Genomic DNA, 144,081 nt, shown 5'->3' with positions numbered 1-144,081 from the left:
ACATCCAAAATCAACAACGAAATAAAATAAGTCAATAACATCTTGGATAATAGATTTAGGGTATTTCAACAACAACAAAAATCTAAAAATTAAAATACTCACTTTATTTAAAAAATACAAAGTCAAAATAATCTAATTTGAACTGTAAATCTAGATTTAAAGTAAGTGTAAAGGTCAACAACCCAATGGAAGTACCGAAGTACTGAATCTCAAAAAAGGAGTTAAAGTAATATGTGTTTATTGGTTGGTACACAGTTCTTGTGAAACAACTCAAACAAGTAATAAATATGTTTATGTGACACGTGCTTATTAATATTCTAACACTTTATGTATACAAGAATGACATTTCATTTCTATACGAAAATCCAATAGTTAAGTTGCTTATGAAACTAATTTAATTTAAATATAAATAGTTATGATTTTTATACCCAGGCCAAAAGAGCTCTTCTATAGTGTCTAGAAGATGAAAGTGAGAGTATTAAATGTTACAGCTAATTAGGTTCCAAGAATTTTGTTTTAATTTAGACTTAGTTTGGTAAAATTTTTTAAAAAAATATTTAAATTTTTTATTTTATATTTGATAAATAAAAAAATTATGTATTTATATTTACAGTTTTTAAAAAATCGGGATATTTTTAAGTTAAGGTAAAATTTTTTAAAATTGACTTGTATTTTTCAAAATTTAAAAGTCTAATATAATCTCATATATTAACTAATAAATTTTAAATTTAACGCTTAAATTTATATCTTTTATAGTATTTTAAAATTTTAAAAGCTATTTTACCAAACATTATTATTATTTGTGTTTATTATAAATTATTTTTAATTTAATTTACTAAACATAAATACTACACTTCTTAAAAGATTATCTTTTAAAAATGATCTTTTATAAACTATTTTTAAAAAATAAAAATTTTACCAAACTAAACCTTAATTTTTTAATCACTTAATTAGATATCATATTTATACAACTATATTAGATACACGTATAGAAAAAATTAACTATTAAATTAATTATTTATATAAAATATATATTAAAAATATATATATATATATTTTAATTTTTATTATTGTTTTATAGCCGACATTTCAGATTTATTCTTGATTGGATTTTTTTAGAGAGTGGCATAGGCATATAGCTTCACAAAGGAAGAAGCTAAGACTCATCACAAAGTCTATTCTCTTAAAAGTAGGAATGACCCAACATTTAAAAAAAAAAAAAACCGCAGACTCTTGTCTCACTCCACAGTCCCACTTAAATTTACAAATGTTTTACATGCAATATTTAAAAAATATATATATTAAATAAAATAGAATTTAAATATTTTTATTCTCTTCATTTTTTTTTGTTAATCAATGAATTCTTTTTTACTTAATTAATATTTAGAAGGAATATTAAATATTAAGAGTATATTGCCATAATCATATTATTGATCACTTAAAAATAGTAGTACAAAAATTTTATTTTGTAAATTAATTTGAAATGCTTACAATATTTTTTTATTTTTTTATAGAGACTAATATAAATTAAGATAATTTACGTAACTAAATAATTTAAAATTTAGTATTACATAAATACACAAATAAAAAATAGTTACATTCGAATCCTCTTTTAAATTTATAGAAACCACTGCGACCTTTAGAGTTTTCAAAAAGAAAAAGTACAGGGAGTCAATGGTCTAAACGTACAATATGTACAATGGAGGTTTAAGAAGTATTAGAAATATGATCATTAATGTTAAATTGTCCTATCAGGTTATGCTTTTGGAATGAGTGGGTTCATGACATGGTATTAGAGTTCTAGATCCGAAAGGTCAAGGGTTCGATCTTTGGTGAACTCCAAAATTAACTTATGTTACATACAAGTTTTGAAAACTCAAAGCTAATGAATAATAGCTCAAATGTCATAATTTTTCTATACTCAATTAAAAAGTTATGAGTTCGAATCTTCTATTTTTGATAAAAAAAAAAGAGTTTTAAAAACTCAAAATTATAGCGGTTTTTACTTTTTATAGATTAAAAAAAAGCCTCAAATTTAACTATTTTTTATATGTTGAATTTGTGTAATATTAAATTTTTAGTTGTGTAAATTATCCTATAAATTGAGAGGAATAAATCATTTCTCATTTATCTTTCTCTGTAGCTCTGTTCTTTGAATGAAAAGGACAAACGTAAAGCCACTTTGTATTCCAAATCATACACTTGGCAGCCAAGTGAAGGAGGATGAAGATCACACCACATTGCATTAGGATAAGGTTTCCAATTTGCATTATAGAATAGAAAAACTAGTAATTAAGCACAACAAATATAAAATATTAATTGAATAAAGTCACTAGAAATAGATTAATGTAAGAAAGTTTACTAGTACGTATACATTTAAAAGGTTTCTCTGAAGTCAATTGTTAAATTTTGAAAAATAAAAACATCAAAGTGAAAAAGAAAATGAGAGCATTAAAACTTAAAAAGTTTAAATCATTCTCATTAAATTATAAAAAAAAGAAAAATCTTCAACAGTCTTTACGCATGTATTAACTCATTCATGTGATATATCAAACGTTAAGGGCCTCTTTTTTTTTCTATTTTTATTTTTAGTAACATTATTTTTTATTTTTTTCGTAAAATCTTGAACACAAAAATATTTTTAAAAAATATAAATAAAAATATAAATCAATCAAAACTTAAATTTTCCTTTTAATATGATATGGACAAAGAACTTCATTCAAGTAATAAAGGTGAAAGTTGACATTGTTAGAAAGAAAACACAATGTAATGCTAATATGATCATCCCATCAAATTAATTGGGAATTTATTGAGCACTTGAGAGATTCATAATATAGGGCCTTCTCATTTTGGTTGTGCCGTTTTAGCTTTGGTTTGATAAAAATTTTATTTTTTAAAAGTAATTTATAAAATATATCTTTAAAAAATTAGCTTTTCAAAAGCTAAAGTACCTATATTTAGTAAAATCAAATAAAAACTGACTTTCGATAAACACAAGCATTATAATTATGTTTCATAAAATAGTTTTTAAAAATAAAAAAGATTATAATATATATATATATATATATAATAAAAAATAATTATTTTTTTGGTATTAATAATTAATAAAAATAATTTTAGATATTTATTGTTATATAGAATTATATTAGACTTATTAATTTTGATAAACACAAATCAATTTTACCAAATACATAAATTTTTAATTTACCAAATACAAAACAAAATATTTATATTTTTAAAAAGTACAAATTTTTCGCCAAATTTTTTTTTAAACCAAATATTAATCCTGTGACTTATGAGCTGTTTACCTTGTATGCTTGCCAGATAAAACCATGATTCAATATTTTATTGGTGGGACAATGCAAAAATTAGAACATTTGATGAATAGTACTACTACGTGTGCTTGCAAAGATATATACATAAAAGAAAAGGCAAAGAAAAAGTATATTATTATAAGTTAAGTTCTATATATAGTTTTGTAGATTTATGATCACTAAATTCATAAAATTGTAAGTAGATATATTGGCCATATTCAATACCAAACTTTTGGTCATAAAGAAGGAATACATACAGTTGTGTGTAGCCAAGATACGTGTTCAATGATGAGAGGAATTGAAGTGATTAATTTTCAAAAAAGAGAAAGTTGGTATTGTTATAAATTTATAATATACGTACGTAATTAAATTACTAACCTACTTAGTTTGTTAAGGGGCATGGATAATGGATTAATCTGCTGCCACATGTTTAGTTTAATTCAATACCTAAAACTAGTGCTTTTACCACACGTCAAATATTAGTAGTTGGTTCTTAAATAAGAGTTTAGTAGAATTCAGTTATATCATCAATAACACTTGCATATATAGCCACATGAATCTTTGTACAAATTAAAATTAAATAGGGATTTGAATGTTTTATTAAATTGTAAAGATTTCTATATTTGGTTAAATTTTATTTTAGTAGGTTGTCAAACGGATTAGTCCGACCCATTTAGACTTGATTCAGTTAAATCCGTGAATTAAATGGACTGGATTATTTAAACCTGCTTTATTCGTGAGCCATAATTTTTTAACCCAGACCATTTATGGTCAATCCAATAGACTAAACAAATAAGCCCGTTTATTATTTTATTTTATTTTTTAAAAAAATATTTTGACAAAAAATATCATTTTTAGGTAAAAAAATTTTAAAAAATATTTTTTGTTGATGGATTAGATTTTTGGGTCGGATCGAAAAAAATTCAACTAAAAATGCAAAAAAAACAAAATAAACAGACCACCCATTTAACTCGTAATTTTTTTCAGGTTAATCAGGTTCAGCCCGTTTAGCCCGAAATTTAAATGGGTTTAATTTTAAAAACAAAACCCGTCTATTTAAATGAGTAAACAGACCGACTTAATGGATTTAGCCTATTTTAATAACGTTATATTTTAGGATTTGGTAGTGCAGTAAATAATTTTATGTTATTCTTATTTAGGTAAAAGAGTTTGAAATTTTATCACTATTAATAAAATACACAACTAAAAGCTAAAAAAGTTACATTTAACATGTTAAAAAAAAAGAAGAAGAAAAGAGAAAATCAATTTCTGTATAATTAAGTTAGCTATATCCTCATTAAAGCATGCATGTTGCTACTTTTTGACACCTGCAACTAGAAAGCTAATAACGTAGGGAAAGAAAACTTCAATGCTACGAAAAAGGGAAGTGTTATAAAAATTTAGAACAAGATAAATATGTAAAAATGACATTGCTACTTTTGTCTCTGAATACTGAAAAAAGAAATCCATAGAATGCTTGAGAGATTTCCATGTGTTTGAATCACACATTTTATTGTTTTTGGCTTCAATTTAGTTAGGTGATTATTAAATTAACTGAGATATCTAGTTAGCTAATAAAAGAATAATTAACATGCTTTGCAAGAAATGTATGTGAAGGATGAAAAGTAATTAAAATGTAAAGAAAGGCAAATAAAAGTTGGAATGCATGCAATTGAAAGAGAGAAAAGTAATGAGTAGAAAATGTAAAATATACTTATATCATTGATGTGTTCAATAATGCAAAGATAAATAGTTAATACAATTAAATTAAGTGACCAATAGCATTTCTTTTTCTTGGTAACAAATTAAGCACTACTTTATAGCTAGCTCATGCAGTTCACAATCATTTTCATTAACTCATTTTCTAAACTAATAATATTAGAAAGATAAAAAGAATTTAAATAGTTTAAATTTATTTTATTTGATATTTATTTATTATAAAATATTTTAAATAAAGTAAAAACATAGTAAATTTATTTATTATAATATATATTAAATGAAAGTTGAAGAAGATCAAAAAGCAAAATATCTTCCTATATCTTTAGTCTTTACCCATCAACAAAGGAAAAATCTTCCCCTTACAATCTGTGTCTTAAAAGCACCTAAAAAGTTCATAAAACTCGCTCTTCTTATTCCTCAGGGAATCAAATATGAATTTCCATCACTTTCTTGATTACTCTAAAGAAGCAATAAGTGTCTCTCAAGCACCTCTCCTCGATCATTATTTAAAAAAAAAAAAAAACATGTGCACTCCATTAGCCACGTATACACTTAATGTTTATCTCAATTCTTATCCAAACTTTTTAGCTAATGGAAGGGAAACTTAATTAGAAAAATAAAATAGTGACGGATGTCAAATAAACAAAACTAAAACAATATTAATTGTTAGACAATCAAATCCAATAATATTGACTTGTGGAAAGTATTGTGGGCCTCAGCACCTACTCTCCACCAAGTGTGCCGACAAGACAAATTTAGTAAAGAGACTCACTTAGGTGGGCCCATAATGGGCTAGGCCCATCATTTAGTGATTACTTTGTCGTATATGGCCAGCCCTTTTAGATTTGCTGCTCGATATTTATTATTTAAAGTGTGTTTTTAGTTATCAAATTTCATATTTAGAATGAGATAGTAGTAAAATTTAAAAATAATAAAATGGGTATCAGTATGAAATACAAAAACTTGAGTGTTAAAATATAATTTCTTTTTAGCATATGTCTCTATCATTTCATATTAACTTTGCAAATGAAAATTTGTAAGAGGTTCACATGCACAATCAATATGATAACTTGAAATTTCTCTGTTATGTTAAGCAACTAGGGATACAAATAAAACAATTAAGATGGTCACTAACTGATTTAGATTCCACATAACTAAAAACGTAAAGGTATTTAATCAGGTACATGTATGTCTCAAAAACTTTGGTCATGTAAGAGCAATCACATGTGACATGCCATAGAGAAGAGACGAAGAGTGTGTGTGGTTGGGAGAATGTCATTTTTTTATATTTGGTTTAAAGTTTGAAAAATTATTCTCAAACAAGTTTGATTTCAGGAAATCAAAATATGGTAATTTCAATTTTCACCTCTTCCTAAATATATTTGATTTCCATAAAAAAATAGAATTTGAATAACAAAATAATAGTTAGACCACAGACACCCTAAAAAGTTTTACATTCCTTTGAAATGTGTATACTTTTTTCCGGGGCATGGGACAACGTAGGTAAAAGAGGATTTTGAGTGACTAGGTAAGTAGCTACACGCCAATGAAGCCCTCTCATCAAAAAGAAATATAATTCGAGTTTTAGAATCATATTGACTTGTACCCTAACCCTAACCCTTTTGACAAAACACTATAGGTAGTGTTGTTGGATCAAGTTTATCAATGGGAATAGTACAAGGGTCATGCAGGATACTTTTTAACAAGCAGTGTAGATTGTATTTTATAATAGAAAAAATATTTTAAGAAGTTAAAATACCATATACAATCGTATTCTTTTATAAATTTAATTACAACATCCACTTTTTACTAATGTTATTCTATATTAAAAGAAATTCTCATAACATAATGCTTAATAATTATGTTTACCATTAATCAGTAATTACAAACGGGTATATTTGTCTCGTTGGAGAAGGTCAAATTATATTGCCTAAAAAAAATATTAAAAATGTCAAATCATCCATTTTTGTCAATGTCACCAAATTTTTTTTTCAAAAAAGTAATAATTCAAACTTTTAATTACTCATTATCTATTTTTTTAACTTTATATAAATAAAAGTAAAAAATTCTAACAAAAAATATCAAAAGAGGTAGATTTACATATTTATCGGAAAAAACATAAGAATGAAGAGATGATAGCTTGATAAAATGACTTTGAAAAGAGAAAATCAGGGTTAAGATTAATGGTGGTAACGTATGAGATTGAATAATGAACAAATAAAATAAAATTGTGCCTTAATAAGTAATAGAAAGAAGAAATTTGACTTTTACACATTATCAAACTCCTATTCCCGCCAATAAACCTTAACTCATGTAGCATATATTTTTCTTTTGTACTAAGAGGTCTCGAGTTTCATCTAGTGCAAACTTAAAAAAAAATCGAACCTCATGTGTAGTGTGCGTGTGTAACCTATAATTGTGAGTTTTACAATTCATGGACCAAAAAAAAACCATGGTCAACTAATCGCTCATCACTATTGACTATTGAGTATTGACTACCAATCCACTTACACTCAGTGGTGCCAAGAATTATGAAATCCCAACAAGGATAACCCGAAAGAGAGCCAAGTCCAAAAAAAAAAAACCCGACAGAGAGCAACATGTATTAATTTTTTTCTTGGGTCTGCAACATGTTTTTTGTTTTTGGTAAAAAGGTCTGCAACATGTTTTACAATGTAGGACGTATAGCTATCCATTTGTTTGGACCGGCTGTCTTCCAAGCTCCTCGACCAAATGTTGGGCCATAGATAAGGAACTATCATTAAACAAAAATTGATGATATGATCCACATACTATGAAAACCCTCTCCCCCCAAGTCCTAACCCAAAAGAAAAAACAAATAGTTCGAGGCTAAGCCCAACGCAATTCCTGGTGTTCTACTTCAAAGGTGGCTTGAACCTGCTTCCACCATGTCAGAAAAAAGAAAAAAACTCTGCTAAACACAAGATTAAATTCAAGTGATATATTTTTACTCTTAAACCATTTAACACTTGAATGACCAACAATAGATAATTGTATTACAAAAGGGTTTCAACTTTTGTGCAATTTATGTTATCATATAAGGGAAATCATACTAATTTGATAACCACAAAATTTCCAATAACCAACAACTATGTATATTTTTTAGCAATTGTGCAAATTCACATATTGTTAATATAAATACAAGAACCGTCTCCAAAAGATCAGTTTGGAGATGTTGAGAATATTTAATTATTGAACATTCAATGGAACCGACTACTGAGCAAGCCTCAGGGCGCTAACAAATTAACCATGACTTGGAAATCCAATGTTATGGGAGATGAATGAACGTAAAAAGCAAAGACAATTACCAAAATGCTATTCCAACGTTATGCACTAAAGTTATTTTCACATTAATTATTACCTAAACTACGAGAATCATTTACATTATACCGTTGGGATTCGATCAATTGTCTCCTCTGAACTATACAACAAGATAGGAATGTGCTAAAACGCTACCAATAGACAAAGGCTTTACCCAATAATGAAGCACATTTCAAGAATCCAATTCAGAGAAAAGGTCATGCATATGAATAGCAAAATATTACAGAAACATAATCCAATGTGCCAGATATAAAGAAGAAACAACTCCAATATAGAACAAACAGATAAGTGCCGCATCATTACTACAAAACATGTACCCAAACTCCCACTACCACTTAACCTCTATATCCCAAGACCAGAGCAAGAAAATAAGCCTTTTCATCACCAGCTTCCCTCAAAAGATACTACTAATTACAATCTTCAATGTAGGAGAACACACTTATGCACCATATAGCATAATGCAATAAGTAGGGAGATATCAGCTTAGTATTTCATATAAACCCTTCACATCTGATTATCAAGATCCTCTTCCTCATCTTCATACTCCCCTTCTTCATCGGCAGTTGCATCCTGATACTGCTGGTATTCAGAGACAAGATCATTCATGTTGCTCTCTGCTTCTGTGAATTCCATTTCATCCATGCCTTCACCAGTGTACCAGTGCAAGAAAGCTTTCCTCCTAAACATGGCAGTGAATTGTTCACTCACCCTCCTGAACATCTCCTGAATGGAGGTTGAGTTACCAATGAAAGTTGAAGCCATAGAAAGTCCCCTCGGTGCAATGTCACAGACACTTGACTTCACATTGTTCGGGATCCATTCAACAAAGTAGGAAGAATTCTTATTCTGAACATTAATCATTTGTTCGTCCACTTCTTTAGTGCTCATCTTACCCCTGAACATTGCAGAAGCAGTCAGGTAACGACCATGCCTTGGATCAGCGGCACACATCATGTTTTTGGCATCCCACATTTGCTGAGTGAGTTCCGGGACTGTCAATGCACGGTACTGCTGGGAGCCACGGGAGGTGAGGGGTGCAAAGCCAACCATGAAGAAGTGCAGTCGGGGGAATGGAATGAGATTTACAGCCAATTTTCGGAGGTCAGAGTTGAGTTGACCGGGGAATCGAAGGCAGCAAGTGACTCCACTCATGGTTGCTGAGATCAGGTGGTTCAAGTCACCAACTGCAACAAACAATTATACATTTTTAGTAATCACCACTAAGTACCAATGCTGACAAAAGGACAAAGTCAATAAACAATAGAGCAAATAAAATTCATTAATTATGTAGCAACACATGTTAAAATTTTACAACTCAAGCTATCTTACTTAGATCAATCATAAAATAAACCATCAAGGGGTACTGGATTAAAACCAACGTAATAATTCTCATTATTCATGTAACAACGGTTATTATTCATCTAAAATCTGACACACACATACAAAACAAATTACCACTTATGAAAGGCTTAGCACTCGGTACTTACAACTAGGAGTGGTCAACTTAAGGGTCCTGAAGCAAATATCATAGAGGGCTTCATTATCCAGAACCATACATTCATCAGCGTTCTCAACCAACTGATGAACAGAGAGAGTGGCGTTGTAAGGCTCCACCACAGTATCTGACACTTTGGGCGAAGGGAACACCGAGAAGGTCAACATCATTCTATCAGGGTACTCCTCCCTGATCTTAGAGATCAACAGGGTTCCCATACCAGACCCTGTTCCACCACCGAGCGAGTGGCACACCTGAAACCCTGCAAAAACAAGGAACGATACAACACGTCAACCCTAAGACAATCTACACAATCCAACAAAAACCAAAGATCCGACTCAAGGTTGCCTTTACCTTGAAGGCAATCACAATTCTCAGCCTCCTTCCTAACAACATCAAGAACAGAGTCAATGAGCTCAGCGCCCTCAGTGTAGTGTCCCTTCGCCCAGTTGTTTCCGGCGCCAGACTGTCCGAAAACAAAGTTATCAGGGCGAAAAATCTGACCATAAGGACCGGTCCGGACACTGTCCATGGTGCCGGGCTCAAGGTCCATGAGGACGGCGCGGGGAACGAACCTTCCACAAGAGGCCTCGTTGTAGTACACATTGACGCGCTCCAGCTGCAGATCGGTGTTTCCAACGTACCTACCAGTTGGATCTATGCCGTGCTCCTCGCACACGACCTCCCAGAACTTGGAACCAATCTGGTTCCCGCATTGCCCTCCCTGAACGTGAAGGATCTCTCTCATTCTTCTTCTTCTTCCCTGCGCAAAGATCAGAAACCACGGAATTCAACTTCACCAACAACGAACTGCTTTTGAAATTGAATCAACTTGTTTTCAGTTCAAAACAGTCAACAATCGACTACTCCAAACGCAATTACGTTTAATCTATAATCTATAATAAGGATATAGAATAAGCACGCGGGAAACTGTTGAACTAAATCAAATTGAGCAAACAAAGAATAATCTCACAAAATTGAGAATATATTTTCTTCATTTTCTCGACAAAGAACTGAATTAGAAAACATGAAAATGTAACTGCATCAAATTGAAGTGAATCTACAACAAATGTTACTAATCAGATGTTATATACAGAAGAATTTCACAACACAGAGCAGTAAATTTCATTTCCTCAGCAAAATGAAATTGTGATACCTGTAATGGAGACGGAGTAGAGAGAAAGTGACGAGAGAGAAGCGCTTCGGAGGTTTATAAGGAGTGAGATGGTTCGAACGAAGGAGTGACCTATCGGTGTTTATATATTTGCTGAGTGTGTGAAGGAGAGAGGGAATGACGACGATGATGATGGTGGTGTGTTCCCTCGCTTTGTGCTGAGAAGCGGCGTGAGCCGTTCGATGAAGGCTTTCAACGATGGAGATTGGAGATCTTTGTAATTTAAATTTTCTATTTGAATTCTTTTTCACTCTGTTGTTTTTCCGACAAAAATGCCCTTTGCGTTGAATGACGGATTGGTCCTTTCTAATATTTTGAAACTGCAGGGGAGAAAAAAGAATGTTTGAAGTTTTTTGTGTGCAGCGTCAGCAAATCACTGACATAACTTGACAGATAGAAAGTACTAAAAAATGGTAAATGGTATCATAATATTTTTATTTATATTTATAAAAATTATTTATAAAAAAATATATAATTTATATATATAATTTATTTTATATTTTTTAAAATTTATATATATAAATTATTAAAATTTATTTATTAAAAATAATTTAATATTTATACTAATTAAATAATAACTAAAAAAATACTAAAACTTAGTGTCCACCAAATTTTTTCTTCATAAAATAGCATTTTTACCGAGATTTAGATAATACATTGTTGAGGTCTGTTAAGATTATTATTAATCAAAATTTTTAATTTTTATTTTAATAAATATCTTAAAATTTTAAATTATATCATTTTTGTAAAAAAATTAATAATCTTAATATATATTTTAAGACATATATTAATTTTATTTTTTTCCTAATTTGTGATGAAATATAGTAATAAATTAATGAAAGAGTGAACTGTGGAGTATTATTTTTTAATTGAATAAATTTAGAATCAAAATAATAATTCTTATTCGCTAAACTATAACATATTTTATTAAAAAAAAGGATTATTTTGCTTTATATGTTAATTACTCATTCTAGCAGGAATTATTTTATTATACATATGAATTTTGTCAAATAAATTCAATTTTTATATTCTTAAATTAATTTATATCTTTTATTATTACATTATCAATTTTTTTATGAAAAATAATACATATTTAATTAATTATAACCGAATCATAGAATTCTACCACTAAGGTGACCACTCAGATAAAGACGCCTATTTCATCTTTTGATAAAGATGTTTCATGTTGTGTTTTAATTGGTTTCTGTATAATTTATTCGGTGTTCCTCATCACATATTATTAAATTTTTCAAAATATTTTCTTTCCAAAAATAATAAAAAATATTTAATTTAGACTAAAACAAAAAAGGTAATAGATTAACTATTAAAATTTTTTTAATTATCTATATAAAAAAATATATCACATTCATCAAAATATATATATATATATATATATATATATATATATATATATATAAAACAAGCTCAAGTCTCTTAAAATTTTCATAAATAAAAAAATAATTAATTTATATTCGTACAATATATAAAATAATTACTATATTATTATTATATTATAGATTAAAATTCACTAATTTAATTTTTTTTCATTTTTAATATAAGCATTAGAAATAAATAAAATTTTTATAACTAAATATAGTGTAACAAAATATATATAATATTAATTAGTTTTTAAAAAGTTCTAAAAAATAGTTTCTTTCAATTTAGTAAATAACTATTTATTAAAGTAGACAAATTAATTATTTTCTTCTCATATACAGTTTTTTTAAGACATAAAAAGTAATTAATTAGGACATTGGTTAAGATAATTAAAGTTACTATTTTATTAAATTTTTAATTTAAAGAGAAATCCTAGTTAATTTTGGTATAGAAATTTCGAATTTGAAAACATTGATAAAAATTATGTTGAATTTTAATTTATTTGATTCTCATTTAAAAATTCTGTTTTAAAATTATATTCGAGTTTTAATCTGATTTTTAAAGTTTCAATTTATTTAGTTTGATTTTTAACTTAGGTATCCGTGATTCATATTAAGGTTTTAAGTGTTGAGTTGAAAAAAAAATTAAGGTAAAAAAATTTTAATTGTCACATCAAATAATAGTTGGAACGTATAATGTAGCAGTCGTTAGTCCATCTCAACATGTCATTAACGATTTTGTGAGACAGTTACAAAAATAAGATCAGGAACCAATGTGAGTCATAACTATTAAGTTGGGAGACTAAATTGAGTAAATCAAAATTTTTTAAATTAGTTTGAAATACGAACATAATTTCATAGACCGATAAGTATTATCTCTTTGTTGACAATTAAGTTGTTTTAATGGTAATTAAGATCTAATAATGGTTTATAATAAAAAAATATTCTTTTGCAACAATGAATCTATAGTAGTAGTTAGGGTGTTCATAAATTAGATCATATTCATAAATCTACGGTATTTATCTGTATCTGATCTGTAATTTATGGATATGATCTGATCTATAAGATGATCGGATTGGATCGAATCAGATCTACACTCTAATCAGATAGAAGTAAATATATTTAAAAAAGTAAATAAAAAAATATTGACTTTTTTTATAAAAATAATTTTTTTAATATTTTTTATTTTATGGATATATTTGATATCTGATCCAAACATAAAAAGTGAATATCGAATTTGATCTAATGAGTTTAGTGTGGATTTGATCAAAATTTCAGCTATATCCGATCTCTGAACACCTGTGACAATAATAACTAAAAAATTATAATGATTATATTTTTAACTGAAGTACTAAATACAAAAATATTTAATTAAATATTAAAAAAATTTTACTTTAAAACAGTTGGACTTTTTTTGCTCATATATATATATATATATATATATATATATATATATATATATATATATATATATATATATATATATATATATATATATAATGTAATAATAATAATATAATAATTGTTTATATATCACACAAATATAAACGTTTTTTCTGTGAGTCTAAGAAAGGTTATGTAAGTCCCTAACTTTGTTATCGATTTTTGTAGTGTTAGCCCTTGTATTATCAGTTTGATTCATATATAATTCGGATGATAAATTATTTAGTGACGTGTTTCCTTTTTTACTGTGACATATTTGTTTTTATTATTATTATGATGATTATTATTATTATTTTGTACATTAAAAAATAAAAGGCCAAATTATTGCCATAACATAATAGAAGTATGGAAGTTTATCATTCTTCTCTAACGGAGGAAACAAAATTCTTTCCAATAGTTTATTTAACGTTTAGTGAATAAAAATAAATTTTATTAGAATAAATTTTAGTACGAGTTTAATATTTTTGTTCATCTTAAAATATTTATAGAATTACTCGTAGATAAATTTTAGAAAAAAAGCATGATTTTTAATTTTATTTTCAAATAAACTTTATTTTTAATTTTAAAATAAATTTTATTTTTATTTTTTAATAATATAAATTTTTTACCGTATATAATTATTCAATTATTTTTTAATCATATATAAATAAATTACTCTTAATAAGATTTTTCTGTATTATTCAATTATCTTTTTTTAAAAATAATTAATTATTAAAATAATTAAACATTTCACAACAAAAATAATAAAAAAATTATGAACGAAAAAAATTAACCATCATGATAATTTTTTGTATTTTATTCATATTTTAATTATAAACATAAATATAATTTGATTATATTATTAATGAAATGTGACTATAGATGTAAATAAAATTTAGTTATATTATTTATATATAGTTTTATTGTATTGTATTGCTTATAAAGTTAGATTATAATTATGATAATAGAATTGTTCTGGTATTTTTATATGTGTGACTAATTGGTAGTGTTAAAACATTACTCTTAATTATAAATAATGTTTATAATTTAAAAAATCAAAGACTTAATTAAAAAGATAGGAAAAAGATAATGTTAAAATATTCTAACTCTTTAAAATAAAAATATTTAAAATTCAATTAAAAATTATCTAAATTTAAACTCAATAAACATTTATATTCAATGTGTTTTGTATTAAATATATTTAATAACCTATTATATCATATTGGTTGAAATTAACTTTTATAATATTAATTTTTTAATAACACTTTATTAGAAAAAAAACCATATTTTTAGAATTTTTTAAAAATTAATTAATATTATATATATTTTGTTACATTATATCTTGTTATAAAAAAATTATTTATTTCTAATGCTTTTATTAAAAATGAAAACAAAATTTAAATTAGTAAATTTTAACTTATAATATAATAATAATATAATAATTATTTTATATATTGTACAAATATAAATTAATTATTTTTTACTTGTAAAAATTTTAAGAGTTTGTTATATATATATTATTAATGTAATATATTTTTTTTATATAAATAATTTTTTAAAAAAATTTAATAATTTATTTATTATCTTTTTTGTTTTAGTCTAAATTAAATATTTTTTATTATTTTTAAAAAACTTTTTTAAAAAATTTAATAATATGTGATAAAAAAATATCAAATAAATTATATAAAAACTAATTAAAATACAACATAAAAATATTTTTAACAAAAAATAAAATTAACGTCTTTATCTAAATGGTCACCCTTCTACTAAAAACCTATAAGTTGAATTAGTAATCCAATATCCTAGTTGAGTTGATTGGCAGGCGAAGTTTAATAATTATGGCTATAATATTATTATATTGCACCCTGCTTTCTTGCAGTTGCTGGACCAATTCACATAATAATAATAATAATAATAATAATAATAATAATAATAATAATAATAATAATAATAATAATATATTTTTTATTTTGGATATTTTTATTTGATAGTTCACATGTTACTTTTGTACAATGGCAAAACTTAACTAAGACAATCGAGCTATAGTTAAAGTATAGATAAAAAATAAAAATATTAAACAATATAAATAATAAATATATTGAATATTTATTTTATTAGGTATATGAATAGTTATTTTAATATTAAAATTTAGGTAAATAATTTGAAGATGTAGTATATTTTTATTTTATTGGTGGTTGTTCATGTTATTCAAAAAGTTATTAGTTCTCAACTTTTTTATAAAAAAATTAATAGTAATTTTTTAAAAAATAAAAAATAATTCAGTTGACTAAAATACTTTACTATAATTTAAAATGTCTTCTTCAAAAAAAAAACATTGCTTTACTTTTTTATTCGAAACTCTCTGTTCAATAAATAACATTCTCTGTTCAAGTCACTAAAAATTCAAAAAAATACTATTTTAAATTATTTTATATTTTTTATTTGTAAAATTATTTATTTATTATCTTATTAGTAACAAATTTAAAAAATAATTGTATTTTTTAATTTTATTTTAATATAAATATTATTATTAAATTTTCATGTAAAATATAACTCCAAAATTTTATTTTAAACTCTGCCACTGCTTTAGAGTTAGTGCCCTTTTTCCTTTTGAAAAATATATATCAACAACGAGATAAAATTCATTAAAAAAAATTAAAAAATAGGATCAATAATCTAGTGGTCAATGGCCTTTAGCCTGAAAGAATGTACTTAGTTTTACTTTAAATTTATTTATTTAATGTGACCTTTATAGTTGGTACAATTAGAAATTTAGAACTTCCCATTAAGTTTGAAGTTTAAACTTTAAATTATTAAATAAAGAAAATATTTAGGAGCCAATAATTTTTGTATTTTATAGTTAATACTTAATCATTAAAAAAAATGAGTAATCTTTTACTATTGAATACAATCTTATACTATTAAAAATATTATTAATAATTAATAATTGATAATTATAATATACAAAAATTATTGATCCTTAACACTCCTCTTAAATAAATTTTCCAATCCACATAGAATCTTTAGAGAGTAGTTTGCAACAACCTATCTTTTTGGTATCGTAATCGTGATCGTGAAGCAACACATAAGGAAACATTTACAATGTATTTGATCATGTTTGCTTAATTTTCGATTGGGATAATGATTAAAAATATAATACTAAAAAATTAATACATTGTTTGAATTGGAAGAATTTAAAGAGAAAGAAAATAAAAAAAAATAAATAGAAAAATGAATTTTTGTTGTTGTTTGGACAAGAAAAAATAATATAATGAAAAGAAAAAAAGAGTGTAGAATCTCACTAAAATATTCACTTTAAAGATGAGATGAAAATGAAAAAAAAATAATAATAAACATTAATAAAATTATACATTTATCTTTTATTGTTAATAAATTATAATTTATATATAATATAGATATAAGAGTATTAATATAATTTTATATTATTATAATTTTTTTATTCTTTTTTTATAAAATAAAATTTCTCTTTATTTTTTTTTATTTATTTTTCTCTCTTCATCTAAACAACACACAAATAATTCTATTTTATTTTTATTTTTTCTTCTTTTATTTTTTTTCTTATATCCAAACAAAGTCTAAATGTAAAAAAACATTACTAGATACATGTAAAGTATCTAGCCTTTTTTCCTCTAAAAAGTAGAAATAATATTGGAATTGAACAAACCATCACCATCAGTTATTATATATATATATTTATATACATATATATGGTGACAGTTGAAGCGTAGCTTTTAGAAAACAGTGTGATGTATCCCTCAAATTTTCTTTTCAGGTGTGGTACGTACCTAACGAAGGTTAGCCAGCAATTCAAATTCAGTGCTTCTAATCAAGTTCATTATGGATTACAAGGGGGTGAAGCAAGCATCTTAATTTCCATTGTTATTGTAAAACCTTTTTTCTATAATTATTAGGTCTCATGTGCAATCATATTATTATGGAGGGTAAACTTTGATAAGATGATATGTAACTATAACTATATAGCTCAAATGAAGTCTCTGTCGGGATTTGAGAACAGCAATGATTAATATATATAGATGCGGATTTGACATTAACACATGAATCGTGTTAAATAATTAAGTTAAAATATTATTTGTGATTAATTTGCGGCAATTATATGGTTTAATAACGTATGTTGAAAGGTGCTGGTAAAACTGAAGTTAGCTGGCTTGGTTTTAATAACATGTACATGTGAATATCCTTCCTTTTTTTGACTGTAATATACGTAGAAACAATAATTATTGTTGTGTATGTGGAATAATTGATATTCTATCTCTAGTAATTGTACCAAAACTTGTTAGCATAGTTATCAGAACCGTTGAAAATCGGCCGGTTCGCACCTCAGATCACATTAGAACCGCCGTGGATCTACGGTGCACCCGCGGGTTGGCGGACCATGGTAGGATCTCCCTTCACTCCAACAATGATTAATATATATAGATGCGGATTTGACATTAATAAATGAATCGTGTCAAATAATTAAGTTAAAATGTTATTCGTGATTAATTTACGGCAATTATATGGTTTAATAATGTATGTTAGAAGGTACGGGTAGAACTGAAGCCAGCTGGCTTGGTTTTAATAACATGTACATGTGAATATCCTTCTTTCTTTTTGACTGGTGATATACGTAGAAACAATAATTTATTGTTGTGTATGTGGAATAATTGATATTCTATATCTAATAATTGTACCAAAACTTGTTAGCATAGTTATCAGAACCGTTAAAAACCGATCGGTTCGCACCTCATATCACATTAGAACCGTCGTAGGTCCAGAGTGCACCCGCAGGTTGGCGGACCATGGTAGGATCTCCCTTCACTCCCAACAATGATTAATATATATATATATAGATGTGGATTTGACATTAATACATGAATCGTGTCAAATAATTAAGTTAAAATGTTATTCGTGATTAATTTACGGCAATTATATGGTTTAATAATGTATGTTGGAAGGTGCGGGTAGAACCGAAGCCAGCTGGCTTGGTTTTAATAACATGTACATGTGAATATCTTTTGACTGGTGATATACGTAGAAACAATAATTATTGTTGTGTATGTGGAATAATTGATATTCTATCTCTAATAATTGTACCAAAACTTGTTAGCATAGTTATCAGAACCGTTGAAAACCGACTGGTTCGCACCTCATATCACATTAGAACCGCCGTGGGTCCACAGTGCACCCGCGACTTGGCGGACCATAGTAGGATCTCCCTTCACTCCCAACAATGATTAATATATATATATATATATATATATATATATATATATATATATATATATATATATATATATATATATATATATATATATATATATATGCGATTTGACATTAACACATGAATCGTGTCAAATAATTAAGTTAGTTATTCGTGATTAATTTACGGCAATTATATGATTTAATAATGTATTTAAAAGGTGCGGATAGAATAATTTACGGCAATTAATTTACGGCTTGGTTTTAATATCAGAATCAGATCGAACCGACCAATTTAACCGAAAAACTAATAAACCGATAATCTAACCGACCGATTCGTACCTCAGATCACATTAGAACTGTCGTGGATCTACGGTGCATCCGCGGGTCGACAGACCATGGTAGAACACGGGATTTGAACTGGAGACCACGTGAGCATAAGGCCTCCCCTCTCCCTCTATGCCAAACTTGTTCCTCAGTAACATGTATGACAAAAATTATATATATAACAAACATCAATAATAACAATACATAGTATATAAATATATTGATATTAATTGTTTATTTTTTGTTTTTTTATTTATTTAAATTGAAAAAATACTTTGTATTAGTAACTAATTTATTATCTCTTTTTGCAGTATAAATTATATTCAAGAATTGATATTTAATTGTTAGCATAGTTATCAGAACCGTTGAAAATCGGCCGGTTCGCACCTCAGATCACATTAGAACCGCCGTGGATCTACGGTGCACCCGCGGGTTGGCGGACCATGGTAGGATCTCCCTTCACTCCATCAATGATTAATATATATAGATGTGGATTTGACATTAATAAATGAATCGTGTCAAATAATTAAGTTAAAATGTTATTCGTGATTAATTTACGGCAATTATATGGTTTAATAATGTATGTTAGAAGGTACGGGTAGAACTGAAGCCAGCTGGCTTGGTTTTAATAACATGTACATGTGAATATCCTTCTTTCTTTTTGACTGGTGATATACGTAGAAACAATAATTTATTGTTGTGTACGTGGAATAATTGATATTCTATCTCTAATAATTGTACCAAAACTTGTTAGCATAGTTATCAGAACCGTTAAAAACCGATCGGTTCGCACCTCATATCACATTAGAACCGTCGTAGGTCCAGAGTGCACCCGCAGGTTGGCGGACCATGGTAGAATCTCCCTTCACTCCCAACAATGATTAATATATATATATAGATGTGGATTTGACATTAATACATGAATCGTGTCAAATAATTAAGTTAAAATGTTATTCGTGATTAATTTACAGCAATTATATGGTTTAATAATGTATGTTGGAAGGTGCGGGTAGAACCGAAGCCAGCTGGCTTGGTTTTAATAACATGTACATGTGAATATCTTTTGACTGGTGATATACGTAGAAACAATAATTATTGTTGTGTATGTGGAATAATTGATATTCTATCTCTAATAATTGTACCAAAACTTGTTAGCATAGTTATCAGAACCGTTGAAAACCGACTGGTTCGCACCTCATATCACATTAGAACCGCCGTGGGTCCACAGTGCACCCGCGACTTGGCGGACCATAGTAGGATCTCCCTTCACTCCCAACAATGATTAATATATATATATATATATATATATATATATATATATGCGATTTGACATTAACACATGAATCGTGTCAAATAATTAAGTTAGTTATTCGTGATTAATTTACGGCAATTATATGATTTAATAATGTATGTTAGAAGGTGCGGATAGAATAATTTACGGCAATTAATTTACGGCTTGGTTTTAATATCAGAATCAGATCGAACCGACCAATTCAACCGAAAAACTAATAAACGATAATCTAACCGACCGATTTGTACCTCATATCACATTAGAACTGTCGTGGATCTACGGTGCATCCGCGGGTCGATAGACCATGGTAGAACACGGGATTTGAACTGGAGACCACGTGAGCATAAGGCCTCCCCTCTCCCTCTATGCCAAACTTGTTCCTCAGTAACATGTATGACAAAAATTATATATATAACAAACATCAATAATAACAATACATAGTATATAAATATATTGATATTAATTGTTTATTTTTTATTTTTTTATTTATTTAAATTGAAAAAATACTTTGTATTAGTAACTAATTTATTATCTCTTTTTGCAGTATAAATTATATTCAAGAATTGATATTTAATTGTTATTAATATATTTTAAAAGATATGTATTTAATTTTTAATTTTAAATTTATTTTTATAATTTTATATTTTTATTTAATTATGACCGAATTAATCAGATTAATCAGTGACTCATCGGTTGAACCAATGATTCAGTAACCCAATCGTATGACCGGATCAATTACTAATTCAATTCTAATAACTATGCTAGTTAGTTTGTTACTTGCATCAGTTGCATGAAAGGACCATCACCAGACTCATCATATCATATGTAGAATCCTATAATGGTTTAGTGTAAATACTAAATGGTATTTAAGATGAACTTAAACTACTTGTTACTTTTTTAATTCAGAAACACTACTAAATGTCTTACTCTAATTTTTTTAGTAGAGTTTATTGATCATGTTAAATGAACCACACAAATACCATCCATTCACACTATTTACGTGGAAATGGAATTGTATAAGGGTAGATCTTCTTTAAGCAAAAAGTAAACCATAAATTTAACCGATAAACATCTATGGCGTTTGAGTTATGCTTAGTAGTGTTCACAGATTTAGATAATATGATCACCCATTCGAATACGAACTAAATCAATTAAATTAATTTGGAATCAATGAATAATTGAGTATAATTAAAATCGATTTGATAATATTCGATCATAATTAGTTTGGGTATTGATTTTAGAAAAGCAAAATCTAAATCAATCTGAGAATCTGATTATCTTTTTATTAAATAAAAAATATAAATTCTAATAATATATATATATATATATATATATGTAATTCAACACTAATTAATCTAACTCTATTATAATTGTAAATTTATGGTTTTTTTATTGTTAAAATATTATTATTATTAGTTGATATTATATGTTTACTATATTTATATTTTTTTTAGAAGAATTCTCATTTTTTTATTTTTTAATTCATCGGGTACTTAATTTATCCAAATCAAACTAATTCATTATTAATTGATTTAGTTTAATTTGATTCGAATACACACAGAAAAAAATATAAAATCAAATTAATCTAAACCAATTATAATTTAATTAATTCAATTCTCATTTTATCTTAAATCCAAGCCAATCTTGACCTATAAACACCCTTCATCAGTGGCAGAACTTCTTTAGTATAATAGGGGCATGACCTCAATTGGTTGACATTATATTCTTCTAACCACAATGACCTATGTTCAACTCTCATATTTACCATTCATTCAACATATTTTTATTTTAAACTTAACATGCATGTTAGACTAATAATAGACAATTGTTAGAATGGGCTTGATAACTTAACAAACTCATATTTGATACTAACACAATTTTATTATTATCCACTATTTTCATACAACTACAGATTTATTTATTTAGATAAATATTAGTTTAATTGTATTTGTATAAATTAATAAAAAATTTGCAAATCTTTAATAAATTGGATAATTTTTTATATATTAAATTTAATATTTATTTTATATTTTATTAAATTTTTAATTAATTTTTTTTTAAATATATTCAAATATTTAATAAATATTATAATTTTTAATATTTATTGTTTTAAGTTCTAACTATAATTTTTTAATATATGTCTATGCCGGCAAATAACAAATGATTATAATTGATCTTTCTTATAAAATAAAGACCACATCAATTGCTTAGCGTTTGAAGGATCCCACAAAGTAATACTAAGGGCTAGAAATGTCATTTCGTCAAGAATACACTCATCAAGCAACGGACATGCACGAGGGCAAAACGGGAAATAAAGCAGCCGGACGAAAATATATTATTTTATATTTTTATTGGCTGCAATATTTTACGGACATGCATGGGGGTAAAACGGGAAATAAAGCGGGCGGACGATATCGCCATTTCACAAGAGATTAATATTTTCCAGATTTATATATAGATGAACCTGAAACAACCATTCGATCCAGTTGCGCGTGATACACACAGTCTTCAGGAAATGTAGTGTGTAAAGAGGGAGTGAAGCGTAAAGGCGCGTGGGGATTGGTGTTTAGGAGGGGAAGGGGACAAAAATGGAGGAAGAAACAGAAGCAAGGCACATGAGATAAGGTGCGTTAACATGTGACCTCACTGAACCTGCCACCCTGCCAGCCATACCCAGCAGATAGATATTTCTAAATTTAACAACAAATTAAAAAATAAACTCTCTTTGATGACTGATGTGTGTTAATAATTAACCATGGTTAAGATTTGATGAGCACAGAGCACAGCATGTGGATGGTTAATAGTTATTCACTTATTCCGGGCTTTTTAGCAGCTAGCATGTCCCTTATGCTGGGATGGTTGCTTGGGTTGGGGTTTAAGCACCAAAGTGTGTCCAAGTCTCAACCACTATGCTACACTGACGTGTCTTTATTTTTTGTCCATTTTTGGTGCAACACGCATGCATTTGGGGCAATTGGTAGATAAGATACAATTCACGTATCAAAATTAGTTTCAAGATCTAAAGCTCTTATTTCACCTATTTATACTAGAGTAAGGCTAATTCTTAAAATTATTTTAAGGGTAATTTACCAATATACAATTATTTCTCAAATTAATTGTTAAAATGTACTTTTTAATTGTTAATTGTAAAAAATATAGAATAGTATAACCATTTATAAAACAAATAACATATTTAAAAAGATAATATATAAATGAATAGTTTAAAAACGATAATATTTTAATAATAATTAAAAGAAACAATGACATTGATAAATTAGCCATTATTTTAATGTTCATGCTTAGAGAAAAACAAAGCTCTCTCTTTTTTTTTTGGTCAATGACCTGGACTAATAAAAGCCCAACAAAGCTCTATCTTCATAGCACCTAGAAGAGCAAAGCTCAATTTCCTTTCAGGTAAAGCGGCCCATAAAAATGGGCTGGCCTGTCAAACGTCCGGTTCCTTTGCGAACGAAGTTCAGAATCAACAAGGGTTCATATAATGGAGTTCTTCATGAAGTTTGAGACAACGTATTAAAAATGTATCACGTAATAATATATAATATTAAAGTAAATAATTATTTTTCATCATGAAAAATTTGAATATTGACAAAACTATTTAAACTAATTTTATAATTATTAAAGTTTATATTCGTTTAATAATTCTAACTAACCGTTAATTTTGGAATAACACCATTAATTCTAATACAAAAATAATTTCTTTAATTAACACAATTTTTTGAAATGAAATAAGTATTAGTTTAACAAATTCATCCTTATCTTACCAAATCACACAAAAAACTAAGAACTTAATTTCAAGTGAAATTTAGATTCTCTAAATTTTAAATTTTTATTTTAGAGGATAAAATATGATCTCTTATTGTTGAATGGTTTTTCTCTCATATTTTTTCTTGGTCTCACCTACAAAATAAATAATAAGAGATCCAATTTACCTTCTAAAATAAAATTCAAAATTTAAAAAATCCAAATCTTTTGAGGTGTATTGAGACATTTTTACAAACAATTGATGTGCATGTTAATATTAGCACGAACTACTATTATTAAACCTATAAATAATATGTCCCTTGGAAGAATCATAGCGACTGATCTCAATTTTGACGTGATTTTTGGATAATATTCTGAAAAAAATTCTTTCAAATTTTTCCAAAAACATATCCGAAAATGAGATTCTTACTGTCGAGGCAAACGCAGAACATGCTGCTGGGGAGGGACTCAGTGATGAGGCCCTCGTAGACCCACTTCTACTTGTTAAACTTATCAGCCATGGGAGGCTTAGCGTGCGGCATGAGGAGGGTTGCCGGCGACAGAAGCGGAGGGAGGGGCAGAGGAAGGAGGGAATTATGTGGTGGTGGAGGGTGACCGAGTGAGAATGAGAAGGAGTTATTTATTTTATTTCACAAAATTTTTTAAATTAAATGAATTATTTTCGTATTGGAATATATGACACTTAACTAACGGCGTTACTTTAAAATTAACGTTTGGTTAGAATTGTCAAATGAAACTAAACTTTGATGGTTACTAAGTTAGTTTAAATTTTTTATAGTCAGTTTTGTTAGTCTTTAAATGTTTCATGATCTGAAATAGTTATTTACTCTATAATATTATGATATCTTTCCATAATTTTATAGTAATATAATTAGTTAGCGTGATTTCTGATATTGGCCGTCTGCTCTAAAAAGATTATCAAAATTTCAATTACACCATAAATATTTTTAAAATTAAAAAATTATATCATAGTTCTCCCACTTCTTCTCGATTGAGTTACTCCTCACACCATGTGTGACTTAAATTGAACTAGATAAAATCACGTTGCTTTAGTTTTGACACTACATACTCGATGAAACCACATCAATGATAATACATTTTTTGTGGAATATAAGACATTTTATGATTCATTAAGATTAAATAATGTCACTTCATCAAATATTTAGTAACAAAACTAAAAAATGTCATATTGTCTAGTCCAACAAAAAAAAAATATGTACCAAATTTCTCAAACTTGACAACCAATTCCACAAAAAAAAGTGAAAACTAACATGGCATAACCATTATAATACAATATGTAATTAAAATCTTAGAAATCTTCTCAATACAAACAACTAATTAATTTCATATACCACTTTAGGGTTTAAACTGTATCTACTTAATTAGATTTTTTGCTGTCTTTCTATCAATCCGTCTATATTTTCTTCATCGTCCTCTTTTTCTGCCTGTTTTTGTTTTTTTTTTTTTTTTTTTTTTGACAGAATCTACAATTTCTTAGTAACATAAGGAAAACTAAACAGGAAAAAACAATTTCAACACTTTTTTGTTCAGAACCCGATGCTTCTTCCATATTTTTTTCTTTTTCTTCCTGGCTCCTTTGTTCATCTCCACTCAGTGGTTCACCCTTTTTGTCAATCTCGTCTCCAATTATGTCTTTTTTTATTCAAATTGCAAGGAGCGGATCAAACAAAACATTGTTGGGGTACATGGGACAGATTTGCTTCTGTTTTTCTTTCCATCAGATATGAGTATGAAGTGGTTTGAGATCCAAACTATAAGGTACACAACATTTTTTATGTTATTATTTTTGGGGTTGTGACCCAAAACCACTATCAACGATAACTCTCCATACCCGAAACAAACTAGTTCAAGAAAATAAAAAAAAAATTGCATACATCCTACAATTTATTTGGTTAAATATTTAATTTGATCAACGCAAATATTGTACTATATTTATATTTTTATTATATCATGTACTTTCTTTAATTAAATATATCAACCACAATAAAAAGAGTGAAAACATAATGTACTAAAATAAACTAAAAAAGAAAAGTGAAAAAAAGTTATGTAAATTGTTTCCTGAAGACGCACTATGAAAGCAAATAAGCAATGTTGTCAAATATATATATGAATGAATAAAATTGTCTTCAGACCAAAAGAAATAAAGAAAGAAAGAAGTATTCGTAGTAATAATAGGCTGTCTGTCCTTATGTCTAACCATATGCGACATCCTAATTATTAAGAATTTATTTTATAGAATATTATTTTAGTTTTTAGTATTTAGATTAAATTTTAATTTTTAAATATTTTATTTTTTTCAAAAATTTTAAAACAAAATTAATATTATTTTACTATTAAATTTGTATAATTAGTTAAAAGAATAAATAACATAGACATTAATAATATTATTATTAAATCTATTAAAAAAACATAACCAAAATTTTTTAAAATACTTTTTTTTTCTCAATATCTTTTGTAAAAAATTTTTAAATCTTATCCATTAATCATCAATTTTTTAAATTCAAAAAAACTTTTAAGTTAATAATTATTAGTATGTCAATTTTATTTAGATATTAAAATTAAATATTATTAACTCTTAAATATACTAATTATTCATGTCAATTTTAATATTGAAACATTATTAAATTTATTTAAAATTTTTAAAAATAAAATAAAACATTTGAAATTTTTTAATACTAAAATAAAACATTTAAAATATTATAGACTGAATTAATATTTGACTCAAATATTGAGAATTAAAATAAATTTTTTTATTTAAATAAAATAAAAAGAGATATAATTTACCAGATTTTCCTAAATGAAATTTCAAAACGTGAATCCCCTAAACCTTATAATATATAAATCGTTTCAAGGTGATGAATGTTAGATAACACATTAAACACTCCACTCTAAAACGATATATGCATGGAACTCCTTCAATAAATGTACATAAATCGTCCTAGAGCAATGTGCTTCTGAAGTTGTATATAATTCATCCTAGGGTAGCATGAGTTGCGTGTTTTTGACTTAAAGTACTAGGGGGTAGCATGATTTACGTGCTATGATGCACGGACATTGACACGGACACGGGATGTGACACGACACGGAATACACCGACACGCAAATTTTAAAATTTGATAAGACACGGGGACACACATGCATATAAAATATAAAGTATTTTTTAGATAAATTGTAATGATACTTTGATATTTTATTGATATTAAAAGATAAATTATTTTTTTTAATTATTTTCAATGTCTTATTTTAATTATATCAAGTATTTAAAATATTTTTTATTTTAATAAATAATATATACTATATCTAAATTTATTTCAAGAATATATGTTAAGAATAAGACTGAACACGTTGACGTGTGAGGGTATTTAGGTGTGTCCAAGCGTGTTCGGAGAAAATTTTTTTATTTTTTATTAAGATAGGGTTGGACACAGCAGACACGCATATCAGACGAGTGTCGGTGAGTGTCGTGTCCAAAATATGTCCGACACGCAGATACGGCAATTTAGCAAAGTGTCTGTACTTCATAGTTTACGTGCAAATGCATAACATAACTTTAGCACTATTTACGTGCAAATACCCTAAGACACATTAGGCTGTGACGATTTAGGTTGAGAAATATAAAGCTCAAGGCCATGGAACGATTTATGTGCTTAAAGATACTATAAATAAACGAGTATGATGTATAACGATTCATGGATGAATTGAGAGGTTTGGAAGATGGTTGAGAGTATGTTTTTGTTAGTTTATCACTGAGAAAAAATAGATGAAAATACAAGTAAGGGTGTAATGTTCACTAGTTAAAAGCGGGTTGAAGTGTTCGTAAATTCTTCAACGAGTTTATTGGATTTACAAAATAGTATATTACATAAGTTAGGAAAATGCGGTAAAAAACGTGTGAAGCAATTATTTTTTTGGATTCCTATCTCACTTAGGCAAGGTTATGTTAAGTTTGAAAAGTATGAGGGGCGATGACAACATGCTTGTTACATTTCACAGTCAATCTAGATTTCCATATTTTGGGGCTATGGAGTTGTTTGTGAGAATGGTTGATGTGGAAAGTAGCTCAGGTGAATCTGTTCCGAATCCGTCGACCGACATGCTAGAAAGGGGTTCTAGCGCCATTCCAATCGGTCACGATGCCTGTTTAGGCTGATAATACAGATGGTTTGGGTAATGCGCGTACCTTCAAGGAGCTTGCAGCTGCAATGAGAGTAACACCTATATTGGATAGTGCACCGACATTCATGGAGGCCAGAGATAGGGATTCACTTGTTGAGGCTATAGGTGATGATGGGTCAGATTTGGAACCACCCTTTATTGGCGATTATACCGACATCGAAGAAGTCACAACACAAATTGGGAGATCATAAGGATAGCTAAACCCTCATACACAACAGTACTCTCCACACTTCTCTAATTTGAATCTTGAGACGATGAATCAACCAATATTTTCATATCAATAGTTGCCTAGTATTTACGGAGACGAGCCTAATATGCTTGGCATGGAAAAGTTTCAAATAGGCCAGCGGTTCCAAAGTAAAGAGGAAGTTGTATTGACAGTGAAGAGTTATAATATTCGTCGAGGTGTTAAGTATAAAGTGTTTGAATCCGATCAATTGAAGTATCACAGAAAGTGTGTGCAGTTTGAGAATGACTGTAATTGGCTGATACGTGTGACTATGCAGCAGAGGAAAGGCTACTGGTGTTAGGATTTGGTTGAATTAGTCCCGCATTGCTTAGGATAGCAAATGGAGTGGGTAGTCTAGGCTATAAATATGAGGCTAAGTTCTCCATTTGTTTTTGCACCAGTCAGAAACACTTTAAGCTTGTATCTGATTTTTTTCTTTTTCTCTGTACTCTTTGATTAGAGAGTGTTGTGAGGTGTAGTTATATATTTGCTTTGAGAGAGTGTGGGTGTACTGGGGTGTCGGTGTTAGAGAGAAAGAAGTCTATGTGTTGTAACAATTTTCACATGGTGATATTCTCTGGTTGTCATTTGACAACGGCCGTGATTTTTTCTCCGGTAATTGGAGTTTCCACGTTAAATTCTTGTGTTGTAATTGTGTCTATTTTATTTCTCTGTCAAAGGTGTTTTCTCAAGGGGGAATGGTGTATTATTCCCAACAAGTGGTATCAGAGTTTCGGTTCGGTAGGATTTATTCTTAGTATGCTCTGTGGTTGCAGCCTAGTCTGACCTTCCACATCAGAAAAGAATTTTGTCCTGTAGCTTGAGGTTAATCTTTGGTTGCTGTTGTTGTTGCTGGAAGGCAGTGTGACACTGTGAGAGTGCAGTTTGGAAATGTTCTGACTAAGAAAAGACCTGGTATTTAAGTGTGTCCATTGTGACCCACCTCTCTTTCCTGGGGACCCTTCCTAGTGCACGGTATACAGTTGAGTTATATTATTCCAGTATACGGTTGCAACAATGTCAGGATATTCAAGTGCTGTGAAGCTTGAGATAGAGAAATTTGATGGAAGAATCAATTTTGGCTTGTGGCAAATACAAGTCAAGGATGTGTTGATACAATCAGGTTTGCACAAGGCATTGAAGGAGAAGATCTCTGGTTGCTCTCTCTATGAGAGAAGATGATGTTTTCTAGAAGACAAGAAGTATCCTCATGGTATTACCGCACTGCCATGGATAAGGATAAGTTGTGGCAATCAGGTCCACAATTGCACACGGGCATTGGTTGGCGTTGAGATGCAAGGTGTGTGACGGAGTTAGGTCGATGGCTGAAGAACTTCCAGGAAAAGTCAATTTGGAAGTTGCACCATGAATTTTCAGCAAGGTTTCGATCTGTACCAAGGCAAAATGCTTGGAGTGGTCTAATTCCAAGTGAGTATACTTTCATGGTGGAGTATGATAGTTCTCTGAACTATGATTGTCGGTATAGACAATGGCAGCAAAGAATTGTCGGTGTTGACAATGGAAGCTGAAGATGTGTGACTATTTCAATCAAGGTGGAGATTGTTAGGATTTGGTTGAATTAGTCCCACATTGCTTAAGATAGCAAATGGAGTGGGTGGCCTAGGCTATAAATATGAGGCTAAGTTCTCCATTTGTTTTTGCACCAGTCAGAAACACTTTAAGCTTGTATCTGATTTTTTTCTTTTCCTCTGTACTCTTTGATTAGAGAGTGTTGTGAGGTGTAGTTAGATATTTGATTTGAGAGAGTGTGGGTGTACTGGGGTGCTGGTGTTAGAGAGAAAGAAGTCTATGTGTTGTAACAATTTTCACATAGTGATATTCTCTGGTTGTCATTTAACAACGGCCGTGGTTTTTTCTCCGGTAATTGGAGTTTTCACGTTAAATTCTTGTATTGTGATTGTGCCTATTTTATTTCTCTGTCAAAGGTGTTTTCTCAAGAGAGAATGGTGTATTATTCCCAACAACTGGAAAGTCCAAAAGTACAACAGGCGCATACATGTCTTGCAACCAGTTTGACAACTAAATTATTCGTCGATAAATCCCGCAACGTGCACAATACCATTCAATTGTACATGTCTCCTTCGTTATTTGCAATCTTTCACCAAAATTGCTTAGCCCCACCATGCACTACCCCCTCTGCCGCCCACTATTAGCAGCTGCCATCACCGCCCTCCATAGCCCTTTGTGCTGCGCACAATTCCCACTTGGCCATGGCTCCGCCATTGACTAAGATGAATCTTCTTCTTCATCCGCTATTGACCGTCTTCTTCCTTAACTCTCCTAATCTCTAAGAGCTTTCTCGCCGTCAATGGAAACTCCCTTTGTGGATATTACTTATGGGAAGCTATTGAGGGTATCACTCTATACATAACTCGTACTAGGCTATTGTACCTTCATTTTATGCACGTGAATTGTGCTAGGGTGTTGAGGAGTAGGTCTTTGCACGTAAATTGTATAAGAATGTTGGAGGTTAAGATATTTGCATGTAAATTGTGCTAGGATTATGTGTTTTATACATTTGCAGATAAATTGTGCTACTCCTAGTGCTTTAGGTCAAAAACATGTAACTCATGCTACTTTAGAACGAATTATATACAACTTTAAAAATATATTATCTTGGGATGATTTATGTGTATTTTTCAAAGAAATTTTATGTATAAATTATCCTAAAATATAATGTATAATATATTATCTAACACACATCACTCTCAGACGATTTATATATTATAAAATTTAGAGAATTCAGGTTTTAAAATTTTATTTAAAAAAATCTGATAATTTTTTTTATTTAAATAAAAATATCTCAAAATAATATTTTATCCTATTTTATATGGATACATTACTACTAGTAGTTACTAATACTAGTTCTAGAACATATGAGAGAATGAAGCTTATTAGCTTGTTTATATAATAAATATAAAACTGTTAACAGCTCAGATAGTTTATTTAGACTTGTTATATGAATTTTTTATTTTTAATATTGGAGTGATAATGGTGTTTTTTTTAAATGTGAATTGTTGGGGTGTTATACTCAAATGTGGAATCGTTTAACTAGAGAAATAAAAATCGGATTGTCCGATTTATTAGAGGTACAAAAATCGGATCGTCCGATTTTTAGAAGTACACAAATCGGACCATCCGATTTATGTTAAAAAAATTAAAAAATTTGAAGTACAGAAATTAGACCTTTCGATTTATGTACTTTTCATAATTTTAAAAATATTAAAAATTACAATGTTAAGGTATATCAACACTTATATTTCCATAAAATAAAAATTAGCCTTGTTATATTTGTGCTCTTATAAAGAAATAAAAAAAGTTAAACGAGTATTTTTCTAGTATTTTATCACCGGATATCATATAATATTTTTCTTATTATAAACTTGCCGATATTTAATTAGTGAATGTATTGTAAATATCACGAAAATTATAATAGATATAAGAAAATCAAATAGAAAACTAGAACAGAGTTGTTAAGAAAAAGTTGAAGGGATTAGTATTTTTATTAAAATTTGGCTAGTATTTAATAAGTGAAAAAAAAGTGAGTAATTTTATATTATTGGATAAAATTTTATACTATTAAAAATACGAATAATATTAAAGAGACAGAAAAACAGTCAGAACTTGTCTTATTTAATATTTATTAATCGTTACAATAATTAATAAATGCTAAATAAGACAAGTTATCATTGTTTTTAATTGATTTTCTTTGATTATTAAACATGTCTTAAAAATATCATTAATAATTAATTAATAGTTACAAATCACAAAATTTAATGATGTCTCTCATTCTTCGAATTGTTAACAAGACATGATCTAGGTTATCGTTATTTATTTTTTTTTTCGGATGATTTAAATTATACTTTATTTACAACTATCATCTTATATGTTTATTTTTCTTTTTGAGAAAAATAAAATAATTTGTTTAGTTGACATTCTTAAAGATGTATGTCCATGGTGAATATATAAATGTACAAAATTAACTTCTTTTACCTCACTATATGTCTATATCTAAAGTCGAAATTTTGGTAGGAAATATTTAAAAAAAAATTGAAAATTATTCTTATAAAATAATTATTCATTTTATTATTTAAAAAAATAATTCTTTATTTAATGAATTAAAACTTACTATAAGATAACTAATTTTATTTAAAAAAATGAATAAAAGTTTAACGAAAAATAAAAATATCCTATTCAAAATTTTATAAATATATGTAGTATCTATTATTATCGTGATGTGAATGTGATGATGATTGTTGGACCCTACCATGTGGTTGTCATGAAGAATGCTATGAGACTATGACCCGAGGGAGGGTTCCCTCCATGCATATCTGTAGCTTTCCCACAATATTAAAGGCACCTATGTCATTATCGCATGCATTTAATAATATAGTCCTACAACTCAAAAGCAGGGAAAAAAAAAAGAAGGGAAAGAAACAAGATCAGATTAAGGAATTTTATATATTTGCCTGCTAGTTTTTGGGTATTTTTTATAAATTCATGTTACTCCATATATACATGCCTATTATTTTATTGTTATTAGGTTCTTTATAATTAACGCACGTAATGTTATGATATAAACACAATTCGGCGCAAGTTAACTTGAAGTTAGAATCTTATATTCACATCATTGTTAGGATAATTTACCTTAATAAAATAATAGAATTTAAATTTATACAGATATATTTATATATAGTTTAATTTTTATATAGTGATAGTATAAAATATTTTATACAGTTATACAATTATAACTATTTTTTTAGATAATTATTTATGTAATTAAAATAAAATATAATTATTTTTATAATATAATATTATGTTATTAGATATATATAAAATAATTTTATATTAATAATATATTAAAATTAAATTTATTTATATTATATAAATTGAATTAGTGTAACTTAATTTATATATTTATACGTGAATCGAATTATATTAATTTGATTTAGCATGAAACCTAATAAATCAAAATAGAATAATTTAATTTAGTAAAGAAAAACCATGGCAAAATTGAATCCATGGTAAATTAAACTGAATTTAGATTTTCTAAATTTTAAATTTGTATTTTAAAAGATAAAGTGTGATCTTTTATCTTTGAATGATTTTTTTCTCATATTTATTCTTGATCCCACCTATAAAATAAATGATGAAAAATCACACTTTACTCAATAAAATTCAAATTTTAGAGAATCCAAATCCAATCAACCCATTCGCTTTCGATTTATAAGAGAATATGGTTTTAATGCTACATTAATTTACTAAATGGATGATTATTTGTAAAGGACAAAATTAACTAAGCCGCATATTTAAGAGGAAAATTATATTGCTCAATCATAGAAGTGATGAAAGTGCTTAGCTCATTAAATTGTTCACAGATTGTTTTATGACTTTTATCACATAACTTAAGTCAACATTAAAATTTAAGGTCCACGTCCAGTTTAAAGTGCTTTTTGTATAAAATTCATAGTAATGCTCCACAAGTAGACACATAAAATAATAAACACAATTCATACAATTTGTTTGTATAATGTATATTATTAATACAAAATTACAAACTAAAATAAAATAAAAGAAGTGTCATGTCAACTATGAGGATGTTACATATGGCTATATTAAATAATATTAAATATCTTACTATTTTTAAAAAAAATAACACATCTAGAAATTTTGGTATTTAATGTTTATATTTATCAAAATTTAAGGATGGTGAGGATAAAAAAGGTAAAAATATGCAACATCTACAATTAAATTAATCATTATAGATTGAGTACATATGAATTAAAAAACCTAATTAATATCTAAATAAAAAAAATTTTCTCATATTTTTAATTTAAATTATTTATCAAACTGATCGGCTATTTACATAGACGTTAAATAAAAAAATCATGTAATAGAGTAGTGTGTGGTATGTGGTATCTCTAGAAGGCTAATAAGAAATAAAGTATATGGTTAATGTGTTATTAGTGCCATTTGTTGCGGGTTGCAAAAGGCTCTAATAATCATTAGTGCCAATAAGTAAATTGATTGTATCTTACCTAATCCTCCCCCACCACAACTAATAGAAGTTGAAAGAGGGTGAGTTAAAAAATTAAGTTTTAATTATTCTATAGGTTTTTTTAATTTTATCAAACTTTTAATAAGATTTTTATAATTTAAAAATTTATAATTGGGTTTTTGCATTAGACAAACATTTTTAATCAGGTTCTTTTTAATTATTTTTTAAACAATAAATTTTTTTAAAATATTCTAAAATAAATATTTTAAAATTATTATATTTTTCTGAAAAATAATAATTAGTAAGAATTTAATTAAAATTTTGATAAAATTATAAAAACTAACAAAATAATTAAATAAAAAAGATAATATATTAAGAAGGTTCCTTTTTTTAATTTTGGTAAAAGCATAAGTCCAAAATGGCTGTTATAATAGCATGTGAATTATATTATATGACTGTCATCATTTCAATGATTCCTTCGGCTATATAAAATATGCTTATATAGTGATGGATATAGTTAGAAGTTGAAGTGAAAATGTGTATATAAATTGGCAACACTTGGAGGCATGTATTGAGACATTGATGGAACGATATTATACCAATCATCATCACTTTTGATGTTGTGTGAGATTTTGACGCCAAAATGGCATGTGGGGTATGTATGACATGTATTTAGAGATGAGAGTATTGGATCCTAAGCTATTATTATTAGGTGCATTCTATGGTGTAGAAATGAAATTGTTTCTACATGTATAGAAGGATATGTGTTAATACATTAGTAGTTTATGTTGATAGTTCTTGAATAGAAAAAAATTAATTAGAATACACTATTATTGATTCATTAGACCCACAAAAAAAAAGAGAATGTGTGACATTGTATTTGTGTCATAGAGACAACTTATTAGATTTTTTTATTTTAATAAATTGAATAAATATTTTATTTATTAAAATAAATAATTTAAAAATTATTACTATGTAGATGAGATATATGTATTTATAAATATAAAAATATATTTTATAAAAATAATAAAAAATATTAATAATTTAAATTAGACCAAACTCTTAAAAATAGAATATTTTAATTAATATTTTATTAGAATTTACACTAAATCAATTCAAATAATAACAAGGCAGGATTCGAACCCCAATACTTGTTTAAGCAAACTAGTGAGTTAACCACTAGACCAAGTTCATTAATTAGTTAGTTAAAACTGCCTATTTTTTCTGTTATTTTGAAACTGCTCATCTTTTCTATTATTTGAAACTGCTTATCTTTTTTATTATTTGAAATATTCTATTTTTAAGAATTTAATTTAATTTAAATTATTAATATTTTTTATTATTTTCAAAAATTATATTTTTATATTTACAAATACACATATCTCGTTTACAGTAAGGAGATATATGAAAATTGAAAAAATACACATATCTCGATACGAGTAAAATTATCTCGTTTACAGTATAAACAAGATAAGAGATGCTGATTATTTTCCTAATAATTTTTAAAATTATTTATTTCAGAAAATAAAACATTTATTTAATTTATTAAAATAAAAAACTCCCACATATTATTTGATTTATTGTTAATAAATATATGTATCACTAATCAAATTAGAATTAAGTTCATTAGATGAAAAAAATTTTGAAAAAAAATATTTTTTTAATATTAACCAAAATATTTTTCATAGAATTTAAAAAAGAAAAAGATCTGGATACTAACTTACTTTCACTCTTAAAATTATTACTATTAAAAACGAAAGAATGTATAATTTAAATAATAGGTAATTACTATTTATTTACCGTGGTTAACAAATTTAATTTGTTTTCATAATTATATGTCCTAAATATATTACTAATTATTTTTATATTTTAAATATTTTACATGTTTTAATTTATAAATTGAATTGATAATTTATTATTATTAAAGGTATCCCATTTTTTTAGAAGAAAATATTTAACTTTGAACAAAAGACTAAATTAGAATGATATAAAATGTTTTAGACAAAAATAAAATATTTTTTCAATTGTAATTGAATGAATCGAAAACATTAAAGGTATTAAGGACAAAAGTATATTTTACCCTATTATTAAATATTTAAAAATAAATAACAATTTACAATTGAAAAAATATTGTTTTGGTCCATAATATTTGAACTAAGTTCTAATTTTATCCTTAATGAACTTAATTCTAATTTGATTAGTGATACACATATTTATTAACAATAAATCAAATAATATGTGGGAATTTTTTATTTTAATAAATTAAATAAATGTTTTATTTTCTAAAATAAATAATTTTAAAAATTATTAGAAAAATAATCAGCATCTCTTATATTGTTTATACTGTAAACGAGATAATTTTACTCGTATCGAGATATGTGTATTTTTTCAATTTTCATATATCTCCTTACTGTAAACGAGATATGCGTATTTGTAAATATAAAAATATAATTTTTGAAAATAATAAAAAATATTAATAATTTAAATTAAATTAAATTCTTAAAAATAGAATATTTCAAATAATAAAAAAGATAAGCAGTTTCAAATAATAGAAAAGATGAGCAGTTTCAAAATAACAGAAGAAATAGGTGGTTTTAACTAACTAATTAATGAACTTGGTCTAGTGGTAAGCTCACTAGTTTGTTTAAGAAAGTGTTGGGGTTCGAATCCCACCTTGTTATTATTTGAATTGATTTAGTGTAAATTCTAATAAAATATTAATTGAAATGTTCTATTTTTAAGAGTTTGGTCTAATTTAAATTATTAATATTTTTTATTATTTTTATAAAATATATTTTTATATTTATAAATACATATATCTCGTCTACATGGTAATAATTTTTTAAATTATTTATTTTAATAAATAAAATATTTATTCAATTTATTAAAATAAAAAAACCTAATAAGTTGTCTTTATGATACAAATACAATGTCACACACTCTCTTTTTTTTAGTGGATCTAATGAATCAATAATTGTGTACTCTAATTAATTCTTCCCTATCCAAGAACCATCAACATGAATTACTAATGTATTGTCACCTATTCTGCTACACATGTAGAAATAATTTTATTTCTACACCATAAAATACACCTTATTTATTATTATTAAGATTTTACTTAGCATGCTAAAGGTATTAAATAGAAAAAATATATCAAAAAATAAAAAATTGCTAATAATATTTTTTATTTTTTATTAAATATACAATAGGTACATTGAAAATTCTTAATATTTAATTTTCAATACAAATTTATTGTATTAATATGTTAATAAGTATTCCACACTTTTTATCTGTTTTTAAAATTAGTTAACTGAAATTTTATATATACTTATACTATTAAGAGAAAAAAATAAAAAAAAAATAATTCTACTTGTGATAAGCTTGACCAGTGCACTAAATACATTTATTAATAAAAAAGAAAAAACTACGTATCATAATTAATTAAATCAGTAGTAGTTTTGTCTGCCAATGGAATTGCTGCCGAAAATGATTTTTCCTCCTTAGCTTCTTGCGCATCTAATTAGAGCTTTTTAATTAGTTAAGAAACTTCCAATCCATTTCACAGTACTTCAGTTTTGTTAGAAAATAATTAGAATTAATTTAGATTAATTAGTATCATTTATATTTATATATAATATCCATATATTAATTATAAAATTGTATGTTTTATTATTTTGATTTTTTTAACATCTATATATACTTTTATGTATTATATCTTTTTACAAATTAAATAATACACTCTTTAGATAACTCTCTTGTTTTCAGGGACGGAGCTAGATAAAATATTAGAGGGGACAAAAAATATTTACACAATAAAATAAGACTAAAATAAAATTTTAAAGGAGGCTAAACTGAAATTTACATATAATTTATATGTAAAAAATTAAAATTAGGGGAGGCTGTTGCCCTCCTTTTCTTATACCTGGCTCCGCCCTGCTTGTTTCTAATACAGTATCGAGAGTGTAGGTTTTTTTTTTCATAAAAATTCATTCATAGCTTCTTTATTTTTCTCTTCCAGTAGTATCTTTTGTCTCCATTTTTCGGTCATTTCCTGATGTTTTGGTTTGTCACCGCTGCTACCAGTGTGTTCGTCTCATCGTCAGGATTCCGACGCCTCCAAACTTGCCACCAAGGCGCCAACCGCCTCCAGATGCGCCTTCATGCGCCGCCTCCAGTACCGTAGGATCTATGCCCAAAATCAACAGCACCAAGAGCGTCACGTGTTAATGCCAACACGCACGTGGACCCAATTCAGCCCGCGCCAATCCGACCCGTGTGCCACCTCCCTTTCCCCGCCAGCGCTGACGCATCTTCCTTCTCATATCATGTGTTGCCACGTGGCCTACTGTGTTGACGTAGAAACTGACGTGGCAGACAGTGAGACCCTCCCTAAGATTTTTTTGATGAGTTCTTTCCAATTCTGTCATTTGTTTTCTTGTTTTCAGCCTCGAATTTGCAGTTTTCTCTCCTCTCTTTGATCTTTATATCTACTTGTGAAAAAATCAGATGTTTTTACTGCCATAGACGGAAAGGGTAAATTCTATCGAAACTGTAACCATTCTGGGCATCTTTTCTAAGACTGTCCTTTTGTTGAATATCGTAAATGCCAACAGAAACGCCACATTAGCTACAATTGTTCTGCCATTACTGTAAGCTCTCGGGACATTTTATTACTACATGTCTTAATCGTCCACCACATCCTGATCACATCAAGTATCATTCTCATCCAAACTTTTTCAAGAATGTGTCTGCTTTTGTTGTTGTCGCTACTATTGAATCTACCACCTCTTATCCTCTTAACCCGTCTTTTATCTCTCTATCTGATATTGCATTTCTTTTTAAGCATCTTCTCTCCCTTTTTGATAATGCTTCTACTGCTTTTTTGACACCTCCAAGTAATTCTAAATGGTATTTTGACTTCGGTTGCTTTAATCATATGTCTCTTTTACATCATTTTTTCTCGTCTTTGTCTATCACTACAAATGTACCTTCTGTCAATACTGCTAATGGTTCCCTCTTACACGCGACACACAAGGATTCTATTTTCTAGTCAACTCTTAATCTCCCTGATACTTATTATATTCTGAATTTGAACTTTAATCTTATTTTTGTTTGTCAACTTGTTGATCTCGGTTTTAATGTCAATTTTTTCATTTCTGGATGTCGTGTACAGGATCATCGGATGGGACAAATCATCGGGACTGGACGTAAGGTTGGAAGGTTGTTTGAACTCGAGAATCTTCATATTCCTCCTGTGTCAAATCTCTGTGCTACTTCTTTTCCATCTAGCCTTCACTTGTGGCATCATCATCTTGCCCACAGCTCCTTAGAAAAATTGCATCCTCTTGTGTCTCAGGTGTTTTGGGTCAGGTTAATAATGAGTCTTTTTATTACATTTCTTGTCAAACTACCAAACAACCTGCTTTATATTTTCACAATAATTCATCTCTTACTTGATTTTCTTTTGATCTTATCTACTCTGATGTTTGGGGCTCGCTCCCACCTTTTCTATGGGAGGAGTTCGATACTTTGTCGTTTTCATTGATGATTATTCACGCCTTACTTGGGTTTATTTTATGACTAATTACCATGAGCTACCTCAAATTTATATTAACTTTGTCACTATGATTAGAACTCAGTTTTCCAAGATCATTAAGGTTTTTCGATGTGATAATACTATGGAATACCATGATTTTAAATTTTTAATCTTTCTTACAAAACATGATACTTTATCTGAGTTTTCTTGTCCTGATACGTCTCAACAAAATGGACGAGTTGAAGGCAAACACTATCACATTTTTGACTCTGTTCGTGCAATGTTTCTTTCTTCTTCGTGTCCTGAGCCAACTTGGGGTGAAGCTGTTCTTACTGCTATTCATGTGATCAATAGACTTCCTTCTTCTATCCTTGGTAACGTTACTCCCTTTGAGTGTCTTTATCATACCTTTCCAGATTACAGTTCTCATCGAGTTTTCGGTTGTGTTTGTTTTGTTTTTCTTCAGCCTCATGAACATAGTAAACTTGAACCTCAGGTTCGCATGTGCTATTTCCTTGGTTATGACACTGAACACAAGGGTTATCATTATTGGGATCTTCTCTCTACACATATTCGTATATCTCGTCATGTTATCTTCTGGGAGCATCACATGTTTTCTCAATTCTCCTCCTTTGAGTCTATTCCTCCTATTCAGTCATCCTTTTTCACTAACCCCAATGTTAATCTTTTTCCTAGTGATGATTCTACGGGTTGTATCTCGAGTTAACCTCTATAGCCTCCTACTCTTCCGCCATCTCTATCTCCTAATGATTCCAGACCAGACGATGATCCTGTTCCTGCCGTCATGCCTCCTCCTTCCACTCGTTCTTCTAGGGTAAGAAATCCACCTCCTTATCTTGTTGATTATCATTATTTTTATACTATTCTTCATCAACATGAACCTAATTCATTCAGAGAAGCCTCCACAAATCCAAATTGGCAGCAAGCAATGCAGGAAGAAATACAAGCACTTGAAAAAGCACACACTTGGGATTCAGTTGATCCTCCTTCTAATCAAGAAGTTATGGGTAGTAAATGGGTATACAAGATCAAGACTCGCTCTGATGGTTCTATTGACCGTTATAAGGCACGATTGGTTGCTCAAGGTTGTATGCAAGAGTATGGTATTGACTATGAAGAGACTTTTGCTCCTGTTGCTCGTCTCACATCTGTTCGAGCTCTTCTTGCCATTGTTACGGTAAAAAAATGGTCTCTCAGTCAGATGGACGTGAATAATGCATTTCTTAATGGAAATTTGAAGAAGAAGGTCTATAAGAAACCACCTCCGGGTTATCCTTGTCCTTCTAACAAAGTCTATCTCCTTCGCAAGGCACTTTATGGTCTTAAGCAAGTTCCTCGTGAATAGTTTAACAAGTTCAGCACCACTATATGCAATCTCGGTTTCACTTGCAGTCCTCATGAGAATGCTCTCTTTATTCATAAAATTGAATGTGAAGTTGTTCTTCTGCTTTTGTATGTTGATGACATGATCATTACTGGAGATGATGTTGATGGTATCTCTGATCTCAAAGCATCCCTTCACCATACTTTTGAGATAAAAGATCTTGGTTCTCTCAGTTATTTTCTTGGTCTCGAGGTCATATCCATAGATGATGGTATCTATCTCTCTCAAGCTAAGTATGCTTCAAATCTTTTTGCTTGTGTCGGGATTATAGATAGTCGCACTCAGTCTACTCCCCTTGAGCCTAATGTTCGATTTACCCCTATGGATGACACTATTTTGGATAATCCTACTCTTTATCGACAGTTAGTTGGAGGTCTCGTCTACTTGACTGTCACCCGACCAGACATCGCCTATCCAGTTTATGTTCTTAGTCAGTTTTTGTCAGCTCCTCGTACTACTCACTATGCGACAGTTTTTCGCATTCTTTGCTACATCAAAGGCACCCTATTTCATGATCTTTATTTTTCTTCCCATTCATCTTTATCCTTTCAGGCGTACTCAGATGTTGATTGGGATGGTGATCCCACTGATCATCGTTCTACTACTGGTTATTGTTTATTTCTTGGCGACACTCTCATTTCTTGGCGAGCTAAGAAGCAAATATTCACTGATCAAGCACAGAAGCTGAATACTATGCTCTCGCTAACACCACTGCTGAGGTTGTCTCGATTCATTGGCTTCTTGTAGATTTGGGTGCTCCTCAGTCATCCCCAACTGATGTTTTTTGTGACAATCGCAGTGCTATTCAGATTGCACATAATGATGTGTTTCATAAACGCACCAAACACATTGACATTGATTGTCACTTTGTCCAGCAACGTCTCCTTATTAATGTTGTTCGTCTCGTCGCTGTTGAGACTCCGGATCAGACTGCTGATATCTTCACGAAAGCTCATCATCTTACTCGTTTTTGGACTCTAGTATCCAAACTCAAGATGGTATCTTTAGCTCTTATTGAGTTTGAGAGTGGATGTTAGAAAATAATTAGAATTAATTTAGATCAATTAGTATCATTTATATTTATATAGAATATATTTATATTAATTATAGAATTATATACTTTTATTACTTTGATTCTTCTAGCACCTACATATGCTCTTATATATTATATTTTTTTATATATTAAATAATACACTTTTCAAATAACTCTCTTATTTCTAATAAGTTTCATAATCTTTAGGATAATTTTTACTTGATTATGACTAGATATGTGAATTTGATTATTATTACTATTATTAATTAAATATTGATCTTAATTAACATTTTTTTAAAGTAACAATTTATTTTGTTTCTTATTAATTCTTATCTATAGACGTTTTAAACCTTTTAACAAATTTATAAAATAATTTCTGTGCGAGTACAAATTGTGTACAAATATATTGATTTTATAAATGTAATTGATTTTTTATTATTAGATTGTCCTAAACCATTTTTTTTTCAAAAATTTTGTAGGCAAATTAATTATTGCGGTATTTTTCAATTTGAACGTAAATTAATACTCTCTACCACAATTTAATAAGTATTTTTTTTGTAAATTGTGATAAAATATATCGATTTAATAGTGTCCAAAATTCTTACTAAATTGTGATAGAAGATAGTGATTTATTACACAAATGTCTACTAAATTGTGGTTATGTCTAAATTGTAAAATCATGTATGTACCTTATGTATAATAATTTACTTAAAAAGAGACAAATTTATTTTTTATAATAATAATTAGGTTAGGATAGTTTGATAGTAAAAAATTTATTTATTTTATTTGGTATATAAGTTAGTTTTTTTGTTGATCTGATAATAATATACGCAGAAGTTAATTTATATTCATATTTATTGTTTTGGATTTTTATAAAATATACGTGTTTACTACTACATTATTTTTGTGTCTTCTTGATAAATTATGTTTAGTGCATAAATGATTGCTTCCACTTTACTACAAAATTTCTAAATCATATAATATTCTAATTCGGCAACGGACCTTCTTATGCTATATATATATATATATATATATATATATATATATATATATATATATATATATATATATATATATATATATATATATATATTAATTCTATCCAATCCCCTCTAAAATAATATATAAATTATTTTTTATGATATGTCACACTTTAATTGATCATTATCTTAATTATAGTTGAGTTATTTTGTAATTTATTATTTGAGATGGGTAATTATATAATTTTTTAAAATATTAAAATTCTATCCCATTAATTAAAGCACGTTCTCATGCAATCTCTTTCTATAGTGCATCATTCCTTAACGGGTTGTTGAATTTCCATGGCTCGTAACTTCCCCGTTCTTCCCATTATAGGCAACGCCTACTTCATTTCTATCCATTGTCCTCTCACTCAATTTTTTTTTGCCATGAATCACTCTTTACTAACATCAATATCATTAATGGTTAGTTCGGTTATTAAATTTTTTTCGTTAAAAATAATATATGGAATATATATTCAATATAATATAATAAAATAAATCTATTCAAAATACTTAAAAGTATAATTAAAATTATAAACATATAAATATAATAATAAAATTTATACTCTAACTAAGTAAACATATTTTTTATCATACATAAATTATTTAAAAAATAAATATATTATTAAAATTAATAATACAAATTTAAAATAATAAAATTCAACTTTTTTACTGTATTTTTTATAATATTTTTATTCTTTTAATTTACAATTTATTAGTACTTTATTATTTAATTAATAATTAAATAAATTTTTTTATAAAAAATAATTTTTTGTATTATCTTAGAGAAGAGACCAATATAATAGTTTAAAAAATAATGTAAAAATAAAATTTTAAATAAAAAATATTTAATATTAAAATTTTTAAATACAAAAATAATTTGTATAAATATTTAAAAGATAAATATAAATATATATATAAAATAAATAAAACAAATAAAATAGGAGTACTAATGAGAAATAAATAATTATTTTTGTCTTATTTATTTATTTTAAACATGTATTTCATATTTATATCCTGAATATCTATATAATTTGCTTTTGTATTTAAAAATTTTAATATTAACTATTTTTTATTTAAAATATCATTTTTATATTAATTTTTAAATTGTTATATTGGTCTCTTCTTTAAGATTAACAAAAAAATATTTTTTCATAAAAATAATTTGTTTAATCATTAATTCAATAATAAAATATTAATAAATTAAAAATTAAAAGAATAAAAATACTATAAAAAATACTTGTAAAAAAAATTGAATTTTATCATTTTAAATTTGTGTTATTAATTTTAACAATTTATAGTTTTTTAAATAATTTATGTATGATAAAAGATATGTTTACTTGTTTAGAGTACACATTTTATTATTATATTTGTATATTCCTGATTTTAATTATACTTTTAAGTACTCTGAATAGATTTATTTTATTATATTATATTTTACATATGAATATATATTCCATATATTATTTTTAATGAAAAAAATTTAATAACCGTATTAACCATTAATTATGTTGGTAAGGAGTAATCCACGACAAAAAAAGGATTGAGTGAGAGGACAGGAGAATGAAGAACGGGGAAGTTACAAGTCATGGGAATTCAATGATTCGTTAAGGAATGATGCACTGTAGAAAGAGATTGCGTGAGAGACAGTAATCAACGCTGCTTACGGGATAGAATTTTAATATTTTAAGAAATTATACAATTACCCATCTCAAATAATAAATTACAAAATAACTCAACTATAGTTAAGATAATAACCAATTAAAGTGTGACACATCATAAAGAGTAATTTACATGTTATTTTAAAGGGGGTTGGGTAGAATTCACCATATATATATATATATTCTGGGATAATTATATTATTAATAATACGCATGATCCCTTGTTGTCATAAGTATAATTAGTTAGGTTATTGCATTTATCTTTACATCCATGCCTACAACTACAGTTGGTGCTCTTTCACTATCAAAATTAGTCACAGATAAAGGAAACTTTCCACTTATGATATCATATCATATATTATATATTTAAAGAAGCGATTCTAACTTCTAAACCTAAAATTTAAGGGAATATAGTGATGAATTGACTGATCAACTAAAAGTGTTATAGGCTCAAACTTGATAGTGATCTTACCAATAAAACAGCTAGTTCATTCATGTCACATGGTTGCTTTTAATTATTTGATTTATTTCTATGAATATGAATGCCAATAGTAGAGTTTCACCCCACACTAGGATATTATGTAATCCATTTCTATTTCATTTGGTAAAACTTTTATTTTTTTAAAAGTAATTTATTAAAATTAGTTTTTCAAAGATGAGTTTTCAAAAATTATACCAGTAAATAAAATTAAAAGTGATTTTCAAAAAATTATTTTTAACATTTAAAATAATTTTGATAGATGTACGTATAATAAATAGTAAGAATATATAATATTGTATTAGTCTTTTTAACTTTAAAATATGAAATGGCTTTAAAAAAAAAAATCTTCATATATATTTTCAAAATATTCTTAAGTAGGGTTTGGCAATACATATCTTATCCGTGGTATTCAATCCAATCCAATTCGTTCGAGTAGGATAGACTACCCGATCCGCTGCGGGTAGGGTAGAATCGATTCGGGTAGGGTAGAATCGATTTGGGTATACCTGCCGATAAGGTAGGATATGGATTTAAAATGTATCCTATCTTATTCTACCTGCATCCCATATATAACACATTTTATAAAAATTAGGTATATAAAGTGAATGAGGTGAAAGTTAAATCCACAACCTTTAAGAATGGATTCTCTCAATTTTTTTAAACAATTGAGGGAGTAAAATGTGATCTCTTACTATTAATTTTATAAGTGAGACTAAAAAAAATATGAGAAAGAGAGCAATGAAGGGTTAGAGATTATACTTTATTCTCTCAATTTTTTTAACAATTGAGAGGATCAATTCCCACAACCTTCCTCGTATAATAATTTATAATAAGCGAGCAAACACATGAATTTTCTTTAAGATTTTATTGTTTTTAATTTTAATTTAATTTTTTATTTTATTAATATGTATAAAATTTAGAATGATTGAATTTTATATTTGTTTTAAAAAAATTTGATATTTCTGTGAATATGATAGGATTTAAAATTTTAAAATGCAAGTAGAATTAGAGTTGAGAGATTCTCAATCTGCATATAAAACAGGGTAAAGTTTTAATAAAATTTTCAACTCGCAAATAAAATTAGGATAAGGTCCTACCCATTGCCATATCCTTAACTTTTCAAAATTAAAAATACAATCACATAAATTTACCAAAATATCTCTCGAATTTTTTACTAAATCCGACCTTTACCATTTTCTTCTTCTTTTATTTAAAGTGAATTAAATATATACTTCTTTTATACCACGTGAGATACAATCAATGACACATGACGAAATTCTGTATAAATTTAATCATATTTTATTCTTTTAGAATAAATTGTGCATCCTTTTCAAGTAATATTGTTATGCAAAAAATTGGAAAAAAAAAATCATTACAAACATAGTTGTGTCATATGGAAATTGAAATAATTATTTTAATTCATTCTCCTAATTGTCTCTTAATATTTAAATTTGTAAAATTTAATAAAAATATTTTTTTGGAAACATTAAAAAGATAAAAAACTTTAAACCATTTTTCTTTAAAAGTTAAAAGAATAATTAAAAAGATGAATCAGGACTTTCAATTATTTTTTTTTATTATAAAAAACAGTTGTTAATTTTTTTATTAAATTAGAAAATAATAGAAGTGGCTTAAATATTACCATAAAGGCACATGAAAACTCCTTTTTCACATTTATTTATTAAACCATATCCGAGTTTCAATTATAACAATCATATATATGCATGAAAAGTTTTATTTTCTCCTATCTAAGGATGATAAAGTCTTAATCTACCTTATTAGTTTTATGCTTAGCTAACCTTTTTTGTTTTTATATTATAATTTTTGTTTGTGCCCATCCATTATTATGTTTGGCCTAACTAGAAAAACCAACATTTTGTCCCTGTCCCTATCATATTGTTTCTGTCCTAAAATCCAAGCTACTGTACTGATTGGACATACGTATAGACATGCATGATATAAATACGAGATTATTTGTTTGTAGTATACTATAGTATAGTATCAACATTAAACAATGGATGCTGTTCCATTTGGTGGCATTTAGGTAAATATTGGAAAAGCGTTGGGGTATGGTGGGAAAAACGAGAGTCAAAAGAACGACAACCCGCCAAACACACCAGTCTCTGCAGTAAAATGAACCAAATAAATAATAAATAATAAATAAATAAAGAAAACAGCTGGGTAACTGGGATGATTGCCTACCCGCACGCGCGCGTGTGCACGCTCCTTCGCTCAATTAGAAATTGAGTTACCTGAGTAGGCTGATTCTTATTGGATGAAATTTTTTTAAAAGTGAAAAACATAGTAAAATATAATAAATAAATATTTTAATTTTTAAATTGATGTAACAAAATTTATGTATAATAAAAATTATAAATTTAATAATCATAATTAATCTATTATTTTATTTTAACAGATTTTTTTGTTCTTATTAATAAACACTTTTAGTTTTTATTTTAATTTTTAAGATGTTTTATCACTCACACTACTATTTTTTATTGAGTTTCGATATAACCATTTGGTTTATTTTATTGTTTGTTCCTACTATATAAGTTTTATTAGTAATTATTTAATTATGTATACATAAAATAATGTTAGTTATTAAATTAAATATTCGTATAAAATATATATTTAAATATAAAATATAAAAAAAAATATATAGTATATATAACGATACAAATATGTGAGAGATAATATATTTTTTATATAATTTCTTTAATAAAAGAATAGTTTAATTACACTATAATGATAAATTTTTTTTTGGCATTCATTTTTAAGGTATGTTTTGAAAAGTTTTAAAAATATTTTTTGAGTTTTTGACTTATAAAAAATAGTAGTATTAATATCTGGTGTAATTTTTAAAATCAAATTGTAGTTTTTTAAAAAATTATTTAGGAGATTACAGAAAAATTAAAAAAATAACTTCTCTTATAATACTACTACTTTTTATTATATTTTTATAAAATAAATATTTTTAAAACTAAAAATTTAAATATAAAATAATTATAAATTATTTTTAATATAATTATTTATTATTTAAATTATTCTTTTAAAAAATTTAATTAAACTATTTATCTAAACTGATAAATACCAGTCAAATACTCCTTATTATGCTCTTAAAATTGCATAAGAATCTTTCTTATACAAGTGTGCCTCCCACTCGCGGAGGAGGTGGGGACGGCGCGTGGGAGCAATTCACGGTAGCGCCCACTAAAAAGGGCGGTAACAGGTAAAAGGTTAAGAATGATGGAGCGAATGAAAAAAAAAAAAAGAGATTGATTTTGAAGTCGTTGAGAGGGGAGACAAATGAGTCAGGTGCATAAGCACAAGCACAAGCACAAGCTTTTCTCCTTTTTCTCTTCTCTTCATTTTTTTTTCTTCTTTTCACCTTTTCCAAAAGCAACGCAATGCACATCCTTTAGATTCTTCTTCTTCTTCTTCAATCCTCATTCTTCAATCCTGTCTTTCTCTTTTTGCCCGAGCCAGCTCCTTCACCTGTTTCTGACTCTATGTTTTTGTAACTTAATCCATTTTCGACTTTGCTGCTGCCTCCTAGATTCTTATGTGAGTTCTCTTCTCACTTTCATTACCATATTCTTTTGCATCTTGGAGGTTTTTTTTTCCTACTTTTTATTTGCATTAGCTGCATGCAATGGAATTTGCAGCTGCTTTATCTCTCTGAAGTACTACTACTACTGCTTCTAAGTAAGAATTCTTTTGGTTTCTTTGAATTAGTAATTTATTTTTTCTTTTAGGCATGGGATACAATTAGGAATGTAGGTTAATATAATGATATTCAGGAATGTGGTTCTGAATTTTGAAGTTGGTAATTAATGGTTTTCAGTACCATGGTCAATAGATGATCCTCTTCTTGCTGGATCTCAAATTATCTTTTTTTTTTCATATATAAATAATTTTTTTTATAAAACAGAATTTATTTAATACTATTAGCTGTGAGCATCTGTCGTTGTCTTCAAAATGTTTTCTCTTCTTTTTGTGTGTAGATCTTTGTGGTTTCATGAGTTCGTTTGTGTGTTTGTTTGGCAGGAGAAACCATTCCCTCAGTTACTTCATCTGATTTACATTTTTTTTTCTTTCATTTATTGCAAATAGCTGAATTAACTTCACAATTGATTTGATAATGTGGTTTGGTACTGTGTATGTTAGTTGAAAATGGTGACTAAGCTTGTGATCCCTAAAAGTAGGAAAGAAATGAATTTAGAAATCAACCACATTGCAATTGGTCTGTGTTGTTCCAACTTTCCCTTTGAGTGTTTTTCAATATTACTACTACTCCTACCCACCATCACATTATTTTCTTCTAACAAGATTCCAACTCTAATCTTTGGTTGATAAAAAGACTTCAAGCTTTTATCCACCTTCTGCTACTGCTAGTGCTATTGCTTAAAGGTTGATAATATAAAGATCTTGGATGGTTGCATTTACAATGGTAATCCTACTTGATGGCCGAAACGCCAACAAAAGTTGATGAACTCCTGTTGCTTAGGCTTTGATTGTGGTTCAATCAAAGCTAGTTGCGTGGAGGTGAATTTGAAGTGTTTTTCCAAGTTGTTAAGTACACTTGGCGCCAGGTCAAATGTGTTTGATGCATCTTTAATTGAATAACTATGCATAAGGTCATAGGAAGAAATGGAGTCTTACTTGAACTTAGTGTTGCTTTTGACTAATTACAGAGATACTCTGAACAGAAGTTCTCATACTATTTCAGAACTATTCTCTTACCAGATCAGGCATTTTAACCATGACCAAGATTAGTCCTGAAGTTGAAATCAAGATGCCGATGGAAGCAGTACCACCGGTTTCTGCCGATGTGAGCTTTATTTCTAACAGTTTTCCAAAGTATAAACTGGGAGCTGATAATCAAGTTGTGGAAGAACCAGTTCAGGGTAACCAGGGACCTTCCTTGAAAGATGTCATTGATGAAGAAGCTTCCAATTTGTATGACCAACACAAGCGTATCTCAGTTCGTGACCTTGCGAGTAAATTTGACAAGAACTTGGCTGCAGCTGCTAAGTTGTCTAATGAGGTTCATCTTTTTCACTTGCTTGTGGCCTATACTATATATCTCATTTACTTTCCTTAACATAAAAAGCTTTTATTCCCAACATGCATCTATTTGATCAAATACAGATAAACCGGACAAAAAAAGGAATGCACCAGTTTTAGGACTTGAGGATTGCATTTGTTGATATGAACATAGCTACCAACTTCAATTCAAATTTGAGTAGTTCATTCATCTTATGCACTTTCGTCCATATTTTGTCAACTTGATCATGGCTTTTTCATGGAATTTAGGCAAAGCTAAGAGAAGTGGCATCTCTGGAAGGACATGTTCTTTTGAAGAAGCTAAGAGATGCATTAGAATCTTTAAGAGGCCGTTTTGCAGGAATAAATAAAGAGGATGTGGAGAAAGCTATCGCAATGGTTCGTTTTTTTATAACATACTATTCTATGGTTTAGGTGTGCAATCTTCAAACATTGACATGACATTTCATCATCTGCTGATGGATCCATGAACTTGAGCCTTCCAGATTCTTAAAATTTTTTGGGTTATTATTGTGGACCATACCTCCATTCTTCCCTCCCATTTTGTAACATATTCTTTGGAACTATTTCAGCGTGTATGAGAAAACCCCTTATTTCTTCTTGTTCAATGAATGCTACTAATACTTAGTACTCCTACTTAACAATCTACAGGTGGAAGCTTTGGCTGTTAAATTAACTCAAAATGAAGGAGAATTGATTCAAGAAAAGTTTGAAGTGAAGAAGCTTGCAAACTTTCTCAAACAGGTCGGCTTTTGGCATCTAACCACTTCTCTTATATGGTTATAGATCTATAGAATCTCCATCCAAGCTTATGGTTATGATTTACTGGAACTCTTTCTTCCTGAAGGATTTTGAAAGTGAAAACTTTCTGGTTCTTCCATTAAAATATGTTGACTCTTTTTCAAAGTCTGAATCCATCTTTGTTCTACAGGCTTCTGAAGATGCTAAAAAGTTGGTTAATCAAGAGAAGTCTTTTGCTTGCGCTGAAATTGAGAGTGCTAGGGCAGTGGTGCTGAGAATTGGGGAGGCCCTTGAGGAACAAGAAAAAGTTTCCCAAGCTTCTAAACCAAAGGTTAGACATTCTTTGTTTCCCCCATTAGGAGAGAAAAAGATGCTATTTGAGCATACAATTATACATGTTAATATTCTTTGTAATGGACACTTCTGCCTAAGTACTATTATCCTTAGAAGATCTTAGATTCAATTATACATGTTAATATTGTTTCCTCGTTGATATTTGAGCATGGAAAATATACACTATCTTTTCTTCTTCACTCCCAGGATGTGGATGGACTAGTAGAAGAAGTTCAAGAGGCTAGAAGAATCAAGTTGTTGCATCAGCCATTCAAGGTTAATTTGCTTTTGCTTCCTCAACTGTTTGGGTGGATAGTTTTTTATTGTATATTTTATTTTGCTTAATTTCATTATACTCCATTCTATGGCAATAACAATTAATTATATATCTTGACAAATAATTTTCTCTCTGCATTATATCATTGACCTGGGTATTAATTCGCATACATATGTCCTGTTTGGCAACCACCTATTCCCCCCCCCCTTTCCCCTTTCTTGCTGCAAACTGTACACAATGGAAAATTTTGTAATTGATTTTTGAAACATTTGATATCACGCGAAGTTGCCAACATGTCTTGAAATGCATAGAAATGTTTTTAAATGCTGAAGTTTTGTTTGCTTTGTGTAAAATAGACCAAGACATATCTGATTATTTATTACATTTTAAAGTTATATCTTGTGTGTAGTGATATATTACTATGGTGTCAGACGTGTATCTTATGTCTAACATAATTTCCAAATCTACAAGTCATTTTGGATAAAGTGCAACTAATTGTATCAGACATCAAATTTAAGACTAATAGGCTATGAATCTTCTTACAATCTTATGCTATGGCTTTAAACTCCAATAAACTACAGTGTATCACTATTTGAATATTGTTTGAAGTGGAGAGAATGAAACTCACTTTTTACACTAACTTTGTGATGATTTCAGGTAATGGCCATGGAATATGAACTCCGTGCTCTAAGGGATCAAATTCGAGAAAAATCTATATTTTCAATTAAGCTTCAGAAGGAGGTTCGTAAATATATATTTTTTACTTGCTTAATTAACTGTTTCCATTAACTTAAGTCTCACTTCCCTTTCTTGCAATAACTTAATTTCTTCCACTCCAGCTAACAATGACCAAGATGAGTGAGGAGAACAAATATCAGTTATATAAGTTAGGTGGTTCTGAAGTTCTGGGCTCATACTTGCGAGTTCAGCCTTGCTCAGATGAAGTACCACAAATTTCAAAATGTTCATTTCAATGGTATCGCTTGTCATCCGAAGGTAGCTGGAGGGAGGTTATTTCAGGTATCTCACATCCTTAATTGATTTTCAAGCATGTCTCAAGATTCAGAGGTTGTAATATTTGTACAGATGAAGTAAAATATGCAATGATGCTTTCATGATATTAGTGCCAAACTCCCATTATGGTGGTGAATTACTATTTATATTTGTAACATTCATGTTTAATATTGTATATCTATCTTATTTGAATTTCGAATCTTCCTCTTTATTTTTCAGGTGCAAACAGATCAATATATGCTCCAGACCCCTCTGATGTTGGGAGAATCTTACAAGTTGATGTTGTCTCAAATGGCAAAAAACTCACACTATCAACTAATCCCATTCAAACAGGTTGGTTTGTTATTGCCTTATCTTTCGTTCTTGGTTTCAGGATACATCTAAATCTGAAAAAAAAAAGGGTAACATCGACATATGTTGTGTGTACCAGTTTCAGGACTTGGAAGCCATGTGGATACACTTCTACGGAAATCTAATACCGATTTTAATGTATGTTATCTTTGCTCTTTTCACATTCAGTAATTTTAACTCTTCCTAGCAGAAAAGATTACTAGAGCTATAAACTGAAAACTGTTTTCTGCTCAAACTTGTCTTTATCAACATAACATCTTTCTTTGTATTATCCAGGTAGTTATTTCTCAGATGAACGGAAAAGATCATTCATCACATTCTACTCATTCATTCGGTGTGGGAAGAATGCGGATAAAGCTATGTAGAGGTTGGATTACAAAAGCTAGAGAGATTTACTCTCCATCAATGCAGGTACTATTCTAGCATTGGCCATTTTTCTTGTATCACATATTGTTCCATCTTTTTACTCTCTATAGTTTTAGATTCATCATCTTCTAAGCTCCTTATGTGGTTTATATGTTAAACTAACATATTATTTACCTAAAGCTATGCGGAGTTAGAGGTGATGCCAGTAATGCAGCAAAGACACTTTTTTGGCAAGCAAGAAAGGGGCTCTCATTCGTATTAACCTTCGAGTCGGAGAGAGACAGAAATGCAGCCATTATGGTTGCTAGGAAACATGCTCTTGATTGCAATGTATGCATCTTTTCTCTTACCGGTTATCTATTGATTCATATGTTTGCATTATTGTCATCTTTTGTGGACTTGCATACAAATTGAATGAAATTTCTTTTAACAGGTTGTGCTTGCTGGCCCAGATGATCTAGTGTAGGAGTAAATTTAACTGACTTGATGAGTTTTCAGCAAAGTGAGTATTATCATATTCTTGGTGTGAGTATACATGTGTGCTTTGTTTTGTTGGTGAAAGATATGATTTCAGCTTTGTAATGGGGTTTTCTTTTTTTCTTTTTTTCTTTTTTCCACTAATTGGGGTTGCATTGTTTTAGGCATGTTTTTTTTGTTTGCCTAATCATGTTGTAACAAACTCAACTCTTTCTATTAGTTCATTTGTTCATTGTGGCTAATTGCTTATTCCTTCTAGTTCAGTTGTAATGTTCAGCGCACCTCAATCATGTATGTGCCAACGTTTCTTCATGTACCAGTTTATTTTTTTATTATTTTTTTTATTTTTTTTTAACCATATTCAAATAATGGACGTGGAATTGAGACTAACATTGGTAAGGGGGAAAAAAACACCACATGACTATGCGAATAATAGAATATGGGATTGATAACTATAACGAATCTTGTCCAAAGATCGATATATAAAATTTCATGAGTGATGAGACACCACATCAAGCATTGTGTGGAACAAAATAACAGAAATCAAAAGCACATTGGCATCGTTTACATTTTAACCCTATCGAAATGAGAGCTTTGAAGAATAAAGCATGGGATCCTCTGCAGGCCAATATGACCAATAATTTGAGTTAAGCAATTGAAATGACATAGCAAATTTTTTAAGAGAAAGTATAGGGAGCTAATGGTCTAAGCGTGCAATGTGTACAATGAAGGTTTAGGAAGTATTAGAGATATGACCATTAGGTTAGTCTTTTGGGATGAGTGGGTTCATGACATGGTATTAGAGTTTTAGATCCGAAAAGTCAAGGGTTCGATGTTTATTATCCCTGGTATTCGGATGGTTAGTATGAGTGATGTTCATTTTATTCATGGACCAAAGATTTAGCCCATTATACACATTGTACGCTTAGGTCATTAGCTCCCTAGCACTACCTTTTTTTAATTATATTTTTTAGGTAAAGGCCATTTTTATTTTTTTTATGGTTTCCAAAAATACTCTAATCGTAAGACCAAATGATAACGAATTTAAATCACGTTATAATGTCTAAATAAAAAGAAAAACTATAGGAATCAATATTAGTTTAGCAAAATAATTTAAAAATCTGAAAAGTTGAAAAGAAATGAATGAGATAGTAGAAACATTTGAAACTAAAAATATCAAGAACATTTAAAACTTGAGTAAATAATTCTTTTAATTGTGAATTTACTTTTTTAACTTTTATTCTTTGGATTGGCTAAAAATTTAGAATTTATAATTTATAATTTAAGGTGGAAAGCGGCAACAGCAAAGAGGAGTAAAGTTGTGATATTAGATGGAAGAAAGATAAAAAAAAAAGAAAATAGGTAGAAAAGTAATTAAAAAAAGAAGAGAAGGATAATAATTTTTTATTCAAAAATACTATTTGTATCTAAAATTAAATATCTAATCTATATTAGTAATTAATTTTGATGGCTGATATATATATATAACATAGTCTTTTTTTTTTTAATTTTTTCTATGTGTATGTGTATTATTTTCTTCTGATATTTTTTTTGGTCATGGGCTTCTAATTTCTAAAGGCCGAAAGAGACAGAATAAATACATGGCTGCTGTTTAGGGTTTTGCATTGTCCGATTTATTAGGCAAGTCACAAGTGAGACAGCGTATCTCCAATAGTCCAATGTAATAAGGCAAGCAAAAGAAATAGTTATCAAAATTAAATTTCTTAACAAAACTTTTAATTCAGGAGATACACCAGTGCAAAAATCGTTCTCCTTTTTGGAGTCACGTGTATTTTTTTTTAAAGATAAATAAAAAATATGGATTTAATGATATATATATATCCTTCTTAATACTTTTCTTTTTCCTTCCTAATTTTCATTGAAAAAGTATATACTTTTTTCCCTAATACTGCTACCAGTATTATTTTAGCGTATATCCAAGCCTTTGTTTTTGAAAACCCAACGGCTACAATTCTCCAAAGCAACGCTCCTACCGTCCGATCAATCTTAAGAGATCCAACGGTAAAGAGCCACGAAAAAAAATCGACCGTTGTAGCGGGGAATCGGCGCTTCGTGCAGCTTCATAAGAGAAGGGTTTTTTCACTGCCTTACTCGTCTCATCCATTTTTCACAGAGAGAGAGAGAGAGAGAGAGAGAGCGCACTGGTTTTCTAAGCAAAACACAGAAAGTAGGAACAACGGTGTATGCGTTCTCTTCTTCGATTTTGATTCTTCTCAGAAACATTCATTTTCAGTTCCAAGACAAAAGAAAAGTGTATTCCAAATGGCTTCAAGACCCATCGTTCCTCAACAAGCAAGAGGTATGCGTATCTGTGTGATCTTTCATTCCTTCTTTGAAATCACGTACCTTTAAGTTATGTGTGGAAGATTCTATTCGTCGATTGTTCCTCCGCGTGTTTCTTTCTTTAAGTTCCTTCGTTTTTTCAAATCTTGTTCTGCTTTTATTGAATCCGAAATTTTTGGGATCTGCAAATGTTATTTATTTTTTAAAGGATGCACAAACAAAAGGACCTTTTTTTTGTCTTTTTCCCGTTTTACTCCTTTGGTTAGATTGAAACTTTGGTTGATAAGGTGGATGAATTTGGTAGGTGATGCAATCGTAAGAGGAGGGAAGCAGCAACAGGAGCAGAAGAAGAATGGTGCCGGAAACCGTAAAGCCCTCGGAGAGATCGGAAATTTGGTCACTGTTAAAGGTGTAGAGGTCAAGCCCAATCGCCCCATCACAAGGTAGGTGCACAGAGAATTTGAAAAAAAAAAAAATCAAGACTTGTTTTGTTCTTCTCTTAATTATAAAGCATGATTATCTTTTTTTGTTTTCTATGCTTATTTGTGATTTTTTTTTGTGATTCTTTTAGGAGTTTCTGTGCACAACTTCTTGCCAATGCGCAAAAAGAAGCAGCTGCTGAAAACAACAAGGTAAAAGCAACTTTCTCTTTTACACACTATGTGTTGCATGTTGTTTAGTTCCCAATGGTTGATAGAATGATTGATTTAATGTTTTTTGTGTTCTGCAGAAACAGGTATGTGCTAATGTGGGTGGACCTGCTCCTCACGGAGTTGCAGTTGCTACAAAGAGGGTTGCACCAAAGCCTGCTGCAAACAAGAATGTGACTACAAAACCAAAGCCTGCAGTGGTGGAAGTCATTGATATAAGCTCTGAAAAGGAGACACCAAAGGACAAGCCTGTGAACAAGAATAAAAAGGAGGCAGATGGCAACTCCAAGAAGAAATCACACACTCTCACTTCAGTCCTCACAGCCAGAAGCAAGGTATATTGTGGGAAAGAAAAAAAAAAACGAATCTGAATTTCTGAATCAAGTTTTTGTTTATTTAAAAGTTCTGTTTATTATTATTACAGGCAGCATGTGATCTTAGTAAGAAACCAAAGGAGCAGATTGTTGACATTGATGCATCTGATGTCAATGATGAGCTTGCTGCTGTTGAATACATTGAAGACATCTACAAGTTCTATAAGCTAGTTGAGGTACCAACATGATTGGATTACTATATTCACTTGATTTTTATATTATAGGATTTATAGGATTCTAATATTGTTTAATAATGCATGTTTGGTGATTGATGATGAAGAATGAGAGCCGTCCACATGATTACATGAACTCACAGCCAGAGATCAATGAAAAGATGAGAGCCATACTGGTTGATTGGCTCACAGATGTGCACACCAAGTTTGACCTCTCTACTGAGACACTTTATCTGACCATCAACATCATTGATAGATTCTTAGCAGTGAAGACTGTGCCAAGAAAGGAACTCCAATTGGTTGGGATCAGTGCCATGCTCATGGCATCCAAGTATGAAGAAATCTGGCCCCCGGAGGTGAATGACTTTGTGTGCCTCTCAGATAGAGCTTACACAAATGAACAGATTCTTGTCATGGAGAAAGTCATATTGGACAAGCTGGAATGGACTTTGACTGTGCCTACTCCATTTGTTTTCCTTGTTCGTTTCATCAAGGCTTCAGTTCCGGATGAACAGGTGTGTGTGTGAAACAATATGCCTTCCACCTAATTCTTTTTTTCCTTCTTTTTTTTATAGTAATAATAATAATGTCTAATAATTGTTCTTCTACCACAGCTGGAGAGCATGGCACACTTTCTATCTGAGTTGGGAATGATGCATTATGCAACCTTAATGTACTGTCCATCAATGGTTGCAGCCTCAGCAGTTTTTGCAGCTAGATGCACACTTAACAAGACACCTCTTTGGAGTGACACACTTAAGCTACACACCGGTTACACACAAGAACAACTTATGTAAGTACATAAAATATTATTTGTCTTTAGGAGTTTATGATTGTTGTTACTTTAATTAACTGTGTTTTGTTTGTTGTTGTTACACAGGGATTGTGCTAAGCTACTAGTGAGTTTTCACTCGAATGTTGGGAATGGGAAGTTGAAGGTTTTGTACAGAAAATACTCAGATCCACAGAAAGGTGCTGTAGCTGTGCTTCCACCAGCTAAATATCTTCTCCGGGAAGCTTCTTCTGTCTCTTCTGGCTCTACACATTGACCATTGAATGAAGCAGCAGAAAAAGAAGAGAAGAGTAGTAAGAGTTTCTTTGATGTGTTAGGGGGGGATTTGGCAATAACCATTTGTTATTGTTGTTAATGGGCAATAACCATCTGTTATATTTTTTTTTTCTTCTTTTTGAATATTTGTTTTAGAAGCCATATGAGTTTGGATTCAAGAAAACAATAGTTGATTAGTATATGAGTAATTGAGTTGCAAATTTCTCTCATTCTCTCCTTCCTTCATTTCTCGGTTCTCAAATGCAACCACCTTTCTCTTTTTTTGTTTTGGCTGAAAGAGGGCCGAGGCCCAAATGAGAAAAGGAAACTAACGAAGCCCCCAAACCCAAGGCAAAAAGCAAAACCCACCCCCCCAAAAAACACAAATTTTATTAATTAAATAATAAATAAACTAAACTAAAATTAATTTGAATAAAACAACACTAGACAGGGGAAAAAAGAGGCAAACATGTTAAAACTTAAAACCCTGAAAGAATAAAGAGGGTTAAGGGAATTAGCTATTTCTGACTTCAATTCCAAGACAGAAAATGCCTTCTTCGAATTCGAATAAGAAGAAGCATTCCAAGTCAAAGCACGAAGCTGCTTCTTCTGCACCACCGGTTACTCCTCCTCGAACGCCGTCACGCCCCGACGACGAGGCCGACCTCGCCGCTTCTCTCTGCCTTCCAGAAGCTTCTCGAAGGTACCCTTCCTTCATCGGAGCATCTGCCGTTGTCGCCCAAGTCTCCGCCGTTGATAATGCGCCTAATTCCACGGACTCAAGAATCTGGCTCTCCGAACTTGCCATGGTTTCCTCTTCTCTTGCCCCTGGTACTCTTGTCTCGGTAATCATTTCTCTTCTTCTTTCTTCTCCTTCCTTCTGTGATCATGTGTTGTTGTTGTTATGCTATGGTTTGAGAAAAGTTTTATCATACATGATGCAACGATTATCGTAGGTGTCAATTGCTTCATCAATGAACAGAAGTGTGCAATTGAATCCTCTCAAGTCATTAGTTGATGAATGTGTTAGATGCTACGGCTTGGAAACTGGGAAGACGTTGAAAGATGATGTCACAGGGAATTACTTTGTGCTTGCAACTGTTTTCCCTTCTACGAAGGTTTGTCTTCCTAGTATCTAATTGCAACCATTTTATTTGTAGATTGTTTCATGCAAAGGAATACATACAATAAAGAAGCTAAAATTGATAATTTTTTTTTTTTTGTAGTAATTCTCTTAGCTACATATTATGCTCAATGTACTCAACTTGCTTAAGAAATATCTGATTTTACAATTTTATCAAGAGACTGAAGTTAGAAAAACCATAGTAGAATAAACTTGCTGAATTGCGAACACCATAAAAGAAAATTACTTCATATATCAACAACACAGAATGCTCTATCAAACAATTATTAAAATTATTAATTAGTAATTTGCCTAATGTGGTTTATCTGTTTGTATATTATATCTTAACAAATCTTGGAAAACATAAATAGGATGCTAAAGATGATGTTTTGCTCCTTTGAGTTATGGCAGATAGTGGCTTATATGCGAATGGCTTCACCATAATGATAGGGTTCATATAATGTATAAACAGTATATCTATCTTTGCCAAATGATTTACTTTGTGACCCTTACAATTCTACATAGGTTTTGAAGAATGGAGTACGTCTGTCCTCAAATATTTCTTGTACAATGGGATGTCCTCCTTTGGGTACAATAGTGTTTGTTTACCCAGTACAGAAACAGTACTTATCTGGTCTTGCAAATGGGAGCACTGAACTGCATTATACAGAAAGTAATTGTCTCTCGATATATAATTGCAAGGAATTGTATCTACAGCTTGCTCCTCATAAGGATGGATTTCAATTGGACATTAATAACTCAGCCTCTGTGACGAAATCCCAAGTCCAATCAGACAGTGATATTTTTGCATCTCCTAGCACACCTTCTAATGGATCAAAGTTTTCTAATGCTAGTGTGTTGTCTTCTCCAAGATTTGAAGATTCAGCATCAACTATACCCATTCAGAATAATCAATCTATGGCTTCATTCAATATTATGGATGCATTAGGAGATGAAAGTTCGAAAAAATTACTACAGGCATGTGCAACTTCATGGTTATATTCTCGTTATTTACTGCTAGGTAATTTTGTCTCTGTACCAATGTTTTCAGAGGTGTGCATTTTCCAAGTGATAGGAGCCAAAAAGGCACCAGTTGATAGAGCTGATAATTATTCATCAAATGGGATCAATAATTTGTGTCTTGAGGATTCTGATGTAGCAGAAAATGTGAATGAGGCAATAGTTGTCAATTGTGAAACAAAGGTATTTTTATCTTTGCAATCAAATGCAGCATCTAAAGAGTCAATTCAAAGGGATTTGCCCAGTGAAAAACGTAAAGCAGAGGTTGCTAATCCTAGCATATATGATAATATTTCTAAACTGGGTGGTCTATCTAAAGAATATACAGTTTTAAAGGATATAATTTCTTCATCAGTAAAGGATGCTTTATCAAGGTACGTATTATATATATGGTGCATTCTTTCATTGTTGAGTATACAATGCATTATTGATAATCTTCTTCTTTTCTCCCTCCCTCCTTGCACTACATTTTGTATGGTTCTGTGCATCACATTTGTCGTTCAATGTATTCAAGTTATGTTGACTTTTTACAAGGTTCCGGCAGCATATTGCTTGATATATTTGGAAATTGCTAACCAGATAAAAATGTTTAGCAAATTGCCAAGATTCATTTTCGCCTCTGAAAATAAGCAACAGTATCTACAATGCAAAAGAATGAAATCTGTAAATCAATAGTAGCAAAACAATGTAAGGAAATATGTGGACTGATGCCCAGCTTGCATCCCACGTGAGACATATGGGAGCAAAGATTGCCTTATTTGGTCTACACACCTTTAGCATGTTATTATTATTTAATTCCATTAAGCATAAAATTTTTTATCTTTTTCCTTTGAACCTTTTATCATTTAGTAAATTTCTTGTCTAATGGTAGGAATGGGTAGTTACTAAAATTGTATTTTTGGTATTCAAGTCAATGATTCTATTAAAGTTCAAACTTCAAAGTACTTTTCTCTATTCTCTTAGCTATGTGCTTCATATCTTATATGCATTTGTAAATGCAATTCAGCAAACTTATTATTCTTCACATTTTTGAAAATGTAGTTTTGGTTTACGTATCACAAGAGGAGTCCTTCTACATGGTCCACCTGGTACAGGGAAGACTTCCCTTGCTCAATTATGTGCTCATGATGTTGGGGTAAATTTTTTCCAAATAAATGGACCTGAAATTGTTACCCAGTATTTTGGGGAAAGTGAGCAAGCATTGCATGAAGTTTTTGATTCAGCAATTCAAGCTGCACCTGCTGTGGTTAGATTTCTTTTGCCCAAATAAAGAGTTTCTTAATTTTGGAGATTGTGTTTTATGAAATAATTTTAGATATTGTTTTGAGCTTCACATATCTTTGAGCTACATATCACATGAAAAATGGTTTTTGAAGTTATTCATTCAAGTCTTAATATTAATCTTATAGCGCTAATTTCTCTTAAGTTTCGGGGCTATGTTAAATGTGCTAAGTACATATAAGATGTAATGTTGTTATTTGATCTATGTAATGGATCCCATTTAGTGGGATGAAGCTCTCTGTTGTTGTTCTTGTTAAATTGTTGGCTGGTGGTCATAAGGAATTCATGTAGGAACTTTCGGTTCCATAAGGATTTTCTGTGCTGTGAACAATTCAGTAGAGAAAAAAGAGAGGTGAGATTAAGCATATTTGAATTATCGAGTGACAATTTTGGAATAATCTGAAAATTGCTGAAAGGGAGGATCCCTTTCCATTCTTAGCATGTATGAATATGGCGTAGTTCAATGTAATGGATAGAACTCCACTATTTGTTGATTATTTTCAAGGTTTTGATCTTTATAAACTCATATCTTTGTTTATTTCACCTGATATCATTATGTTCATGATTCTCATAAATAGAATAATGGGATCTATGTTACAGGTATTCATTGATGAATTAGATGCAATTGCCCCTGCAAGAAAAGATGGAGGTGAAGAGCTATCTCAAAGAATGGTCGCAACATTATTGAATTTGATGGATGGAATTAGTAGAACCGAAGGGTTGCTTGTAATTGCTGCCACCAACAGGCCTGATCATATTGAGCCAGCTCTCCGACGACCTGGAAGATTTGACAAAGAAATCGAAATTGGTAAGAGATTAAGATAATGTTTCCAAGTAGCATCTAATGTGTTTCTTTCGTAAAATAAATACAGTGCCTAATTTCTCCTTAATGTAACTGGGTACATGTCAATGAGCTGTTTATTGAGATTAGAGCTTGCATTATGTGTAACCTACTGACACTGTGTATATATATATATATATGAACATTGATGGGAGCCTAACTGTTGAATTGGTGCTTCCTCACAAATTTTCTTTCCCACTATCATAACTTTAACATGGTTGGGGCCTTCTCAAAATCACAGCGTTAAATGAACAACGCTACTTTTAACCACATCCAAGTCTGATATATAACTACTATTCTCTTGGAATGTTGGACACATTATCACTATCTTTCTCGGAATACTGAGAATCTTTTTTACCCAAAGGTACTAAGTTAAGCAATATCTGCCTTCAACTGTGTAGCTGTGATATTTTGTATGTAGTGACTGATTATGAAGCTGCAGCATAGCATATTGTTCTCTTCATATTTGATAAAAGTGATAAATGCAGCATATGCTATAGAAATCTATCGGTCCTTTTATTTACTTTAATGAATCCATTAAAGAACTCATTCATTATCAAGTTTCTCCGCAAAAATCTATATGCAGGTGTGCCGTCCCCAAAACAACGCTTGGATATTTTGTTCACTCTTCTTTGTGGAGTGGATCATTCTCTCTCAGATTTACAAGTTGAACACCTTGCCACTGTCACTCATGGTTTTGTGGGCGCTGATCTGGCCGCCCTTTGCAATGAGGCGGCGCTGATTTGTCTAAGACGTTATGCTAATTTAAAGAAGAGTTGTGGTGATTTTTCCAATGATATAACAGAGCAACCCACATTGATGAATGGCGAAACAAACTCCAGAAATCAATCAGGTAGTGCAACTTCATCTGTTTCAGAATCTGATACATCAGTGGCCTCCAATGCTGTATTACAGCTCTGCATGATGGACACAACTTCGGAATCTATGGAAATAATTTCTGATAGTGATAAAGACCACAATTTGAAAGTCAGTTTTGAAGATTTTCAGAAGGCTAGAATGAAAATAAGACCCAGTGCCATGCGAGAGGTATGATTCATAACTTAATGCCATGGTTTGTATTTCAGGATTCAGCTTCTAATAAAATATATATATATCTCTGGTAGTTATCCCTGATCATCCTTTTTTATTTGCTAAAATGTAATCCTTAATTTTCATATATAATGAAATTTGGGTTTTCAAACATAGAAATGTAAATGTTTGGATCATTGAAGTCTACTCTCTAATGAGAAATGCACTTTCTGCCCCTCTGAATTTCTGTGTACAAGAGCTGTCAGCTTGTCATCTCTAATCAGTGCATCCATTTGACTATGAATTCTTATTGGGTGTCACTGGAATAGTTTATAATTTATATAGGTCCTGTATGTTGAAATTTTGACAAAAATAAAATGAATTCTCTTCATATTTTTCATTGATCACAAATTTACCATCCATTCTGCCTCAAAATAGACCATGATTTTATTCTATTGATCTTTATTTTATTCTTTATAATTGATGGTTAACCGCATGTTGGGATAGATACAGACCACGATTTGCTACATTGTAGGATTACCAATCCCCACCTTCTAATAAATCATTTATAAAATTGTAAGGCAAGGCATAAAATTGGTTTCAAATTTTGTGCTTAGGTAATCCTTGAGGTTCCAAAGGTCAATTGGGAAGATGTAGGTGGTCAAAATGAAGTCAAAGCTCAGTTAATGGAAGCTGTAGAGTGGCCCCAGAAGCACCGTGATGCGTTCAACCGTATTGGGACTCGCCCTCCTACAGGTGTATTGATGTTTGGGCCTCCAGGTTGTAGCAAAACCCTCATGGCACGAGCAGTTGCATCTGAAGCTGGGCTGAACTTCCTAGCTGTCAAGGGTCCTGAACTCTTCAGCAAATGGGTTGGTGAATCAGAGAAGGCTGTCAGATCATTGTTTGCAAAAGCAAGGACCAATGCCCCATCCATTGTATTTTTTGATGAAATTGATAGTCTTGCTGTAACCCGTGGGAAGGAAAGTGATGGTGTTTCAGTGTCAGATAGGGTCATGAGTCAACTTCTTGTTGAATTGGATGGTTAGTGATGAATCTTGAACACTGGATAAACTAGTAAATTACTTTTGGGCTCATATTCAACCTTTGAAATAGCAGGAAATGACATTCTAAGGAATATTTAGATTTTGTGCGGGGTTCATAGTTTTGTTTTGACAAAATCATTTATGCCAGGTCTGCATCAAAGAGTTAATGTCACTGTCATAGCTGCTACAAATAGGCCAGATAAGATTGATCCTGCCCTTTTAAGACCAGGTACGCACTACTTTTCTTACTCTGTATCTTATACGTGCACAAGCATCCACGAAGGAGGGCGAGTTTCTTGAATGGTTCTAGTCAGGTTCAAATAACTGAAGGAAGATTTTTCAGGACGCTTTGATCGCCTGCTTTATGTTGGACCTCCAAATGAGACAGACAGAGAAGATATATTTCGCATTCATTTGCGTAAAATTCCATGTGATTCTGATGTAAGCATTAAAGAACTTGCTCACCTCACAGATGGTTGTACTGGGGCTGACATATCACTAATATGTCGAGAGGCAGCCGTTGCAGCGATTGAGGTTTGTACTCCACATGATTTCCGATGGATTTGTCTTCATATAACATTATAACTTATTTATGTGTTAAATTTACTGTGATGTTATCAGGAGAACCTTGGTGCTTCAGTTATATCAATGAAGCATTTAAAGAAGGCAATCAATCAGGTCCAGCCATCTGAAGTACAGTCCTACCAGAAGCTGTCAGCAAAGTTTCAAAGGGCTGTTCGCAGCTGTGATACAAATGAACTTGATCATATGCCGCACAAAAGTGGATATACTTCGTTCAACGTTCGGTAAACCTCGTATTCTGACAATGTTTATATCATCATACTTAGTTTCTTTTGGGTTTTGCCTGTGTTCAGCCAAAAGAATGTCATTACTAATTATCTTCTGCCCCTCCCCTCCCTCTACAAACTCTGATAAGCAGGAATGTCTTAAAATCTTGCGCATTGCTCCTTCCTATTCCAGCAGTCATTCTTTATTTTTGGACAGCCCGAAGTGGTTAACCATAGTGCAATCTTAATCATGGGAATCCTCTTTTGCAAACTGACTAGATGAAGCCTGTGTTCATATGGCTGCTGCTGGGTTCATTTGTTGAGGCATATGTGCACCACCAAGGCGTCAGGTATTGTAAAAAAAAAAAAAAAAAAGACAAGTATAAGAGCAACTCCAATGCTTGATATAATGCATCCCAGTTTTGCCCTTTTTGTCAAAGGAATAGGGATGTCATACATTTGTGCTCAAAACCCCATGACTGAATCATTGGTCAGGCTTTCTGCATGAATATGAAAATATTTTGAGAATAATTACTGATTATGGTCTCATTTGGAATTTGTGCTTCATCAATGTTTGTTACTTTATAAATGTGAGAGGTGGTGCTATTATCTGAGGAAATTGCCACCTAAATGTTTGTAACTAACTACTCAGTTGACAGATGAGTGTACATATTGCTCTTTTTGGCTATCCAGTCCCAATGCCGCTGTGCTGGAGAATTTTGTATCCGCTACAGGTATCGTCACATCATGTAGATGAAACTTGACAATTTTTTCTCTTTTTTGTTTAAAATTATATTTTTGGGTCTGTGATGATGACATTTTTCTAGTTCAATCATTCTTTTAGCTAAAGATTCACAATTTATGCATTGAAGTTTATTGTATGCTAAACATTGTTGGCAACATGACATAGCATCAGATCATCCGAATATGTGTATTGTAGATTTTTTTTTTTTTTTGTTAATCATATGGTAATGGGTTTAGTCAATGTTGTTGAATATTGACCATTCTCACCCAGAATTGAATGGTCGCCATAGTCCAATATACAATTCGAATACCTATTTATCAGACTATCAGTAAAGAAAAGTAGTTAAACTTCTGTTGTTATTATCTTTGATAATTTTATCCTCGACATTAATAAGTGGGAGGAAAGACTAATCATTGGGATAACGGTGTTTGAGTGTTTCAATATTGTTATTAAATGATTTTGTTAATTAGTGTCCTACCATAAATAAGGAATGTTTAATAGAAAATATAAATTTTTAAGTTTTTAATACATTGAGAGCGTTTTGATTGGATCAATTAAAGGAGAGAATTTTTTTTTTGAGAATTTAAAATTTTTAATGGCAAAATGATGTTTTATTTAGAAAAAATTGCAAATTCAAGGATTTTTAAAGAGAAAGTTTGATTATTAAAAATAATAAATTTTAATTCCCAAGAGCACCTTCTTCACTTCCCTTCTTCAGAAATATAATTGACATAATTATTTATACAAACAATATTTTGAAACAGAAGTTCATCTATAATATTTAAAAGAGTAAAGTGTCATTTTTGTCTCCCAATGTTTGGGGTAAGTCCTATTTGTGTTCCTAATATTTAAATTATCCTATTTGTATCCCTAACGTGTATAAAAGTAATTCAATGTTATCCTACTATCAATTATACTAACAAATCAGATTATATTTTTCAATTATTCTTACTTAGAATTATTCATTCTCAATTAGGTCTTACTTGGATGTATTCGATTTTAATATTATACCCATTATTTGTGTTTAGATTCAATTATATCCCTAGAAAAGTAAATTATGTAAATGTTGTAAGAATTAGTTTCAACTTTTGATGAGCTATTTTTCGGAGTGAATTATCGATTCTATCACAGACATGCGTTCATGATGTGTAATTGACTGCAGGATAACATTGAATCACTTTTATAAACGGTAGGGATACAAATAGGACAATTTAAACATTAGAGACGCAAATAGAATTTACCCCAACCGTTAGGGATAAAAACAATACTTTATTCTATTTAAAATTAAAAAATGTCCATCCAAATAGACTCTGAGCATATTGATAATATTTTAAAAGAATCAAAACTTTTTATTTTAGTTCATTTATAATATCTTGAAGACATTTTTTAACAATTTTTTTATTTGTTAATTGGAAAAAACAAAAAAAGATTCCGGACTCCGATAAAAGTAATAGTAGTGAAAAGCTGGAGCTTTCCCTATCCATAGACAGTTGTATTTGTTTCGTAACTATTTGTTGATACTGTTTGTCGCATCGTGGTTAAAACTTGAAAGTACATGGACGGACCACGTTCTTAACTAAAACTAATAAACTATACACTATACACTTATCTCCTTCTCTCCCTCTAGTCTAGTCACATGAACCTTTATCAAACATAATCTTAGCCACGTTTTTTTATTATTAAATAGTACTACTAGTACTACTTATTGATTGACAATTGGCATAGTTTTTTAGTTTTCCTCACATGATGATTTTGCATCATGAATTACTAATGGGTATTGATTTTTTTCCTTTATAAGGATACTATGGAAATTTCCTTCTTTAAAAAATAAATGATCTGTGCATGCCAAAATATCCATATTTTTATTTATTTGACGTGATTTGATCTTCAAAGTCAAAGCCTCAAATGTGACAATTCCACCAATAGAATTAGGCTCAATGCTTGAGTACCTAAAAACACATTTCTATTATTCATTTGTATAGTTGAAGTGTCCAAATTTTTCTATTGAGGAAAGGGCAACATGAACATGATGGCAGGGTGCTCCATAAATGTCTAACTTTAAGAGTTTATACATATTTTGATTCCAAATGAAAGGGGATTTTTCATGAATGGTGAGGGGAAGGAAAAGAAGAGGGGTGGGTAGGAGAAAAAGGCTAGTGGCTAGTACTTAGTTAGCACTAGACAAAGGGTATTTATGTCATAAAAGCACAATGCATTAATAATAGAAGAGATACACCTGTCATGATATTGGGTATATTGAAGGGTTCAAACATGGGTATCACATGGGGGGATACCCTTCTTATCATATTACTTTGATTCAATTGGTCCATCACTACTGTTGCCAATGCTGCACGAGGAAACATGCCCTTTCTAGGGATAATAATTCTGCCTCTACTTAAAGTCTTTCTAACTAATCATTATTCTATCTATTATATTCACAATTAGTAATAAAAACTTTATTTAAGATAAGACTTCAAGTTTAAATAAAAAATTTAAATATTTTTATAGACATATTTTTTTAAATAATAACAAAAATTAATCTGTGTAACCTTTTTTAAAATTTGACATAAGAATTGATTTATTTAATAAAAAAAGTTAGAAATTAGTTTAATAATTAAAATTTATTGCTAAAAAATCTTAAAAACTGATTTAAAATATTACTTTTAGAATTTAAAAATACAAGTCATGCTTATATTAATTCTAAGATTAATTTTTTTGGATATTGAATAAGAATTGATGTAATTCTTTAATATGGAAGTTATGATGTTTTATAAAATTCTAGAGGCTATAGAATTCGCAAAGTGCAAATTGCCAGATCAATTTTTTTTAATTTATAAAGACAATACACAAATTACGTATTATATTATTTTAATATTAAATTACAATACACAAATTATATATTATATTATTTTAATATTAAATTATAATATACCGTCTGTATATTGTAAATACATATTGTGCTTGCATAGACTATCAACCCACAATACTGTAAAATTTTATTTTTATAACATTAACGTAAAATTCTATTTATTCTTCCATAGTAAAATAAAAAATTCCATTAAATTAACGTAATATTTGATAACACACCTAATAATTAATCAAATAATATTCATCAACTTTTTTATAGTGTTTGGAACTCTAGTGTTGTTTAGTGCAGTGTGTGATTGAGGGTACAAAATCGATATCTGCGTCCAACAGGTATCCCACTTTCAACAGTTCAGTTCCTTTCTGGGCATTTCCTGCTTTTGTGTTCCACTTCCAAAATAATATTATTACTTCCCATCACATTTTCTCATCCATCCTTTTGTTTATTAATTTTTCCTCATTATTCTTCCCTCAACTATTTAGATTATGTAAAATTAATGCTTACCGCACATGTTGATATCTCATACTTAAACTAATATTTTTATTTAATATGCCAAGAGGTCACATCAAAGTTTATAAATACTTTTTTTTTTTACTTTATATTGATAAGTTCTTTTAATACGTTCATAAATGAATATATTTTGTCCTATCACATTATCAACATGAACTAAATCAAGTATCTGAGTATTATATATTTATATATATATAATCTAAATGTCATTAGACAGTTAGTATATATTCTAACAAATAAAAATTAGATCTATGATGTGACAATACATAAATAGAACGAAAAATTTTATGAATGCTATTGTATTCAAATTAAATCAATCATATATAATAATCAATCTAAAGAAGAAGAAAATTTCGGCTAATTTTTTTAGATATTATCAAAGCAGAAGTGTAATGCGGGAATATTATGTTAATTTAGTGTAATATATTGATATGGAGATTGAAAAAATACAATAAAAAAATTGTTATTAACGATTTTAGAATGGACAAAATGTTATGAAAATAATACTAACAATTTTTGAATAGGATAAAAAATATAGAAAATAGGACTTAGGATTTCAAGTAGGACAAAAATAAAGTCTGAATCTATGAGAATATGAAATTGTTAGTGCCCCATGAAATCTGTACCTTCATTTTATTTATTGATCCTAGCCGTTCTCACCTATCCAACGCCTCCAGATTCTTTTTATACACTCTCACTCCTAATAGAACACGCTATTCACAATTTGTTTAAAATTAATATTAACAATTTCTGAATATGCCAATTATCAAATCCATATCTGTGCATAACACACTCGGAACCTCATTTCTGAATATTACCCACCATCCATCCTAATATTAAAAATAAAAAACTGGAAAATTTCAGTTTCACTTATCCATATTTATTTCCTCTTTGCTTTGGTAGTAAACTTTTGTCATTAAATATTAGTTACCCTAATTGCCAATTGGTCCTTTTTGTGCAATTTTTTCAACTTAGACCCCTCTTGCATGTGATTCTTAATCCTACTACTAATAATAATAATTAATTATCAGGTTTATTGGTGCATAGAATTAGAAACATACATGATACATAACCTAATTCACATTATTGAGTGAAATCCAAAATTTGTCTTTGGAACTGTTGATATCCTCAACCTCAAACAGAGGCAATGAACAGCTCAAATTATTCCCTATATAGACACCAAAACAAGAAATCCCACAAAGTGAAGAATCTTTGCATCTCTCTCTCTCTCTCTCCTCATTCATTCCTGATCTGATCTGATCTCAACTCTATCCCAGGCCCGTACAATTTCATCCTTATTGTACTCAAAACAATAAACTTTGCACAACCTCGTTCATGTGGCTTTGTAATTCACGCGCTACAGTACATGCCGGCCCAATCACTCTCACACACTCATTTCCTTATTATGCCTCTTCTTTTAAACAAATAATTAAAAATGTTAAATTTTGTCTTTGAATATGATTTCATTTCATTTTTAGTTTTCCAAAATGCTTACTTTAATTCTTTAAGATTATATTTCATAATTCAATTCAATATTTGACAAGTTAAATTGAATAACAAAATGTAATTTGAAAACTTTATGATTAAAAATGTTTAAACTAAATTAAATTAATTTTTACATTGGGAAATATGAATGACTAATCTACTATTTGTTATAACTTGTTTAATTAATTTAAAATAATTGGTAAAAAATATCTTTCATAACTAAAATAAGTTCCTGATTTCTTAATTAAAAAAATTGGTGATAAATTATCAAATTACATTTAAATAGTCAAATATTTAAATATCTCATCTAACAAACAGATAATAATTTTTCTTTCCTTTTTTTTTACACTTCCTTAATTTCTTTGTTTGACAATTTATCCTATTTTTTACATTTATATTTTTTTTAAATTAATATAGCATTTATAACATTTCTTTTCATAGACTAGCATATAAATTGACCATGACATATAATTAGGCATCATATATTTATTTCGTTTAATTAATGGCTTTGAACTTCTTATTATCAATTTTTTTCAATTATTCTAAGTATATACAAAAGATTAACTATTAAATTAATTATTCATATAAATATATATTAAAAATAAATTAATAATATATAATAATTAATTTAATAACTAATTTATATATATATATAAAATATTTTTTTCAACATTAATCTAAGACTATTATTACAGTGAAATATTAAATATATTAGAAAATCAACATTTTCTTTTTAAAATTAAATGATATAATAAATGATATCTCATTAACTTTTTACCACTGAATTTAAGGCATGAGATTTCTTCCATAAATCATTCTAAAGATTGAGATGGGTTACTTGACCTTTTACACACTTAAAACATTCAATGGAGAATCTGTAATAAGCAATATACAACAAAAAATCTATTCTCCGTCAAAGTCGATGTGATCACTACCTCACGGCAGTGCACGGAGGAGCGTATGATAAACGCGCCACCACAACTTGCTGAAAAACAAAAAAATAGAAGATCTCGCAACACTCACTCTCAAGTTGATGAAGACCCCCCAAATCCCGGAAACAAAAAATTAAAAATTAAAAATTAAAAAACTACCATCATAAAATTCATTCTTAGAGAAAAGCATCACAGCAACAACAGTACCTATAAAACACAAATAAAAAGCTGATAAAGAAGAATGTGAAAAAAAAAAAACAAGATCCACCTCGAAAACCCCTCTCTCTCTCTCTCTCTCTCTAACAAGAACGTCACTCACACCACCACTACCATCCCTCCACTTCTGTCTCCCATCTCCCCCATTCTTTCTCTCTCTTTCTGTGTCAAATTGTAGAGAGAGAAAAAGAATCAAATCCCTGTATCCACCTTCACCACCACCACAACTCCCTTTTTCTTCTTCATTACACAAAAACAAAAATAAAATTCCCTTTTTTTTTGTTCTTTCTAATTCCCTTAATCTAATCTTAAAACAACAAAGACCCATGAGCTAAACTCATAATCCGCATCCAAAAATCTCGCCTTTCCTCAAAATCAGTGAACCCCATAACGGAAACACACTCAAAAACCAAACGAAGAAAAAGAAAATGAGGGAAGAAGATTCAAACTGGTTTGCCAGATGGGAAGACGAACTACCTCCGCCGGAGGAACTCATGCCCTTATCGCAAACCCTAATCACACCCGATCTTGCCATCGCCTTCGACATCCCCAGTCCTCACACCCCAACCGCCGCCGCCACCGCCACCCCAACCACCCCGAACCACCACCTCCACCACCACCAACAACCACAGCAACCGCAACCACCTTCAAACCCTTCCCCTCGCATCAGCAACAACCCTCCTCCGGCGGCGACTTCGCCGACTCCGGCGATCTTGGCTCCGGCGCCGCCGGTGAGGAGCCAGCCAGAACCCTCAAGAGGCCCCGCCTCGTTTGGACCCCACAGCTCCACAAGCGCTTCGTCGACGCCGTCGCACACCTCGGAATCAAGAACGCGGTTCCGAAGACCATAATGCAGCTCATGAGCGTTGACGGCTTAACCCGCGAGAACGTCGCCAGCCACCTCCAGAAGTACCGCCTCTACCTCAAGCGCATGCAGGGACTCTCCGCCGCCGGACCCGGCGGCGGCGGAGCGGGTGGCGGTGGATCCGATGCCGCCACTGATCACCTCTTCGCCAGCTCCCCTGTGCCGGCGCATTTCCTCCACCCGGCTGCCGCGGCCGCGGGCGGGAGGCCTAATTCAGAGCATTTCCTGCCGTTCGTGTCGGTACCGGCAATGCACCACCAGCAACACCACCACCAGATGGCTGCTGCAGCTGCCGGTGCTGCAGCGATGCAGCACGTCCAGCTGCAGCAGCAGTTCCATAGGCAGGCATCCGGGCATTTTGGGTCGCCGCCGAACGGGCACTTTGAGCATGCTTTCATGTCAAGGCAGCAGCCGCCGCCGCAGAATCAGCAGCAGCAGTTCAATAGAATGGGTGGAGGTGTGGCTGGATATGCAGAGGATATGGAATCTGCTAATGCATCTGGTGCAAGGAAGGTTCTTACTCTTTTTCCAACTGGAGATGATTGAATTTACCATTTGAAATTTGGTTGTTATGTTCTCTATATAACAAAATTATTATATATAGTACTCAACTTAGTTATCTCTGTTTGGAGACAACGTTTGGTGGTGTAGTTTCTCGTTTGGTATGTTTGAGGTGTTAAGCAAGGAGGTGTTAGTTGTTATTTAGTATTAAGGTGGGGTTAATTTGTGTCTTGGAGTTACTAATTGGTATTGGAGTCTAGGCATTTTCTTCGGATCTAGAAGCATGAGTAGTCATTGTGGGATAATTGGGATAGGTTTGTTCCAATATGGTGTTCTTCCTGTGACAGTTCTGTAATTAGTACCTTGCTTGTTGGTAGCATTCCATATGTTCTGTGTCGGCTCCTGGTGACTGAAGTTCATCGTGATGTCACTTTTGGGGCTGCGACAATGTCTATATAGCTCCGAGTTTGAATCAGTGGTCGGTGAGACTTAGTCCTCTGTTGATTCATCCCATCATTAGTTTTATGGGAATTGGCTGCAGCTCTGTATAAACCACATTGTTACTTCTTGGGAAGTTTTCTATTGGCATTCATGGCAGGAGTGAGCGAATTGCGGCGAGTTCAGTAATTATGGCCTGCAGTTGGCAATAAACTTGGGAGTTGGAAGCGTATCTATTGGTGCATTTGGTTGTGAATTCTTCAACTGAATCTGGGAGCCTCTAATGCGGAAGACTTTGTCTTCTTGCGTGTCAAGTTATGTGTCCTTTAGAGGTGAGTTGTACATTGTTTGATTCTATATAGAAGACTTTAATGCCTGATGCAAGGCGATCTTTTAAAATTCTAATCTTACTCTGTGGCGTTAAATTCTATATGCCAGATGAACTCAAGTAAAACTAGTTTCTTTGAGTTTGTAGGTTTACCCTGCTTAAATGAAAACAATAAGTTCATGTTTTTACTTAGTTCTGTATTTCTTTTACCAAGTCTTATTATTTGATCACTATAATGATCTTAGCTATACATTGGCCTTCTTTTCTGGTTTTGAATGACAACATAAATGTCGACATCGATATGCATACATCTTCATTACTACAGAATTTTGATAAGTAGCCTACACTACACTAAGAATTTTGATGATTGCCATACATTTTGCTCTGCAATGTTTAAGCTTTCAACTAGCATTACTATTACTGTTTAAGACCATGTCACTTTTCACTCATGTCTATGAACTTAGAACTAGTTCTTACGCATGGTGTTTCACTTTTGAATTGAAATGGTAAGCTGAACCTTCAGGGTTAGAATGATTTTGCCACTCAAGTAGTGTAGTCATAGTACCCTGAAGTTCACCTTTAGACTTATGAACAAAGTATTATTGTATTTTCATGCCAATCTTGAACTTCAATTTGATGGACAATGAGCAGTAAACTTTTTTTTCCCCAATCATCCCCTTTCAATGATGAATCCATTTCTATTGTCACCATTTTGGATCCTTGAAAGATTAGTTCTATGGTTGAATGGTCTCCCAAAAGTTTGATAATATAATATTTCATTGTAGTTTCATTGTAGTTTAAGTCCTTCTGTATAGACCATACTTTTACTAATCATTCATACAAGATTAACAAACATTTCTGATTTATACAAGATTAACAGCTTAGTAATTACTAGTTAGTATTAGTTTAATTTTTCTCCGAAGTGAATAAAAAATGCCATGAGAATTGGAATGGTAACCTTAACCGAGTAATTATCCCATAATTACATTTTATATTAATTTTAGTCCCATGTTAAAGTGTAAAGTCCCTTTCGGTAGAAACCTAAACAGCCTAATAATATCAGTTGGTGACCATTCGGATTGGAATTTGTCCACTTGCGGATAATCAAGAATCTATATGCTACACTAATCACCAATCAAATTGCTAATCCTGAGCCAAGACCCAAAGATTTTACACATTTTTTTATTAAAAAAAAAAGATAAATAAAGATGTTTCTATGATAAATCAACTAATTGTGTTAGTTCCTTATCTTGTAAAAGATCTGAATAGAATATAGGAAATTAGGAACACCAAGTTCAAAAGCAAAGATAGGTCTATCTCATAAGAAAAGTAGGGAATCAACCAACGCAAATAGTGTATAATTTAACATTCTAATGTAGCTTATACTTTATTGTTTTCTACTTCTTTTTTATTCATGTTATTTAAAATATAGTAAAACAAAAATGAAATTTTAGTTCATTGTAAGTATAGATATTTTATATTACTGTAAAAAATCATATTAGTGAATCTAATTAAATTATAAAATATGCAAACATGCGCCAGTAAAACTCTTATGAGCACCTGTAAATTTAAAACAAAAAATGATAATACTGAATGTTAAACTTGTTAGTGAGATTTGAATGCTATCATTTTTATCAATCTTTTTTTGGAACAATGAATTTTATTAATCTAAAATAAATATTTTTTTGGTGAAACTAAAAATAAATACCTCACTTGCACAACAAGCAAAGTCATCGGAACATAAGACCAATACGACCGAGTAATATTATTTAAATATTTAAAATAAACATTAATTGAAGCCTAACATAGTTTAAAAGAAAAAAGAAGATAAATATTGAAATGGACGGTTAGACCAAAATTGAAATGAAAAATAAAATGGATAATGACAATATAACATGAAGTACAATAATATATATATATCTTATATGGTTAATGGACCAAGCGTTATTCTTAGATTTAGAAGAGGACCACCAGATATCCTGTTAAATATACGTTGCTTCTTCAACTGGATACAAATACATATTTGGAACAGTTCACATGAGGTGGACCAACCAAATATTGCCACTTTTGACTTGTCATTGAAATAAAAATTTATTACAAAGCCTAGGCCTTAGACTTGGGCTTTCTAGTTTTCTGACACCATGATCTGCAACCCAAGATTCCAGCACAACTGCTTCAAAAACAAGGTTGCATTGATACACTGCTAAAAATACTAGTGTTATAGAATAGAGTCATGTTCCATTAAATTTTACTAGTAAGTTTTTTAATTTTTATATAATAGCTTTTTCCAAGCTCTTCTATTATTGAAAGATTAATCTAAAAGAAATGGGGAAAAGGTTTAAACCTTAAGGGATAAATTACTATAATATTTAAATTGAATATTCTCATCCCTCTAATATTTTTGTGAATAAAAAGCATAAAATAATGAAATTTTGTTTTAGCTAAATTTTAGTTTATTCTATTAGCCTCCACAACTTTAACAAGGTATTTAGAAACAGCACCGAAACCTTATCACAAATTTAAAGTCTAGAAATAAATCCACTATTTTATATAGACTGTCAAACTAGAAGTACCAGATATGATATCATATATGCTAGTATAACCCATCAAAACTGAAAGTCAAAGACATACTACAACAGCAACAAATGTCTATGATAGAATACTCAAGAACAAACCTAACATGAAACAACTAAACATACTAAGGTAACAACTTCTGCATCCAATTCCATTACTTTTCCCCCTAAAATGTCATCTAGTAGTTTTGTGAATAGTCAAAGCTCAACGGCTGTTGACCAAACGGAGCCTGCAATACAGATACAAATCCTTATGAGATGAATCATAATACAAAATTAATAGAAGTATATATTGTGAAAATATAAAAGAGAAAACAATATTCCTTAATACTTGGCAAGGAAGCAGGATTCAATCAAAGTGTAGTGCTGCATTATCATGAAAACCACAGATTTTGAAGATAAACACAACTGTTTGGGATGGAAAGATGTCAATACACCACACAATTTGAATAAACGACACAAGAAGTTGGATAATCATAATGGCCTGAAGTCCAAATCCTTGAGTGGTATGTTATACATAAAATTGCAAATTGCAAAAGCCGGATACCATGCATGAGAACATTGCAAATTGCAAACCCAACAAGTCTATCCAACAAGCTAATTTAAACAACCAAGAGCCAATTAAACCTATGATCTTTACTTTTTCCCTCCTTTTTTAAAAGAAGATTCAATTTATTTCTAACATGTATCGGTATTTTAAAGCTAGTACAGAAACATTTGTGTAAACCAAGTAATTGAATTGAGTAAATTAAACTGTGGCTTACCTGGAAAACAGCATGCCTAAATTGGTCATATGAATGTGCATACATCATTGCAGCACTTGGCCATTGTACATAAGCAACATCCCTAGCTGTTTGATTTAATCCGTTGGCAGCAAAAGGATTCATCATTGGGCTTGACGGAGGACCGTAGCCAAGTGAAGCCTGAGTTTGTGGCATCTGGCCCAACGGATTAAAAGTAGCATCATATTGAGCAAATGAAGGTTGAGCTTTTGGCAAATTGAAAGGCACCATGTTAACAGCAGATGTCGGCATATTCCTAGCATACCTGCATCAATAACACATTTCAATCCGACAAAAGGCAAATTATGACATAACCAAAAGAAAAGGCAAACTATTACAGTCAAAGTTGACACCGCACAGAAAGTGTAAACATCACAATACAAGCTATCTAAATTCTTGAATCAAGAGTGCCATCAAATAAACCAGCCAAATTAACAGAAATACGACCCATCAAGGGCAGGTAGTTTCTAATTAAGAGCAATTGAGCAAACATGCATTTGCAATTGCAGCCATTGCATTCAATTTTGGGAAAGCTCTCAACTGAATTCCAAAAGAAGTGATAGAACTGACCTTCCGTAGCTACGATCATAATCTGGATCGCTACGATCCTTTTCCCTATCTCGCAAAATGGCAACTCGGGTAGAACTAATGTCCCTGACACTGTTGCATCTTTCTGGATCAGCCATTGGGATCTTGCTAGCTTCATTCTCATCCTTAATGATGAGAGAATTTTTTACATCTGTGGGGACTGGGGATGATGTATCCCCTGAGTCGAAGCTTCTAGAGCTACTGAAAATACGTGCTCGAGCCCGATCATATTCCTCCTTTCTCTCTTCCACACTTCTCAGTGTGTTTCCTTTTGTCCCAGCTTCACTGGCTTCATTTAAACTAGTTTTAGAAGGCCTAGGTCTAATGACAATTTTTTTGTGCTCCGATTTATCATTTTCCAACTGCTTAGCAGGTATTTCAGATAAGCGAACCACAGGATACTTGCTTTCTGCTAATTTTCTCACCAGAATTTTACTTCCCTGGCCATCTAAGCCAGTGTCTTGAACCATTGTCTGCATACCATAGTGTTGAGCAACTCTGTGTGCAGCCAATCTGAGATAGGACGAAGGGAAATGTGGGAACTCAAAATGCTGCTGATCAGCATTGTTTAGAAACCTCTGGATATCCAGCTCCATTCGCAAAACTGAAGATGTAAACAGAGTAAAAAATTCGAAGATAAATAAATATCATCATTTATAAAACATTTGGGTATAATTGAAAAGGGGGAAAATATCCAAACTCAGGAAAAGATGTGTGGAAAAATTACAGGCACAAAAAAAATCCATCAAATAATAGCTCATTCATTTACTAGAAAACACAAAATCCAGCAGCAAACCACCCAACGCCTATTACTTTTAAGTCATCTGCTTACAAGATGATAAAGTTTTGATCCAAGAAAACATCATTTCAGCTACTCAATCTAAAATTCAAAGAAAACCAGTAACAGCAAAAAGTACCCCATGTACCTTAGCCAGAAGGCAAAGAATCGGTTAACATTGTTGCACATATATACACACACACTAGAAAGCAAATCAAAATCAAGTTCCATTTATTTTGACAGATCATCAGGGATATGATCTTCACATATATCAACCAAGATACCTTGTTATATGATTAATTATTCCCAACTATCAGAATCCTATTTAAGAATTTGGCGTTTCAGAATTCAGCACCTACCTCAAATTAGAACAAAAACTTGAAAGTCTGTATAAAAATAAAATAAAAAATAAAAAATTGAAAGACTGAAAAACGAGAAACACATGGCTTAAGTCAAGTCCCTTGAACCATAATTTTATCTTCAACAAACTTAGGATAATAAGATCATACAGAAATTACATGACAAACACAATTGTGGTTTAATTGGAACCTCAACACCCCAAAAAATTTCATACCATCACATCAACCGCAAATTACCACAATACAACAGGCAATTACCAGAACAAATCCAGATCTGACAGAATCCAACATAAACATAACACAGAAACAAAACACGAAGAAAAATTGGGATTCTCCTCTAAAACCCAACAGCAAAATCTACAAAAAGGGGGAAAAAGATGTACTCAAAATCATTAAACGAAACTGGTCAAAAGCTAAATCCAGCTCAAGCAAAACTAAGCCATTCAATTAATAACAACAATAATAATGAGGAATCGGAGTGGGAGATTAGGGATTAAGAAGAAGATTAACTGGTGAGACGGTGGCGAGGGTTCTGCAGAGCCTCCACCAAGAAGGGGTCAACCATTGACTCCTTCGAAACGACGTCGTTGCTGGAAATAGACGATGAATCCATAGGTTCGTTCGATTCAGAAAAGGAGAAAAAAATCTATAGAATTTAATGTAGGGGGAAAATTCGAAACTTTTATTATTTAAAAAAAAATTGGGTTAAGATTCTTCTTCTTGTTTTTCCTCCTTCTCCCTACGAGGGAAAAGAATCAAAAGTAAGGGTCAGGAGGAAGAAGAAGAAGATGAAGAAGAGGATGAGGAGAAGGATTTGTGCCTTCTAAGCATAGAAAAAAAATAAAAAAGAAAAAAAAGAAAAATTAGAACGACGATAGAAAACCCCGACAGCCTCCCTCTTCTTATCTTTCTCTCTCTATCCTTGATAGCATATATATTTATATATATTTATTATTTATCATTATTATTGATTATCGATGATATTTTTATCTTTTTTATAATCCTACTTTTTTATCTTTTATATTATTTTTTCTTTTCACGCATTTATTTCCTGGAATATGAAGAGACAAAAAAAAGGGGTTAGCAAACCATTTCTCACTTTTTAATTTGAATATGGAAGAAAAAGTGGTGTTAGACTCAGATGTGGGGAATACAGGTACTTTACAGTCATGTGGTGTCAGTGAATAGAACTCGGACCATGCGAGTTCTTCCTTTCATAAAAAAATTGATAACAACAAACAACTCGGAGGGTCCGTTTTCTAGCTTCCGAAATTCATATTTGTCTAACCACAAGTCGGACCATGCGATTTATTAATCAAATTTTTAAAATCAAACAACTCGCATGGTCCGATTTGTGTACTCTGAATTTTTTTAAATTTTTTAACACAAATCGGACCCTCCGATTTGTGTACTCTGAATTTTTTTAACTTTTTAAACACAAATCGGAGGGTCCAATTTGTGTACTCCCATAATTTTAAAAAATACCAAAAATTACCATGTTAAAGTATATCACTCATTTTATTTCTATATCAAAATTTTTTAACCAGCCATTTCTCCTCTTCGTGGTTCGCTTTCTATAATTCAAAACCACGAGTTTTTTCTTCTTTTATTTATGGTCTTGTTAATACGGATCCATTTTGAGATTTTAGGAATCCATTCAATATATTAAAAATTTAAAATCTTTTTGTTATTATATTGTTTTTATTTATCTTTTAAGAACCAATTTTTAACGTTATCTTTTTTTATTTCTTGACCGGATTTTCAAAATTATAACTTCCATTGTAGGATAGTATACAGAATAAAAAAACGGTTTTCGGATTTGGTTTTACCAAACAAGGTAAGTCGACGAATGAGATTGGAGATTTGGAGTTAGATGTGGGATTTTAGATTTAAATGACATGTGCATAAAAGAGTAAAATACAATTGGATTGTAGGTTCAATTCAAATAATATTCTTTTAATATTTTAAGTCATTATACATGATTCTTTTTTTATTTTATCTTTTACATGGTTAAAAACTTAAAATTGTGAGCCAGTAGATTGGTTATAAAACGGAACTATCGGGGTTTATTAAGGGTGCATTTGTTTTTAGTTTTAAAAGAAAAGTAATTTTACAATTTAGTTTTTTTCTATAGTTGAAAATTTTAAAACTTATTTCAATTGGAAGCCAATTTGTGTTATTTTATAAAATTTTATGAAAATATATGAAAAAGTTGTTGATTTTAATATATAAAGAAAACTAAGTTAAGAATTTGTTTGGACGCTATTTTTAGAAAATATCTTTTTTTTATGATTTTTTTTTAAAAGATCTTTTATAAAAGTTAAAGTGATTTTATATTTGGATATCTTATATAAAAAAAATTGTTTATTTATCAATTATGTTTGGATAAAATAAGATCAAAGTATTTTTTTGTTTATTTATTATGTGAAAAAAAAAAATTTTAAGATAAAAATATTTTTTATAATATAAATTATATCTTCTAAAAAAATATAAATGATATCTTTTTAAAAAATATGTAAATTATATTTTTTTTAAAAGATTTTTTTTAATATTTTTACTTTTTACTATTAGAAATTTATCAAATATACTAAAAAATAAAAAAATATCTTTTTTTATTGATTTAATGATGCTCAAACAAATACTAGAATAAAAATAAATAATTGATTTCATGTTTCGTACAAGCAAATGAATTTGAACTTTGTTTCATAAACTAATTCATTTATAATTTTTTTTCAATAAAGCTACGCACCTAAATAATTTTATTACGTAAGTTTAACTAAATGAGATACGTGCATTTCAGTTTTTAAATGTGGTCGGTGTTGTTTTCTTAATTTTTTTTTTCAATAATATAATTGTCATCGTTGTCTTCATCGTCTTTTTTTTTATTCGGTGTTGTTTTCTTAGTTTTTTTTTCTTAATAATATAATCATCATCGTTGTCTTTATCATTTTTTTTTTATTGTCTTCTTCTCTTGTTTGATTTTTTGTTTGCTTCTTTTTTTTTTTCATTCTCCTTTATTATCATCGATTTCTTCATGTTTTCTTTTATATATATTCAAAAAATTAGAACACTGAAATTTTGATATAAGCATACAAATTTTAGTATACAATATAAATTTTTAAAGGATCACATATTTAAAATATTGACACTCAACCAATAAAATATATATAACACATAAATTTTAGTACACAGTATATAACACAAAAAATTTTATGCACAACATATAAATTTTTTAATAATCATACTTGACTTACTCAACTAACAAAATATATTTGCAGCAAAAATTTATGTACTATGTGTAAATTTGTATGCTATATCGATAAAATTTTACTATGTACAAAAATTTGGGTTAATACTCAAATTCGTCCCCGAAAGATTACGCGATTTTCATTTTCGTCCCCGAATGATTTTCTTAATCAAATTAGTCCCTGAAAGTTAAAAAATAAGTCAAATTAGTCCTTCTGTCAGATGGGCGATGACGTGGCATGATGACATGGCACGCCACGTGGCAGGCCAACGCTACGGTCAACGCCACGTGGCAAGTCAGCGATACGTGGCACGCCACGTGGCAGGTCAGTGACACGTGGCAGGTCAGTGACACGTGGCATACTCGTGACATGCCACGTGTCACTTGACATGTACAAAAGATTTTTATAGTCAAAATAGTCCTTGAAAGTCTAGGATTAAGTCATTTTCATCCTTCAAATTTTAAAAATTAGTCAAACTAGTCCTTATATAATTTTTTTTATTTTTTTCATAATATTAAATTTGAAATATTTTTTGATACTACTAATTTTAATAGAAATATAATTGACAAACAAAACATTAGTAATTGTATCTTTTCTTCTTAAAATTTTTTTCAATAAAAGTATCTCTCTCTTTTAATTCTTCTCAAAATCTCTCTTATTTTTTTCTATTCTAAAACATTTTTCTTACAGATATTTTGCTGCAGTATATATATATACTCAAAATTGAAATGTATGTATTTATTAACCTAAACAAAGTTATATGCTCAAAATCAAAATTTATGTATGTTAAGCTAAACAAAACCTTGAAAACCCTACCCGGTTCCCCTGACCCGGTACACACTAGTGCACCCAACCCTCCAGCAGTAGTAGCTGCAAACCTAATGAAGAAAAGAAAGAAAGGGGAAGCAGGGGAGGGGTTCCATGGAAGTAGAGTGAGGGAGAAGGAGGAAAGGCAGCGCGATGGGTGTCACTGCCACCGTCGCCGCCATTGCCGTCCGTCCATGGAGCCTTGTGTCGGGGCGGAGGAGAGGAGGAGGGAGCTTGCCGTCGCGTCACCACGTCGCCATCGAGCTCGCTGCCGGCGAGCACGAAGAGAGAGATCGGATAGAGAAAGAGAGAGAGAGAGAAGACTTACGAGGGAGTCACCGCAGGAAGGAGTTCGCCGCCGCGTCCCGTTGCCTGCGCCGCCGTCATTCATCCTCCCTGCTGTCCGACGCCGTCGCCGTTCGCGAAGAAGAGAGGGAGCTCGCGTTGCCATTAGATCCGCCGTTCCTCACTGTTTCTGTCGCCGCCGTCAGTGCCTTGCTGCTGCCGCCGCTGCCGCGGGGAGCTACGCCTCTATGTTTCTGGCCACCGGAAAACCTCGTCGCCGTCGCCGAAAAAACTCTGCCGGTAAGGGTTTATGTTGGTCTTCGTTTCATTTGGGTTTCCGGAAGCTTCATTGTCGCTGTATGTTAGTTTCAGCTATCGTCGCCGGAGATCTAGTCGCCGCCGCCACTAAAGGTGGTTACCGGGGCTGCTGCTAAGCCGGTTCAATGAACGCTGCTGGTTCGTTTTCATAGTTCGGTATTTGAATGATTTTACAATCTGAAAGTTGAGTTTTTGTTTATTGGAAACTAATTTGGTCTTGAACTTATTGAAAAAAATTATATAAGGACTAGTTTGACTAATTTTTAAAATTTGAATGATGAAAATGATTTACATTTGGATTTTCAAGGACTATTTTGACTATAAAAATCTTTTGTACATGTCAAGTGACACGTGGCATGTCACGTGTATGCCACGTGTCACTGACATGCCACGTGGCACTGACCTGCCACGTGGCGTGCCACGTATTGCTAACCTGCCACGTGGCGTTGACCGTAGCGTTGACCTGCCACGTGGCGTGCCACATCATCATGCCACGTGGCACTTAACGTGCCACGTCATCGCCCATCTGACAGAATGACTAATTTGACTTATTTTTTAACTTTCAGGGACTAATTTGATTAAAAAAATCATTCGGGGACGAAAATGAAGATCGCGTAATCTTTCGGGGACGAATTTGAGTATTTATATGCTACGTGTACATATTTAGACAAATTTTGTGGTGCCTATAATTTTGGTGTCGAAATTACCGAATTTACCTTTTATGGTAAGTTTTAAATATTAAAAAATTATTTATTTTTATATTTTTAAATTTAAATATTTATTTTTATATTTTTTAATTTAAATTTTAATGTTATATTAATAATTTTTTGTGTTATCTAACAAATATTTATGTACTAAAAAAAATATAGAGAAGAGACACATGATAGCATTATTATTTTTTTTATACATAAGAACAAACATTTTATTCATAAAATAATCATTCGACAGTACGACACTTATAAATAAGTAAAAGGCATTAAATTTAAGTCTAAAATAGACAATCATATATTTTTAAAAATAGATTTTTTCAATTTTTTAATTGTTTTGTCAAATATAATATTTTACCAGTTAATATTGTCTCGTATATTTTTTTTTGTCCTATTTAAAAAAAATAATAAAAAGTTACACTTTACAATATAAATTGAAGAAGAAGATCAATTCCCTATATTCTTTATGGTCAATATAGTGAACTAAATCCCGAAAATGAGCCTAACATTCAATTTATAGAATATTAACACATAAAAATGAAGATAAATTCTTGTTTGTTTCTAAAACTACATAAAAAATATTGCAATATTGTGTTTTTAAATAATCTGAATCCTTCTCTAATTTCAAAATATTTAATGAATAAAATATTATTCTCGATATATCTGTTTATAAATAAATTATAACTACACCACCTATAAAATTGGACGAGGGAACAAAACACTAAAAAAAAAATACACTACAAGAAATTATAAAATTAATCAAACAACTTCTAATTCTAGACATTATATCATAAACTTACTCATATTACACACTCCCACACCCACCACTTAAGAGTTTTTATCCATTATTTGATTTTCATGAAATTTTGAATCTAAGTAAAGCATATTTATTAAAAAGCATATAATTTGTCACTCCATTTTTTTTTATTCAAACGGTATCCTCCAACCCGACATGTTAAAGGCTAATCTGTCGCTGGCCAATGGGTTGCTGCATGCACGAGACAAAATTCAAACTTCCGACACTTACTTAAATGAACGAGTGAGCTGACCATTCGACCAACTCAAATTAGTTATTTGTCACTCGAATTTGCCACATCCAAAGTTGTTGAGTTGTTCAACTAATTTTGGAGTCAACTACCAGCGAACCCGTGTGTTGGCCCAGTCAACAATGTCTGTGGGCTTATAAAATTCAATTATTATTGGGCTCAGCATTCTACGTAGTCCAATCTTCCCAAAACCCAAAAGTAGTGGCTGAGGCATGTGATGTAGTTGGCTAGTGGCAAAGGTATTTGACTCAAATTTATCCATATCAGGTTCGAACCTTAGCTGTAGTGGGTAGGTTAGTGTGTGTGTTTTTAATACCAAAAAATAAAAAAAGTGTGTGTGTTTTTGTACAAACCAAAATAATAAATCCCAAAAGTACATTCATATTCATTAGACCGAAAATATAAATAAAAGAAAAACAAGACATTCACGTGACACAACAGGACGTAGCGGAAACGCAACTCGTGCATTTGGAAATTTGGAATAGACTATTGCTCTTTCAGACTCTGTATATTGCGCATATTCCTATTCGTAATTCCTATCGATGAAGTTTCCAGACACACACTTCCAACAGATAAATAAACTTTTAAAAATAAACCAATAAAAATACCTTGTCTTAAGTCACAAGTCGCAAGGAAAGCGTGTCAAGAAGAGTCAAGACCTCAAGCGCACCTGCTTCGAACAAACTCCACGCTCTCATCATTTTGTTTACAACGCACGAATCAACCACTCCCGCCCGCATTTTTTACAAGTTTGCTTAAATGTATTTTAAAAAATATATTTGGAATAGGTTATAAGGAAAAAAATAAATTAAATTCTATGATTTTCTGTTTGACTTGAATGACTGAATTTTATTTAGACCACATTGAATTTCAAAACTCTAGCATTTAAAACTATCATCAATACCACTAAATAATAATAATGATAATTACGCACCGGAAAACAAATTTACATAAACGAATGCCTCTTATCACCTAAAGTAGGAATTTTTTTATTTAAATTAAAAAAATAATATTTATCGATTTAAATAAATGTATATAAGTATTTATTAAATTACATTTAGAGTTATATCTCAGATACAGTGGGAGAAACAAAAAAACAAACGTATCTCGGATGCACTGATTCCGTTCTGTGATACAGAACGAGTTGATCATATCTCGAGTGCACCTAAGATATGCTTATATTCTAACATGTAGCAGTGCATTCGAGATACGTAAAAGGAAGCAAAATAGGAGCACTACATCCGAGATATAGTTAAGATCCGAATTTATGAAAATATTATAATGTTGTAGATGAAAAATGGTCCCATAACAATCGAAGATAACTAATTATATAGAAATTATGCTTCATTACACATTAAACACGTTTAATAACAATCAGTACATCAAAGTGACAACATTAGAACAAAAAGACCTAAACTCTAAACTGCATGCGTCGTCATGGATCCGAGTGGGGCGCATTGAGACACCCACGTCTGGTGTGGCCCTCTCCATGGCAGAGCCCACATCTCTTCTCCGCACGCTCAATGGCATCCATCTCATTTCGAATCCGAGTGGATACCGGCCTATCCGATGCCTTCCTCCTCATGGCTGAGTTGGGTTTCAGGCGTGCACCGTACCATGGAGGCCACATCTTTTTGTCTGATATCGGTGGAAACTCCCTCTCGTATACCTTGAATACAGAGGCCATCGTGTACACGGGTCTACAAAATGACCCCACTCAATACTCGCAGCTACACATGCCGTCAGGCGTGTCGATATAGGTAATGCAATGACTGGAACAAGCCACAATCGCATGTACACTCGGTCAGACGAACCCGATATGAAGTTTGTGACCAACCATCTACTGGCTTCACCTCTTCCCACGCTAAAAACGGATGCCCAACAATCACAATGGGTGACTCGCAACATCGACAAGCTCTCTCTGTTCTTATCTATAGCTGCCAATAGCCGCTGCGAGTGGATCTGTCCACCCTGTAACTCAGCATGTACTTCGCGTCCTCTGCGCACAAACAACTGTTGCAACCGCTCATATGTTGCCCGAACAATCGCTGCCACCAGAAGATTCCTTGTTCCCTTCAACACGACATTTATACACTCCGATAGGTTTGTAGTTATGTGACCATACCGACGACCTTCGTCGCAATGCTACTACCAAAATTCCTTCCTGAAACGAAGAGCCCAATCCACCATCTCACGGGACAGTGTACCTAAAGCATCCAAGTAACAATCGTATCCTTCCTTACTCGGACTGTACGCCGCATTTATCAGGTACCTCTTACCCTCGGTCGACTTAACCTGGAATTGAAGTTTGAATCCATGTGTCATATGTAGTAAGCATGATATGCTGACAAGAGATGCCATCCACTGTGAGGTGCATTGAGAGTGGCGCGAATGGCCTTTGATCTATCTGATATGATCAGGATTCCTGCCTGTGGAGTAACATGCTGTCTCAAATTTGAGAGGAAAACGACCATTACTCTGTTGTCTCAAACTCCACTAATGAGAAAGTTATAGGAAGAATATTGTTGTTACCATCTTGAGTCACAGCAATCAAAAGCACGCCCCCGTACTTGCCGTATAGATTTGTTCCATCCACCGATACAAGCGGCTTGCAATGCTTAAACGCTTCAATACATAGAGAAAATGCCCAAAAAATCTTATCAAATTGATTCCACTCTCCGTCAACCATATCCCCGTTGTAATAAGGGACAGCATTGTATTCGTGGATCGTACCTGGGAGGCACTCCTGCAAGGTATGTAAGAGTGCCGAAATCCTATTGTATGACTCTTTCCAGCCGCCATAGATATTTGCAATTGTCTTTTACTTTGCCATTCACACCTTCCGATACGAGGGCTTAAAATGGTAATTTTGATGGACAGTACTTTGCAACACTGGGATATACATCGAAAGATCAGTCTTTATCATAGATAACACAACTTTGCAAATCAACCCACTATTTAGTTGTGCATGGTCTTGAGACATGGTTAGTGCCAGACATGTATTCGATACACCGAACCAACGTACCTTCCTGCGAATATTGATCCAATGTCAACAACATGCTAAACAAAAACAAAAAACAAACGTATAGAGTCTAATGCATCCATAATATAATACAAAATATACCAATAATTCAAGTTCTGTCGTAATGCCACACGAAGACTCCACGGACAATCATTGGAGAATTTTTTGTATTGGCAGTGGTATTTTAGCCTATCTAAATCTAGCACTTTGTACTCCGCATTCCGTCGAATACTGTAGTTCTTCACCCCTAGTAGGACTGCTTCTCGGTTGTTGAACCTATGCCCAATTCGAAATTCTACCCCACCATCCGTGTTGTAATCCTCCCCGTCCCCAGCATTGAAAAGATCGTCCGAGTGCATTGCATCCAAGTTCAACGTCTGGTAATAGCTAGGAACATCTGACAGTCGAGGAATGGCCAGAGGCAGAGGTAGCAGAAACCTACCAACGGTGCCTCTAGGAGTCTCCAGCACAAACTCATCCTCTGACATTGTATTACTTGATGACTCGAACCCAGCAATATAGATGGAATCGCCTTCACTGTCGGAATCGTCGACACTATCATGAGGCTGGGCATAGTGGATTGGTGTCGCCTCGAGTGGCACGACTTCAGGACCCGGAGGAGACAGCCCATCCCGAACAACTACATCACGGACCACAGCATACAACTCCATCACATGTTGGGGGCATCAGTTGCGCATGTACGTCAAACATTACCCTCACATGCTGATTCCATTTATCCAGAATAACCGGTTCATAAATTTCCCGTTCGGAAGCTCATACAAAAATCTATATGCAATCCTCCCTACCTCCTTTGTTTCTACTCCTCCCATATTGCTCAGCATGATTGTCTTTAGCACATCTAGGGTATCAAACCGGTAAGTGCGCAACATCACAGTATTGTCAAACTAAAAAATCACTCTTTCATCACCGTGTCTGACTATCCCATTCGGATAAACCACCACAAAAAAGTATTGATTGTTCTCCATCAGATCAAAATCGAAAGAAGAGAAAAAAATGAATGGTTTGTGAATTGTGAGAGGAGAGATATTGGGATGGTTTATATAAATAGACTTATTGTACAATATATCTTGGGTGTTGAGACCCTAATTATAATCTTGACTATATTTCGGATGCAGTGCCCTTGTTTTGCTTTCTTACACGTATCTCGGATGCACTGCTACATGTCAGAATATGAGCATATTTCAGATACAATATATTCGAGATGCTCTCTTGTTCATATCTCGGGTGCACCCGGAATATGACCAGCACGTTCTGTATCACAGAACGGGGTCAGTGCATCCGAGATATGACTCTAAATGTAATTTAGTAAATATTTATCCGTTTATTTAAATCGGTAAATATTTTTTTTAATTTAAATAAAAAATCCTTAAAGTAGAGTTCTTTCACTTTTCAATTTATACATGGAAGAGAGAATGGTATAGGACGCAGTTAATAAGTGTATAAGTGCTTTATGAAAATGTGGTGTCAGAAATTAAAATCAGACCGTCCGATTTATAAAAGGTATAAAAATTAGACTGTCCGATTTTTTGGTACACAAATCGGACCATCTGATTTGTATTTAAAAAATTAAAAAAATTTGGGATACATCCAATTTGTGTATTCCGAATTTTTAAAATTTTTTAAACACAAATTGGCGGATCCGATTTATGTACTTCAAATTTTAAAAATTTTTTAAACACAAATCAAATGATTCGATTTGTATACATCCTACAATTTTAAAAAACACCCAAAATTATAATATTAAGATATATCATACATCTTATTTTTATATCTAAATTTTTTAGTCGAATTCTTTTGTGATCTTTTTAAAAGAGAAAAAATAAAAAATAAAAAATTCAAAACCGGATCTACACTATTCAGTTAAGCGGTGAAACCACGCGCGCGTATCTAAACGAGATCTCAGTTATTATCCTGATCCTGTAATTGGTTTTATGGCACGTGATCCCACGCGCAGGACACTTCAAAACAACGAGAAAAACCCTCATTCTCCCATCTTCCCAAAACCCAAAGTCTTGGTCGTCGTTCATCACACTTTTCTGCTGAATTACTGAAAATTCCTCAATTCTCCCAAATCCTTCATCCGTCCATGCCCGGCCCCGGCATTATCGCCGCCGAGTGCGCACCGCAGGCGGCCGAGGCGCCGTCTGACCTCGCATTCGATGATTTCTCCTCCCAATTCGACGGATTACCCATCCCCTCCATGGACGCGCTTTTCGTCGAAAATGGTGTTGGCACACTGAATACTCACGCCTTCGCTTCCGATCTCGAATTTCCCATGGATTTTGGCGACGGCGGTGACTATGAAATCACCTTCGACGACCTCGATAACCTTTACATCCCCTCCGATGCCGACGATTTTCTCCTCCCCGACGCATGCAACCCTAATGGCGACCTGATTTTGCCGACGAACGATGATCTAGGCGATTGTTCTGGTAAGAATTCCGATTGCGACGCCGCTAATTCAGACTCGCCGGAATCAGGATCCTGTGCTGTTTATGGCGATCGGAGCTCCGGTGTTTCTAGGTTTTTGAATTCTCAGTCCTCCTCGGAGTCAGGCAGCTGCAAGCGCGAGCTTTCACCGAATCCTCGTGACTCTGCTGTTGTGAAAGACTCGAGCTTTCCGTCGCATGATTCTGATTCGTTCGGTGAAAGAGAAGAGTCGTCGAATGGTGCGATTTCTTCGCGGGGTTCCGGGAACGGTAGCGGGTCGGGTGTATACGAAACCATGAACTCTCCCTCACCTGATTGTTGCCGTTACGAGAGGGAAATTTCATCGACACACGCACATACAATTTTGGATCGGAACGTGAAATTGGAGGATAATGGAAAAGGTTGTGATCTGAAGAGAAAGCAAGATCAGAGTGAAGGGAGTGCTGAGACTAGAACAACCAAATTCAGAAGATCATCAGCGCCTGTGGAGAACAAGACCCAACAGAATGTGGTGGTTGATGACGACGACGAGAAGAGGAAGGCCAGATTGATGAGAAACAGGGAAAGTGCACAGCTTTCGAGGCAGAGGAAGAAGCACTATGTGGAAGAGCTTGAGGAGAAGGTGCGGTCAATGCATTCAACAATTGCTGATTTGAGTAGCAAGATTTCGTTTGTGATGGCTGAGAATGCCACTTTAAGGCAGCAATTGGGTGTTGGTGGGATGTGCCCTCCTCCTCCACCTGTTCCTGGTATGTATACTCATGCTCCTCCCATGGCCCACATGCCTTATACATGGATGCCATGTGCTCCATATGTTGTTAAGCCTCAAGGATCTCAGGTTCCCTTGGTCCCCATTCCAAAGTTGAAGCCTCAGCAACCTGCTTCTTCATCAAAGAGTAAGAAGTCTGAGGGTAAGAAAAGTGAGGTGAAAACTAAGAAGGTTGCTAGCATTAGTTTGTTGGGTCTGTTTTTCTTTATACTGCTTTTTGGTGGGCTTGTTCCTATCGTGGATGTCAAGTTTGGTGGCTTAGTGGGGTATGTTCCTGGTAGGTCTAGCTATGTTACTGATAGGTTGTATAATCATCAAGGTGGAGGGAAGGTGTGGCCTGTGAATGGTCCTAGGAATGGATCTGAAAGAGACGAGGATATAGGGTATTCCAATGGGAGGTTTAGTATTTCCGACCACAGGGATTATGAGAGGGGTCGGAAACTAGGAGAGGAATCTCATGAACGGCAAGACCCACGATGCGATGAATTCGGCCATCGTGGCAATGCCAGTGAGCCCCTCCTTGCTTCGCTGTATGTCCCTAGGAATGATAAGCTGGTGAAGATTGATGGAAACTTGATAATCCATTCTATACTGGCTGGTGAGAAAGCTATGGCTTCTCAGACTCATGAGGCAAAGAAGGAGAGTAAAGAAACTGGTTTGGTCATTACTAAGGATTGGGATTCTGCTTTGGCAATTCCTGAGGTTGGAAGAAATAGAGGTCAGCATCCTCATGTGTATACAGTTCCACCTGAGCAGAGGAAGGCTCTTGGTTCTGGTTCAACCAAAACTTTAAAGGACCACATGAAATCCTCTGCAAGTGATGGTAAAATGCAACAGTGGTTCCGTGAAGGCCTTGCAGGTGATCATCTGTTTGACTTGTGTCTGTTACTGGTTTTTACTTTTCACTCTCAAATTGCTGAATATGAAGATACATTGTCTCCTGCTGACTTGTGATATGTCTTGGTGGTTGTTGTTTAAGGCTGAATTTGGAATCACATTTTATTGATTGCCACCTAACATCAATTTTGGCTATGATCGTGTGTTGGAGATTCTAACTAAGCTAAAATTTAGTAGCTTGTTGTACTGGTCTTTACTGTTCCTTGGTTGTCCTGGATGAAAAATCATCATGCTGTTTGGTAATTACAAGATTGTGTCTTCTGCCACCAATATGGGTTGTTGTAGAAGACTTTAGAACTTGGTTAGATGCAGTAATTGAGTTTGGTTAGTGGGAAGTCTCAAAATAGTTTGATAGCTTGGTTTTAACACTGCTTAATTTGACAATGTCATGGCATCCACCAATTGTTGCATTTTCAGTTCTTTTTGCATATGTGAGGCTTCAAGGTGTGCCTGTTGAATATAACTATATAAGAGCTGAATCAATGTCTTCATTTTGCTTACCACTTGGTCATACTTAATTACTTGAGCGCATCTATATTGTTGGTTGTCTCTTGCTGCCTTGCAAGTTGCAATTTCTGTCTAATCTATTATGTGCTTGGTTGCCTATTTTGGTGCCTGCGAAGCATTTATGTATACTGACTGTTCTGATTCCCTGATGCAGGACCAATGTTAAGTTCAGGCATGTGCACAGAAGTCTTCCAGTTTGATGCCTCTCCAAAACCTGGCGCTATAGTTCCGGCAACATCAGTTGCCAATGTTTCTCGGGAGAGCCGCCAGAATGGTACAACACTTAACAAGACCAGGAACAGAAGAATCCTCCATGGGCTCCCAGGTCACCTTGATGGAACCAGTCTGAACCTAACTGAAGACCATGTAAGGAATTCAGAGAGTGATCACTTCCATGGTAATAAATCTTCCATGGTGGTTTCAGTGCTTGTTGATCCCAAAGAGGCCGCAGATAGTGACGTCGACGGTGTGATGTCTCCAAAATCGATCTCTCGGATATTTGTGGTTGTGCTCATGGACAGTGTCAAGTATGTCACATACTCGTGTGGTCTTCCTCGTTTGTCTCCGCATCTAGTGACTGCTTGAGAAAACGTTTTGACAGCACAGAACCTACCATCTAATACAAGTTATAGTTTCAGTTTTGTACATAACCAACGCAAGTTAATTTAGCAATGCCTTAAGTGGGATTAACAAACTGTACTGAGTTGAGATTTTTATAACTTCTATAATATGATGCGAATATAGTTGATTTTGTGTCGTTCTTTATTTATTGAGATCATATTCGAGCGTTGTTTTATTTTCTAACTTGGCTAAGGATTCGGTAACCCTACCCCATCATGAGAGGATGCTTAAAATAATTATGGAAGGTACCTCGCATTATTTTATTTGTTGAAATTTATAAAAAAATCTCATTTTTCAGCGTCTATAATGTTTTATTATTGAACACCAAAAACAACTCCTCAATCTCTCTTCTCCTATAGTCCTATGCTTCTTTAGCAGCACAAAATTAAATATTGCATAATTCATATTGTGAAAAATAAAATGCCAACTTGATGTGACACAGACATGGATTAAATTACCACATTCTCAAAGGAATTCATGAAAGAAATTTTAAGTGAGAAAACTTTTAATGATATAACTTTGACTACCCAATTCAAAGTCTTGGACTTTTGGCACAGAAGATCTAACGTTGATTATGCTAACCATCTCCACAACTTCCTTCACACTGTTAATAATTCATGTAGCTTGTAACTTACCTGTTATAAAATGGAAGAAGAAATAATCTATAATGATTAGACGTTAGATTAGGTGTTGGAAAAAAATTTAATAACTTCCGTTTTGGTCAAGAACAAGCAGCCGATTCCATTACTCCTAAGCTAAGAAATAATAATCTCGAAGGTACCAGGACTGAGATATGGCAGTGGATTATCTAATCAAGTATTACACCTTTCAGCACATCACTTGCTGTTCAAAGAACCCTACTCTCTCTTATTATATTTTATAAGATAAGATGTATGATTTGGAGGCCTTGTATAATAATGATTATATCAACTTTATAGTTACAAGAATAGCATAAACTAACACTATCAGAACACAGAGATTTGAACCTTGGAAAATAAAATTCCAAATGGTAGCCAACACAACTCTTACTCAGTGATTATTATAGAAGGAAAACCTGAGAGAGAAAAAAAAAAAAAAACTAGAGGAGGAAGGAATCAAGCATGGCCTTCAAAGTCTTCTGAGAAGCTTGCCACTGCTTGTCATTGGCACTAGCCACAAAGAGAACAAGAGTGTTTCCCTTGGCCGTTGCTTTGGCGAGGTTGTGCGTACCCGTTAGAGCATATGGAGTTTCAAGCAAGTATTTATAGTACTGCAGATGGCACAATGTTAGCAACAACAACAACACACAGCAGAAGCAGAAGAGAAGAAAGAGAAGTTGATTCATGTATGTACCGTTTGATCGCCAAGCTTTTCAACCTCAGTCTCTAGGAGCTCATCAGGATCATAGGTGTTTCCAGTGACAAATGGACCAAGAGAAGCAATCACTTTCTCAGGGCTTCCAATGTCTTCAATTGTGGCATTTGGTTTGTTGGTTAGGCGTATTAACGGCGACGCCACAACCTGCACTTTACCCTGTTTTTCATCTTCAAATTTGACCTCAACCCAAGGCTCTGCGCATTTTGGCTGACAGTAATTTCCAGATAATATGTTTGCCACACGTGCCTGTTTCCAGGTGGGTGGGAGGATGAATTGGTATGGCTGCACATTTCCTGCTCGAAGGGCAGGGGTGTCCTTGGGAGAAGCTTTGAAGAGAACAAAAGAGGGGTCGGAAGGGGAAGGAGGAAGGAAAGAGCCAACTTCAACCTCTCTGGCGAGTGAGGGTCTGAGAAGAAGCAGTGGAAGAGCCTGCAATGCAACGCCCTTGAACAAATCTCTTCTTGATGAGGCTCTGATGAAGGAGAGTTTAGAATAAGAAGAAGGAGAAGAAGCGCGGAGTGTGAGTAAGGAGGTAGTGAATGGAGAGGTCGCCATTTCCAACAATGTCTTATCCATTGTCACGCTGTGAGGACGAGACTCGTTACACTTAACTCCTCTATGTATCTCCCATCTGTCCCACTCAATCCTCCATTTTTTCTTTCTTTCTCTATTTTCAAAACTCAACTTAGAATCTTTAGTTAAACCATCATAATAATTGTAAGAATAAATCTTCTCCATTTTTTTTAGTTATTTTATTAAGTATAATTTTTTGTTATATTTTATTTTTAATTTTACTTAAAAAAATATATGGTGAGAAATTAAATTTTATTTTACAATAATAATTGAAATAAAAAATTTAAAAAATTTATTTTCAATTCTTATCATATTTATCATTTTTTCTATTTGGTTACTTAATCCGTGTGCTAATTATACTTTGAACCAAATTACTTCTTTATATATGTATTATTAATTTAAAAAAGATTAAAATTAGGAAGTTAAGTTAATTTTTATAAAATTACTTTAAATTATAAATTATAAAATTAAATTCTCTACAAAATAAAAATTAATTAATATTAATTAATTAACTAAAAAGTACTTTCTTATACATTTTTAGAAAATACTACAAATCTAAAATATCAAATTATACTTTTATATTATTGCCGTAAATATGTATTTATTTGATTTGACTAAAAAATTAATTTAATTTTGATGTATTAATATTATAAAAAATTTTATACAGTTATTAATTAAATTTATATTTATGTACTTATTAGAGTATTTTTAAATAATGAATTTAAAAATTAATCGTGTTCATATCTTTGTCCCAGAAATAAAGTTAGATCCAATAAAGATAAAAAATCAATCCAAAAATATGGTCTCTTCTAATTTACCCAATTTCTTAAGAGGTCGGACACGATAAAAGAGGTTTAGCTTTATTTATCCAAATAAGTAATTGTCTCTCTAAATCTCTCCTATTATCCCTATTTTTACTAAAAGATAGATTCTAACAAATTCCCAAGATAAAGGGAACAGTTATCCACAACAAAAGTGGAACTATTTCAAAAGATTGTTATACACTCCACTATAAATACACTAATATCTCTCAGGTATATTCACGTTCTAATCTAGGGGTGTCCGCGGATTGGATCGGATCGGATATCACCGAAAATTCGATCCGATCCGCACAATTTTCATTGGCTCGGATCGGATATGATATCCGCATTTTTTAGTGCAGGATCCGATCCGATCCGATCCGATCCGCAAATGTGTTGATTGGATCGGATCGGATATCGGATATATCCGCATAATTAAACCTTCATTTTTTAATCATATTTCTATGTAAAAAAATTCAATAAAAATATTTCTTTCATACTTTTAAACTTATTTATTTCTAAAATATTTTTAATCAAACTCTTTTCAAATAACAAAAATAAAATAACACAATATATGAATAATAATTACTAACTAAAACATACAAACAAGTAAATATAGTACCAAATATATATATATATATATATATATATATATATATATATAATTATTGTGTGGATCTGTGGATCCGCGGATCGGATGCGGATATTTATCGCGGATCTGCGGATACGATCCGATCCATGGACACCCCTATTCTAATCTACTAAAAACCTGCCTAAAGTCCTTGCTAACTCAAGCATGGGAGTCTCTTGTAGGTATCACCCCCACCTCCTCACGAGGAACTCGGAGGACGGCACCTCGGCACCAGAATAAGTTGAATGCAGCCTCCTACAGAGTCTGGACCTCACGTTCATGCCTAAATCATCGTTTCAGATAACTCTCGGAAGATTGGGGCTGTTGTTGGGGACCTGGAGCTCAACCCTTGATAATACCGGACAATCAATACGAAGACGGTCGCACGGCATTTGAGTCAGAATCAGAGCCACACCACGATGACCTCATGCTAGCGCTACCTCCACTTTGAGAGAGAACGCATGCTCCCCACGAAGAATGAACATCGGAAAACCCTCAACCAAGGAGGATTTAATCAGAGATCCATCCACTCGAAAATGAGGAACCTCCCTATCCAACAGAAATACTAGGGTTAGTCCATGGCCACCGTAGACGATTAAAGCAACTCGAACTGGAAGTCGAACGATAACGTGAAGCAGAACGGGAATTGCGAAGGGAGGTATGATGCCGAAAAGAGCTGGAAGAAAAGATCTTAAAATTGGAGGTTGACCTCCGAAGACGAAGCAATCGCGTAGATCGGGAAGAAAACCCTCTAGGAGGTGAAGATCCGTTCATTGAAGAGATCGTGCGAGCCAAGGTTCCAAGAAATTTTAAAACCCCTGACATGGCCAACGCCTCTGATGCTACTCGTTGCAAAGCCTTCCTGACGACTTTGACCAAAGTCGCGATGAAGTGGTTCGATATCTTACCACTCAAGTCGGTAACTTGTTTTGATGACTAGCTGAGGAAGTTTCTCACTAGATTCTCAATTCAGAAGGACAAGGTGAGCATGTTCCGAGCATGCTAGGAGTTAAAAAAGAAATCAGTGAGACACTGCAAGATTACATGGAAAGATTCAACAAAGCATGCTTGAAAATACAAAATTTACCTACTGAAGCAGTGACAATGAGATTAGTTTATGGCCTTAGAGAATGGTCATTCTCCTAATCTATATCCAAGTGACACCCGACTTCCTTGTACGAAGTACAAGAACGGACAGAAAAATACATCAACATTAAGGAGAATTCACGATTAAGGAAACCTCTCCCAAGATCCAACCTGTCCTATCTACTCCAGGAAAAAGAGAAAGAATTTGGTTAGTGAAGTACACTTAGGGCTGTGAGGAAGATATCTTGATGATGAAGAAAGAGGTAAAGCAGATGATGATGAATAAGGAATGGCTATGATATTGTATATATGATGTGATTGATGGCTAAATTCATGATACTTAATGATATGATGATTGATGATTAAACTGAGAATGAATGAATGAATGAATGTAAGTTAAAATGAATAAAGCAGTAATACTAAAATATGATTGTAATTAAATGATTATGATTAATCGAGAAAGCGTGAAAATGTGGCGAGTATGCCGGAGATGCATATATGAGTAATGACTGAATATAGTAAATGAATCATGAATGAAAAATGTTGAATGTGAGTATGCTTGTATTTTCTCATTGGTTGTAAGGGTGACAGGGCACCGATACCCTCTAATGGTGACAGGGCACAGATACCCTCTAATGATGACAGGGCACGTATTCCCTCTAATGATATTAATGCACAACAGAGAGACTGTGTTGGGTTAGCTACCGGACATATCGGGTTGGCTTGATAATCGACAGATGAGACTCATCAATCATAGGACAGGCATGCATCATATGCATCTATGTGTTTATTTGGTATGCCTTGTTTGGATTGTCTAACTGATTGCTTAAACTACTTACTACCTATTTATCTGCTGTATATGCTTTCTACATGTGATTTTCTTGCATGTAATAATTGTGTTTGTAACAATTGATTCCGATGGCAGCTGGGAGATTCGGAGGAGTCAGACAGGGGAGTATTAGATAGTCTGAAGATCCTTAGTTAGTTGCCTAATTTATTTACGGTTTAGTTATGTTATAAGATTAAATCATTTGTTGGAAGTTCTAGGATTGCCTTTGGCTTTTCTGGGATATTATATGTTAGATATGTGGGCACAGTTACCATGCTGAGAACCTCTAGTTCTCATCCCGTACATATTTTGTGATTTTCAGATGTAGGACGTAAGGTATCTCGCTGAGGCATGCTGGAAGCTTCTGATAGCGAAGATCTTTGAGCTTTTGGGCTTTATTTTGGCTATATGTATATATGTAGATATTTATTATCTCTACTACTTATATATATGATGTATTAACTTCTTCTTAGAGGTTATTTTGGAGAAACAGGTCCTGTAAACTTTGTATTTTGGGTTCTTTGGGTTCTGTTATATATATATATATATATATATATATATATATATATATATATATACACTTATGCACTCTGGCCGGTTTATCTTCGCGAGCCGAGTCTTGAGCTTTGCTATTTGTATCTTGTAAGTTAGCTTACTCTTATTTTGTTTCGTTTACCGCTATCGTTGTCGTGAGTGTTATGCTTTTCTGTTTTAACGATTTTGTTTTAACTTCCTTCAAAACCCCCTAGATATATATATTTTTCAACTATAATATGTATATAATTTTATTTTTAGAGGTCGTAATACCTCACCACCTCTATCTTATGACTTAAGCATAAGATTCTGTGTAGTAGGGTGTTACACCTTCAGCCTCTCCACTTCAGCTCAAGCAACCACCAAATAGCTGTGAGTGGTGCCGATAGGAGTTTTCTCTAACTCCCTGGCCAAGGCAGCACACACACCTGCCGTCCGAATTCCACTTCAGGCCAGGAGTTGAAGGTGGTTCTGGATAACCACGTCGTTTATGCTAATATGGCTATAAGGGAGAATATTTTTCTCACTCCAAGCCAGCTCGTCAAATCTCTTATTGTAAATTCTACCCTCTTGGCAATCTTTTGTCTTTTCGGAGGTGGTTCAGAGAAAGAAGGAAAAGGACGGGTCCTAACACTTCTTGAAAGAGAGTCAGGAGTAATTAGTCGAGTTGCTGGGATAGGTATAATCTTATTTGAAGCTGATATACCCAAATTCGATTTCTTGGGAGTAGATCAGGCAGAAGTATCCTCGATTTTCTTTTGTTGAATATCACATGCCACAACATTTTTTCTGGTGGCTCAAAGTGTCTTTATGGTAGCCGACTTAGCAACAACAACACTATTTGGGGACAATACGATTATAGTCCACAACAACAACCAACAACAATTTTTCAAGAAATTTCAAGACACAACTAATGTCCATAACAATAATCCGAGACAATAAACAGTTTTAAAAGTATTTTTAGCAATAAACGAGCAATAATGGTTAAAAGAAAACCAAAAGTCTCTATCCAAACTTTCCAAAAACACTAATTCAAAGTATCGTCTAGAACAACCAAATACAAATACTCAAAGCAATGAAAGACAAAAAAGGCAGATAAAAATAAAAAAAATGATAAATTCTAACTAACTCTCAAGATAAAATGAACAGTTATCGACAACAAAAAGTATAACTACTATACTTTACTATAATACACTGATACTACTTAGGTATATTCACGTTTTAATCTACTAATATAAAAATTTGTCTAAAATCTTTGCTAATTTAAGTATCGGAGTCTCTTGCAACTACCATCTCTCATCTCCTTACAAAAAATTTGGATGGTGGCACCTCAGCACCGGAATAAGTTTGACGCAGCCTCCTACAAAATTTTGAACTCAGAGGCCCAAATCATCGTAATCCTCAAAACAAACAAATTATTTTGTAGACGTAAAAATAATAAATTTAAAAAATATTTTTACTTTCATCATCATGAAAATTAAATTCAATTTACAATGCAATAACTAGGAAAACAAATGGGACCAATACATTAAAATTATTACGTATATTATAACAAAAATATTATTTAATTTGTACATTAAAATCAGTTATTAAAATCAGTCACTAATATATTTATATATAAATATATATATAATTTAATTTATTTTAATATATATTTATATTTTAATATATTTTTATACTGGTGATTAATTTTATTGTACACTTAATATAGCCAATATTATAAACATTCGAAAAATATCACATAGCTTTCATAAGTATACAACACAATTCATATTCATTTAAATTAACAGATAAATCCTGAAACCCACATCATAACCACAAAGAAAGGAATAAAAGATGAAGAAGAGTAGAAGACACAGATTTGCTGTTTTGCAGTATGAAAACATACTTTATTATTTATTAAATGGAATGAGGCATAATTATTATACAAAGAAAGTGAAATAAAGAATGAATAAAATAACAAGAAATTGTGAAGGTGAGAATCAGAAATCAATATCGCACTTGGTGGGCGTAAAGGAGGTGAAAGCATTGGTGCCATTGATGAATGGAACCTTGAGGTCACATTTCACTTTGGGCTTGTAAGTGCGAGTAATCAAATCACCCAGCCTAAACCTCATCCTGAAGTAGAGCTTCACATAGATATCAAAAGACCTACTATTCTTGTCATCGCTGATCTGTGAGTAGCGGCTATAATCAAGAAAAATGTTCTGCTGTCCGGAGAAAACACCGCTCATGGCGTTGCTCTGCTTCTTGTATTGCCTAAAGGAGTTCATGAAAGTGATGACGTCGGCGCTGCCGAATTGCGTGTCCATGAAGAAGGCTTTGGCTAAAACCTTGTCGTAGTAGATGCTGAGCTTCTTGTTGGGGTTGTGGGCGGTGAAATTGAGCACCATGTTGTAGCGGAGTTGGGTGGTGTTGGTGTTGTAATCGAATTGCGTTATTTCTGCGTCGTTGACGTAGAACTTGAATATGCGAGGCTGAACCACCAGGTAGAATATGACTCCTGCTATCACGACCAGCACGATGAGCGCAAGAAGAATCTTCCAGAAGACGCTGAATAGGCAGCAGAAGCAGCTTCTTCTGCTTCGGTCAGGGCGGTAGCGCCGTGGCGGCTCAGCCGGCGGAATGGCTGGTCCGTAGTAGGCTCCGTTCAAGTTTGGTTGCTTATTATCAGCCATGCTTAATTAATTAAGAGATACAAATAGAAATGATGAACAAGTGTGATTGAATGTTAGAAGCACGATGAGGTAGATAGATGAGAATAATTAATGAATATATATAGTAGAATTGTAAAAGGGATTAACGCGGTTGTGTATGAATGGAATGGATCAAGAGTGGCTTGAATTGACCGGGTGCATGTTTGGACGTAGCATTGTTGAATTGAATGAGTTTCTCTCTCTTTTCTCTATATCTTCTTCCATCTCTCCCGAAATCGCCACGAACCAACTCTAGAAGAAAATTCCACGCCAGGTAATGAATTGAATGATTTATATGAAAAATATCTTTTTACAAATATTTTTTATTTAAAAGTGTAATTTATTTGTTTAGTTATATTAATAATAAAAATAATATTTTTATAATATATTAAAATTAATTTTTATAATTTATTATTTAATAATTAAAATAAAATATTTTTACATAAAAATAATTATAAAATCTTTGTTAAAATATTCATTTTGTTATACTATTTTTTTTAAGGTGGATAAAAGATTGGGATTGTTGTATTACAGAAATATTTAATAACTAAAAAAAATCAGTTAAAAATAAACATAATTTATCTTATTTAGTATTTATTAATTCTTACGATAATTAATAAATATTAAATATAAGACGAGATCTACTGTTTTTTTATTTTCTTATTTTCTTAGCATTACCAGTTGTTTTGGTGCAGCTCGCAGTTTAATTAACACAGGTTGGCATGGTGCCTAATCGAAGAAGGAAGTAAACAGAGGCGATTAGCGATCGATATGATCCTAATTATTATCGAAGCTTGAATGCACAATTAGGCCTTCAAGTCCAGAGACTCGAAGCTGCGTACCCAAATTCCAAATATTTATTTCCTTTTTTAATTACTTGGTTGATTACATGTATTATTATTAACCAAATTTAGTCTTTTATTTTTTGGAACACAAAATAGTAGTAATTAGTTCTTACTGTAGTATTACAATGCTCACATACATTGTACTTCAATGTATCGTATTAAAAGGATTCATTCAAATAATATTTAAAGAATCTTTTTAAGAAAATTAGTAATATTAGGGTGACGTGTTGCTTAAGGTGAGTTATAACTCCACTTAATAAATTATTTAAGGTGTGTTATAAATCGACTTTTTTAGTCACTGCTAGAAAACTAGTTATTACAGACGGATATTTTTGACGGATTTTATCCCACTGAAATACAGACGAAATTTCAGAAGAATTTTTTTGTCGAAAAACAAAAAAATAGATTAGTATAAATTACAGACAGAAAAGAGAATCCGTCTATAATTCCGTCGGAAAAATTATTTTTTTTTCGCAGAATGGTTACAGACGAATTTTCCGTCTGTAATTAAGCTGACAAAACGCGCATTTTATTAAATTATTACAGACGGAAAAAAAAACTTATACCTAATATACCCCCCTCTCTCTCTCGAGCACCTTTCACAAATAACTCTAACCTAATCTACCCCCCTCTCTCTCTCTCGACTCAATTTACAAAGCATTCCATGAAGATGAACACCGTCTTCATCGTGCCTCAGGAAGACGATTAACCTAGCTAACCCTAACCTGTCTTCATTGTGCCTCACTGTACCCTAACCGTCTCTTCATTGTGCCTCACGAAAAACCCCTAACCACCACGAAGAACGTCGCCGGTCGCTGGCGCTTGCAATGCATCCGCCAAAGAACCCCTAACCGCGACGAAGAACCCCTAACCCTCCTTTGAGTTTCTTCGCTCTTCTCTCGCCATTCTCACCCTCAAGCTCACTGAGTCTCACCTCTCTCACGGCTGGTCTCGCCGTCGACCTCTCTCTATCTCTCCGGTATATCGCTTCTCTCGTGGGCGTTTCAGACTCAAGGTCGTCACGCTCTGTTTCCGTCGCTGCTCTATCACCGTTGCTGCTCTATCGCGCTCTGTCGCAAGCGAATCGATGGAATTCGACCCGATCCCAATCGTTCCTGCTCCAAAGAGAACCAGAGCATCTACCAGTAGCTGTTTAAATTACGCTGATTTAGGTATGCATTGTTTAAATTACGCCGATAAACCTTAGGGCTCAATTTTTCTACGCCAGTTTTAGCTAGGTTTAGGCAATTTGTAAGATAGAATCAGTTATACACTATACACTAAAAGAGTTTTGATTTCAATGCTTAAACTACTTTAACTGTAGTATGTAGATAGAATTTCTCTTCCTCTTTTGAATATTATCCAAATCTGGAAAGTGGAAGCTTGGTTCTTTTACTTGTCATAAGAAACATATCAGAGACTCAAGCTAGTTCTTTCTTTTTGCTGCTTTTCAAAGATTCTATCTCTGAATGTGCAAAGTAGGACAAGATGGAAAGTAGAAGGAGCAAAGCAATGGCTGCACAGAAAAATGGGCGTCGATCAAATCAAGAAAGGAAAATGGCTTTGATACAAGACGTATGTGATAATTTATTAGTGAAATAAATTTTCAGTACATAGAGTAAATTAATGTTTTCAAACTTGACAGGTTGATAAATTGAAGAGAAAGCTGAGACATGAAGAGAATGTGCATAGTATACTTAATACTTGCTTTCTTTCTTGTCAGGTCTAAAAAAAACAAACTCACTCTTACGAAGAAAGTATAATTAGGAATTTAGGATGGATGAATTAAGTTTTAACTAAAAAAATAATTTTGTGCGGTTACTAGGATCAATACAGGGTGTTTATTATTATTCTATCAAATATTCAGGAACAAAGTCGAAGTGGCTGCACTAGAACAGAAAAGGCTAAGCATTGGCGATGGATCAGTTGGGATGTTCTCCTCACTTATTGTTCGTTCATGCAGGTAATTCGCTAGTCCATAGTCAATTCCATTCACTTTTCTCATTGCATCCCCTTTCCTTGTTCTCTTTGCTTTCCTTTTCCTTTCTCTTTTTTGTTCTGATTAAGCTCTGAATATCAAATTGAAACATGATACTATTTTACTTCTGTAAGAAGGATACTGTTTCTTTCTTTGATTTTAGAATTTGCTTGATTGAAAATAGAAGGATTCATGAACCTTTATGCTTGTCTCTTTACTTCCTTTCTAATTCATGTAGTGCAATAACCAAATTGTGCTTTTGCTTCTACTTGTGGGAGTGATATAATATGACATTAGGCTTTATATCAAAGTCCCTAATGAAATTATCCTTGGTTTTTGATGAATCTGATGATGATATTTGTGGATCCTCAACAACAAGTATCTCTTTGATTGCTTCAGGCATGCTTTGCCCTTTTATCATCTTCTTCCAATATTCTCCCACCAACTGGTACTATATATATATATAGATTAATGTTACAAGTTTACTTGTTCAGGCTTTAGTGAAGTTCCCTTTTGAAGTTTTAAACAATCTGATTGAATCTCCATTTTGATATGTTGATGCTATTTGACGTGATCAGGCAGGTGATGCATGGTTTCTAAATACTCCAGAACAATCATTGAGCTTCATCCTTGCAGATCAAGGTTTTGATGTATGGGTAGGAAATGTGCGTGGAACACGCTGGAGCCATGGTCATAGGTCTTATTCAGTGAAGAATAAGGTGTGTGTCTCTTCTTTGACCTATAGAGATGCTGACGGCGTGTGTGATTAAACTGAAAATATGTTGCTTTTGGTATTAATGTGCTTTTTTTGTCAGACATTACATCCCTGGTGCTTTTGTGTGTTCCATTTTCTTACATGGCACCATATGTTGCTTTCATTGGCTGCAGTTTGATGGCACCATATGTTGCTAAGTTTAGGTGAACTCAATCTGAGTTTGATTATTTTGTACTTGCTCTTATTATTATTATACAGGGTAAGCCTCCTGATTGGCAAGACTTTGTTGGTATTATCACTTTGCTTGTCATCAATTCAACCATCAGTTTCATAGAGGAGAACAATGCTGGTAATGCTACTGCAGCTCTCATGGCTCGTCTCGCTCCGAAAGCAAAGGTGTGGGATTCAGTGTCATTTTCTTATGTCCTTAATGTTTGCATTGGATATTGGTATTGGACAAAACATGCATTGGATAAAACATACTGAATGATCTTTCTTCTATTTTAGAATGACAATTACAAGCCACTGATTGGTTCTTGAATTAAATAGTGAGAGGAATGTCGGATGAGGATTTTTCTTATCAAACTTTATCCATCACTTTTATAATTTTTCAGTCAAATTGAGAACTGAGTCATGGACTGTCCTTCGAAATGGGATTGCTTAATTTTCTAAAGTTACTTACAAACTCTCAATAACTTTACATAGATATGGTATTTTAATTATAACTTCTCTGAAGAAAAATATTGTAACCGGTGTTTATTTGATCCTTTTCAAATGCTTTTATTCATCTTATTTGCACATCACTCACCTCACTCTTTTTTGTTTTCATTATTGGATTATTGTATATGCTCCACTGTGTTCTTTAGAAAAATAAAATTTGGAGGTACAAGAATATCTTTGAACACATAACACATTGTGTACCATTCCATTTACTGCAGGACTTGCCAACTACTGTGTTTCTGCTGGTGAAGCTTACACAAAGGCACTTGAGGTTGCCAGGAATATCAATGAGAAGGTAACATCACTGAAAAATATCTTTCATGTTTGTTGAGAATCATGCACTGAACTGGGAAGCATCAATTAAAATTCAAGAGAAAGTGTTTTTTTTCCCGAATTATGGTTGTCTTTTCACTTTCTTTATTTTGAAGATATTAAAACATGGGTCTTAAGTAAAACTAGTTACCACCATGGGCATTGAGTATGCTTTTTCTGTCCTAAGAGACTCTGAAGTTGTGTTGTAAAATTTAAATTTCTTTCCCCTATGGATTTCTAGATGATCCCTATTTTTAGTTGTGTTGTAATTGCCAATTATTTACTTGGTCCTGTATATTGGCAAGTTTAGTTAGTTTAAATTCGAGTACTAATCATAAAGAAACTTACTAAATTGTGGTTTTTGGGAATTGAAAGCAAAGCAAGCAGCATACTAGCATACCCAATTTAAAACCACTGATGAAAATTCTGACTTGTTTATTTCTTCATCCTGTTGTTTGTATATGGAGATATCAAAGTGTCTACCATGCTTGTGGATTTAAACTTCTAGTTTAGTCTGATTGATAGTTTACAGCTGAGGACAGTACTTATGCTAAATTTTGATTATTTAAGTTTTACAGCTAAGATATTTTTTCATATACAAACTTTTCAATCAAATGTCTCAGTTGGCAATGATTAGAGAAAGCAATCTAATATAGTGAGGCTGGAAGCTCTCGGAATATCATCATTGTTAGGTTATCATTGTTTTTCTCTCTTTCCATACCTGCCTACTTTCAACAATATGGTCTCTCTCCATCCAACATGTCAGTGCCGAATTATTTCCAGCCTTATGTTGTGGCTTCTCATGGACCTATACAGAGCAAGAATGGAGGGGTATGTCTTTCTCATGTTTTAACAAACTTTATGCTTGCATTCTTGGTGTCAAATTTTGTGAAAAAGATATTCAGAAGTGTCATTGTCTATTTCATCTGTTGGGGTTAGTGCAGTAGATAAAATTGTTTCACTGCCTAAATATCTGAATGATTTGGTGAATGGAAGTAAACTAAAATAATTTTCAATAGGGAATAGTTATTTGCAGTTTTCTGTTATTTGGTTTTGACTGTATATTTCGCATCATTGACATTCTCCTGCCTGCTCTTATTTAATTAGTAATTGCGGCATAATCATCTTTTCTTTTTTCCTTTTTTTTATTTTTATTTTGCTGGTACTACATTATATATTGTTAATGTGTGTGTATATGTTTATATTTTAATATGTGGGTTCATGTGACTTGTGAATTCAAAATCCAGTGAAAGATACTATATATATATATAGCTTTAGTTTTGCAATGGGCCTGTTCGTTTGCATTTGAATGCTTTCTCTAAACTACTATGCTCCAATTATTCAGGGTCAAGTTCCTAAAATAACACAATATTGGTTCATTTTGCAGCTGATGTTGGTATCTCTGGCTATCACCTCTTTGATTTACACTATTGATTGTTATTATTTAAGTTTTTTGTACTTATTACCTTTATTATTTACCCTAGAATGAGTGACCTTTGTCGTCATATTTAGTGGGCTTTTTTCCTCCAACTTACTCATTCATCTTCTGTCCACTATAACAGGTCTGGAGAATGGGGAGATCATTTGACATTGCAGGCAGCTGCTGATAAGGTTTGTTACTGTGTTCCAATACTTTCCTGTGTAATGCTATCAAGTATCAACTGATTATTAATTTATCTTTTTCCCTTTCTTCTTTGAGCATGCCCCTTGCTTGGACCCTGCATTATGCGGGATGCTTGTGTACCAGACTTTAATACCTCTTTTTATTTTATAATTTTGGTATTGGAATAATTTTTGCTAATTGTGATGATTGAGTTTTATGCATGAATTAATTTTTATAGTTTGTTATGGCACAGTTGCATCTACGATTAACTGTTGCTGGCAGTAGCTAACTAAATGATACATCTGCATGGAATTAAATAACTTCAAATTGTTATTATGCTTGAGATTCCTTCTTCAGGGTCAATGGCTAGTCCCTTAAATTATTAATTTGTATATATCCCCCTTTTTCTAGAAAGCTTATCTAGTTAACTTGTGATCTTGGTTGAATCTTTTCAGGTTTGCTATGCAGAGATATTTGCTCTCATTCCCTAAAAATTGGATCTCACTCAATCTGACAAATAACTTGTATGCATGTTTGTTTTTATGCATTCTGTGCATGACCATGATTGAAGAGCATGCAAGCATCTCTCTTAAATGTGAGTGTTCCTGAAGAACAAATTAAATGTGCTTCAAGAGCATGCAAGCATCTCTCTCTCTTGCAGTTCTATTTTAAAGTTGTGTTTTTGTTATCCTCCTTCACTTTTTCTTAATCCTATAAAACATTGCTAGGCTTCTGAAATCTGTCCATATCCTATTTTTTGACACCAGGGAATTGCATATGCTCAGTCCAATGTAAACAAATCAAAGAAGAAGAACTAGATGAACAAATACTTTCAAGTTTCAGCCACACAAGAGTCTACCATGGAGTAAAGAATCATGTAACTCAGATTAGATTGGAGAGTTTAAACTTTAAAGAGAGCTTGAGAAAATAGTTTTAAAATTTAGGCTGAAAGTCCTGTCCTTCTCTGTTGTAGTTTAAAAGAAATTTTGGGATATTTTTTTATCGAGACAGTGAGATATTGAATAATGGTGTTGAAAAATAACATCCAATTTTATAGGTATCATGTAATGAATATTATGTTTATCTATGTGATTTTTGGCTTTCATTTTTTCAATTTACAGTGTGTTTGATGGAGTAAATTTAGAAAACAAATCTAAAGTATTTATTTTCCAATAGAAAAATTAAAAAAAATTTCTATTTTACCTTACTGACGGATTTATAGACGGATTTTCTGTCTGTAATCATGATTTTCCAAAGTTTAAATTACAGACGGAAAATCCGTCTGAAAATCCGTCTGTAGTTACAGACGAAATATCCGTCGGAAAATCCGTCTGTAATTACAGACGAAAAATCCGTCTGAAAATTCGTCTGTGATTACAGACAGAAAATCCGTCTGTAAGTTCGTCGCCTTCAGGAAATGGAGGGAGAATTTACAGAGGGAAAATCCGTCGGTAACTGGTAAAAATCCGTCTGTAATTTTCCGACGGAAAAAAATCCGTCGGTAAATAATTTCCGACGGAACTTTTACAGAGGGACAAAATCCGTCGGTAATTTCGTCGGTAACCAAAAATCCATCTGTAATAAAGACTAAATCTGTCTGTAAATCTGTCTGTATTAATCCATTTTCTAGTTGTGAGTTATGATAAATTAATACCGGATCTTAATTGTAGGCTTATTCATAGCTTACAACAATAATCTTATTAAGTAGTCATTATTGTCATCTTAATAACTAAAATTTCATAACATCAACGTTATTTCTGATCTCTATATATAAGTGATAAGTCATAGTATATTAGTACTCTATCTCTCTGCAAAAAGTAAGTTCAAAGTTATAATATGAATTTAGCTTAGAGCACATGTAATCAAATTTGGTTGGTGTATTGATTAGTTTAATTATTGATCCATTTAAACAAGTGTTAAGAATAATAAGTATAGCCATATTAGTAAAAAAAAAAATAGTTAAAATTTATCTTATTTAATATTTATTAATCATTACTTAAAACATTCATTATTCGATTAATTTTTTTGTTATCATACATTTTTGAGCTGAGGTACCACGGAAAAAAAAAAGAACAAAGCTTAGATCACATGTTAAAATTATTATTAGTGGATAAAAGTTGTCAATTTTCTATTTTAATAAATATACAATAAATATATTTTAAAAACATTTTTGTTATTGTAATATACTAATCATATGGACTGAATAGACCCAATAAATATTAATGAAGAAGAAATACGACGGATATGTCCACATATAATAATTTTTTAAATATTTCTTTAAGCAGCTACTGATTGTCTAAGCCATTAGATATGTTCTATTGAATCTAGAAAAAGAATATTTTTCTTATAAGAAATTTGAATGGTATTTATAAAACTTTAGGTCGTCAATACCCTTAATGATAAGCTATTTTTATTTTAGTATCATCTTCTTTGCCTGTCGTCGTTCTTTTCAACCCCGTGTCATTGCGCATGTTCTTGATGAACAAGAAGTGGTATGAATGATTCTTCCTTACCAAATAATATTTCCTTTTTTCCGGTGTGTCCATAGGTCTTTATCATTAAATTTGGAACAATGCTAGAAACTAGTAGATTTTGTGATTTGTAATCATCAAATTGAATATTATTAATATTTTTAATAGTATAGAATTATTCACTGGTTAAGTATTGGCCAAATTTTAATAAAAATATTGGCCCTAGACTTTCTTTTTCTTTTATTATACTAGCTATCAGTTTCATAATCATAGCGCCGTTTGGAAAACTTCAAAAGTAAATTTTTTTTGAGCTTTTGACTTATGAAAAGTAATAATATTAATATATGGTACAATTTTTAAAACCAAATTACAGTTTTTTGAAAAATTATTTAAGAATTTATAGAAAAGTTAAAAAAATAACTTTTTTCATAATACTATTATTTTTTATCATATTTTTATAAATTAAATATTTTTAAAATTAAAAATACAAATACAAAATAACTTATTTATAAGTTATTTTTAATATAATTATTTATTATTTAAACTATTTTTTTAAATATAACTTAATTAAATTATTTACTGGCCATATTTCAATACATTATCTTACGCTTGATATCCGGATACCGTCGTGATGATGTAAAAAACATAGGACATATATAATGCAGGTTGCTATGAGATATGGAAGACCTTTAGCCAATTCAAACTAATTAAGGTGACATATAAAAAAGCATGTGCTTGATAATAATTATGGGTCGTTTTAAAAGTAATGTATACATGGGTTAGGGAGCCAAATTCCGATTGCTTGACGAAAGATACATGTTCAAGTAATTGAGTCAATTGAAATTTTAAGGACTAAATTGAAACTCTATTAGAACTACAAGATCAAACTGAGTATTTTCTTGTTGAAGTGTAATTAGTTACAGGCTAGAAATGAATATCACACTTGGTGGTCTTAAAAAAAGTGAAAGCTTTGGTGGCGTTTGTAAATGGAACGTTGAGATCACACTTGACTCTGGGCTTGTAGGTGCCATAAATGAGATCCCCAAGCCTGAACCTGATCTGAAAGTAGAGCTTGACGTAGATGTCAAAACTCCTACGGTTCTTATCATGAGTGACCTGCGAGTACTGGCTATAATCGAGGAAAATCAATTGTTGACCAGAGAAAACACCGCTCATAGGGTTGGTTCCCTTCTTGTCTTGCCTGAAGGAGTTCATGAAAGTGATGACGTTGGCGGAGGCGAACTGGGTGTCCTGGTAGAAGGCTTTGGCCAGCACTTGATCGTAGTAGATGCCGAGTTTGTTGTTGGGGTTGTGGGCGGTGAAGTTGAGGACCATGTTGTAGCGGAGTTGGGTGGTGTTGGTGTTGTAGTCGAATTGTGTTATCTCTGCATGGTTCACGTAAAACTTAAATATGCGCGGTTGAACAATCACCCAGAATACCAAGACTGCGATGACAGCGAGAATGATGAGCACAAGTAGAAGCTTCCAGATGACGCTGAAGAGGCAGCAGCAGCAGCTTCTTCTTCGTTCCGCCGGCCGCGGGGGGATGGCGGGGCCATAGTAGGCTCCGTTCAAGTTTGTTGGTTGCTTATTTTCAGCCATGCTTATCTTGAAGCTTCAAGTTTAGATTTTATGTGCTGTGAATGAAAGTAAATAACGTGACAAGGAAATTAACTAAGGAAGAGATTGATGATTTGAGTGAATTGTTGAGAGAATGGAGATTGATTGGTATATATATAGTGATTGACACGATTACGAATGCGGTGTGTTTAAGTGGTTTGTATTGACTTTGATGTAGATTGTTGAGTGGTGACTTCATTCTCTCTCTCTCTCTGCGGTCCCAAACAACCAAGGCGGCAAGAACATTCCATATTTAGTAATTCTTTTCAACATTGGTGGCTACCCCTTGCATTGGGAAATTGCATTATTCTTTTTTTTTTTGGTTTCCCACGGTATTTCTCGGCCCGACAGGTTAAGGACTAATCCGTTGTGGTACTGAGCTTCATTTAAGGGTTTGTCGCTGGTCAATGGGTTGCTGCATGCACAAGGCGGGATTCGAACTCCCAACACTTGTTTAAGCGGACTAGTGAGCTAACTACTAGACAAACTCAACTTGGTTGGAAATTGCAGTATTCTGGGCTAGCATACAATACTGATTTCAGTAATTGGGCCTACTGAAGCTCAAAGTCTGTGTTAGCCAGGCCCGTATTTAACCATTGTACAAGCCTCAACCAGAAAGATAAAAAATTAAAAACTTAATGTTTATATTTCTAGTGCTGATTTGTTTTCCGATCCTAGCACTATGTTTGGTTTGATATAAAATAGGTGGAAAGAAAATTGGATGAAAGAAAAATAAATGGAAAATAATATTTTTTTTTGTTTGGTTACGAAGAAAAATAAGAAGGAAAAATTTTTTTTGTGTGAGTCTCACTAAAAAAAATTTCTTTTCATCACAAGCAAAAAAAAAAGAAGAAAAGTCCTATATTTTTCTATTTTCAATACTATCTTTAGTTATATTATTATTAACAAATATTAATATAAATTTAGTTTTAATATATTATTATAATAAAATTTTATATTTAAATATTATACGTATTAGATAAATAATTTAAATCAAATATATAAAATTATGATATTTTATAATATTTATAAAATATAATAAAACATGAATAAATAAAAATATTTATACTTTATTTTATGATAAGAGTATTAATGTAATTTTATACTGTTATGATTTTTTTTCTTTTTACATTTCTTTTCATCCAAATAAAAAAGAATTTTTTCTTTATTTTTTTTCATCTATTTTCTATTCATCCAAATAACACATAAATAATTCAACTTTTTTTTTCATTTTCTTTCCTCTTATTTTTTTTCTTCTTATTTTCTTTTCTTCCATTTTCTTTTCAATATCCAAACAAACCCTAAGTGTGTATGTGTTTTTTTTCTTCTTTTATTTATAATGTTCAAAATTAATTACCTAACATATACATACGCTAGTGAATCTCATATTGATGACAACTTCTTCCCGAATTGTATATCAAGACCACATTTCATAATTTCAACATGATTTTAAAAGACACAAGAGAATTGGCCCTTTTTTTAAGGATTTAGAACTCAAGTGCAGTTGATTTCACGCGAAGTTGATATTTAAAAGTTGTTAGATAAAAATTTAATCAAATCAGTCAAATCATCTAACGACTCTCAAGTATCAACTTCATATGAAGTTAACTACACCTGAATTTTCATCTTAGTTAATATGTATTTTAAGGATACATGATAAGTTTATTATTAATAAAAAAATTTAAATATTTTTATTTAATAAATATAAAATAAATATATTAAAATTTTAATTTTTTATATTTTCAATAAAAACTTTCTTAATTTAGAAACTTAATATGCGGTCTTGGAGCACAAGATAAATATTTTTTTTTTAATTCAAACCAGTCCATTTAAATCCGACCCATTAAGTTTATAGGTTAAATAAGTTGGACCATTTAAACCTGCTTTATTCGCGGGTCATAATTTTTTAACCCGAACTGTTTATGGTCAGCTCAACGGCTAGCCTATTTATCTTTCTATTTTATTTTTAAAAAATATTTTGACAAAAAATATTACTTTTAAGTTAAAAATCTTAAACAAATAATATTTTTTAGTTTTCGGATTGAATCGAGAGAAATGTTGGCTAAAAATGCAATTTTTTTTAAAAAATGTAAAAAAATTTAAACGGGCCACCCGTTAGCCTGCGAACTAGCTCGTTTAACCCGTCATTTTTTTTAGATTAATAAAAATTAGCATGTTTATCCCAAAATTTAAACAGGCTTAATTTTAGAAACAAAGCCTACCCATTTAAATAAATAAATGAACTGATCCAATAAATTTAGTCCATTTTAACGATCTTACAAGTTCTTCCGTAATAAAATTTCAGTAATTGTTTAACTAACTTTAAATAATTCATGTGTTCAGTACTTTAGTGTGTCCTTCTCATTGTAGATTGTATATCAATTGTCTAAATAACCTTAGATTATTAATTAGCTTGGTTAATAAATATGGTACTACTACTTATAAATTCTCATTAACAAGTCGCAAATTTAGATAGATTCAAATGACATATCTTCTGGGAAAGTTTTCAGATATGACAAGCCACTTTACTGGCATAATGCTATGTCGGTGTGTAGAGCTATTCAAATATACATTAAAGAATTTGAACGTTGTAAATTTTGTGTTAAGTTGTTGATGTAGACTCTAATAAAAATGGTGCAGGGTGCTCTTTTAACCGGTGGAATCCATAACCTTGGTAGATCAATTTAATGACACGTAGTGTGTCCTTGTATTGGATATTGTCATTTGGTAAGTTAATGCTAAAGCGGAGCCGTCAGCTGACAGTTGTAGCCAATACAAAAATTGGGCTCTGCATTTTTGTTGGATTTTGTGGACTTCATGATGTGTGAAGAAATATTTGTTTGGCAAGAATTAAAGAGTTTATGTACTGATCTTTTAAAAAAAAAGTTGGTAGGTCTTGGGAGAGGTAATAGGATTACTTAGAATCAAATAATTTTTTATTTGCCAGGACATTGTAAGAACATGCAAAATTAAGCTTAAATCCTCTCAATTAAGGACGTTTGTTTAGTGAAAGTGTGTCTCATAAATATTCAAAATTGAGTGGGACGTGACATGAAACATCTAGTTGGTAGAATAATGTGAATTAGGAAAAATGATGGACTGGTGTTAAAGTGAAAATTTTAAAATCTCGAGTGCATTATATTGGTTGAAAAAGAATAATTGATGATCCACTTATTTTCAGAGTTTAAAAATTTTAATTTAAATTCTAAACATAAAAAAATTGTCATTTTTTGAACAGGCGGATTTCGGTAAAAATGTGAAATTACTTCAATTATGCTAAGGTGTATTTAGTCTTAGTTTAGTAAAAAAAATTTATTAAAAACATAAGTATTTTATTTTGTGTTTGGTAAATAAAAAAACTTATGTGCTTATATTTATAGTTTTTAAAAGTTAGGGATGTTTTTAAAAGCATCTAAAGAAGAGCTTATCAAAATTATAAAGTCTAATATAACTTCAGACATTAATTAATTTTAAATTTAACTCATACATTCATATTTATTATAGTATTTTAAAATTTTTAAAATTATTTTACTAAATACAATTGTTGTTACTTGTACTTATTGAAAGTTATTTTTAATTTGATTTACTAAATATAAATGCTTCAATTTTTAAAAATTAATTTTTATAAACTATTTTTTAAAAATAAAAATTTTATCAAATTAAGCCTTAAATGTGAGTGATTAGTATGACGAGTTATGGTTAACATTTTATATGATAGAGAATTAAAGTTTTTGTTATAAATAGAATCAAAATTTGATTGATTTAATCGATAGAGTTAGATAATTGTGGTTGATTTAAGACCAAATGATTCATGTCGGTATGAAATCTTAGAGATAACTTACTATATGAAATGAGCTTGTTAAGTGTGCAGGAATATACATAAGTACATCATATAATATCCTAGAGTGGAGTTATTAAGGATGTAAGTAAGGGTGTTGTAATTAATTTTTTGGGTTAATCCTGACATTGGCATCATAAAATTAATGAAAAGACATGTAGTAATGGGATTAAGATTAAAGGGTGATGGTTTTGGATTTAGAATTTATATTATATGGTTTGGAATTTTTTATGGAGATTTTTTGGCGTAAAATTTATTGTTAGGATTTTTAGTTTAGGATATAAGGTTTAAAACTTAGAATTAAGAGTTAATTAGTTAGAATTTAGTATTGTATAATGAATAAGGAAGCAATAACTAAAAGAAAAAACAATATAGTAGAGCAAAATAATTGTAATGAGACAGAATTAGTTAATTAAAAAAAGTGCACACACTGAATATGGTCCGAATGTTTAGGACGTGAGACGCAATAACAAAAAACACACTATTAATAAAAAATTGAAAAATCATGGACAGTAAATGATTTTAGTTCTTCCATGGAGTCATAGTTGCTACTCTTTTTATGTGTCTCAACAATAACAACAACGGTTCTAATTTAATCATTTATTTTAAACAACTAAGTATGACTTAAATTTGTAGATATTTGTGTTTTTTAAAGTAATAACAATTAATAAAATCTTAGTTTTCAGTTAATTCTAATAGTCAATCAAATATATTTTTGTTCAAATTAATAACCTAGTAGTTTAAAAATTTGCAATATCTTCCACTAATGAATATAATTATTGAATAATCACTGTTTTTGGATATAAAATAATTAACGATTGCCACAATTTATATGCAATTTATAAATTTTATTACTCTATAACTAAAATACAATTCTAAAAAAATTAATTGAAGATAAAACGACCATTTTAGAATGGATTTAAAGGACCCACTAATAATATTTTAACTTTATAATTAATAATTTGTAAAGATCCACTAACTTTTATTTTAACAGACATTTATATAAATTTGTATTTTAAATCTTTTAAAAGAGACAACTATACATTTTATTTTAAATTGTTATTATAATATATTTTTTAATTTTTAATTGTTATTATAATATCATTAATTTTGCTTTAGTCAACCAAATACTTTTTTATTATTTTAGATATTTATTTATTCATAACGACTTTGTACGAATCCTCCAAATAGAATTTGAGTCGATGATTAAATATAAATTTCAAATTTTAATAGATAAGTAAACAAATTTTGTGTTACTAACTGTGATGATCAATTAAGAGTGATAGGTGATGGACATGTTATTCAATAGATCATTGTAATTACCATTTTAATTTTTTTATAAGGTTTTAGAAGGTCAAAAATCATTAAAAAATAAAAATACAAAACAAATGTTAAAAAATAAGATGCTGTATTTTATTTTCACTTTTTTTTTTTATTAAGTTCAATTCCAAATACTTCAATCATTTATCCCATATATATGGTAGAGGAACCAAGAGGCACAGATGATAGAGTTATAATATTTCTAAAAAAATTAGGATTAGAATAATTTGATAAGTGTTAAGAGAATAATTAGATTCAAATTAGATCAATTAATAGTATTATTTGTATTTATATAGCGTATCTGTATATTAATTGTAGGATTCTATACTCTTATAATTTTGATTTTATTAGCAACTATATATACCCCTTGTACATTATATTTTCTACAACACTTAATAATATACAAATTCTTTCTCTAGTGGTTCCATTGATCGCTATAAGGCACATTTGGTTGCTCAAGGTTGTACACAAAAATATGGTATTGACTATGAAGAGACTTTTGCTTCTGTCACTCGTCTTATATCTGTTCGAGCTCTCCTTGCCATTGCTGCGGTTAAGAAATGGTCCCTCAATCAGATGGATGTGAAAAATACATTTTTTAATGGGAATTTAAAAAAGAAAGTCTATATGAAACCACTTCTGGGATATCCTTGTCCTTCTAGTAAGATTTGTCTCTTTCGCAAGGCATTTTATAGTCTTAAGCAAGCTCCTTGTCACCTTGTGAATGATTTGACAAGTTCAGCACTACCATATACAATCTTGGTTTTACTTGCATCCCTCATAAAAATTCTCTCTTCATTCGTAAAAGTGAACGTGGAGTTGTCCTTCTACTTTTATATGTCGATGACATGATCATTACTGGAGATGATGTTGATGGTATCTCTGATCTCAAGGCGTCCCTTCATCGTACTTTTGAGATGAAAGATCTTGGTTCTCTCAGCTACTTTCTTGGTCTAGAGGTCATATCCACTGATGATGGCATCTATCTCTCTCAAGCTAAATATGCTTCAGATCTTCTTGCTCGAGCCGGACTTACTGATAGTCGCACTGAGTCTACTCCTCTTGAGCCTAATGTTCGGTTTACTCCTTTGGATGGCACTGTTTTGGACAATCCTACTCTTTATCGATAGCTAGTTGGAGGACTCGTCTACTTAACTGTCACTCGACCGGACATCGCCTATCCGGTTCATGCATGTTCTTAGCCAGTTCTTGTCGGCTCCTCGTACTACTCACTATGCGGCAGTTCTTCGCATCCTTCGCTATGTCAAAGGCACCTTATTCTATGAACTTTATTTTTCTGCCCATTTTTCTTTATCTCTTCAGGCGTACTTAGATGCTGATTGGGTTGGTGATCCCATTGATCGTCGTTCCACTACTGGTTATTGTTTGTTTCTTGGTGACTCTCTCATTTCTTGGCGAGCTAAGAAGCAAACATTCACTGCTCGATCAAGCACAGAAGCTAAATACCGTGTTCTCGCTGACACTACTGCTGAAGTTATCTCGATTCGTTGGGTTCTTGAAGACTTGGGTGCTCCTCAGTCATCCCCAATTGATGTTTTCTATGACAACCGCAGTGCTATTCCGATTGCCCATAATGATATGTTTCATGAACGCACCAAACACATTGAGATTGATTGCCACTTTATTCGGCAACGTATCCTTATTGGTGCTATTCGTCTCATCGCTGTTGGTACACTGGATCAGACTGCTGATATCTTTACCAAGACTCATCATCTGACTCGTTTTCAGACTCTATTATCCAAACTTAAGATGGTAACTTTAGCTCCCACTTGAGTTTGAAGGAGGATGTTAAGAGAATAATTAGAATCAAATTAGATCAATTAGTATCATTTGTATTTATATAGTGTATTTGTATATTAATTGTAAGATTCTATGCTTTTATGACTTTGATCATCCTATTAGCAGCTATATATACCCCTTATACATTGTACTTTCCACAACATTCAATAATATACAAATCTTTTCTCTAATTTAATCTCTTATTTCTAACAATAAGGATGAAGGGATATGAAAAAATGAGAAAAATATTTGTCATTACACAATATTAAACACAATTTTAATTGGCTATCTAACCGTACTTGTCATACCAATGTATCAGTAAAGCAATTAAAACACGTGAAAATTTTCCAACCTTCTGATGAACAAGAAAAAATTGCAACTTTTTGTAATTTAAAGATCTGAATGAGCTCAATTAAAATGCAGTAAACCATAATCCAATTAAGTAAGATCAGATATGGTCACGTGAAAAACAAAGAAAGAAGTTGCTACGACTATGAGACATGAGACGTTTAGTCAATTCTACTAGGGTAACACAGAGAGTATGCATGTGATTGCTTATTGATTGCGTCTTGTTAGATAGATAACAGCAAAGAAAATGAGAGAATATAATATTACATTAATAAGGCCTAATGTATATGAGTTGGGGAGCTGAATTGAGATAATTGATTGCTTCATGAGGTGAGTATAACATGCCTCTATCCTATCACATCACTTGCACATGCACTATTATAGACTAGTAGTGTTGACAATAAAAGAAGGTTCCTTTAATCTGCCTAACTCCATGACGGTGCTTGCATGTGTTCTGTTGGGTTGTCCACACCAAACTTTTCTTTCGCTACACTATATAAATATTACATTATTAACATTGTTTCATTATACACACATACATGAACATGAACATGAGGGGCATCCATTTTTATATAAGCAAGCATGACGTGAGGAAAAGCTTCTTTCTAGTTTCTACCTATCACCGCATTATTATTAGGCAAGTTATTTGAGTGTGACTATAATAAGGACCACGCACTACTATTCGCCACCACCACCATGCCCTTATGCGCAAGAAATGGAGAATTAAACAAACTCCAAAATCATTGATGGTAACTGTTAGAAAGGTAAGAGAGAGCGATAGAGAAAAAGATTTGTGTATATTTAAGTTATTTAGAATGATATAATACAAAAGGTATTTATAAGTGTTAAAAGAATTAAAATAATAAAAACGTAATATCTTATAATAAATATTTAAATATATACTAAATAATATTAATTGATCACAATTATATTTTAACACGTCCGAATTATTTAAAAAAAAAAATTCACCATGATAATTTTTTAGTACAAATTAGAGTCAATCCTACAAAAAGACATTTTTTCTGTCCAATCACTTGTTTGTTCCGTTCCTTTTCTATTTTTTCCTTTTTAAGTGTAGTTAGTAAAACTCTCAAGTCGAATAGAAAGAACATTTCAAAGCACATATGAAATATGGAATATGTTTGATTTTGATGGTATATACTTTCACCCTAGTTAGCTGGAATTCGCTAGAATTCAGATGATATTATATAAGTGTTAGTTGGAGCTTCAATTTTCATACTATAAATAAATAATAAGTATATACTTTTATTATTGATTAAATAATGAAACAGAGGCCACCGAGAAAACAGACAAAAGAATACACGTACATATTCCAATTCATAAACCAACTAACTAACAAAATAATCAAAAGTGAAACTAAATGATAAAAGAAAAAGAAAAACAAAGTCCAAAAGCCAAATAAACGCGAATAATCATCATTTGTATAAGAAGATTAAAGCTAAAGCTAACCACTCCACTATCGAAATGAAAATAAATTTATTACTGTTTTTATATGGTTTAGCTCAATTACCTTTGTTACAAATTGTAATTTTGCTATCTCGTCCCAATAAGTGCAAATATATTATTCTATAGCAAAATGTACAATTCCAAATACCGCAATAGCAAAGGTATATCCACCGTACCAATACGGAAGATATATTTGGAAAACTACGTACAATAATACGTATAAAAAGAAAAAAATTATATTTATAAAACAGTAAATATAGTAATATACCAAGCAACGATCATTCTTCTAACGGCGTTGAGTTGAGTTGAGTCAAACACCGACTGTGCAGCGCTGAACAAGCTGAAACTTAACGGCGCCGCTATCTCCGAGGGCGATGCCGTTACTGCGGGGTCCGAACGTGATGAAGGCAGGGCAACGGATATAGATGTGGTAATGGCCGGAGACAAATGCACCGACCTTCCAACGGACCTTGCCGTCAAGTTTAACGACGACGAGAACGTTGCCGTTGTTCTGATCCTGGCTTAGTCCTTGGAAGTTAAACGGAGCCACCGGAACATTGTTGCCGGAGACAAATGGGGACCAGACGTCAACCTCCTTGTGGCCTTGGTACGACGGAGGAATGGAAGTCCGGAGGGTGATCTGTATATAATAATAAACACAGATAAAAACTCATATGTAGTAAATTTTACTAGTAAAAAAAAAATTAAATAATTTAATTGATTTTACTAAATTTTCATGTAAGAATTTTTAGTTATTAATTTTATGTGAAATTGACTATTAATTATTAATTAGAATCTTTTATGTTGAATTTTCATGTATAGTCGACTTCACATGAAGTTGATTACTGAAAGCCGTTAGATGAAAATCTAGTCAAATCATTTAACAACCTTCAGTATCATCTTTTATAACTGTTACTGATTCAGTATCATCTTTTATAACTGTTACTGATATATTCATTCATGTGTCTGTTCGTACCTGCTGGCTGCGATAGGAGATGTAGGCGTCGAGGCGGTCGTAGTAGATTCCGATCTTGTCGTTGGGGTTGCGGGAGGAGAGAGTGACCTGGAAGTTGGAGGTGAGGAAGTTGGCGACGGAGGCGTTGAAGGCGTAGACGGTTACGTCTTGGAGGATGAAGGTGGGTTTTGATGGTTGGAGGATGGCCCAAATGATGAGGATTGTTAAGAGGATGATGAAGCAGATGATGGCTGTCCACCAGAATATTCTCTTGAAGATCTTCTTCTTCTTGCTCTTGTGGTGCCCGCACTCCTTCACCGACATGCTTGCTCTTCAAGAACAGATCAGACCTGTGGGAAAGTGATCGATGACGAAAATGTGCAATGTTACGTACTCAACAATATATATACTTCTTCATTAGCCTTATTCGGCGAAATTGTTTCTACGTGAAGTTATATTTAAAAATTGGTGAAAATTCAGATGAAATTAAGTTATATTTAAAAATTGGTGAAAACTCAGATGAAATTAACTTCAAGTAAAGTTGATACTTGAAAGTATTTATATAATTTAATTTATTTAATTAAATTTTTGTCAGACGATTTTTGTATATTAATTTTATTCAACTTCACAAAAATTTTTATCTTAAAAATTATTAGATAATTTAATAAATTTAATTAAATTATTATTTAATTATTTTTAATTATACAGTATTCTCCGGATTATTATTGTTAAAATTATAGCTTGTTTATGCAAGTTATATAAATTTTAACAAATGAGGAAAACTTTCTCCACTCAAATTATTAAGCCAATTTAAAGGTGACATCATGAATACTTCACACATGTGCCACCATCGTAATTATTATTTCACGTCTTTTGCCTTATTTAATTTCTAAGTTAATTCATTTAATAAAATGAATCATATGTTATTATAATTTCTTTACTCGAGCAACTAAATACTACAACTATATATCCTCAGTTGAAACCTCCTGTATTAACTAATGATCAAGGGTAGTTTATATACTAAGCCACCAAGTTAAAATATAGTGGAGATCAAAAACAGTATTCATACATTAAAATTAATTATTAAAATTAGTTATATATAAATATATATTCTTTAATTTATTTTTAATATATATATTTTATATTAATAATTAATTTTGATAATTAATTTTAATTTACATTTGGTATGATTGTATTAAGATATGTGGGATACTTTGTGCTTGCGAAAGTCAACGAAAGGTATCATTAACCATTTGTAAGAACAAACAAAGAAACTTTACTTGAGTAAAAGAAAGATAAATAATTTTATAACATTTAAAAGTTATATTATTAAGAGAAATTTTATTAATATTTTAAAAGAATAATGTTAGAAAATCAATTTTTTTTTTGTCAATGGTAAAGAATTTTATTATTGCGCTAAAGCTAGGTCGTTACCCGGAAGTAACGCGCCGTATGGCTCGAGTACGGTGTCAAAGCAAGAGCCGCTGCATCGGTGCCCGAATGTAGTGTTAAATGAGCAAGGGTTCTCGCGTTTTCGTGAACGGACGAGGGTAAATAAGCTAGTTCACAAAGGAAAAGGTAAAGGTCGAAACGACAAAAGGTTGAGATTTGGGATATGGAACATAGGCACTCTAACAGGAAAGTCCATGGAGGTGGTGGACACCATGACAAGGAGGAAGATTAACATTATGTGCCTACAAGAAACGAAATGGGTTGGTGCAAAGGCTAGGGAGTTGGATTCTTCTGGTTTCAAACTTTGGTATACAGGAAAGGTGAAGAATAGGAATGGAGTTGGAATAATTGTGGATAAGCAGTGGAAGAAGGACGTAGTTGATGTCAAGAGGGTGGGAGATCGGATCATCTCTATCAAACTTGTGGTGGAGGGAGGTGCTTTCCATGTGATTAGCGCCTATGCACCGCAAGTGGGTTCGGACGAACAACACAAGATAAGGTTTTGGGAGGATCTAGAGAGTTTGGTTCAAGGCATACCTTTGGGAGATAAGATTTTCTTAGGAGGAGATTTAAATGGCCATGTTGGGAGAGAAGTGACTGGATATGGGAGTATTCACGGAGGCCATGGTTTCGGGGTGATCAATGCCGAGGGTAAAACTATTTTGGACTTTTTCTCAACTTTTGATCTTCTCATCGCAAATACATGTTTTAAAAAGAGAGACGAACATCTTATAACCTATAAGAGTGGCATGACAAGCTCTCAAATCGACTTCTTCTTGTTGAGGAGAGTCGACCGGAAATTTTGCATTAACTGTAAAATTATCCCGGGAGAGAGTTTGACAACACAACATAGGGTGCTCGTCATGGATTTTCGCGTTGAGCAAAAGTTGAGGAAAAGACATCATACGAAGAACCCAAGGACGAGGTGGTGGCGGATGAAAGGTGAGGAACAAAGAAGCTTCCTAAGACGGGTAGGAGAAGAGGCAAAGTGGGATGGGAATGGAAGCGCGGAAGAGATGTGGAGGGAGATGGCAGAAGTTATTAGAAGAACAGCAAAATAAAGTTTTGGTGAATCTAAAGGAATAGGACTAAGAGACAAGGAGTCCTGGTGGTGGAATGCGAGTATACAAGAAAAGATAAAGATAAAAAGAGAATGCTTTAAAGAGTGGTCTTTATGCCGCAATGCAGATAACTGGGAAAAATATAAGGCGGCTAAGAAAGAGACAAAAGTGGCTGTAAGTGAAGCAAGAACAAGAGCATATGAGGGTCTCTACCAGTCTTTGGGCACGAAAGAAGGAGAAAAAGGTATATATAGAATTGCAAAGAGCCGGGAAAGAAGAACGAGAGATCTGGATCAGGTTAAGTGCATAAAGGATAAGGATGGAGAGGTGTTGGCTCAAAAGGAGAAGATCAATGAAAGGTGGAAGAGCTACTTCTACGAGTTATTTAATGAGGGACAGAAGACTCTTCCGAGCCTTGGTCGATTATGCACAAGGGAAGAAGATCAAAACTTTGACTACTATCGAAGGATTCGAGACTTCGAGGTAAAAGAGGCTCTAAAGCAGATGAAAAATGGCAGGGCAGTAGGACCTGATAATATCCCGATTGAGGTTTGGAAGGGTCTTGGAGGAAAAGGCATCAACTGGTTAACCAAGCTTTTTAATGAGATTTTAAGGTCAAAGAAGATGCCTGATGAGTGGAGAAAGAGCACCTTGGTACCTATCTACAAGAATAAGGGGGATATACAAAGTTGCGGAAATTATAGAGGGATTAAGCTTATGAGTCATACTATGAAGTTATGGGAAAGGGTGATAGAACGGAGGTTGAGAAAAGAGACACAAGTAACAGAGAACCAATTTGGATTTATGCCAGGCAGATCTACCACTGAAGCGATATACCTATTAAGAAGGATGATGGAGAGGTATCGTAGTAATAAAAGGGATCTACACATGGTGTTTATTGATTTGGAAAAAGCGTATGATAGGGTACCAAGGGAGGTCTTATGGAAGGTTTTAGAAAAGAGGAGAGTAAGGATCGCATATATTCGGGCAATTAAAGACATGTATGATGGGGCCACAACTAGTGTGAAGACTCAAGGTGGTGTGACAGAGGAATTCCCTATTGGTATAGGATTACACCAGGGATCATCCTTAAGTCCATACCTTTTCACATTAGTCTTAGAAGTACTCACAGAGCACATCCAAGAGCCTGTGCCATGGTGCATGCTTTTTGCCGATGATATCGTCCTTATGGGAGAGTCAAGGGAAGACCTAAATAAGAAGTTGGAGTTATGGAGAGAAGCTCTAGAAGTGTATGGTCTGCGCATAAGCCGTAGCAAGACGGAATATATGGAATGTAAGTTCAGTCTAAGAAGGGAAAACTCCAATATAGAGGTGAAAATTGGAGAGAACACCCTACGAAAAGTTAAAAGTTTTAAGTATCTTGGGTGCATCATACAAGATAATGGAGAGATTGAACATGATGTAAATCATAGGATCCAAGCAGGTTGGTCAAAATGGCGGAGTGCATCTGGTTTTATATGCGACAAAAAAGTGCCTTTAAAACTTAAAGGTAAATTCTATCGCACCGCTATAAGACCGGCTATGCTGTATGGTACGGAGTGTTGGGCGGCTAAAGGGGAGCACGAACATAAGCTGAGTGTGGCAGAGATGAAGATGTTGAGATGGATGAGTGGTCATACGCGATTGGATAAAATAAGGAATGAAGATATAAGGGAGAGAGTTGGAGTAGCACCTATTGTGGAAAAGATGGTTGAATCGCGTCTCAGGTGGTTTGGACATGTGAGAAGAAGACCGATAGAACATCCAGTCAGGAGGGTGGATGAGATGGAAGATGGACAAAGGGCGAAAGGCAGAGGAAGACCTAAGAAGACCATCCATGAGGTGGTCAAACGAGATCTACATGTAAACGGTCTCTCTGTAGACATGATATATGACAGAGCACAATGGCGTCGTTTGATTCATGTAGCCGACCCCACTTAGTGGGACAAGGCTTTGTTGTTGTTGTATCTTAAATATAGATTCTAAATTAATCCTAAATTATAGAGTTAAATTCTAAAGTTAGTTAATATTAGTTATCTAAAAAACAATGAATCAATCCGATGGTAGGGTGAAATTATTAAATCACAGTAAATTTACTATCATGTTTTCAAATAATCGTAATCTTGCATGTATATTAAATATGATCATTATGATACCGTGTTCTTATTTATATTTAAATTAAAATTAAATTTCTTCGTTAAATTGACAAAATGACAAATAAAATGAAAAGAATTGCGATACTCACATACAATAATTGATGAAAGTATGAAACCCCTCCCCTACTTTTTTTTTTCAAATTTAGTAATTTACCAAAAAGAAAAATAATAATTTAAGGAAGTTTTCATTGCTTGTTAAGTATTTCTTTGTGACCGTTGGATGGCTTAATCAGAAAAGGAAGATCATCGTTCAACGTTTGGGGTCAATGTAGGGCCCACTTAAATGATGAAGTAGCTTCCAGCCCAGTTGCACCGACCATTCCTTCCGTTCCTTTTTTAATGGTTGGCGACTAAAAGTAAATAATAAATAATGAAGACTAACCACAATTAAAAACAAAAAAAATTATTTCAAAGAATTATAACTCATAATCTTTTTATACTTATTTAGAAGTTACAGATTTAAATTTTATTTTTATTTTTAGTAAAAAAAAATGACTTCCTTTTTTTATCCATGCTCCCACAATAACTTCTGCCCCTTCTTTTTTTTCCTTTTTTTTTGAAATAACACTTTTAATTTTGTTTTGTTATTTAGTGTCTTTGAGACACAAATATATACACAAATACATATAAATATATAAAGTTTATAATATATTTGATAATAATACAAGATATATATGTATAAATCGCTACAAAAAAAGAATTATTTTAATATTTAATTTTTTAACATTATAATTAAATATTAAAATTAATATATATTTTTGATAAATATTATAAATGTCAATTTTTTTTATATCTTTTATGAATAATTTGACCGTAAAAAATTATTTTTTTAATTTTGACACTCATTTATTTTCAATTTATTCAATTATTTATTTTTTTTTTAGACTCTGTCAATTTTGACATCACACTACTCTCAGTTTAAAATCATACTGCTCATTCTTTATCTTCAAAATCTCAATTTATTCTTCATCTTATTTTTTGTTAAAAATTTTGTTGAGAATATTTTATAGTCAATAAGTATCAAAATAAATAGTATTTTTGACGGTTAATAAGTATCACAAAAAATATATTCTTAAATTTTTCTAACAAATTATTTTTGACAGACAATATTTATCAAAATAAGATTTAAACTTTGTTTTATAATTACTTATATGTTAAAAAAATTATTTTTAACAAAACTTTTATTAACATATTTTCATAGTTAAAATAGTATCAAAATTTATTTTTTTGACAAATTTTAATTCTTTTTTTACACATATAATCCTAAAAAATAATTTATATTATTGTAGTGAATTAAATATTAATTTTAACTGTTGTGTCTTATGTACTGTATCTAATACTTTGATAATTTTAAAATAATAATAAAAAAGTCAAATTTTGTGTTCTATTATGTCTTTATGTCTCAATTAAAAAAACATTAATATTATATTTGATTGGAAAAAATAATAAAAAATAAATAAAAAATAATATTTTTTTATTTGATTTGCAAAGAAAATAGAAAGAAAATTTTTTTTTGTGTGGATCTCACTAAAAAAATTTTCTTTCCATTATAAATAAGAAAATAAGAAAAAAATGCTATATTTTTTATATTTTCAATACTACCTTTATTTATATTATTATTAACAATTATTAATATAAATTTAATTTTAATATATTATTATAATAAAAATTCATATTTAAACATTATATGTATTAGATAAATAATTTAAATCAAATATTTAAAATTATAATATTTTATAATATTTATAAAATATATTAAAATATAAATAAATAAAAATATTTATATTTTATTTTATAATTAAAATATTAATGTAATTTTATATCGTTATAATTTTTTTCATTTTTTATTTAAATATTTTTTTTATTTTTTTCATTTATTTTCTATTCATCTAAACAATATACAAAATAACTTTATTTTTTTATTTTTTTCTTATTTTTTTTCTTTTATTTTCTTTTCTACATTTAAACAAAGTATATATATATATATATATATATATATATATATATATATATATATATATATATATATATATATATATATATATATATATATTATGTGTATCTACGCATCATCGTATTTATTCAAATTTGTGTCACAAGTCTCACAATAAAGAAACAATAAATATATATCATCATATTTAATGATTAATGTTGATATCTCAACAAACAAACACAGTCGACGATCTTTTAAACATTGGGTGACTTTATTTTGCAAAATGGTTTTCTTATTATTCATGTGCAAAGACACATCTACGAGACAAACAGAACAGAAATAAAAGTTCCCAACAATGACATTTTCTTTTTATAATTTACAAGAATAAATTTTGCGACCCCTTCAAAAAGCTAAGGTTGTATCAGCACTTATTATTTTAATTAAAAATTCGAAGTTACTAAAGAGTAAAGAGCAACCAATTATAGCCCCATATATATATATATATATATATATATATATATATATATATATATATATATATATATATAAGAGCCTCTTTTTTTTATGTTTTAACACATGATTGGGCTTTTATATGTAATTTTATTAACAATTAAAAGGAAGCCAGAAAAAAAGAAAAACATATATTTCCATTCCATTATTGCTGGTACAGACTACGTGCCGGCTTCTTGGGCTGCTTTCATTACTAGTTGAAACCGAGCTACTCTTTAATTAATTTTCACCTCCAATTGAGATAATTAAATGCAATTTACACGATAGACCAAAAATACGGATTTTTTTATTTTAATAAATAAAATAAATATAATAATTATTAAATTAAATAATTTTAAAATTTATTATCAAAATATGTTATTCTTTCTTATGTCATATACATTATAAACAAGATAATTTTATGTATATTTTATTTATAATCAGAGACGGAGCTAGATAAAATATTAGAAAGGACAAAAAATATTTATACAATAAAATAAGACTAAAATAAAATTTTAGAGAAGGATTAAACTAAAATTTACATATAATTTATATATAAAAAATTAAAATTAGGAGAAATCATTGCCCCCTTTTCCTTGTATCTGGCTCCGCTCTTATTTATAGTATAATTAAGATAACATGCGTAAACGTGATACGTATATATCTCGTTTATATTATAAACGAGATATGTATAAAATTATCTCGTTTATAGTATAAACGAAATGAGAGAGGATGTCAAATTTTGATAATAAATTTTAAAATTATTTAATTCAGTAATTATTATATTTATTTTATTTATTAAAATAAAAAATTTCCAAAAATACTAACGTAAGCAGCATTAGTTGACAACTCACACCTACTCGATGGAGTTCTTTTCTCCCTTTTAACATTAGATTAATGGAGAAGCAACTTTCTAAATATATATTATTTCTCCTTTGGAAAACAACCTTTGTTTGATAGTCAACTTTATATCATTTTTCTTTTGGACCAACTCACTTTTAGTTACTTGCCCCTTAGCTTGTGCCCTTTCATTCACATAGTGAATAATTAGTCGTTAGCAGCTCAAATCTGAAAGAAAGATAGATGCCGTTTGGTGTAAGAAATATTAAAATTTAAGTTAATTAATTAACTATATATATCATGCTAATTTAACATCAAAAACACAAATCTCAATCTGCCCATTACATATTTTGGATTTGAATAAAGATTTTAACCACGTCCACACACACACACACTGACACACATACACACACATATATATAGTTTAAATAATTAAAATTTATTTTATTTAATATTTATTAATTATTATTAAAATTATTAAATGCTAAATAAGAAAAAATATTGTAAGTGATGACTATATTTGAAACATTTATGAAGATGAATAAGAGAATTGACTATTCACTCTTTATTATAAGCCATCATATTATTACATATAGAGTCCAATAATTATTGCCAACAAGATAAGTTTATTATTTCCGATCAATGGCCCAAATAGTTGCACTTCATTTCGGCATCTTTACCAATTATTAATATAGCTCCCGTCTTCTAACAAATATTATTTATTATAAGTTTATAACATACAAGGTGCGTGTTGGTTTAAGCTTTTGTTTATGAATAAAATTTTTAATAATAAATTTTGCTAGATAAACAATGGGAACGATGTAAATAATGAGTTGCACTTTAAATTTACTAAACTAAAAAATATTTTATTTCAGTTATCCACTATAATTTTAGTATTTTACTTTTCATTTTTTTTTATTGTAGTTATTTTATTTTTTTTCTGTCATGCTGCACTGCTTCTGATCTTCTTCTTTCATTCGTCATACCATTTCTGTAATGCTCCTTGCAACCAATGTCACTGCTGCATTTTTTTCTTTCTTGCATCACGTCACCTGCTCTTGACACTGTCGCTGCACCTTTTTCTCCCATAAAATTAGGGGTACGATATCCTTTCGATGCAAAAACCAAAAAATTTAAATCACAAACCTTTTTCAGGGCAATAGCGCTGGAAGCTCTCTCCTTTTTCGGTAGAAGGAAGCTTCTTAATCGCTTCCTAGTTATCCAAATACGGTATATATTCGCCTATGTTTCACGGGCTACTGCTGCACGCCTTTTTCTCTTTTATGTGAAATTGCACTATCGTCGAACAAGAGGTCTTATTCCGTCACTGTTCCAACGCTACACTTCTACTGTTGTTTCTACGTCATTGCATCGTGTCTTTGACATTTCTATTGTGTACCACTTTACTTCATTCACCTAAATGGTATGACCAAAATACGATGAACATTATGTGAAACATGTGCATGCAGATTCAAGCAAAATACTAATGATATACCTAAATAAACATTTATTTTAAAATAAAAATAACCATACAGATACTTAGTAAAATAAATATTTAACTTAGTTGATAAGAAATAAGTAACGAGACAGCAGCTCCAGAAGCAGCAAAGTCGCGATACAACAACGACAACAGTAACACAAAATTGCGAGAGAACGGTTGTGATAAAAATAAAAAATTTTAAAATTATGATTAAACTTAGTTAATTCAAAATTTAAATTTTAAAATTAAAATTAACTTTTTTTTAATTTATTATTTACGTTGTTTAAAAAAAACGTTGTTCTCGTATAATTTTTCAATTTTTAAATATTATTCCATGGCAGGTAGACAATATTGACAAATGACAATAGAAGATTCTATCTTACCTCTATTAATTAGTTCAAACGGAAATGCTGCATGTATATGTGTCTTCACATGTATATGTGGGTATATATTCATGAATGATGAATATGTGACAGTAGAGTATGAATATTTGAGGGTCAACCAAGAATGTTGCATGTGATAGGGCCAAGCGGCTAATTAATTAATATATAATTAAGTAGCCAATGGTCATATTAAAAGTTGATGGTGGTGCACTCACATTCAGATCCCAAGTTGAAGGTGATCTCTACACCTTTTTAGGTGATATAGGTTTTTGAACTCAAAATAAAGGTCCCTGCTTTCTACACCATCTTCTTGGAACGTACTTCTTAAACAACAAACTCCACTTTTCACTTTTTCACATAATATAATTCAATAAATAAATTCTTCTATTGTAGTTATGATCAATCTATACTCACTATTTAAAAGAAAATTAAATAATTTATAATTTATAATTATTAATTAATCATTATTAATATTTTTAATAATATAAAATTATATCTAATAATATAAAATTATATCTAATAATATAAAATTATTTAATTTTTTAATTAATTAAATATTAACTAAATTTTAATAAAAATATTGATCCATCTGTTAAAAAAGAAGAATGGTCATTGTTACTCAATTGAGTCTCAAATATCCTATTTATATTGACTTGAGTTACAAGTCATTTACAGATTCCACCTCCATCTGATTCAAGAATCATGATTGGCTAAAAGTCTCTGTCAGGCAAGTAGTCAGTGAACAGTTACTGTCCCCTATAATTATTATTTGGCAATAATTGCAAAATGAAGCGGCTAGTATAGTGGATAAGGGAAAGGAATCAAGTTATGCAATGCATATACTTGATTTCTTGGTTGTCTTGTGCAAAGGCCAAATGGTTTCTTCAATTGGACATAATAATGAATGATGCTGAATAGGCAAATCGCCTCAGAGAATCTGCACCTGCCAAATACTGACAACAGTACAGTAGTTTAGCTTCCAACAAGCTGCATAATATTGGAAGGCTTTCCAATGCTCCAGTCAACTTTTTTGGATCTTTGGTGATCCAGGGTACAATACCATTGAGATATATTATTAAAAATGTTGAGGGTGCAGATTTATTAGAATTATTATGGTGTAGAATCATAGAAAAAGGGTGCAAGGTGTTCTCAAAACCTATTGAAAAGGTGACAAGCAAAAGCTACAGGAATTTTCCTAGTTTGGGGGCAGTTGTAGTGTGTTGTTAAATCATTGAGCTACAGCTATTAAGCCACAGCTATTAAGCCAGCTGTAGTTTGGTTTTTTTGTGGACTAAATGGGCCTGGTTGTTTATGTTGGATCGGGTAAGTTATAAAAACCATGTCCCACCCCCATTTCATTACGTGAATATCATTATTCGTAACCTAGCGCAGCCATCGTAGAAGAAACTAGGAACCCCTCTCTCTAAACGCGATACCCAACCCCACGCAGTTCTCCTAGGACCTTGCAAACCGTCGAAGTCGCGCGGAAGCAGCACCTCACAGCCACTCCCAGTCCCAGGAACCAACGCCCCCTAACCCCATGCGAGTCCCGTTGAAGAACCGCCTCCAAGCAGCTCCGGAGAGCCAAGAAGCAGCGTGGACCATCCCCTCCCAACAGTGGCATACCGGCGAACCTTACCCCTTCGGAGAGCCAAGAACCTTAATACCTGGCAGATCCAGTAGTTCCAGCTGCATGCATCATATGGATAGAAATGGGTTGCCCTTGTTGTTTGATACCTAAGAGGTGGGGCCCATCTTCTCCCATTCAGGTTTGTGATATTTTTCTTTATTGATGTCAAACTTCGTTTAAATTTGGTTAATCTGAAATCTGTTTGATAGAGGATGAGAGAGAGGCCTTCCGACGGATCTGAAAGTCGGTTGTATTAGGTGGATGAAATCCTGAGTGTTTATGTCAGCGATTACCGATCGAGTGTGCAGTGTGGTGGGACAATTGTGGGAAGCACACCCAGACCTTGGAAAAACTGTAAGTATAACCAACATGATTTCGGAGATCCTGATGTTCTAATTTTGGTTATGAAATAGGTTATTCGTTCGTTGAATCTATTTTATATAAATTTTTGGTTATAGAATACTGCGGGAATGTATGGGATGAGAGATCTGGATGCAAAACCAATATTGTTCTGCCACAGGCCATTCAGTTAGTGTGTATCAATTGGCGAGGTGAGTGACGTTGAAGTTTGTCCTTGTGTCATTTATATTTTTTAATCAGTTGATGATTGCCTTAGAATTATTAAATAATTAATTACGAAGGGGATTAGTGCTGGTAAATAAATTCAGAAATAGTTGTTTGGTGCCCGAAAATGGTGAATAAGTTGATGATTCGGTTTGTTTCATGTTGCATCAGAAGTTGCTGGCTTTTTGGTTATGGTTTATTCTGCCAGTTAGAGATCAAAGAATCATTGTAATGTAATTTGAAAACTTGAATATTGTTGGACCTACCAGCTGGGGATGAAATAGAAGTAAAATGGAGGTAGAGAGAATATTTTAGCGTTTGTTTGAATGAAGGTTGTTACGGAGTTGTATAGTTATCGGCGTTAAAGCAAGATTATTTCGTTGTTTTTGAGTATAATGGGGAATTTAAATTTAAATTCCCGTTGATTTATTTGAGTGACTCCGATATTGATGATTCAAGTTTGATAAGTTTCCATGAAGATGACCGCCGTATGGGAAACAATTTTCCTATTCATACGATGGTGATCAATATGGAAACCTCTGAAACTTGAGTAATCAATTTCGGAAGCAGTCAAACGAATCGCCGCGGATTTAAATTTAGATTCTGCTTTGTACTTAAATGCCACGAGAAACTCTTGCTTTAGTTCTGATAACTCTACAACTCTGTCTCAGCCTTCGATCATTCAAACACTATCATTTTTTTTCTTGCTCCATTTTACTTCTATTTTATCCCGGTTGGTAACTCCAACAATATTTGTTTCCGCAGGCTATTCGAAAATTTCTGTTTTAAGAAATTCGATGCTACCTCGTGATGGTGGTAACACGGTCTATAATGATTGTTGTTAGCACGATAACCAATAGGAATGCAGGAAATTGAAACTGATATGATTTATGATCTCTTTTGGCGTCGAATTATTACGCAATAGAAATAAAAAATGCAGTAAATTTTTTTTAATGTGTACTTCTTTGTTGCTGACTTCCTGAGGTCGAGGCCCAGAAGGGGGGATAAGAAAAGGCTGCGTGCGCACATTGCCGACATGTACCTTGGTCCTTGGCTATAAATCATGTTTTCGTCAGGAGGGAGGGGCACGTGAAGCAATTTAAAGTGACAAAATCTCACAAACGGGAGACGCATTCTGCGCAACATGAAAAGGGGCTTTTGTTGGAGAGGTACATATATGTTGTTGACAGCTTGTTTCAGTTTTGCTACCTTATAAATTTCAGAGCATGACATGGGGAACACGTGATTGTGTTTTTTGACTTCACTGGCCACATGAGGCTGCATATATTCAGCATTTTTCCCTTGTTGGAAAGAAACTTATTGAATTTAACGTTACTCTACATTTCTTTAGATTGTGTATCTTGTTTTGGCGCGATTTTTTGTTCTGTTCTTCCGTGTTATTTGCAATGAAAGCTTTATTAGCATAAGAGTAATGTTGCATCTTTCTCCATTGTTTTGTCTTGGTTCTTCAGTTTTAGTATGTAAGATATGTTCGGTGGGTTCTGTGCTTTTACATTGTTGGAAGGTGCAAGTTCGGTTCTCTCCGTTTTGCTATGGAAAACAAATCATGGGATTTGTGTTTTGTTTAGTGGATGGAAAAGACACGCTTTGAGCTCTTGGCTGGAACCCATGTTTGTCTTCTAAGCTTATCCGGTTCAGGTATGCTTCTGTTTTGTTCTTGTGTTTGTTTGTTGTTTTTCCCATTGTTCTGACACTGTTTCTTCTTCCCTTGTATTCTAATTTTAATTTTTTTTTTATCGTTTAAAGAGGCTCGCTTTACTTTCTATTGTCCCTTTAAATACTTTTGTTCTCATTTGATGAAGAAAATAGAAAAGACGATGAACCACTTTAGCTGTTTTGTACTTTGTTTTTGCTAACTTTATGTTCTGTATTGTTCTTTTGGGTTGATATTTTTTTAGATTTCCACAGTTGACTTCAATTTTAACACTTTCAACCCAATTGTGTCACTTGCATGACAGGTGGTTGCCGAAATAAGTTCTTCAATTCATCACAGGATACTGCATCTATAAAAGAAATGTCTGTTTCCTATAAATGTAATAACCGGGTTGTACAGAAGTTTATATGTATGGAAGGCTCAATTGGATGCATGAATGTCAATAATCTAACCATCACTGAAGTGCACTAGTATTTTAACTTGGACAATTCTTGCAATGCCATTCCTTTTCCATTTCATCAAGTCTCGTTTTGTACTTCCTAGTAGGGCTGAGAGATGAATTAAACTTCTTAATGTACTTTGTGCTATACATTTTCATGTATCTTTTAGCAAGTGAAGCAATTATGTTTGTCACGGAAGTTGTTTATGGTTTTGCTGTGTTAATTTTATTATGCAGATAATAATCTCTCCTTATTAGTTGTAGGCTGCAGAGAGTCGGTACAGAATTTAGTAGGGATAAAATCGCCTTACTTGCACCGTTGCATTGTACAATGAAATTATGTTTTATGCATTTTGCATTTCCTCTATCAGTTTTCGGCTTATAATGAAATTTTGTAGCTGTATGTGTTTCGTCAAATTATTATCATGTATTAAGTGAGAGTCATTCTCAATCCCCAAAGGAAGCAGATCTCAAGATCCTTGTCGTTTTTTCTTGTGACTTACATTGGGGTCGTTATTTTGTTTAGTGTAAAAACAAAAGTTTTTTTTATACAAAACGTGTATGATGTTTTGTCTCTGTATAATAAAGAAAATATATTATTCAAAAACGACGATTCCTCTTTTTAGTTTTAAAAAATATATTTGTCTTACAAAACCGCAGTAATGCTATGAACTATCATAACAGGAATGTCAAATACCAAAATAACAAAAATTATCGCATTTCACATTAAAATTGTCTATATGTAAAAATCTTAGGCTGTATGTACCGTATGTAACAGATGACGTAAACAGAGGAGGAGGGTAAATGGATTAACGGATTAAAGTGCTAAAATCACGTATGATTAATTATACTTGGCTGAGTTAATAACAGTTATGCTGGAATAATAAGCTGATGTTATGCATGAAGTGAACATTAAACTAATCAATACAATAGAATATACGTTAAAAAGTAAACCACGGAAGACAGTGAAATGTTAGACTGCTACAAAGCGGGTAACACATGGTGATAGGTGCTGTTATAACTAAGGTTAAGAGGAGCCTACTTCCTAACCAGAGTTATGTATAGGACGAAGATGGTAACGATTATAAATAGGATACACGTGTAGTGATTTTATTGCCGGCGGTTCTGGTTGGATCGGTTGGTATGACGGACAGTTGAATGGTTGTCCCCTCCTTCAATTTGACGTTGCTCCTGTATGCCTTCGTCGAAAGGGAGTAGTTGGTCAGGAATCGGTGATGGGTGGTGCCGAATCGATGTTGCATGAATTTGATGTAGTAGAGGACTATTGTTGGTGTGCTGAGTCTGTGATCGTCTGCCAGATAGGAATTGTTCGAACGCCATACGAGCTTCATCGATGGTTTCGTAAGCCTTATGGAGGTTGCCGCTAAATTCGTTAACTTGGGTATGACAGGCCGGCCAGGAACTATAGATACCAGGGACCCTCCCTATGAAAATAACATAGTATTTCTTCTTGGCACGGACCATGTTGAGATTCCAAGGGAGAGTTTTGTTGAGTATGTTTAAGATGAGATATTGGTTTCGGTGGTTTTTAAAGGCAACGACGATGGCTCCTGTGAATTGAGCAGGAAATTGAAATTGTGCAACCGTAATATTTCCAACGGTTGGAATTTGATCGACTGTGGGGCTGACACGTGTCGTTTTGCAAGGAGCATAAACTAGCCTAACTTTTGGTTTGATGAAGAACAGGGTTCCGGTTGGAATAAAATATTATTAAATAACATATAAATTTCAATACTTAATTATAACAAATGAAAGACAAAACAAGTATGTAATTAAATTGTATTGACTTATTTATTTAACGTTTGATATACAGGTTGTAATTAAATTGTATTAACTCATGGGAGGTTGACGAAGGCTTGCAGGTCGTAATCTGCGCGACACTGGATGCAGGGGATATGAGCGGCCCCTCCGGAAGCATGGACGGAGTTTCGCTCTGCTGCACGTCTGCGATAGTCATACAGAAGAGGCATATGTCCCCTGGTCGAGCACCTTGGTGCGGCACAGACGGTGTGTTGCTCTTCTATACGGGGCATTTGGACCTCACCTGGCCACGACATTGTCAGAATTGAAAAGCACCTTGCCTTACAATCAGCGAGTGAACCAGCCGCATCAAGCTCGCGATACAGTAACAGCCCTTTTTGTTTTTCGTCGTTGCCGTCCGTGCGAAGCAGCAACGTCATGCTCAGTGCGTATTTGGCTGCTACATGGCCTGTACTTGTTGCACTATTCAGCATCTGGAGCCCAACGTTTTCGTTATGTCTAATGAAGAGTTCCCGAAGTGCTTCCCGAAATAGAAGCTCTGGATGGCCAGCTACCATGCATCGATCAAAGAATCTCTTTGCCTCCGGATTGAGGCACCACCACCACGGTGTGGCATGCGGTGGTGGGATGGAAACACTCCGGTGAACAATATCGGAATCTCCCGCATCGCGTGCAGCCTTACAGGTCATTCTGAGACTGCACAACTCTCGAATGGAGTCTGAGGCAACTTTAATGGTAATTGCTACCCAGATGTCGTTGGGAAGGAAAGCGATATTTGAGAAACAGTCGATTGTCATTTTCAGTTTGTTCGTGTTGGTTCCTATTTTGATGGGGATGGGGATACGTGTTTAGAGTATAGGGTTTGGAGTGTGGCATAGGAGTGTATCCTCCATATTTATAAGTCCACCGACCCTGTTGGAAACCTGAACTTGAGTGTAGCAGATACGTTCTCACTAATGCATGCGTAATATTTAACGTTAAATTAAGCGTAAGTATTTTACGGTGAAAAATGAAAACTGTCTGGGGAATGGTATTAATTATTGGAAAAGAATAGATAAACAAGAAGATTTTCTAAGAATGTTCCCATAGGACTCTCCTAATTAAATTCACTCTATTAATGTTATTATAATACATTGTTCAGACGTTGTTAAACAAAAGTTGTTACTAAGCTATACTTTTCTAGACCTGTATTAGTACAGATTATTCCACGTGCAGTCAGCAGAATGTTAAAGGTTCGGGCAGATACTTAGCCGTTTAATATATGAATAGTTAACAGTTAATTTTCCATGTCATCTGAATAGTTTAGGGTAGTTTAATACCATGGATGTGAATTTGGTGTTATTGAAATTTGTTTCGTGTATCACATAGAGGGGAGTTAATGGGACGCGTTTAATGCGAAAATGAAAAATCGTTGAACATATGGTGGAGGGTACGAAAAACGGATAGGTGAGGTTAATGCATTTATTACCGAATTTAAAGCCCCGGGGAAGCGGTGTGACTGTCCAGTGAGATAACTGTGTATACATAATTGGATTGGAGAATGTGATGAGTCATGTCATATATAAATATAAATAAGTTTCATGTCTGAGATTACTTCGCTGACGATTTTGTTAAGAAGATTTGAAGTTTGTTACATCCCTTTGTGACTAGATCGCTGTTCATTGGGTAGGAAGAATGACGAGCCTCATCGTGGGTGATGGAAGTTGTTTTTCCGGAGGAACTCGCCCTGTCGCCCCTCTACGCGACGACGGTAGGCGGTTTCACACTATCTTTTTTCCCGGTTATCCTTGACGTTCACTCTTTTTTATAGTTTTTTCTGGGTTTGAATGTCCAGAGGTTGTCCCCTCCGTGAATCCTAACCAATTTGTCATCATGGAGGACCTTGAGCAGATGTTGCGCAGGGCATGTGACGCCCTAAAGACAGAGCCTCCAGTGTTTGAGCCCCGCGATTGCGTACACGTCCAGGGCCACCGCTACTATGGGTTTGTGGTTCGTGTGCGGGGCCCACGGGACGGAGTCAACTTTGTTGCCTTCGGCAGGTTCTCATCGGACGAACGCCTGGCCAGGCAAGATGCCGCTTTATCATCCCTGCAAGATGTTGTTGGAGAGTCTGGGAAGGAGATCCTCGACTACAATTACTACGTGGCGCACAGTTGCAGGGAACGACTTCTTGAGTTGGAGCGGATATGTAGTCTGTCCGTCGACTCCCGTGTCGCTGAACTGGAGGCTGAGAACGCTAGGCTTAGGAGTCGTCTGGCATCTTGGGACACCTTGCACGGCCGTGGATAATGGATTTGTTTGGTCTTGGGCTGACGGTTTAGTGTTTCTGGGGTTTGGGGTTTGTTGGTTTAGGGTTCATGGTTTTGGGTTTTGAGACTTTGTGGTGCATGGTTTATTATGCTTCTTTTTGTCTCGTTACTCTAACGATTATATTATTTTTTGCGTTTTTATGGAATACTAACTATCTATTTCTTTTTGTGTGGCTTACAATGTTTGCCACAAAATGAAAAAAAAAATTTGAAAAATTTCATTGCACGCAGCTTCGAATATGATATATGATTTTCATTGCATAAATAGTCATGAGTCTAGGCGTTATTTTGTTCTAAATTATAGTGCATTGCATGCAATGGTAGTTACTTTGAAGGTCTTTTCACGTGTTGTTGGAAGTTTGTTGGACACAGAAGTGTTACGTTTAAGACGGAGGTCAGCGAAGAGCACACAGTCACACACCTTTGTATCGTAAATGTGGTGTCCGAAAGGGTATAAAGTGATTGCTGGAAGGTTGTGCAACCAAAATATGGACATTAATGTATTGATTGTGGAATTTAATTAAGTACCTCGGGAACTGGTGTCATTAGGCAGTTCCGATTGGGATGGAGAGGGAGAAGACTGAAGGAATGGGTCATGGTTCATGCGAATTCGTGTTTCGTTTTTGGCGTTGATGTAGTGAAAAGACAATAATTTTTCTATTAGTAATTTACTCAAGTTAGTAATAGGCTTGCTGCTAACAAGAAAATTGGTTTTACAAAAAACTCAACCTGACAGTATTGCAAAGAGTTCTTATGGAACATAAATTTATCACATCCTTGGTTAGGCATCACGGCTGCTGCAAATAAATATCGAATCTTCGGCTAATGTCCTTGTTTGATATTTAATAGTGAAGAATGTGTTAGCCTAATGAGAATCACTGGGTTTCTGTGCTTTCTAGTTATTAGATTAATAAGTATTTTAAAAACATGGATACTATTGATAACTTATATTTCGTTTCCATTAAAGATTTAAAGAAAGAATGATATTTTTTTTATAAAATCTTCGCAGCTATAATAATAATAGTACTAGCAATCATATTAAAAATATGATTAATATTAATCATGATAATCATAACCTAGGGAATATTCATAATATTAATAGTACATTCAAAGTATGTTAATCTTGAACCTAGTTTTTTTGAAAATATAAAATTTATTTCCAGGATTAATAAAAGAGTAATATTATTGTAAGACGAACAAAATATAACTATGATTTAAATTTTGAATAACTAGCAAAGGAACTAAATAATTTAAATTTAAATGTTTAAATTAGGTTAACAACTTTCAAAATTAAGTATCGAACATCGTTAGATAGTGGCTTTAAAATTTTACAAAAGTCACGGCTGTACCAGATAACTTCAAATTTTGAAAATTACCAACTTAACCATATAACTTAAAATTTAAAAATAAAAAGCTACAAAAAAATTGATGATAATTTTACAAGCTACACACATAACGTAAATTTAGTTTAAGATTTCGTTGTCCATAAGTTTGCCAAAAAAAACTGATGATATAACAAAATCTATGACTGACGTTATTTTCTCTAAATAGTTAAAACAACAAACTTAGAAACCAAATCGGTGTAATCAAACCGATGAGTATTGCGAGTGTCAAAACCCAGTAAGTTAAATCTTGATTGTATGATAGCTAAGGATTCCCAGGATATGTGCATATTGTTACGACGAGTTAAATATATAATAGTTATTCCGTAGATTTAATTTCTTGGATAATTATGATTTATTTGTCTTTTTTTAAGATAAAAATCCACTCAATTTCTTTCGTTTCCTTTGTTTCTTTTCTATTTCTTTTCTCTCTATTTCTTTCCTTTCAACCAAGCATAGCCTTCAAGATATTCAATATAATATGAAAATAATAATTTTTAATTTATAAGAATTGTGTGCCTTCTGATTGAGTGTTTTGAATATGAACTTAAATTATCACTTTATTCAAAATTCAATATGATTTCGAAAATAAGCAAGGTTAACATACAAATAACTAATTTTTAAATAATGCTAGTAAATCTTTATCCTATTTTTGTTACACATAATAACAACGTAATTTTTTTTCATTTTTAATGAAACTTTATTTATTTAATAATTTTTTACATTTAGTAAATCACTTAGAATATTGTGTTTTTTTATCTCTTCTTTAATACTAACTTAAATTTATATTTTAAAAAAAATTATATAAATATTATTTAAATTTAGTAGAAAAGCGGATTAAAACGCACGGCAGTGGCTCTTGAACCACTAGTTTGCTAATAAAGCTTATTTCAAAATTAAAAAAATTTGTCATATCATCCAATAATAATTTCAAATTGATCAATAACATTTTTAAAAATTGGAGTAGCAACTCCTAAATAATGTTTAGTGGCGCATGACACACGAAACCGAATGGC

The 144,081-nt window shown here is 31.7% G+C and overlaps 11 protein-coding genes, 1 long non-coding RNA gene and 1 pseudogene across 50 annotated transcripts; 7 read left to right on the top strand and 6 right to left on the bottom strand.

The window, feature by feature from the left end:
- Nucleotides 1-8,559: 8,559 nt before the first annotated feature.
- LOC112716617 (tubulin beta-5 chain) lies at nt 8,560-11,230 on the bottom strand. Its single transcript, XM_025768569.3, has 4 exons — nt 11,027-11,230; nt 10,225-10,633; nt 9,863-10,132; nt 8,560-9,559 (listed from the first exon to the last, which is right to left on the bottom strand). The coding sequence occupies exons 2-4, from the start codon at nt 10,616-10,618 to the stop codon at nt 8,880-8,882; spliced, it is 1,344 nt and encodes a 447-aa protein (XP_025624354.1). The 5' UTR covers nt 10,619-10,633; nt 11,027-11,230; the 3' UTR covers nt 8,560-8,879.
- Nucleotides 11,231-49,285: 38,055 nt separating this feature from the next.
- On the top strand, nt 49,286-54,914 carry LOC112716616 (stomatal closure-related actin-binding protein 2). Of its 4 annotated transcripts, none has more exons than XM_025768565.3 (13): nt 49,286-49,610; nt 50,776-51,093; nt 51,363-51,491; nt 51,765-51,857; nt 52,045-52,185; nt 52,395-52,463; nt 53,122-53,205; nt 53,304-53,484; nt 53,698-53,811; nt 53,909-53,967; nt 54,106-54,240; nt 54,376-54,525; nt 54,629-54,914. In XM_025768565.3, exons 1-13 carry the CDS (start codon nt 49,353-49,355, stop codon nt 54,659-54,661), a joined length of 1,764 nt encoding a protein of 587 aa, XP_025624350.1. In that variant the 5' UTR covers nt 49,286-49,352; the 3' UTR covers nt 54,662-54,914. The 4 variants fall into 4 exon arrangements, with proteins under 4 accessions (XP_025624350.1, XP_025624351.1, XP_025624353.1 ...); XM_025768566.3 differs by having other exon boundaries at nt 49,315-49,610; nt 50,793-51,093; XM_025768568.3 differs by having other exon boundaries at nt 49,351-49,751.
- Nucleotides 54,915-56,779: 1,865 nt separating this feature from the next.
- LOC112716615 (G2/mitotic-specific cyclin S13-7) lies at nt 56,780-59,451 on the top strand. The gene is made up of 8 exons (XM_025768564.3): nt 56,780-56,992; nt 57,281-57,419; nt 57,548-57,608; nt 57,707-57,961; nt 58,051-58,176; nt 58,281-58,688; nt 58,788-58,966; nt 59,054-59,451. The coding sequence occupies exons 1-8, from the start codon at nt 56,956-56,958 to the stop codon at nt 59,220-59,222; spliced, it is 1,374 nt and encodes a 457-aa protein (XP_025624349.1). The 5' UTR covers nt 56,780-56,955; the 3' UTR covers nt 59,223-59,451.
- Nucleotides 59,452-59,681: 230 nt separating this feature from the next.
- Nucleotides 59,682-67,269, top strand: LOC112716613 (calmodulin-interacting protein 111). 2 transcript variants are annotated; one of them, XM_025768563.3, is made up of 11 exons: nt 59,682-60,066; nt 60,178-60,339; nt 60,870-61,738; nt 62,406-62,610; nt 63,246-63,453; nt 64,073-64,533; nt 65,133-65,559; nt 65,710-65,790; nt 65,905-66,095; nt 66,183-66,367; nt 66,502-67,269. In XM_025768563.3, exons 1-11 carry the CDS (start codon nt 59,770-59,772, stop codon nt 66,578-66,580), a joined length of 3,165 nt encoding a protein of 1,054 aa, XP_025624348.1. In that variant the 5' UTR covers nt 59,682-59,769; the 3' UTR covers nt 66,581-67,269. The 2 variants fall into 2 exon arrangements, with proteins under 2 accessions (XP_025624348.1, XP_025624347.1); XM_025768562.3 differs by having other exon boundaries at nt 66,499-67,198.
- Nucleotides 67,270-73,254: 5,985 nt separating this feature from the next.
- LOC112716612 (transcription factor MYBC1-like) lies at nt 73,255-75,427 on the top strand (annotated as a pseudogene).
- A 2,326-nt stretch (nt 75,428-77,753) lies between these two features.
- LOC112716611 (uncharacterized) lies at nt 77,754-81,284 on the bottom strand. Its single transcript, XM_025768561.3, has 4 exons — nt 80,826-81,284; nt 79,161-79,782; nt 78,573-78,855; nt 77,754-78,038 (listed from the first exon to the last, which is right to left on the bottom strand). Exons 1-4 carry the CDS (start codon nt 80,926-80,928, stop codon nt 77,988-77,990), a joined length of 1,059 nt encoding a protein of 352 aa, XP_025624346.1. The 5' UTR covers nt 80,929-81,284; the 3' UTR covers nt 77,754-77,987.
- Nucleotides 81,285-91,488: 10,204 nt separating this feature from the next.
- Nucleotides 91,489-95,123, top strand: LOC112716609 (bZIP transcription factor 17). Its single transcript, XM_025768559.3, has 2 exons — nt 91,489-93,827; nt 94,527-95,123. The coding sequence occupies exons 1-2, from the start codon at nt 91,856-91,858 to the stop codon at nt 94,955-94,957; spliced, it is 2,403 nt and encodes an 800-aa protein (XP_025624344.1). The 5' UTR covers nt 91,489-91,855; the 3' UTR covers nt 94,958-95,123.
- Nucleotides 95,124-95,885: 762 nt separating this feature from the next.
- Nucleotides 95,886-97,083, bottom strand: LOC112716610 (psbP domain-containing protein 6, chloroplastic). The gene is made up of 2 exons (XM_025768560.2): nt 96,326-97,083; nt 95,886-96,242 (listed from the first exon to the last, which is right to left on the bottom strand). The coding sequence occupies exons 1-2, from the start codon at nt 96,923-96,925 to the stop codon at nt 96,072-96,074; spliced, it is 771 nt and encodes a 256-aa protein (XP_025624345.1). The 5' UTR covers nt 96,926-97,083; the 3' UTR covers nt 95,886-96,071.
- Nucleotides 97,084-102,662: 5,579 nt separating this feature from the next.
- LOC112716608 (NDR1/HIN1-like protein 10) lies at nt 102,663-103,761 on the bottom strand. The gene has a single exon (XM_025768558.3). It carries the CDS (start codon nt 103,478-103,480, stop codon nt 102,785-102,787), a length of 696 nt encoding a protein of 231 aa, XP_025624343.1. The 5' UTR covers nt 103,481-103,761; the 3' UTR covers nt 102,663-102,784.
- Nucleotides 103,762-104,933: 1,172 nt separating this feature from the next.
- On the top strand, nt 104,934-110,785 carry LOC112716605 (uncharacterized). 35 transcript variants are annotated; one of them, XR_011866935.1, is made up of 12 exons: nt 104,945-105,515; nt 105,800-105,918; nt 105,989-106,066; nt 106,169-106,306; nt 106,701-106,769; nt 106,900-107,040; nt 107,295-107,432; nt 107,975-108,051; nt 108,692-108,899; nt 109,631-109,679; nt 110,243-110,266; nt 110,439-110,785. XR_011866935.1 is itself a non-coding variant. In XM_072205474.1 (11 exons), the coding sequence occupies exons 2-11, from the start codon at nt 105,832-105,834 to the stop codon at nt 110,487-110,489; spliced, it is 852 nt and encodes a 283-aa protein (XP_072061575.1). In that variant the 5' UTR covers nt 104,934-105,515; nt 105,826-105,831; the 3' UTR covers nt 110,490-110,785. The 35 variants fall into 35 exon arrangements, 21 of the variants coding, with proteins under 21 accessions (XP_072061575.1, XP_072061589.1, XP_072061580.1 ...); XR_011866934.1 differs by having other exon boundaries at nt 110,127-110,266; XR_011866939.1 differs by having other exon boundaries at nt 104,981-105,515; nt 106,211-106,306; nt 110,127-110,266.
- A 2,200-nt stretch (nt 110,786-112,985) lies between these two features.
- On the bottom strand, nt 112,986-113,902 carry LOC112716604 (NDR1/HIN1-like protein 3). The gene has a single exon (XM_025768540.3). The coding sequence runs from the start codon at nt 113,742-113,744 to the stop codon at nt 113,067-113,069; it is 678 nt and encodes a 225-aa protein (XP_025624325.1). The 5' UTR covers nt 113,745-113,902; the 3' UTR covers nt 112,986-113,066.
- Nucleotides 113,903-122,550: 8,648 nt separating this feature from the next.
- On the bottom strand, nt 122,551-123,917 carry LOC112716602 (NDR1/HIN1-like protein 1). Its single transcript, XM_025768539.2, has 2 exons — nt 123,512-123,917; nt 122,551-123,175 (listed from the first exon to the last, which is right to left on the bottom strand). Exons 1-2 carry the CDS (start codon nt 123,812-123,814, stop codon nt 122,846-122,848), a joined length of 633 nt encoding a protein of 210 aa, XP_025624324.1. The 5' UTR covers nt 123,815-123,917; the 3' UTR covers nt 122,551-122,845.
- An 11,462-nt stretch (nt 123,918-135,379) lies between these two features.
- Nucleotides 135,380-137,711, top strand: LOC112716601 (uncharacterized). The gene is made up of 3 exons (XR_003160415.2): nt 135,380-136,647; nt 136,951-137,137; nt 137,458-137,711. It is a non-coding gene; the product is annotated as an uncharacterized lncRNA (long non-coding RNA).
- Nucleotides 137,712-144,081: the final 6,370 nt, after the last annotated feature.

The sequence above is a fragment of the Arachis hypogaea genome, chromosome 10, assembly GCF_003086295.3.
Source record: "Arachis hypogaea cultivar Tifrunner chromosome 10, arahy.Tifrunner.gnm2.J5K5, whole genome shotgun sequence".
Taxonomy (NCBI): Eukaryota; Viridiplantae; Streptophyta; class Magnoliopsida; order Fabales; family Fabaceae; genus Arachis; species Arachis hypogaea.
Note: the sequence above shows the minus strand (reverse complement) of the source record. Positions and strands in the feature narration are given on the sequence as shown.

Bases quoted from the DNA above. Each gene is read 5' to 3' on its own strand.
- LOC112716617 (XM_025768569.3), bottom strand. From the start codon at position 10,618: ATGAGAGAGATCCTTCACGTTCAGGGAGGGCAATGCGGGAACCAGATT. The intron at 10,133-10,224 runs GTAAAGGCAACC...TTGTTTTTGCAG, and splicing joins GAATTGTGATTGCCTTCAAG to GGTTTCAGGTGTGCCACTCG. The intron at 9,560-9,862 runs GTAAGTACCGAG...TGTTTGTTGCAG, and splicing joins TAAGTTGACCACTCCTAGTT to TTGGTGACTTGAACCACCTG.
- LOC112716613 (XM_025768562.3), top strand. From the start codon at position 59,770: ATGCCTTCTTCGAATTCGAATAAGAAGAAGCATTCCAAGTCAAAGCAC. The intron at 62,611-63,245 runs GTTAGATTTCTT...TCTATGTTACAG, and splicing joins TTCAAGCTGCACCTGCTGTG to GTATTCATTGATGAATTAGA. The intron at 64,534-65,132 runs GTATGATTCATA...TTTTGTGCTTAG, and splicing joins GACCCAGTGCCATGCGAGAG to GTAATCCTTGAGGTTCCAAA.
- LOC112716604 (XM_025768540.3), bottom strand. From the start codon at position 113,744: ATGGCTGAAAATAAGCAACCAACAAACTTGAACGGAGCCTACTATGGC.
- LOC112716605 (XM_072205474.1), top strand. From the start codon at position 105,832: ATGGAAAGTAGAAGGAGCAAAGCAATGGCTGCACAGAAAAATGGGCGT. The intron at 106,067-106,168 runs GTCTAAAAAAAA...TGCGGTTACTAG, and splicing joins CTTGCTTTCTTTCTTGTCAG to GATCAATACAGGGTGTTTAT. The intron at 107,041-107,294 runs GTGTGTGTCTCT...ATTATTATACAG, and splicing joins CTTATTCAGTGAAGAATAAG to GGTAAGCCTCCTGATTGGCA.
- LOC112716609 (XM_025768559.3), top strand. From the start codon at position 91,856: ATGCCCGGCCCCGGCATTATCGCCGCCGAGTGCGCACCGCAGGCGGCC. The intron at 93,828-94,526 runs GTGATCATCTGT...TCCCTGATGCAG, and splicing joins GTTCCGTGAAGGCCTTGCAG to GACCAATGTTAAGTTCAGGC.
- LOC112716615 (XM_025768564.3), top strand. From the start codon at position 56,956: ATGGCTTCAAGACCCATCGTTCCTCAACAAGCAAGAG. The intron at 58,177-58,280 runs GTACCAACATGA...TTGATGATGAAG, and splicing joins AGTTCTATAAGCTAGTTGAG to AATGAGAGCCGTCCACATGA. The intron at 58,967-59,053 runs GTAAGTACATAA...GTTGTTACACAG, and splicing joins TACACACAAGAACAACTTAT to GGATTGTGCTAAGCTACTAG.
- LOC112716611 (XM_025768561.3), bottom strand. From the start codon at position 80,928: ATGGATTCATCGTCTATTTCCAGCAACGACGTCGTTTCGAAGGAGTCA. The intron at 79,783-80,825 runs GTTAATCTTCTT...TTACATCTTCAG, and splicing joins CCCTCGCCACCGTCTCACCA to TTTTGCGAATGGAGCTGGAT. The intron at 78,856-79,160 runs GTCAGTTCTATC...TTATTGATGCAG, and splicing joins TATGATCGTAGCTACGGAAG to GTATGCTAGGAATATGCCGA.
- LOC112716602 (XM_025768539.2), bottom strand. From the start codon at position 123,814: ATGTCGGTGAAGGAGTGCGGGCACCACAAGAGCAAGAAGAAGAAGATC. The intron at 123,176-123,511 runs GTACGAACAGAC...TATTATATACAG, and splicing joins TCTCCTATCGCAGCCAGCAG to ATCACCCTCCGGACTTCCAT.
- LOC112716616 (XM_025768565.3), top strand. From the start codon at position 49,353: ATGAGTCAGGTGCATAAGCACAAGCACAAGCACAAGCTTTTCTCCTTT. The intron at 51,094-51,362 runs GTTCATCTTTTT...CATGGAATTTAG, and splicing joins CTGCTAAGTTGTCTAATGAG to GCAAAGCTAAGAGAAGTGGC. The intron at 52,464-53,121 runs GTTAATTTGCTT...TGATGATTTCAG, and splicing joins TGTTGCATCAGCCATTCAAG to GTAATGGCCATGGAATATGA.
- LOC112716610 (XM_025768560.2), bottom strand. From the start codon at position 96,925: ATGGATAAGACATTGTTGGAAATGGCGACCTCTCCATTCACTACCTCC. The intron at 96,243-96,325 runs GTACATACATGA...TGCCATCTGCAG, and splicing joins AAAAGCTTGGCGATCAAACG to TACTATAAATACTTGCTTGA.
- LOC112716608 (XM_025768558.3), bottom strand. From the start codon at position 103,480: ATGGCTGATAATAAGCAACCAAACTTGAACGGAGCCTACTACGGACCA.